Here is a 113,198-nt window from a genome sequence, read left to right on the forward strand (position 1 = left end):
ATTTTTTTTAGTCGACAGTGCAGTGTTTATACATGCCGGATATGGAGTTAGGCTACCTGAAATTGAATCCTAATTCTACCACTTAGTAGCTGCATGACCTTTGACAAGCTCTTTAACTTCTCCATGGCTTGGTTTCCTCATCTTTAAAATGGGGCTACTAACAGATGTGGTGTGTGTGTGTGTGTGTGTGTGTGTGTGCGTGCGTGTGTGTGTGTGTATGTATGTAAGTATGTATGTATGTATGTAAAGACTGAATAGATAAAATAGGGTGCTTGGTGGAAAAAGTGACATTTTAGGTATAAACCATCATTGTTATTGTTATCATTATTATTTCAAATCATCCCATGCTCTGTTCCTTCCTCCCATAATGCTTCCATAATCACATCACTCCCTTGCTCAAAGGCTTTCAAAGCTCTTCCATTATCTACTGTGGGAGACTGATGCAGTTATGGTCCCAATATGTTTACTCCTCCCTGTAATCATACCCTTGGTGCCCTTGGTGTCCGTATTGACTCCAGGCTTGGCCATGTTTTGGTTAATCGGATAATAGAAAATCTGTGCCACTAGCAGAGGCTTAAAAAGTGCTTTTGCTGTGTGTTTGCTTTTTAGCCTGGGCTGGCCCCCTGGGAGATAAGAGACCATGTGGAGCAGAGGCCCCTCAACCCACAGCCTGCCTACTGCCAGACATAGGACTGAAGCTGTCCTAGACCAGCCAGCCTCAGCCAGGTGCCAGCTGACTGCAGAGACCAGCCAAGCCAGTTCAGATAGAACTGCCCAGCTGACCTACAGAATTGAGAGAAATAATACACATTTGTGGTTGTAAGCCACTAACTCTCAGGGAGGTTTGTTGCAAAGCAGGAGCTAACTGAAACACCCAGTAAATCGAAATCAAGTACCCCCTCATCATTCTGGCAGCGAAGGCTCTCACGGACAGCTCAGTGCACCCTTTCCTACTTATTGCCACTGCTTCCTTACCCCCCACCTCAAGCCTCAGGAATGCTCTCTGTGCTCCCTGACTTCTAAGCCTTTGTTCAAGCTGAGTCCTCCTCCGGGAATTGTCTTCTCTCCTCTGCTCCTTTCCCACTCTCACCCCCTTCTTGCTCCTCTCTGCCTATTGAAATGCAGCCCATCCTTTAAGATTTATTCAAGTATCATTTTTTTCCTGCAGTTGGTGGGCACACTGGGAGCAGCCTGTCCTTGAAACTCTTTACTTGGTACCTGCTGAACTCAAATTTCTCTTTGTTTCAATACAACAGTCTTTCCCAAGGAGCTGATTCTTAGAGCTCCAGGAGCACTGATGTGAGAGTTATTGACTTTTCAAATCTTGTTCAATCATTTTGAATGAACCAAGGCGCTGGTATGCTTTACGATCTCCCTAACACTTGCTAGACTCCTTTTATAACAAAGAGAACATCCCCAGAAGCAGGCCTTTAGCAGGCAACAATAATTTGCTATAATTTAATAACATTGATTCATTTTAATTATATTTTTTAATGTTTTCCACTTTTGTTGAGATATAATTGACTTAGTGTTTATTTTTAAGGTTACTTTCTATCTATGGCAAATGATACTGGTTTCCATTTGCAGTAATGATACAAAGTTTCCTTTTAAAATAAACATTTAAAAAAATTGAAGTATAGTTGATTTACAATGTTGTGCTAGTTTCAGGTGTACAGCAGAATGATTCATATATATACATTCTTTTTCAGATCCTTTTCCATTATAGGTTATTATAAGACATTGAATATAGTTCCTGTGCTATACAGTAGGTCCTTGTTATTTATCTATTTTATTTTATTTTCGTTAATTTTTATTGGAGTATAGTTGCTTTAGTTGTGTTAGTTTCTGCCGTACAGCAAAGTGAATCAGTTATACATATACATATATATACTCTTTCTTAGATTCCCTTCTCATTTAGGTCACCACAGAGCATTGAGTAGAGTTCCCTGTGCTATACAGTAGGTCCTTATTCGTTATCTATTTTATATATAGTAGTGTGTATATGTCAATCCCAATCTCCTAATTCATCCCACCCCCCACTTTCCCCTCTTGGTAACCTTAAGTTTGTTTTCTACATCTGTGACTCTATTTCTGCTTTGCAAATAAGTTCATCTGTACCATTTTTCTAGATTCCATATATAAGCGATATTATATGGTATTTGTCTTTCTCTTTCTGACTTACTTCACTCTGTATGACAGTCTCTAGGTCCATCCATGTTGCTGCAAATGGCATTATTTCATTCCTTTTTATGGCTGAGTAATATTCCATTGTATATATGTACCACATCTTCTTTATCCATTCCTCTGTTGATGGATATTTAGGTTGCTTCCATGTCCTGGCTTTTGTAAATAGTGCTGCAATGAACATCGGGGTGCATGCATCCTTCTGAATTATGGTTTTCTCCAGAAGTATGCCCAGCGGTGGGATTGCTGGATCATATGGTAGCTCTATCATTTTATATATAATAGTGTGTATCTGTTAATCCCAAACTCCTAATTTATCCCTCCCTCCCCCCTCTTCCCCTTTGGTAACCATAATTTGTTTTCTAGGCCTGTGAGTCTATTTCCCTTTTGTAAATAAGTTAATTTGTATCATTCATTTAGATTCCACATATAAATGATATCATATGATATTTGTCTTTCTCTGTCTGACTTACTTCACTTAGTATGGTAATCTCTAGGTCCATCCATGTTGCTGCAAATGGCAGTATTTCATTCTTTTTATGGCTGAGTAGTATTCCGTATGTATATACCACATCTTCTTTATCCGTTCATCTGTCAATGGACATTTAGGTTGCTTCCATGTCACGGCTATAAAATAAACATTCTTAAGTTAAAAAGTGAGTCAATTTAAAGGAAAAAGGAAGTAAGCTGTATCTTCCCCCCCCCCAAAAAAGTCCTGATTTGTAGTGTGTGCTGGTTTCCATGCTGTAAATTCTCTCACCACGCCTGTTTCCAATAACCTATAGGATGCCACTAAATGCAGAGTTGGAAAAAGATGTGCAGGACTTATATGGACACTCTGAGTCCATATAAGTGACTCAAGCTCACTGCTGGGTGGGGCTCAGATATAGCAAATATCCAGAAAGTGGTATGGCAATGGCTGAAGCTTCAGAAACACTTTATTATAGTTACTTTTTATATGAATCTTATTCCCCATGGCAAACTGCAAGCATCTTGAGGGAACTGACTGTTTCTTGATCATCTTTGCAAACCCTGCAGTATCTAGAGGGGGGCTCCAGGCTGAACTTTCTGGAAGAGGGGCTGGGGTGAACTGCTCTTCTGTTTAGGGTGGCAGTAACTTGGAGTGCCCTTGAGCTCCTGGCTATTGGTAACTTAGCTCCAGGCAGAGGTGTGGCCCCAGGTGGAGGACTCAGGGAGGCAAAGAATGATACATGGGGTCTGGCTCATCCATGTCCCTGAGACTTCATGTTTTATTTCTACCTAAATGTACTTTCCCCTCAAGGGGTGTATGATAAGGGTAAATACGAGGAGAACAGAATAGAAAAGGAGAGATTGAAGGCCTTGTATTAGTTTTGTAACAGAGTACCACAAACTGGGTGGCTTAGCAGCCGTAGTTTACTATCACACAGTTCTGGAGACTCGAAGTCTGAAACTAGGTGTTAGCAGGGTTGACAAATTAAGGTGAGAGCCGTGAGGGAAGGATCTGTCCCAGCTCTCAACCCTTGGCTTGTAGATGGCCCTCTTCTCCCCGTGCCCCTTCACATTGTCTTCCCTTTTTGTGTGTCTGTCTGTGACCAAATTTACCCCTTTTACAAGTATATCAGTCATATTGGATTAGGGTCTACGCTGTTGCCCTCATTTTAATTTGATTATCTCTATAAGGTCACAATCTGAGGCACTGGGGTTAAGATTCCAACATATCTTTTTGGGAGGACACACTTCAAACCACAGCAGGCCTGGAGATTGATTCTAGTAATTCTCTGATAGGAAGCGTTCCCCATCAGGGCTCTCAGTCATAGAAATTGAGCTGCGGGCTCTGTCCACAAGATGTGTCCCTGCTCAGTGGAGGGATAGACACTCCAGGAAACATCCAGATAAAAATTCTGTCGTCACACAAAATTGCTTCCTATCTGGCAGGCAGCTTGCAAGGCAATCAGGCTTAACGGGGGCTGTGTTCGAGCCCTGAGTAACATCTAAGTCTCTCTCTGTTCACAGGTAGAGATGTATGGCTTCCAACCACGTGACCATGTTTGGACCAGGTCCCTAGGGGACCCAGTTCTCTAAAGATGCTCTGGATCCCTTCGGAGGAGGCTGTTTGGGGCCAGCTGAACTTCTTCCCAGGGAAGCCTTAGTGGGGTTTCCCCTCGCACAGGCCTGTATTCCTGACCTCCTCATTTGCTATTCTGAAACTGAAGGTAGTAATGGATAGCTTATGAGTGAGGGCTAAAATTTTGCCAATTAATTGCATTGCATGAAGTCTGTAAACATTGTGATTGAAAATCTTAGCACTGTCAATAAATACTTACTGAGTACCCACTATGTGGTAGATATTGTGGGAATATTTTTGAGTACTGCAGTAGATCGCAAAACTAGCCCCAATTCTCTATCCATCCCTGTATCTGTGTTCCTTTCAATGTGACTTTGCTGCTCCTGCCATCAGGAGATGGAGTCTATTTCCCCACCCTTGAATCTGGGTGTTGTTGTGACATGGTTTAGTCAATACAACTGTGGAAGTGACACAGTGCCAGTTTTGAGCCTAGGCCTTGAGAAACCTGCATCATTCCAGTCTCGCTCTTGGAAACCTGCAACTCCATGTGAACCAGCCTGGGCTAGACTGCTGGTGCATGAGTAACATGTGGCCCAGTTACCTCAGTTGACAGCCACCCCCAAGAAGTAGAGCCTCTGGCTGCCTAGCAACTACCCCAGAAGCATGAGAGGGTCCAGCTCAGACCAGAAGAACTGCCCAGCTGAGCCAAACCTAAAATCCTGACCCACAAAATCATGAACTAAATAAATATTTTTTAAAGCCATTTCTAAGTTTTGGGGTATTCTACTATGCAGGAAAAAAAAAAAAGTACTGACTCATACAAGCACTTCCACAGGCCAAGCTCTTGCTCTGGTCTATTTGAAATCAGGCAGAGTCTTGGGAGCAAAGACCTGTGCAGATGTGCCATATTAATGGGTGTGATGCAGAAAGTGCTCTGGAGAGCAAACACACCAGGAATAGAAGAGGTGGCATTTGAGCTGGGGAGGAGTCATGTCCATGTGGAGTAGGCAGGCCCAGGATGAAATTCCTGAGAGAGGAGACTGAGTGAGGTAAGGCATGAACATGGGAAATCCCAGGCTGGGGCCATCAGTAGTATTTATTGAGTGCTTACCTTGTGCATGGAAGCACTACACACGCTATGCCAGGTCTGCATAAGGCCTAGCAGGGGAGAGAAGACATCCATATTGCTGTAGCAGAAACTAGTTGAGGCACCCCCATTATGTTAACCCTTATTCAGCCCTTGTTCTTTCTGCCCGTTCAACCGGTCTCCTATAGATGTTTTATCCCCCCTCACTTTCTTGCTCAATTGCACTCTGAAAATGATTGCCCTCTAGCTAAAGTTGTACTATGTACCTGATGTTTACTCCTCTAAGACAACACTGCCTAACACTCCTTTCCTCTGTGAGCATTCTTCATCCCAGAAAGAAGGTCACATAACGATAACCTCAATGACCACCAGAAACTGCTCTGGAACCACCTGACGCCAGCCCTGATGATCTCAGTGTCTCCAGGAGGAAAGAAGTATGCAAGACTACATCAGTCCCAATCCTTATCTACAGCCCTATCTTCCACTCTGAAACTATAAGACGCCTTCCTATTTCCCAGGAACGGGGCCACAGCTTTGAGGGTGTTAGCCTGCTGCGGCCCCTTTTGCCTGGCAAAGTAACAAAACTACTCTTTTCTACTCCTCCAAAGCTCTGTCTCTGTATTTCTGTTCGGCACTGGTTTCGGCAACAATGTGTAGAAGTTGGCCAGAAATGTCAGGCTGGTTTTAAATGAAACAGAAGTAGCAGAGTCTGCTTTGTCCAGAGCAGTGAGGATCTTGGCTTGGGCAGAATGCGACTTGATTGATTTGTTATTTATACCTGGTACCTGGTATGTGTGTGGCAGGGATGGGGTGATGATGAGGTTGGGGAGAGGCCTTCATAATCTTCCCGGGAAGGCACGAGGAGTCAGAAAACATGGCTGCTTGCCGCCCACATCCCCCCACCCCCACCCCCTGCCCACCATGAGTGGTAATCTCTTGAGGGCAGAGTCTGTCCTATTCACTTTGGTACACCCCATGACACAGGGCCTTGCATACACTAGGCATTCAGGGGTTTTGTTTGTTTGTTTGTTTTTTGCCTTAGGCATGGTCTTTATTCACTTGGACACTGTACAAATATAACAATTTCCTTTTGTTGCAAAAAGTATAAAGATAATCTTTATATAGGAATCCATTTGTTACTGCAAATCTTTCTAAATCTCTGCAAATGGCTCTAAATGAGGATAAATGAATACACAAGAGGGGTGCTGGAGATTGGTTCAAGATGGCAGAGGAGAAGGACGTGCTCTCACTACCTCTTGCAAGAGCACCAGAATCACAACCAACTGCTGAACAATCATTGACAGGAAGACACTGGAGCTCACCAAAAAAGATACCCCACATCCAAAGACAAAGGAGAAGCCACAATGAGATGGTAGGAGGGGCGCAATCACAATAAAATCAAATCCCATAAGTGCTGGGTGGGTGACTGGAGAACACCTATACCACAGAAGTCCAACAACTGGAGTGAAGGTTCTGAGCCCCACATCAGGCTTCCCAACCTGGGGGTCTGGCAATGAGAGGAGGAATTCCTAGAGAATCAGACTTTGAAGCCTAGTGGGATTTGATTGCAGGACTCTGACAGGACTGGGAGAAACAGAGACTCCACTCTTGGAGGGCACACACTAAGTAGTGTGCACATTGGGACCCAGGGGAAGGAGCAGTGACCCCATAGGAGACTGAACCAGACCTACTGGCTAGTGTTGGAGGGTCTCCTGCAGAGGCGGGGGTGGCTGTGTCTCATTGTGAGGACAAGGACACTGGCAGCAGAAGTTCTGGGAAGTACTCCTTGGTGTGAGCCCTCCCAGAGTCCGCCATTAGCCCCACCAAAGAGCCCGGGTAGGCTCCAGTGTTGGGTCACCTCAGGCCAAATGACCAACAGGGAGGGTCCACCCACCCAACAGCAGACAAGCGGATTAAATTTTTACTGGGTTCTGTCCACCAGAGCCATAGCCAGCTCTACCCACCACCAGTCCCTCCCATCAGGAAACTTGCACAAGCCTCTTAGATAGCCTCATCCACCAGAGGGCAGACAGCAGAAGCAAGAAGAACTACAATCCTGTAGCCTGTGGAACAAAAACCACATTCACAGAAAGACAGACAAGAGGAAAAGGCAGAGGGCTATGTACCAGATAAAGGAACAAGATAAAACCCCAGAAGAACAATTAAATGAAGTGGAGATAGGCAAGCTTCCAGAAAAGGAATTCAGAATAATGATAGTGAAGATGATCCAGGACCTCGGAAAAAGAATGGAGGCAAAGATCAAGATGATGCAAGAAATGTTTAACAAAGACCTAGAAGAATTAAAGAACAAACAAACAGAGATGAACAATACAATAACTGAAATGAAAAATACAGAAGAAGGAATCAATAGCAGAATAACTGAGGCAGAAGAACAGATAAGTGACCTGGAAGACAGAATGGTGGAATTCACTGCTGCGGAACAGAATAAAGAAAAAAGAATGAAAAGAAATGAAGACAGCCTAAGAGACCTCTGGGACAACATTAAATGCAACAACATTCGCATTAAGGGGTCCCAGAAGGAGAAGAGAGAGAGAGGACCTGACAAAAAATTTGAAGAGATTATAGTCAAAAACTTCCCTAACATGGGAAAGGAAATAGCCACCCAAGTCCAGGATGCGTAGATAGTCCAATACAGGATAAACCCAAGGAGAAACATGCCGAGACACATAGTAATCAAATTGGCAAAAATTAAAGATAAAGAAAAATTATTGAAAGGAGCAAAGGAAAAAAGACAAATAACATACAAGGGAATTTTCATAAGGGTAACAGCTGATTTCTCAGCAGAAACTCTACAAGCCAGAAGGGAGTGGCATGACACATTTAAAGTGATGAAATGGAAGAACCTACAACTAAGATTACTTTACCAGGCAAGGATCTCATTCAGATTCAGTGGAGAAATCAAAAGCTTTACAAACAAGCAAAAGCTAAGAGAATTCAGCACCACCAAACCAGCTGTACAACAAATGCTACAGGAACTTCTCTAAGTGGAAAACACAGAAAAGAAAAGGACCTATAAAAACAAACCGAAAACAATTAAGAAAATGGTAATAGGAACATACATATCGATAATTACCTTAAACATGAATGGATTCAATGCTCCAACCAAAAAACACAGGCTCGCTGAATGGATACAAAAACAAGACCCATATATATGCTGTCTACAAGAGACCCACTTCAGACCTAGGGACACATACACACTGAAAGTGAGGGGATGGAAAAAAATATTCCATGCAAATGGAAATCAAAAGAAAGCTGGAGTAGCAATACTCATATCAGATAAAATAGACTTTAAAATAAAGAATGTTACAAGAGACAAGGAAGGACACTACATAATGATCAAGGGATCAATCCAAGAAGAAGATATAACAATTATAAATATATATGCACCCAACATAGGAGCACCTCAATACATAAGGCAACTGTTAACAGCTCTAAAAGAGGAAATTGACAGTAACACAATAATAGTGAGGGACTTTAACACCTCACTTACATCAACGGACAGATCATTGAAACAGAAAATTAATAAGGAAACACAAGCTTTAAATGACACAATAGACCAGATAGATTTAATTGATATTCATAGGACATTCCATCCAAAAACAGCAGATTACACTTTCTTCTCAAGGGTACACGGAACATTCTCCAGGATAGATCACATCTTGGGTCACAGATCAAGCCTCAGTAAATTTAAGAAAATTGAAATCATACCAAGCATCTTTTCTGACCACAATGTTATGAGATTAGAAATCAATTACAGAGAAAAAAATGTAAAAAACACAAACACATGGAGGCTAAACAATACGTTACTAAATAACCAAGAGATCACTGAAGAAATCAGAGGAAATCGAAAAACACCTAGAGGCAAATGACAATGAAAACACGACGATCCAAAACCTATGGGATGCAGCAAAAGCAGTTCTAAGAGGCAAGTTTATAGAAATACAAGCCTACCTCAAGAAACAAGAAAAATCTCAAATAAACAATCTAACCTTACACCTAAAGGAACTAGAGAAAGGAGAACAAACAAAACCCAAAGTTAGCAGAAGGAAAGAAATCATAAATATCAGAGCAGAAATAAATGAAATAGAAACAAAGAAAACAATAGCAAAGATCAATAAAACTAAAAGCTGGCTCTTTGAGAAGATAAACAAAATTGATAAACCATTAGTCAGACTCATCAAGAAAAAGAGGGAGAGTACTCAAATCAATAAAGTTAGAAATGAAAAAGGAGAAGTTACAACAGACACCGCAGAAATACAAAGCATCCTAAGAGACTACTACAGGCAACTCTGTGCCAATAAAATGGACAATCTGGAAGAAATGGACAAATTCTTAGAGAGGTATAACCTTCTGAGACTGAACCAAGGAGAAATAGAAAATAGGAACAGACCAATCACAAGTAATGAAATTGAAACTGTGATTAAAAATCTTCCAACAGGGCTTCCCTGGTGGCGCAGTGGTTCAGAGTCCACCTGCTGATGCAGGGGACACGGGTTTGTGCTCCAGTTTGGGAAGATTCCACATGCCGCAGAGCAGCTGGGCCCGTGAGCCATGGTCACTAAGCCTGTGCGTCTGGATCCTGTGCTCTGCAACGGGAGAGGCCACAACGGTGAGAGGCCTGCATACCGCAAAAAAAAAAAAAAAAAAATCTTCCAACAAACAAAAGTCCAGGGCCAGGGCTTCCCTGGTGGCGCAGTGGTTGAGAGTCTGCCTGCCGATGCAGGGGACACAGGTTCGTGCCCGGGTCCGGGAAGATCCCACATGCCGTGGAGTGGCTGGGCCTGTGAGCTGTGGCCGCTGGGCCTGCGCGTCCAGAACCTGTGCTCCACGACGGGAGAGGCCACAACAGTGAGAGGCGCACGTACTGCAAAAAAAAAAAAAAAAAGTCCAGGACCAGATGGCTTCACAGGTGAATTCTATCAAACATTTAGAGAAGAGCTAACACCCATCCTTCTCAAACTCTTCCAAAATATTGCAGAGGAAGGAACACTCCGAAACCCATTCTATGAGGCCACCATCACCTTGATACCAAAACCAAAGATACTACAAAAAAAGAAAATTACAGACCAATATCACTGATGAATATAGATGCAAAACTCCTCAACAAGATACTAGCAAACAGAATCCAACAACACATTAAAAGGATCACACACCATGATCAAGTGGGATTTATCCCAGGATTCTTCAATATACGCAAATCAATCAATGTGATACAGCATATTAACAAATTGAAGAATAAAAACCATATGATCATCTCAATAGATGCAGAAAAAGCTTCTGACAAAATTCAACACCCATTTATGATAAAAACTCTCCAGAAAGTGGACATAGAGGGAACCTACCTCAACATAATAAAGGCCATATATGACAAACCCACAGCAAACATCATTCACAATGGTGAAAAACTGAAAGCATTTCCACTAAGATCAGAAAAAGACAAGGATGTCCACTCTCACCACAATTATTCAACATAGTTTTGGAAGTCCTAGCCACGGCAATCAGAGAAGAAAAAGAAATAAAAGGAATACAAATTGGAAAGGAGGAAGTAAAACTGTCACTGTTTGCAGATGACATGATACTATACATAGAGAATCCTAAAGATGCCACCAGAAAACTACTAGAGCTAATCAATGAATTTAGTAAAGTTGCAGGATACAAAATTAAGGCAGAGAAATCTCTTGCATTCCTATACACTAATGATGAAAAATCTGAAAGAGAAATTAAGGAAACACTCCCATTTACCACTGCAACAAAAAGAATAAAATACCTAGGAATAAACCTACCTAGGGAGACAAAAGACCCGTATGCAGAAAACTATAAGACACTGATGAAAGAAATTAAAGATGATACAAACAGTTGGAGAGATACACCATGTTCTTGGATTGGAAGAATCAGTATTGTGAAAATGACTATACTACCCAAAGCAATCTACAGATTCAATGCAATCCCTATCAAATTACCAATAACATTTTTAACAGAACTAGAACAAAAAATCTTAAAATTTGTATGGAGACACAAAAGACCCTGAATAGCCAAAGCAGTCTTGAGGGAAAAAAACGGAGCTGGAAGAATCAGACTCCCTGACTTCAGATTATATTACAAAGCTACAGTAATCAAGACAATATGGTACTGGCACAAAAACAGAAATATAGATCAATGGAACAGGATAGAAAGCCCAGAGATAAACCCACACACCTACGGTCAACTAATCTATGACAAAGGAGGCAAGGATATACAATGGAGAAAAGACAGTCTCTTCAATAAGTGGTGCTGGGAAAACTGGACAGCTACATGTAAAAGAATGAAATTAGAACACTCCCTAACACCATACACAAAAATAAACTCAAAATGGATTAGAGACCTAAATGTAAGCCCAGACACTATAAAACTCTTAGAGGAAAACACAAGAAGAACACTCTTTGACATAAATCACAGCAAGATCTTTTTTGATCCACCTCGTAGAGTGATGGAAATAAAAACAAAAATAAACAAATGGGACCTAATGAAACTTAAAAGCTTTTGCAAGCAAAGGAAACTACAAACAAGACAAAAAGATAATCCTCAGAATGGGAGAAAATATTTGCAAATGAATCTACAGACAAAGGATTGATCTCCAAAATATATAAACAGCTCACACAGCTCAATATTAAAAAAAAACAACAACCCAATCTAAAAATGGGCAGAAGACCTAAGTAGACATTTCTCCAAAGAAGACATACAGATGGCCAAGAAGCACATGAAAAGATGCTCAACATCACTAATTATTAGAGAAATGCAAATCGAAACTACAATGAGGTATCACCTCACACCAGTTAGAATGGGCATCATCAGAAAATCTACAAACAACAAATGCTGGAGAGGGTGTGAACAAAAGGGAACCCTCTTGCACTATTGGCGGGAATGTAAGTTGATATCACCACTATGGAGAACAGTATGGAGGTTCCTTAAAAAACTAAAAATAGAATTAACATATGACCCAGCAATCCCACTACTGGGCATATACCCAGAGAAAACCATAATTCAAAAAGATACATGCACCCCAATGTTCACTGCAACACTGTTTACAATAGCCAGGTCATGGAAGCAACCTAAATGCCCATCGACAGATGAATGGATAAAGAAGGTGTGGTACATATATACAATGGAATATTACTCAGGTATAAAAAGGAATGAAATTGGGTCATTTGTAGAGACGTAGATGAATCTAGAGATTGTCATACAGAGTGAAGTAAGTCAGAAAGAGAAAAACAAATATCATCTATTAACGCATATATGTGGAACCTAGAAAAATGGTACAGATGAACCAGTTTGCAGGGCAGAAATTGAGACACAGATGTAGAAAACAAATGTATGGACACCAAGCGGGGAAAGCGGCGGAGGGGGATGGTGGTGGTGTGATGAATTGGGAGATTGGGATTGACAAATATACACTAATATGTCTAAAATGGATAACTAATAAGAACCTGCTGTTTAAAAAAATAAATAAAATTCAAAAAAAAACCCCCAAGAAACAAGAGGGGAGCTGCGGGTCAGACGGAGGCTGGGCCAATCCTCAGGGACTCTCCCACCCAGATTCCTAAGACTCTCCCACCCAGATTCCTAGCTAGAGATCTCCATTCCTCCTGTTAGCAACCTGCTCCTCCCCCCACCCCCAGCAGGTTCTCAGGGCCAAGGGTCCAGCAGAAAGGGGCACATGAGCGGTACAAAGGAGCGGTGTGATCCACATGGAGAGAAATGAAGGCTAGGCTAGGTGCTGGCAAGTGCCCAGCCCCACCCCATGCTTCCTCCTGGAGGGGCAGGGGCTGGCAGGTACAGGGCGATGGGGCTGGACGAGATGCCCTAGGAGGGTGATGGAGGGTCCTTGGATCTGTGCCACTGGGTGGCAGCTGAAACTGAACTCTGGGAGGGCGGGGGGAGGCTACCAGATAGGAGAAGTCCCCAAAAAAGGAGTGGCAAACACTTTGGTTCCACAGTGGAGCGGGCTAAGCCCCTTTCCCCTGCTCTCCCAGCACAGAACAGGTGTTGGTGCAGGAGTGGGACTTGTGGCCAGAACTGTGCAGTGAGGGAAGGCTGGCGAAGCCAGGAATCTGCGGCTCTCAAGCTGTGTAGGGGTGGGGTGGGGTGAGGTCCCTAGGCAGCCCCCAGGTTAGACAGTCTGTGTCCCAGCCACAAAGGGCATGCCCCTGTCAGTCAGAGGTTGGGGACAGGCACATCAAAGAGGTCACAGATACCTTCACTCTCATCCAGGTTGTAGATGTAATCGTGGTCTCCATGGGATGGAGAAAGGTGGAGGAGGGGTGCAAACACTTCTGAGGACATCAGCTCCTCCAGGAGCTCTGAGCTCATGCACTCTCGAGTGGGATCAAAGATTTCTGACAGCTCTTTGGGGGGCTCCAGAACACCTGTGGGGTCTGCCTTGATGGGCTCAAAGGAGGCGGAAGGGTTGGGTCCGGATGAACTGCTATTGCTGCTACTGCTGTCCAACAGGGCAGAGGACTGCAGCAGCCGGGTGTACAGTGCCGTCAGGCCCAGCGGGAGGGAGCTGAGCTCACCACTGTCCTTGCTATCGGTTCCAGGGCCACCACTCACTGTGATCTCAGCTGCTGGACTGGCCACCCCCTGGGCTTCAGTGCTGCCGGGAACAGGGTTCGGGGTGGTCACCTGGGGACTGCTTGGGCATGAGGCATCCTGGGGCTGGGCCAGAGCAGGCTTGGGCAGAGGCGGAGGGGGAGAGACAGCAGGTGGGATCTGGAGCAGATCTTTGGGTGGTGGCTTAGGCACCGCCACAAGTGGTGAGCTCCATGCCTCCTAGTTCAACAGCAGCACCTCGATGGGGCCACTTACATTCTTCAGGTGAATATGGTACTTCTTCTGCCCACTGAGGCCCTCTGGGATGGGCACCTCCAGGCTGGTGCCCGACGGGGCCTGGATGGCATCTCCAGCAAAGCATCTGCAGATGTCCTCATGAGTCATAGGCCAAGCAGCTGTTCTGCACGTCCTCTGTGATGTTCCGGATGCTGCACCCACACCTTGTGCTGGTCTAGTTCTTGCTCTCGCTGCTGCAGCTCCTCCATCTCTGCCTTGAGCTCAATCAACTTGTCCGCAGTCTCTCGGGTATTGCAGCCAGGCCCCACGCACTTCTACTGGATGCTATGCTTGGATTTTTTCTCCATCAGCCTGATACCTTCCAGCACATTGGTAATGTCATAAATCCGCCACTTCCGGCGAACAGCTAGGGTGTCAGCTGCCAGCTCGAGGTCAAGCACGCCGTCCTTCGCCTCCTGCAGAAGTGACACGAACTTGGCAGTGAGAAGTTCCAAACTCTTCTCGTACCGGCTTGGGGTGCCCAGGGGTGGTGGTGCCTGTGGCCCAGCCTCCACCATAGCGCCCTCCCGCCACCTCCCCTCAGCCAGGCCAGGCCAGGCCGGCGCAGCCCAGGCGTTCAGTTTTGAAAGACTTTCTTGGAGGTGTTTCTCATCCCCTTCCCTTTATTCCGACTCACCTATTGTAGCAGTTTCCCAGGGCTGTTGTAAGAAATTGCCACAAACTAGGTAGCTGAAAACAAGAGAAACTTATTCTCACAACTCTGGAGTCTGGAAGTCTGAAATCAAGGTGTCAGCGGAATTGGTTCCTTTTCGGAGGCTCTGAGGGAGAATCCATTCCTTGCCTCTTCGTAATTTCTGATCCTTGCCCACAATCCTTGGGATTCCTTGGCTCGTAGACACATCATTCTACCCCGCCTCCATTTTCACATGGCCTTCTCCCTTTGTGTCGATGTGTCTCTTCTCTTCTTATAAGAACACCAATCACAGCCTATGCCAGTATGACCTCATCTTCACTAATTATATCTGCAATGACCATATTTCCAAATAAGGCCACATTCTGAGGTACTGGGGGTTAAGACTTCAACATATCTTTTTTGGTGGGGAGACACAATTTAACCCATAATATCCATCAAGACCCAAGTGAATGTGTGTTCCTTATCTAACTACCCCAATCCCCAGGGGCAGAATTAAATGTTCTTTCTTCAGGACTCCCACATATTTAACACATGCTTCTGTTTATTAGAGCATTTGACTCATTGACCACCATCGCTGGTTGAGTTAGGGGCCTCATCTCTTTGGTCCTCCCCACAGTGCCTAGTAAAGAGTCTGTGGGGAATCCTCTGTAAATGTAGGCCTGTGAAGCAGTTACCCTTCCCTGAGCCATCATACCGGGCACTGCACTAAACTTTTCAGGTATTAATCCTCACAATGACCCTGTGAACTAGGTTTTTATACTTTTTTTTTTTTTTTTTTTGCGTTACGCGGGCCTCTCAATGTTGTGGCCTCTCCCGTTGCGGAGCACAGGCTCCGGACGCGCAGGCTCAGCGGCCATGGCTCACGGGCCCAGCCGCTCCGCGGCACGTGGGATCTTCCCGGACCGGGGCACGAACCCGTGTCTCCTGCATCGGCAGGTGGACTCTCAACCACTGCGCCACCAGGGACGCCCGGTTTTTATACATTTTAATTCTCATTTGATAGAGAAGAACACTGGGATTTAGAGAGGTTAAGTAACTTAGCGTAGCCAGAATTATTGCCTCTAAAAACCTGAATGGGCGCCTTGAAGGCACCACGGGAAAAGCTTCCTAGTCCCATCTTCACCTTTCTCAATGTACCCCTGATCTAGCTAATTCAACTCTTCTCCCTCGAGAAAAACAAATCTGGAGACTCAGTCCTATTAATCCTGGGTTCTGTTGCACGTCCCGGTCTACACTCTCGCTGTCCAAAGCGTTTTTCCTCCAGAAGCCGAACACAAAGCGGATCCACCCCGCGGACGAGAGCTCACAGGCCGCTTTTCCGGGGGCGCCGCGTGAGGACTCGCGCTCTAATTGGTTGCGCGCAGCTGCCTACTCCCGCCCCGGGGCGGCTCCTGGCGCGGCGATTGGCCGGGCGACCGTGCGCTCAGAGACCGCAGCCCCTCTGCCCCCTCCCGGCCAGTTCCAGCTCGCCGCTGCTGCATGGGGCGCCGCCGGCGGCCGAGGGAGCGTGACTGCGCTGCGCAGGGCGCTAGGAGGCATTGTCGCCGTAAGTGGAGCAGAGAGCGGCCCGGAACGGGGCCCCACCTTCGTGCCCCGCAAAGTAAACGTAGTCTGAGGCTAAGCGCTGGAGGGGCTGGGGGAGCGAGGGAGAGAAATGTCCCCGTTTCTGTAGTGTACCCTCCCCTCCCCTCCCCCAAGTCACCCCGTGGAAGGAGCAGCGGTGCACCAGCTGCGGCTTCTGTAGTGCCAAGGGGCCCGGCGCCGCGCCGGCTCTGGCTTGCAGACTGCGGCTGGACCCCGGCTGGCTCGGGGGAGCGGGCGCCGAGGTACCAGGGAATAGGGAGCCTGGGGAAGCCGTCCCGAGGGGGCCTCCGTTCCCCGCGGGAGGCGCCACTGCTGGGAGAGCCTGTTGTAAATTTCGTCCCTGAAGCCACACTTTTCGGGGTTTGCTTCCCCTCTGGGGAGCTGCAGACGCCTGTCCCAGAGTGTTCCTCTCGGCCTCCGGGTAGCGCGGGAGTCCCCGGCCCTCAGCGTTCACCGGCGTTCTCCTCTCATTGCCTGCTTTATTCTCCCCAGTCCCCGCCTGCCTGGCGAGCGGAGGGCCGGCGACGAGGAGCCATTGGCTGCGGGCGCCGGGGGGTGGGGAAGACGGTGAGGCGGTCCCCTAGCGCGAGGCGTGGGGACCCTGGCCTGGCCATCGCGCTCAGTCCTGGGAGGCGCAGCCCGAGGATGCTTAGATGCCCATACAGAAGCATGCACGCGGCTCTGGGAACCTCATGGCTCAAAAACAAGGCGCCAGTCCGTCCCGCTCTCGCCCCAGCGGGCTTCGTTCCCTTGGGTGGAAAAGTGGGTCAACTCTGTCTGGGCTCGAGTGGGCCTTCGGGGCTACTTGGGTCCGATCCGGCCGACTGCTTCGCACTTCCCCAGTGGCTCCTTAGCTTGGGCGGTCCAGAGGACCCGCTGCAGCCAGTGGGGGTGGGAGTGGGGGGAGCTCGCACACATGGAGCAAGAGGCTCGAGTTGCCCTTCAGAGCGGCTGCCAGGCTCTAAAGTTCCCAAGTGCCCACACCAGTAACTAAATATAGGAGCAGCTGGTGCGGACGGGGTGTCACAGCAGCTCCTTTGCACAGATCTCGGGGCTTCAGATAAGGTAGAGTTCTCACTGATGAGAGCTGGAGCCCTGGCAGAGGGTTAGGGTCAGTGTTTAAGCAAAAATCATCCCCCCAAACCTGTATCCAGGTGAAACCAGGTTATAGATACAGGAGGACTCTATTGCCAGCTCTCACAAAGCAGGACAACTTCTTTTCTGACATTCCATTTATTATATCCTAACTTACCATCTGTAGCGGTTTAATCACATATCAGTAATGTCTTGGTGTGCGACAGCTTGCGAAGATTTCTCAAAAGTTATATGTCATTTACTTCTCAAAACAACCCAGTGAGGAGGGTGGTGTTTCCATCTGACAATGGGACTGCTCACAACAGTGATAATTTTCCAAAACTCTGGCTGGATTAGGCTGCTTTCCTCAAAAAACCTTTCATAGTTCCCTGAAGAGAAGCAGAGGACAGACTTATAGGGTGGCTTCCACCCCCTCCCCGAGTAATCTGGGGACAGACTGGCTTCCTGTCTCCCTCTTTCTCTCATCATTTGGGTACTTCTGCTCAGCCCCTGCCTCTGTTCCCTCTTCTCAGGCATGCCATGTGCCTTCATGGCAGAAGGCACACATGGTCCTTGGGCCTGGCCTTGTGGCCTCCAGCATCTGGCTCATTCTGACTTTTTTTTTTTTTTTTTTTTGCGGTACGCGGGCCTCTCACTGTTGTGGCCTCTCCCGTTGCGGAGCACAGGCTCCAGACGCGTGGGCTCAGTGGCCATGGCTCACGGGCCTAGCCGCTCCGCGGCATGTGGGATCTTCCCGGACCGGGGCATGAACCTGTGTCCCCTGCATTGGCAGGTGGACTCTCAACCACTGCGCCACCAGGGAAGCCCTCATTCTGCCTTTTGTCACTGAGTCTCTCTTACCTGATGGGAAGCTTATTCTGGCCCGAGCCCTGTCTCTGTACCTTTACTCTTCCAGTGAGGGCCTTATAGAAGGGCCCAGCACACGTTTGTTGGATTTAAACATTTCCTAGGGCTATGATGCACACTCTGAAGAAAGAGGAGTTGGGGAGGGATGTGGAGAGGGATGTGTTGCTGAGGAAGCAGCAGTGTGAGTATGAGTTTGGACCCTGTGTTGAAGGGTCTCCAGGATTTGGAGCACTTTGGAGCAGTTTTCTAAGGCTGACCTCTGATGACTGGGACCCCAAACCCAGAACAGACCCATATGGGCTGGTGGTTCCTGTTTCCCCCCTTTGGGACACTCTCTGATTTTCTGCTACTACTACCCCTGCCTGTGGGGTTGACCAGATGCCTCAAGGAGCCTGCCTGTAGGGTTGGGTTGTTTTGGGGCCCTGTGGTTGTGGTCTGGTTCCAGGAGGGCTGCCTTGCGTGCTGATTGCTCCCACTGGCTGGCAAGGTCTTTCTTTCATGGAATTGCATGAGACTGGGCAGCCAGAATGGTGCTGACATGCTGATTTTGATTGACTCAAATTGTTTGCATAGATAGGGGCCCCTCATGTCCTAGGGTGGCCCTGCCTAGGAGGCTTCTCACTCAGTGAGGAGTGGGTCCATAGTTCTCTCCATCACTCATATGTGACTCAGACAATTCTCTATTTTTTTTAAAAACAGTTTAAAACCAAAGAAAGGAAGAGCAGCTTGCCTTATTTCTCCCCCGCCGCCTGTCTCTGAGGGCTCCTGTTACATGCTCAATAAATTCTTGCTACTTTTTGGTCAGAGAGGTCCAGTGTTGGGTTGGGGCTCGAAGGAGCAGTCAGGAAAGTTGGACAACCTTGTAGGACCTCTTTTGGGGACCCACTCCAGACTCTCGTCAAGTTTGTTCTCCCCTCAGTTCTGGGGCCCTCCTACCCCGTCTTGGGCCTTATACCACATATGGCCCTGCCACCCTCCCATTTTAGCCCTGCCCATGCCAAAAAGTGACAGGCCTTGGTCACCTGACCTGGGAGAGGGACTGTCAGCTGGAATTTATAAGAAATTCTCCCTTGGGGAATGGGTAGTTTTAGGTGAAGGGAGGGTGGTTTCCTAGCCAGTTAGTGGGGTTGGTGATTTTAGGTAGCTGGAACCTCTTGGGGGCCTAGGGCACAGCTGTGCTGTATCCAGAGCATCCTCTGGAATGTCAGGGTCCTGTCCTTCAAGTGACTTACTCTGACACCTAGACTTTACAGGCTGTTCCTGCTTCAATGTCCAATCTCTTACCCACACTATAGGGTGTCTGAGCTTACCACCAGGGGTAAGGTTTTTAATTTGACTAGTTTTCTTCAATAGGCTCTTTAGCTTAAGGCACCACTGCTCCCACCTGGTGGCAGCTAGTAGAATTGCCGGCATAGTGCCTGATTGAAAGTAGCCTATGCAGTCTCACCAGGGTTAGCACAGACCCTGGGTAGCTTGGAGATTTACCTTCCCTTTCGTCTCTGCGTGAGGCCAGGATTGCCTCAGTGATGTTCCTTAGAAAGGTCTTCCTCATCAGAAGCTCATAAGTCAGAGCTATTTCCTATATTTCCTTCCTCCCTCTTCAGTCTTATGCCCTGTTCCTAGTAGATGCTCAATACATGTTTGTGGTTACTGATGATGAATACTGGAGATAGGAAAAGGAGGGAGCATGGTATGTACGAAGAATCCTGGGCTGGGAGTTAGGAGACCTAGGTTTTTCGTTTCTGTTTGGCTGATTTACCTTCCTTCTCGGGTCCTCAGTGTTCTTATTCATAAAGGCATTAGACTGGGTCACCAAGATTCCAGCAACATTGCTGTGACTCAGGCTTAGGGGGTTGGTCTTCAAGGTAGCATGATAAAGGTGCTGGGTCCAGTTTTCCATAGTCCTCACTCTTCCCTGCTGTTCTACCCTGGACCACCTTCTGCAGGTTATCCACCTGGCATTGTTAGGACTTATGACCCGTCTCATTTAGATGGTATCTTTGTTGTAAGAGTCAGTTGACTTGTATTTAGATTTGAAACCCAAATGATGGCTGTTGATCATCATCACCATTGGGGGAAACTAACTGAACATCTATTTCAGTATGTGGTATAAAGTGCAGGGGAAAAGCATAGTATATATCTGCTCCCTGCCTTAAGCTGTCTGCAGGACAGCTGGTGGGGATAAGTATGTATATTTTTAAAAGCTCATAAATAACCTAAGTGGCTTGAGCTAAGGCATTGCGTGCTACTGAAACTTAAGGAGGAGAGAACACTGAGGGCTGGGGCAATCTGGGAAGACTTCCTGGAGGTGGAGAGAAGGAAGTTCTACTCATTCCTTAAAGATGAGTTCCACTGACTTGTTTGTTTGAGTCATATGGGTATGTAACTGGGATTAAATGCTGGCATCACATCTGCACGTGTACTGTTTGATCATTTCAGCTAGCATTTATTAAGTAACTTATGTGTCCTGAGCCCTGGTCTAGAAAGATATGTAATTTTTGTTCAACCCTCATATGAACCCACTGCAGCAGGTATTACTAGATCTCCTACTCAGATGAAGAAACTGGGGCTCAGAGTAGTTAGGAATCTTTCCCAAGGCTTCTCAACTAATAAATGTCAGAGTTGGGCATTAGGCCTGTCTTCTTCCTTGGCGAGATGCAGGCACATACTGAACTCATCACTAACTCTCCCTGAGAAGCTGAGTGGGCTTGACTGGGCCTCCCTGTCCAGTTGAGCACATGTGGACTTTTTCTTGGTATCTGTTTGTACCCTCACCCCCTTCTCTCTGCCCTTCACATTCTTCTGCCTTTGACCCTCAGATGTGTTCATTAGAGCTCCTTGAGCTGTCTGTGGATCTGGGATTGGGATCCAGGAGCAAAAAAGGGCACTGATGTTGGCCTCAAATTCGTTATCTGCATGGGGTGCTGCCGCTGGTGATGTGGGTGACTTTTGTAAGGAAGGGAGCACTGGATGTAGAGTTGGGCCAGGTTAGTGCCATTTACTTACTTTGACCTTGGCCAGGTCATTGAGTCCCTCTCTCTGCCTCAGTTTCCTTCTCTAATAAAAAGGAGTTGGAGACATTTCCCGAGTCCCTTATGTCTTCTACACCTGATCGTTTTGATTGTGTCCTCACCCTTCTTTAAGCCTTTTCTCCCCAGTGATCCTGCCCCCCTTCCTTTTTCCTTGGGGTCTTGCCAGTGAACTCAGCAGCAGGCTAACAATCAGATCTGTGGCTAATACTGTAACTTTCCCTCCATATTGCTGCATGGAAAGGGAATTCTTAGAAACCACCCACCAGCCAGACAGTGAGCTCTGGCCAGGCAGGGCTGTGTTTCATTTGCCTTTGTGTCCCCGCTTCCCGCCTGCGGGAGGAACCTGGCAGAGGTGGCTGAGGAGGCCTGGGAGCTGGAGCGGTTGTCCTGTGGACTGGGCTCCGAGCCTGTGGGATGGAGGGACAGGTGTCTCTCCTTGCACTTGGCTGTACCCCACCTTCTCCCCACTGCTCTGCCTGTTAAGTGAGTCACAGGCCAGCACGCACCTAAATCCTCACATCATCCTGGCCACTGGTTCAAGCCCTGGCAAGGTCATATGTGTCAGTCCTCCCAGGAAACTGGTAGGGCCTGGCTGACGGGCAGATCAGTCACTCTGAAGGCTGAGCCGGATGTGGCCTGGGCTCTGGGCCCCTCAGGAGGAGGTGAGTGGCCTGGACCCCTCCCTGCGTGCTTCCTGCAGCCTGATTCCCCGGGGAGGGTGGGTCAGGGGTGGGTCCCTGGCTGGTGGTGGGCAGGCGCTTCATGGCCCTGTGTCTTCCCCAAGTGCAGGTCCCTTTATGAGCAGCAGACCAGCCTGGTGGCTGGCAGCAGGACACCTGAGTCTGCATGCTGAGGAAGATGGGTGAGGCCGTGGCCAGAGTTGCGAGGAAGGTCAACGAGACAGTGGAGAGCGGCTCCGACACCCTGGGTGAGTGAGGGCACGGCTTTTCCAGCTGTAGGGCACCCTGTACGTGGTTTATTGAATCAGTTTGGAAATGAGATAGAAAGGGAAGGTGAAAGACACAGTATCAGCATGCACCCCTCGCCATGAGGAGCTGTGTTCCATGGACTTTTGTTTTTTTTTTAATTTATTTTTGGCAGTATTGGGTCTTCGTTGCTGCACACAGGCTTTCTCTAGTTGCAGCGAGCGGGGGCTACACTTCGTTGTGGTGCGCAGGCTTCTTATTGCGGTGGCTTCTCTTGTTGCAGAGCATGGGCTCTAGGAGCGCGGGCTTCAGTATTTGCAGCATGCGGGCTCAGTAGTTGTGGCGCGCAGGCTCAAGAGCTCAGGCTCAGTAGTTGTGGTGCATGGATTTAGTTGCTCTGCAGCACGTGGGATCTTCCCGGACCAGGGATCGAACCCGTGTCCCCTGCATTGGCAGGCGGATTGTTAACCAGTACGCCACCATGGAAGTCCCTCCATGGACTTTTTATTGCAGTTGTGTTTAGTTTGTGTATACAGGGTCCCAGCGTAAGATGTATTTCTTACTATGGGTCATAGTTCACAGAGGTTTGAAAAGCACTGAGTAGGGCTTCCATCTGCCGGGAGCGTGTCTGCCTGCCCTCAGACTGCTGATGACTCAAAGTGTGTATGTGCCCTTGGACCAGGTGGCAGTAGGTGGCACTGCTGGGTAGCCCCATGTACCAGGCCCTGTGCAGGTGCCTCCCAAGTGTTGCCTTATTGAATCTTCACAACTTCCCTGTGATGGATGATACCCACCAGGCATGACTAGCCTCAGATTTCAGATGAGGAGATGGAGGGTCGAAGGCAGAGTGGGCTTTTGTCAGGTCACACAGTCAGGCGGCCCCTTTTCATTCCACTGTTTTAATTGAATTGTGTCATATATTGTTGAATTGGTTATTGCGTTTTAGCCCATGCAGCTACCCTAAGGCTGTAAGCACTTAAGCAAACGATCCCATTTAATTGAATTCAGCAGGTATTTGTTGACTATCCACCACGTGCAAGAGTTAGCGGGGGATCGTGTGTGTGTGTATGTGTGTGTCCCGCTGGAATGTAAGTGCCATCTTAGAGCCACAGGTGTGTTGCAGGAACACAGAGGAGGTGAACGCAGGCCTGCCTGCGGGATGATTGACGGGGTGGGATTTGGGTTGGGTCTTTGGCACACAGAGGGATTTCACCGGCAGGTTAGGGATGTGTGTGCCTGTGTGTGTCTGTGTCTGTCTGTCTGTTTCATGAAGGAGCCTTTGCATGGAGGTTACTGCCTGGTAATGGCCCAGAGACTGGAACGGTGGAGCGTTTCTGTGAGCAACCATTGGTCAGGTGTGTCTGAGGGTCCTGGGGCAGGGGGTGGCGGCCCAGAAAGTGGAGGGACACTCAGCCTTCAAGATGTACTTGGTCACCACCTCTTCCAGGAAGCCCTTGGCCCTGCCCCATCCACCCCTTGCTCCCTTCCTCCTCTGTGGGACTCATTCAGTGTCCCTGGAAGGGAGGGATCCTGTGGTCTTTTGTCCCCCATCTACCAAGAGCCAGAGCAGTGTCTGGCACTTTGTAAAGCACGTAGCGGTGTTTACTGAACTGGGCGATAGTGAGAGAAGCATCTCCTCTGTCAGCAAACAGACTTGAAGATCGCTGTTGGTTTTGGAGGGAAGTCTGGCAGGGGGTGGTGCCGGGGGGAGCCTTCGGCTGGTGCACTGAGGGCTGTGGGCCCTCAGGAAAGGAATTCTGGAATCCTGTGCTGGTCACTCATAGGGTTGCACTTACTCTCCACCACTGATACGGCCTGGATTTGAATCCCCACAATGCCACCTACTAGCCTGCTTCCTTCGCAGATTGCTTTACCTCTTGAAGCCTTGATTTCTTCATCTATAAAATGGGATGGTAATTGTGCCTGCCTCATCAAGGGAGCAATTGTAGTGTCTTAAAGTGCTTGGCATGAGCAGCTCAATAAATGGCAGCTATTATTTTTAATTTTTCTCATCTCCAAGGGCTGGAGGTGGGGCCTAAGTCCCTCCCCTCCCCTACCACCAACGCACCTCCTCCAGGTGTCAGCCAGTCACCTGGCTGGGTGTCCCCACTTGCCTTGGGATGGGGAGTTCAGTGCAAATCGACGGATCTCAGTGGTGAATAACCTACCCCTACCTTAAAATGGTGCAGGGGAGAGGGACACATATGCGGCTCATTCTCATCCAGATGTGTGAAGGTGGCAGGGTGGAGGGGCAGCAGAGCTGGGAGAGTGGAATTCTGACCTCCTGGGGACGTGCTGTTTGAGGGAGGATTTCAGGAGGCAGCAGTGAGGAGGCGGGTGTCCCAGGCACCGGGAGGGCTGCGCCTGAGTGGGGGGCAAGGCCGCTGCAGAGTTGCCGCTGGGGATGGGGGAGATGAGGGATGCCACTGGCAGGCGGAGAGCCTGCAAGGCTGTGTTGAGTTTAGACTTCCATGTCTGAGGACCAGAGATTGCAAATTCAGTTGCCTCTGCAGGCCAGGTGGGGATTTCTGTGAACAGAGTGGATGCCCTGCCTGGAGTGAATTGTGCAGGGCGTCTAGGGTAGGGCACTCTGTAGCCAGCTTCTCTCTCTGCCCGGGTCATGCCCACTGAAAAACTCAAGCCAGGCCTCTGGCAGCCCTGCCTGGCCACTGCAGTGCCTGGGATTGGAACCCTAACTGGCTGGCACCAGCGCCTGGGCCCTCTCTGTTCTGGGGTGGGGGGCAGATGGTTGCTGATCGCCGGTCAACTTGGGAGAGGAGTTCAATGCTTGAGCCTCGATGGTCTTGGCTGAAGCTCGAGACTTTCACTTGTAGGTGGCTGGGTCTTTAAACTCAGGGCTGAATGAGGGGGCCTTTTTACTTCTTCAGTGCCCGAAGAAGAAGCAGAATGTCAGAGCAGGCCACTGTGGGCGCCTGCAATCCTGACCCTTTGGCAGGTGGAGCTTATCAGGCTCATGCAATCTGAGGGGTCAGCAGTCAGCACGTATTGAGGTGAGCACCTGCTGTGTGCACAGTGCTGGGGAGCTCCCAGGGATACGTGCAGTGGAGTTCTGGACCTGAGACTGGCCCGCCACTAGGACAGCAGTGACTGATGCACGGGCTCCGTGCTGAGCCGTGTGAGATGGACTACAGGTGGTGGTAATTCAGAGGTGGGAGATATTGCTGGGTGTTGAAGGAGTCTGGGAAGGCTTTCCGGAGGAGGTGGGAATTGATGTGGGTCTTGAAAGATAGGTGAAGTAACCCAATATGGTTCTCATGTAAAAGAGCAAACAATCTGAAGCAACTAAAAAGCCAGTACTAGAAAATTGCTTGAAGAACTTTTGTTACAGCTAATATATAATGCAGTTTACGTAGCTATTAACCATGGTGTGTAAAATTTCATTACGTGCTTCCATGAGGACTGGCAAATTCTCATGTGTAATGTGAATTGGAAAAGAACAAGGATCCCAAACTGTATACACAGTAAGATGCCAATTATGTTAAACATGTGTATATACATAGATAAAAATTGGAAAGAAATAAGATACAAATGGATGTTAGAAAATACCATTCTTCATTTTCTGAATGTTCTATGATGAACATATTACTCTCACAAGCAGAGAAGAATAGATTTTAGGGAAAGGACCACCTGCCACTCTAGAAAGTGAAAGTAAAACCCACTTCCCAACAGCAGACAAGAGGTACAGGAGTTAAGGGAGTAGCTTCTGCTCTAAGCCCCTGCCCCTGGGTGTGGAATGAGCTTCCCTGGCTTCTCCCCTTCTGCTGAGTTTCCCAGCTTGCCTCCCTGTGCACAGGCTGGGGGCGCAGGCCTGGTGGGATGTCTGTTCCAATGCTGCAGAGTGGGAGATCCCTGCAGAGGCTGGGCTGGGGAGAGCTCAGTTACAGGCTCTCACCTTACTCAGGTAGGTAACCCTGGGAAGCATCACTCGTGCTGCCCCGGCCACTCACGGGTGCACTCCAGAGCCAGGCTTGCTCCTCCTGTAACCTGAGCTTTGGTTCACAGCCCTTGTTGCCTCACTCCAGGCCTCTTGACCCCCAAGAAGTGGGCTTCTTTCCATCTGGCCCCTGGTCTGCCCCTAGGTTTGAGTTGAAGCCACTTTCTTCCAGCCCCTCACCCCTCCTCAGCATCATCTTCTAGACTTTTCGAATGAGCTTGCAAAGAGTTGGGAACTCTGCACTGTCCTCGGACTCGCCTCCCCTGAACCAGGCACTCCTCTCTATCCCCCTCTTGTCTCCCCAAGTTAGTTTTTCCTCTTTTTAAGGGCCTCATGCCCACCTGGACTTCCCTGGGTCCTTGCACCCCTGAGGGGCTTCTGACCTTACCCTTCCCTCCCTGGCATCAGATGGCAGCACATCCAGCCAGTGGACCATCAGGCCAGGCTACTCTGCACCCACTCCTTTTCAGGGGGAGGCTCCCAGGTTTGGGGGGATGACTTTAAAAAATTGATCATTACTTCAGAAGAGCAGGATTTGGAAAGGCTTGGGAGAGTGTGGGAAGGGAGGGCTTGGCTGGCTGAGATCCAGGCACTGGCAAAGATGGGAAGAAGGAAGAAACAAGGTGAGCTGGGAAGGAAAGGAGCTAGCATTTATCTGGGACCTGCTGTGTGTCAGGCTGCCATACTGGGCATTTAACATGCCTCAGGTGGGCCCGCGTGCCTAGAGCCCGTGCTCCACAACAAGAGAAGCCACCGCAGTGAGAAGCCCGCGCACCGCAACAAAGAGTAGCCCCTGCTCGCCACAACTAGAGAAAGCCTGTGCGCAGCAATGAAGACCCAATGCAGCCAAAAATAAAAATGATAATAAATAAAAATAAATATTAAAAAAATATATGCCTCAGGTGGTAAGGAGAAGGGGGAAGCCCCTGTGGGCTGCTTCTGCTTACGTGAAGATCGTGGACCCCACTCTAGAGCTTTCACAGTGGAATCTCAGAGGCTGGGCATGGTGACCTGCATGTTAACGGGAACCCTGTATGATTCTTCCCTGCCTCAAATTTTGGGAACCACTGGCTTACTACTTACAATCTGGAACTTCCTTCTCCTGGTGGGTTCTGGAGGGCTGGGTGGCAGGAGTGGGATGGGGTGAGGGGGGGTGGTGTTATCTGGGCAGGCCTCTGGATTTCTGTGTGTGTGTGTGTGTGTGTGTGTGTGTGTGTGTGTGTGTGTGAGTGACAGAGAGGGAGAGAGAGGGAATGAATATGAACATGGACTTGATCCATCCTCAGGGAACTGAGCGGCTAGGCTGGGCGCTGTGAGAAAACCAAGTGTGGAAACCAAGGCTAGTGAGAGAAGGGATATATTGTTCCCTACTCTCCCCCTTCCCCTCCTTTCCCCCTTCCCCTCCTGTCCTCCCTCCCTCCTCTCAGGCTCACTCATGCCTTGGCCACTTTTCTCCTGTCTCACCAGCAGATGGCACCCCGTCACAGCCGACCTGGTGACAGGCAGCAGAGTCAGGGACTTGGCCAGGGTGTGAGGGCCAGGTCCCGACAAGGGCTTCCACGTCCTGGCCGGCTCACATCCTGTGTCTGCATTCCTAGCTGACTCCCCAGTGATTTGATTTTGCAGCCCCTTTCTTGAGGAAGAGTGCTGAGTAAATGCAGTATCAGGAAGCACTCCATACATACTCACTGGACCAGAATAACATCTTCCCTTGGGTCAGATACTGCCACCGGCTCCTTTGTCAACAAACACACATTGGACACCTACTGTGTGTACCTTCTCTGGAGGACCCAAGTATCCCAGAAGTGCCCAGTCTGGAGGGGGAGACAGACACACACACATACTCACACACACGTCCTGAGGGAGGGGGGCAGCCAGGGTTTGTGGTGGAAGCAGTCTTTTTTGGCTCCAGGAGGGGCTTTTGGGTCTACAGTTCCTGGCCCAGAGCCCAGGAGGCTGGTGCTGGTAGTAGGGGAGGGGTGTGTGTTTTGCTGCCATGTCTCCTGGCCCGGGGAGTCCTGAGGATCAGCCAGGTACAGGTCAGCTCCGAAAGCATGGAGGAGGGAACAGGCTGTCTGTCACAGGGCAGCCCTCAGCCAGGCCGGGGCCGCCCGTCTCTTTACCGCGAGGGCTGGAAGCCTCAAATCTGCCAATCGGCCACCTTTCAGTTCCTTGAATTGCTAAACCCTTTCCAGCCTCAGGGCCTTTGCACATGGTGTTCCCTTTGTCTGGGATGCTGTTCCTTGTTCTTCATGGCTGGGCCCTTCGCATACGTTAAGGTTCAGCCTAAATGTTTCGTCTATAGAGAGACCTCCCTGACTTTCCTTTCTAAGTGGGCTTCACCCAGTCATTTTTCTTTAAAAAAAAAAAAAAAGAAGAAGCTATGAAAAGGTATACACAGGTAGCAAAGTCCATAAAGTCATATATACTTAGTTCAGCAGATATTTGTAAAACGAATACTCATGTAACTACCATCCAGGTCTAGACATGGAATATTGCCAGAATCTCCAAAAGCCGCTCCCACCCTCAGAGGTAGCCACCATCCCAACTGTTGTGATGAGCTTTTCCTTCCTTTCTTTAGTTTGATCTTGCTTTCCTTTCATTTTCCTGGCCCTTGGGTATTGGAGAGAGCAGACTGTGGGCGCTGGTGGTGGGGAATCAGGAGGTCTTGCTTGGCAGGATGTGCCGGTGCAGAGAAAGGGGTGGAGGTGAGACCCTGGCAGGCTAGTGTGCGAGGGTATCATTCAGAGGCAAATAACCAGTATACAAAGGGAAACCAGTAGAGCTTTCAGAGAGCCCAAGGGTCTCACTGGTACTGAGCTGGCACAGTGCAGTAGCCTGTGGTGCAGAAATGCAGGGCCTGCACCTGGCGTGCCCTTCTCATTCCAGAGCAGAGTGACTGGTGCCAGCCCAGCTCAGGGTGCCTGTGGAGTCCTGGCTGCTTCTGAACTGGCCCCAGAGAGGTGGACACATATGGCCGTGTCCAGGCAGGTAGCACTGAGCCCATTGTTCAGGCAGGTGAGGAGGGGCCCAGGTGGGGGTTTCTGGAAATCCTTTTCTTTCTCTCTCTCTCTCTCTCTCTTTTTTTTTTTGGCTGCACTGCACGACTTGTGGGATCTTAGTTCCCCGACCAGCGATCAAACCCACGCCCCCTGCATGGGAAGCGTGGAGTCTTAACCACTGCACCGCCAGGGAAGTCCCTGGAAATCCTTTTAACCATGCTGTGGTCTGGCATTGCTTCTTTGTGCTCAGGTCGTTATGGGCTCGTTGGGGTCCTGTATGGACCCCCAGCCTCAGGTATAGAAGGGGCCGTGGAGGGAAAGAGAACAGCTCAGTATTGGAAGGCAGCTCTTGGGATGGAGAGAGAGAAAATTTGTTCTGTGGCTCCAGCCTGGGCATTTGCACTCTGCGGAATACTTTTAAAACTATATATGTTTAACTTAAAAAACAGGGCTTCCCTGGTGGCGCAGTGGTTAAGAATCCGCCTGCCAATGTAGGGGGCATGGGTTTGAGCCCTGGTCCGGGAAGATCCCATAGGCCGTGGAGCAGCTAAGCCCGTGTGCCACAACTACTGAGCCTGCACTCTAGAGCCCGTGAGCCACAACTACTGAGCCTGCATGCCACAACTACTGAAGCCTGCGTGCCTAGAGCCCGTGCTCCGCAACAAGAGAAGCCACCACAATGAGAAGCCCGCCACCATAACGAAGAGTAGCTTCCGTTCGCCACAACTAGAGAAAGCCCACGCGCAGCAACAAAGACCCAGTGCAGCCAAAAATTAATAAATAAAAATAAATAAATAAATTTATATCTAAAAAACCCAGTATGTATCACCTGTGCCTAGTGCACAAAGCACAAGGCCCAAAGGGTAAACAGAGAGGCCGGGTTTCCTCCCACCCTGTCTTCTGGTCCACCGGTCCCTCCCCCCTGGCACAGTGTCTTGTGGAACTAGAGGAACAGTTGCAAGGTTACGCTGGCTAACTCTAGAGTTGCTAAAGGGTGAGGATGGTGAGCTGTGTCCTGAAGTTGTTTCTGTAGCAGTGATGGGACAGAACCCCAAAGCCCTTTGGTAGTGGCTCAGGTCTCTCTGTTGGTGGTGGGGGAGTCCCTGAGTCCCCTTCTAGAGCTTTGGAAGCTCCAATGGCCACAAGCCCCACCCATCTCCATCCCAGCCCCACTGTGGGCCTCAGTCTTCTGGAAGGAGGGAGGATAAGAGTGGGGGGTCTGTGGTGGGCATTCTCAAGCACAACACACCTGTCCCTTGGGTCCCTGTTTGCTGTGATGCTGTCCCAACACAGCGTTGGTGCTCAGAAGTCATGTGTCGGATGGATGGAGGAATTCCCTCATCCCACAGGTACAAATCGCGCAGTCTTCTCTCCTTAGCTTTCTCTCCTGTTCATTGTTCGGTCTGCAGAAATCACCCCAGCCATGAGAGCCGGTCCAGCCCTGAGGGGCCTCCAGGGAAGCCCAGTGGGAGGTGGAGGTCTCATCACAGCAGGGAGACTGGGCCCTAGATGGCGCGGTGACTTGTGGAAATGCCGCAAGCCCTGGAGACAGGCCACCAGGCGGCCAGCTGATTGCATGGCGTGTGGAATGCTTGCAGAACCTAAAGTGAACTAAGTGAGGATGAGTTCCCCTTCTACTGTCTTGAGTTGTGTACACGCCGGGTGTTGGTTTAGCATCCGTGTTAAGGGGGTTGAACAGAAGAGGCGGCATATCAGCTGAACCTTAAAGGACGGAGCAGGTTTAGCGGTATAGGTGCGGGACAGGAGTGAGGGGAAGGCGTTCTAGGTGAGGGTGTCTGAGCAAAGGTGGGGCAGCATGCAGGCAGGTGCTTGTGATGGGAATAGCAACACGGGAGAGCAAAGGGAGCTGAGTCAGGAGGGGAGGTAGGGGCTGGCCCAGATCTCAGAGGGCCTTGAGTGTCACCTTAAGTAGTTCCTACAGTAAAGTTCTAACTTAAACAGAGGTTAGGTTCTAAAGAGAGCCTGAAAAGTGAAGATCACCTAGAGTCAAATGACCCATGAAAGAAAACAACCGGGTGATTTAATCATCGCTCAGCCTTAGCAGGTAGCTGCTGTTATTGTCCCCGTTTCACAGAGGAGGAAACTGAGGCACAGAAAGACTAAGCAACTTCCCCAAGCCGGGGATTTGCACCCAGGCGCTCCGACTGCAGGGCCTACGTTCTTAGCCCTGTGTTAACCTGCAGCCTGGGACAGACCGTTTTGATGGTTGGGGACCAGGTGAGGTTGCAGGCTCACAGATAGCACACCCAGGCTGTAGGAAACCATGTACCTTCAAAAACACTAGAGTCACACTCAGCATCTGTGTTCAGCAAGTTAAATGGGGCCCCAAGCTGCCTCGGCTGTACCTGATCTGGGCAGCAGTGGGGGGCCCCTGGCAGGTTCTGAGCAGGGAGTGACGTGATCTGGGCCGGGTTTCAGAGGAGCACCGCCGGGCACAGGATGGATGTGAGACCATGGAAAGGATAGCAGGGGAGAGGCACCTTCCATGCGCCGGGCCTGTGCTGGTGTGGCCTTGTCCTGAGTCAGACCAGTGGGAGGAGGACGAGAGGAAAGAGGCTGCAGGAGGGGCTGGGCAGCCGATTGGCTGTGGGCGGCATACAGCTTGAAACCTGGTCATCATGTAAACTAGGGAGGCCTGGGCCGTTTGGGTGGATAAGGAGATTCTGATGATTTGGGGTCCCCAAGGGACACCCCTGAAGAAGCACATAGCAGGGAAATATGGGCATAGCCAGCTAGAAATGAAGATGTCTGCAGAAGTGCTGCTGCCCCAGAGGGGCGCTAGTTCTGGGCTCCCTGACAGCCCCAGTGCATCCTTCATGCCTCCCACCAGCACAGAACAGCAGACATTCCAAGAAGCAGGTGGTTAAATAGGCTGCCAGGCTGCCCTGTGTCACTGGCACTGAAGAAGCATTGTTTTGAAGGCAAGGAGAAATCTTCTCTGAAACCACATGGATAATTATGCAGCTTTAAAAAATGTATGTTGGTGGAAGAACAAAAATGTTCTGCCTCAGAGAGATAACCAAATAGATAATTTGGTGGCATCAAAAGCTTGTGTCAGGCTTCCCTGGTGGCGCAGTGGTTGAGAGTCCGCCTGCCGATGCAGGGGACACAGGTTCGTGCCCCAGTCCGGGAAGATCCCACATGCCGCGGAGCGGCTGGGCCCGTGAGCCATGGCCACTGAGCCTGCGCATCCAGAGCCTGTGCTCCGCAACGGGAGAGGCCACAACAGTGAGAGGCCCGCGTACCGCAAAGAAAAAAAACAAAAAAAAGCTTGTGTCACCCAAATATGAGAGTGTTAGCCTTGAGGTTATTAAAATCAGCAAGGCTGAGGAAGTTATTAATCAAATGCTTCCAGAAATGCAAACATGGCTCTGGCTGACAAGGCAGCTGGGGATGGAGGGAGGTGATGCAGGGGCCTGGCAAAGCCAGTCATTCTGGAATGGAGCCCCGACACACCCCGAGCGTTAAGTGTGGTGACCCAGGCTGAAATGAGTGATCTGTGCTCACCTTTAGACGTTAGGAAATTGTAGTTTATTCAGAGACAGGTGCTGCCAAAGGTCGTTACCATTAAAGATGAGGTTGAATTAAGAGCTGCTTAATTGGCATCTGCCTCATCGTGGTTGACTGTGTTTTGCTAAGATGCATATTTTTGTCATGCTCCAGTGTATCGCTGGGATTCCTTATTCTGTCGAGTTCATGTCAGCAAACGTGTATTCACTGTGTGCCCCGTCTGTCTGTGTCAGGCTTTGCAGAGATGGGGAGGGGAGAGGAGGAGGAGGGAGCTGATTACTGAGCTCCGGCAGGTGTCCCATTAGGCCGTGCACTTGCTGGTATTGCTGCCTGGATCGTGCTTTGCCCAGATCTTTGCATGCCCTGCGCCTTCTTTCTTATTCTTGTCTCAGCTAAATGCCACTTCCTCTGAGAAGCCCTAGTGAGAGTTGCTGCCCTTGCCCCTGCCTCAGTTACCTGCTCCCCATTACACCGTTTTATGTTTTGGAGAGCAGTGTCATTGCCTGACATTCTTTCAGGTACTTGCGTCTGTATTTACCACTCTTCTCCCCAGACTGGCGTGTAAGCTCCTCGAGGCCAGGGACTCTGTCCTGCTTATCACTGTACCCTTGGACTGTGCTACCATGTGCTGGGTACTCAGGAAATCTTTGTTATATGAATGATTGCATCTGATTTTCTCAACAGCTCTGGACGGGTGGTGTCTTCATGTCGCTTACAGAAGGGGAAACTGAGGCTCTGAGAGCTGTAGTGGTTTACCCGGCTTCTCACAGCCAGCAAATCTTGTGCTGGAATTTAAACTCGAGTCTCTTGGCCTCCCTCGCCCTCTGCAACAGGCCACCCGCTTCATTGGGACCTAATCCTTGCCCTCAAGGGGCTCTCTGCCCTGCCAGGAAGAGTGAGACAAACACATTAGTCATTCTCATGGAAGACAAACGGGCGAGGCGCCCTGATAGAGGCGGCAAACACACATTGGGAGCTTAAGCGTGGGAGCAGTTCCATCAGTTGAGGACTTGAGCAAAGGCTTCTTGGAGAGGTGGTCTTTAGACAAGACCTTGTAACATGGTGTTGCCGGGAGAGGATGTTGAGGATAAGGGGCACATTCTACTTAATGGGAACGGCACCAGCAAAAATAGAGGTGGGAAAATAAAGAGAATTTGCAGGGAACAATGAGTAGTCTGGCTCGGCCAGAAGGTGGGAGCAGAGTCGCAAGCAGGATACCTAAAAAAGGAGGTCGGACCCGGATCCCTTGGCGGGATTGCTGGGCTGCAGAGAGTGGGTTCATTCTGTGTGGCATGGGGAGTCCATTCTTGAATGGAGAGAGGTATTCAGGTGATGGGTATGGAAGGGTGGGGCAGGGTGTGGAGGGATTCCTCAGTGAAGAAGCAGCCGTGGTCATTGTCAAGGTGGATTTCAGGGTTGTTAAGCTGGTGTCTTTTAGGTAACAGTAAAACCATATTAATCACATCTTTGCCACAGACAGCAGGGTTCTTGCCGTGAGTTCAAACCCTAAACAGATATTAGCTCATTCTTTTCTTCATTCCCCGAAAGGGCATTTGAACAGCCATTTTATAGAGGGGGATCCCAAAGCAAAGCTTCCCAGGGGTGAGGGGCATGGTTACGTTCAGAAGTGTTTGCCCAGCTCTGTGCTGGGCCTGAGGGGTAGCCAGCAGGAGGGCATGTGCTCCTCCAGTCAGGTTCATTGCTCACGGATCCTGTAGGCAAGTCTGCAGATACTTACCAGTTGGGGGAAGATGGTCCAGCACAAGCACGAAGGCAGGTGTCCTGAGGCTGAAGGTGAAGTGGTTGGGACGCCCTTCCTGGGGGAGGTGGGCTGGGCTGGCAGGAGGAGCTCTAGGGGCAGAGCGGAGAGGGAAGGGCATTCTAGACCGTGGGAATGGCATGAGCCACACCTGAGTGATGAGTGAGCTCGAGGACTGGCGGGTGGGTGGCTGCGGTGAGGTGTGCAGCCGGCGGCCAGGCCCTGGTGTTTGGCTGGGTCAGATGCTGAGCCCACGGTGCTGCTTGGAGGCGTTTGCTGCCACTTCCTGGATCCATTCAGTTCTTCAGCTGTGACCTCAGGAAGCCCACTTACTCCTCTGAGAAAGCATGCCTTACAGGGCAGAATTCCTTATTATTTCAAGCCTGAGTGATTGTTTGAGGAGGAGAAAAGGCATTGTAAAAATCCAGTCAGTAACTGCAGCTCTTTCGTGCCCGGGCGCTGCCTTTGTTCAGTAAGTACAGTCTCCCCAGCTGTCAGCTGCAGCCCCCTTGCCCTCTGCCCTGCTCAGAAGCCGGCTCCGGGCTCGCTGAGTCGTCTGGCATCTCGTCACCCCTGGAGAAGCCCACATGCACACGTGGGCTTCTGCTATGGCAAGAGTACTGTCAGGTCTCCTCTGCCCAGCAAGTTAGACCGGGGAAATATATTCTGGGACATGCACTGGCTCCTCCTGTGGGCCAGGCATTGTGCCGGGCGCTGGGGGTGTTGGGGAGGATGAGAGGTGAAAGGACACTGTCCCTGCCTGCAAGGAACAAGTGTTTGCCTCCCTTTAACCATGTGCATGTGATGTTCACGGTTTGGGCCATGTCAGAGGGCCAGGTGTACTCCCAGTCACAGGTGGAGTAACGTGATTGACTCTCAAGTCAGGCTGCCCTGGTTTGAAGCCTGGCTCAGCCACTCATTAGCTGTGTGACCCTGGGCAAGTTACTTGATCTCTCTGATCAAGTTAAGTCTGATCTGAGTTAAATCTCCATTTTCTTATGTCTAAAAGGTCCTTACTTTCTAGAGTTGTGAGGATGAAAATAGGGTAATGCCCATAAATGTTTAGAATGGTGGCCAGCGTATGCTCAGTGCTATGAGTATTAACTATGATTATTATTACTGAACATTTTTCTTTAAATAAATTTAGTATAGATACAATTTAAAAAGAACTTTATATCATTACTGTAAATGGAAAATCAACATAGTTTTTCATTAATAGTTGATAACTCTAAAAACAAGGATGAAAACAGAACACAGTTATGAAATCTTAGGTTAGGCTTGAATCTGCTTCCCTATTAAAGAGGGGGTAAAGCAAGGACTAGAGGACTGAGAATTTGAAATGGGACTTTCTCACCGTGTGGCTGATTGTTATTTGTACAGTGATCACCATCTAAGTCCCTCTCAAAGTGTGGTCCAAGGACCAGCAGCATCAGCATCCCTGGGGGGCTTGTTAGAAATGCAGATGCTTAGGCCCCATCCCAGATCTGCTGAATCAGAACCTGCATCCTGGGACTTCCTCGGTGGTCCAGTGGTTAAGACTCCACGCTCCCAATGCAGGGAGCCCGGGTTTGATCCCTGGTCCAGGAACTAGATCCCACATGCATGCTGCAACTGAGTCCACATGCTGCAACTAAGAAGTCTGTGTGCCACAACTAAAGATCCCGTATGCCACAACAAAGATCCCTCCTGCCACAACTAAGACCTGGCGCAGCCAAAATAAATAAATAAAAATTTAAAAAAACAACAAAAAACCCCTGCATCCTAACAAAATCTCCATGTAATTCATGGGCACATTACAATTTGAGAAATCTGGTCTTTTGTTGCCAGATTTGTGAGTTCCACACTTGGAGAGAGATGGGCTCAGTTCAGTCTCTGTGTTTTATGCATGAGAAGGTTAAGGTCCAAGAGTGACCTGCCCAAGGTCACTTGATGAGTTAAGAGCAGCAGCAGATCAGAATCCAGGTCTCCAGACTGGCTCTGCAGGGCAACATCCTTGAGAGAATGGGAAGCCAAGCCAAGCTCCTTCCCTTCTTTACTTACTATGTGACCTTGAGCACATTCTTAACCTCTCCGGGCCTTAGTTTCCTTATCTGCAAAAGGGGACTGACACTACTGCCCTTCCTCAGAGGTTGTTGTCAGGATTAAATGAGATGATGCTCAGTCAGTGTTGGCTGCGGTTATCGTTATAGAAGACCTCAGAGCCTGCCTGGGCCTCTCCAAGACCTGACTCAGCTTGTGGCCTCTTTTCAGACTGGCTGTGACCGCCTCAGAGCTGATGGTGGCCACGCTTTCGGCATCAGTGTGGCCACCGTTTCTGTTCCCTTTTGTTCTACGTGTTAGTGATGAGTCATTGATTGAATGACGTAATTTAATATCTCAAATCAGTGACTGTATGTCACTTGGTTGTACTCTGTGTGGGATTAAATTTTGGTTTTAATTAAATACAGGATTTTATTTTTTTTAAGTGATTGGCTGGCTTGCCGGGAAGAAGCAGGGATTGTTTTGCCAAGTCCCACATCCCACAATAACACACACATATGGTTGTCTCCTTGTTGTGATGTTGTTGGAATACGTGACTGCCAGGGGTCTTCTTCATCCTTCAAGGAGCAACGGAGCTAAAGCACATCCTTGTAATGAATTCTCGCATCAAAACAATGTGTTTTCATCCTTCTAACAGCATATCTTAGTTACTGAGTACACACTGTCTGCCATGCTGTGCTTGGCCCCTTGTGGACCTTTTATTTCATGCTCAGAACAGCCCTGTTAGTTAGATCATCTTGTCCTCATTTTTTTTAAGTTGAAGAATAATTCACATACCATAAAATTCACCATTTTAAAGTGTAACATTCGGTGGCTTTTTGTATACTTACAAGATTGTGTAACCATCACCACGATCAATTTTAGAACATTTTCATCACCCCAAAAAGGAACCCTGTACCACTAAGCAATTACTCCAGATTTCTCAAATCTCCCCCAGCCCCTGGCAACCACCATTCTCCTTTTGTCTCTATGGATTTGCTTATTCTAGACACTTTATATTAAAGGGAATCATCCAGTAGGTGGCCTCTTGTGGTTGGCTTCTTTCACTTAGCATAATGTTTTTGAGGTTCATCCATGTTGTATCAGTACTTCATTCCTTTTTATGGCCAAGTGATATTCCAGTGTATGGAGCTACCACATTTTGCTTATCCATTCCTCAGCTGATACACATTTGAGCTATTTCTACTTTTGGCTGTTGCAAATGATGCTGCTATGAACATGCATGTAGAGGATTTTGTGTGAATTCTTGTTCTCTTTTTATGGAGGGGGAAACTAAGGCTGGAGTTAAGTGACTTCCCCGAGATTCCATAGCAAGAAAGCCCCGGCCCAAGAAAAGCCTCAGTTTGGATCTGGAGGAAGAGTGCTCTCAGTCCCACACTGTAGGTGCCTCTTCCTTTTTTAGGTCTCTGGCTGTTCTTGTGTGGTTAGAGCACATCCTGACTGTTGGGTGTGATGGCCGCTGGCCGGGGGCCAGAAGCTCCGCTTTGTTTGCGGAGGCAGACACTCTGCAGTTCCATCGTTTCCCAGACAGGCTGGGACTTCCGCAGTAGGTCACGGAGAAAGCACCTCTGAGTTCCAGAGTCTCACGTGTGCAGCATTTGTTGTTGGGCTGTCGGCTGTGCTCTGCAGTAGCCCCTCTGAGCTTGGCCCTGGTGGGATTTTTTACCCCATTCCCCATGTAACCATCAGGATGGATCTCCACTGACCAGCCTCCTTGGCCTGTTCCCCATGGATAGCTGGACGTTAGGGATGTTACTTTCTTTAAACTGAGGATATTTGTAAGAAGTAGTAAGCGCTTGTTGTAAAAATATCATACAATACAGAGATCTATAAGGTAGGTAGTAGAAGAAATAACACCCCCAAAGCCATGGCCGTGTTCAGTGGTCTCGCCATGTTCCCAGAAGATGCCATGCACATTTCCCCTTTCCTGGGCACCTTTCTGCCCTTCTCTAACTCCCCGCCAGGGCCCAGTATAATTACTGTTGTGGTGGAACTTTCTGGACTTCTGCAGTGCTCGGTGAGCTCATCCTGTGACCTTTCCTCCCCAGGTGGCATGAGACAGATGGGGAAAGGCCAGGAAGAGGCTGCTCTAGAAACTGGGAGTTAAACACCAGCAAAATCCCCGAAAATCCCCAAAGCAGTTGTCTCTGGGGAAGGGGATTTTCCAGGAGGCAGGCCAGGGCTCTATTTTTCCTCTTAAACCTTCTAGAGCTAGTTAGCTCTATAAACACGGTGCACAGATAACAGAATCCAGCCTAATTGTGTGCACTGGTGCGTTGACACCAGTCCTTGATGACTTGTTTCGCTTGCTCTCTGCACCCCGCACATCCCAGCTTTGGAGATCAAACAGCATTTCAGAAAACGGCAGCCCTTTGGCTTCTTACGCCAGGATGCCAGCTCCCAACCCCTAGCCCTTGAATATGCATGGAGGTGCTGGGAGTTTGATCTTCTAGAAGGGGTCCTGGCTCTTCCCAGCAGGCCCACGCCTAAGTTTTCATTTTCATGTTCCAGAAGAATCTATTTTTTCTATACCAGGCACCTGAATAAGAGTCTCATCCCACCCAGGGCCTCTCATCTGAGGCCCTTGCACGATCCCACATGTTGTTTTGCTAAACTGAGCTCTCTCAGGGTAGACCGCCTGGGTTCAAATCACAGTTCTTCTATTAACCTACTAAGCCTGTGTTTCTACAATGATAAGATGGGAATGAACGTAATACTGCCTACTTCATGGGGTTGTTGTGAAGATTAAATTAGATAAAGTGTGTCAAATATTTAAGAAAGTCTCAGGCACATAGGAAGCGCCATACAAGGGTAAGCTATTATTATATCACCTTTTTTTAGGACTATCTTCTGACGGTAGTAGGAGGAGGGAGCGTAGTGTGGTGTAGACTGATGTAGGGTCGTAGAAAGACCATGGGCATCAGAGTTGGGTTACTCTTGGTTCAAATCCCAGCTCTCTACTCGTGGACCTGGGTGACCAACTTCCCTGAGCTTCAGACCCCCCCCATTATACTGCGTGTTCCAGCATGTTCTAAGGCACAGACAATTCTAGAACCCTTGGCTGCAGCTTGCAGCCGCTCCTCTTTGACAGGAGCACTGGCCAGAGCTCTTTGCTCAGTAGAATCACGGAGTCACAGAATGTCCAGCCTGGTTGAGACCCCCCCAAGTACCATGGTCTAAACCCTCATTTACAGAAGAGGAGTCAAGGCCCCTGGAGAAGTTGTTTCCCTGAGACCCCACAGCTAATAGCAGAGGGACCGGGATGAGAACATGGGCCTCCTGAGCCCAGCCCAGCTGCTTCCACACCGATGGTCACCTGTGCCTCTTTCGGAGCCGGAAACATGAACAAGCAAGAGAGAAGAATGAAGAGACGGTGGCTCTGTCTTGAAATAGCCCAGTCTGAGGGGAATCAGGAGGCACCCAGGGCAAAATGACTTTCCTCGAGTGAGCAAACTTAAAGCCCCTGCACAGGCATGGACCAGCCAGCACTTAGTTAATGTGAGTTGCTGTCATTATTGTCACCATCATGACCATCAGTCAGGGCCAAGAAACCTCAGCTGGTGGAGGCCTAGTCTCTCTAAGCCAGTAATTCTCAGACTCAAGTTGGAGGGCTTGTTAAAACACAGATGGCTGGGCCCCGCCCCCAGAGCTTCTGATTCTGTAGGTCTGGGGTGGGGCCTGAGAATGTGCATTTCCAACAGATTCAGGGGAGATGCTGATGCCCCAGACCCCCCTTGCCACTGAGAGTGGTCCTTGGACCTGCCTGGTAGAAATGCAGGATCTCAGGTCCCGCCCGAGACCTGTAGCATCAGAAGCTACAGGTCCCGCCCGAGACCTGTAGCATCATCTTAGCAGGATCCCCAGATAATCTGTTCGCACATTATAGTTTGAGAGGTGATGGCGTAGTGCAGAGTTCTCTACCCTGGCTGTATGTTAGGATCACCAGGGGTGCTTGGGAACCCTGGATTCTCAAGCCCCAACTCACACTAATTAAGTCAGAATCTCTGCGAACGAGACTCAGGTATCAAGAGTCTGTAAAGCTCCCCGGGTGACTGGCCCAGTGTGTCGCCAAGTCTGAGAACCACCAGCTAGAATTCAGAGTGGCAGCCAGGAGGGGTCTCAGAGATGATCAGCTCCAACCTTGGCATTTACCAGAGATGCACACCAAGGGCTTAAGAGCCAAAGGGTCCTGCCTGAGGTCCCACAGCCAATTAAGTGACACATCCAGGCTCTGGATAATTCTTTCACCAGCTCTTTCAACTCTAAACCTCCTTAATATAGCTCCATGGTAACTGCAGTATACCAGTGTCCACAGGAATTCATTGTAAATCTTGGAAGGCCTGTCTGCTCATTGGAACTCAAGATCTCTTGTTTCACAGCAGCTGACCATCCCAAGTGACAGTTACATATTGTAGGGAGGCTGTGTACATAGTGGTTAGGAGCACAAGCTCAGGGCCAGCTATGCCCTTTACTAACAAGCCCGCAGATCTGTCTCAGATTCTTCCTCTAAAAGCAAAGATGGTGATAATAGTTCCCATCTCATGAGGCTGTTATGAGGATTAAGAGTTAATATGAGGGCTTCCCTGGTGGCGCAGTGGTTGAGAGTCCGCCTGCCGACGCAGGGGACGCGGGTTCGTGCCCCGGTCCGGGAAGATCCCACATGCGACGGAGCAGCTGGGCCCGTGAGCCACGGCCACTGAGCCTGCGCATCCGGAGCTTGTGCTCCGCAACGGGAGAGGCCACAACAGTGAGAGGCCCACGTACCCCCCCAAAAAAAAAAAAAAAGATGAAATTTTGCCATCTGCGACAACACGGATGGTCTTGGGGGGTATTATGCTTTGTGAAATAAGTCAGAGAAAGACAAATACTTATGATATGGCTTAATCTGAAAAATAAAACAAACTAATGTATATGACAACAACAGAAAAACAGACTCACAGATATAGAAAACAAACTAACGGTTACCAGTGGGGAGAGGGGAGGGAGGAGGGGCAAGATAGGGGTAGGGAATTAAGAGGTACAAACTACTATGTATAAAATACACAAGCACAGGGAATATAGCCAATATGTTATAACTACGAATGGAATATAACCTTTAAAAATTGTGAATCACTATGTTGTACACTTGAAACATAAAATATCGTATATCAGCTATACCTCAATAAATAAAATTAAAAATAAATTTAAAAAATTTAAAAGTTAATATGACAATGCTGAGATCACTGACTTTCACACAGGAAGCACTCTATAAATGTTGATTATTATTTCATTAACTGAGTGACCTTGAATAAATCATATGACCTTGGGCAATCCAATCTTTTAACTTCTCTGTGATTCAGTTTCCTCCTTTGTTAAATGAGGGTAAGTGTAGAATTGACCTTACAGAGTACTTGTGAGGAGCAGATGAGATTGTAGGTCTGAGGCCCTGAGCAGTTTTGGACCCACCGCTGGTGTCAGTGAATGGTGGCTGTGGTCATATGTCACAGACAGAAAAACTTACAGTAGTAAGTTCTGGCTGGGGCAGGGTCTGAGCTGGGTTATTCAGACTCTCTGAAGGGAGCATCTAAAACCATGGGGATTGAGGTTTCTGAGATGTTTTGCCTGGAGTAAAGCTTGTCATGTCCTTCATCCTCATATATGTAAAGCATTGTCACTTGGGAGCAGATACCTATGTGTGATCCAAGAGGGCAGAAGGACCACTAGGTAGTGGCAGGGTAGCAGTGATCATATGGTTCATGAAAGAACTCTCTAACAGTTCAAACCATTCTGTGGAGGGGAGGGGAGCTCCCCATCATCAGAGGTGTTGAAGAAGAACTCTGTGCCCTCCGGTGGAGACATTGAGAGAATTTCAGGTCTGAGATTGGAGGCTGCATTACTCAGTATTTCCCAAGTTTGCTTATGGGTAAGAATCACCTGGGAATACTTGTTAAAAAACACAAATTCCGGGGCTTCCCTGGTGGCGCAGTGGTTGAGAGTCCGCCTGCCGATTCAGGGGACACCGGTTCGTGCCCCGGTCCGGGAAGATCCCACACGCCGCGGAGCGGCTGGGCCCGTGAGCCATGGCTGCTGAGCCTGCGCGTCTGGAGCCTGTGCTCCGCAACGGGAGAGGCCCGTATACCGCAAAACAAAATACCCCCACAAATTCCCTGGAGCCGTTCCAGACCCACTGAGGCAGAATCTCAGGAGTAGGGGCCTAGGACCCACCTCTCCAGATGCTTCTTACCAGGAAATTTGGAAAACATGGGCTCAATGGCCTTCAGCCTCCTTCTAATCCTGAAAAAAAGAGTCCACGAGAAAAGATGTTTGTGAAAAAAGATATTTTGTGAAAACAAGACATTCTGGGTGGGACTGGTGGCAGATTTCCTCCTGCAGCCTGGGGAGTCTTGCATCTTGGTCAGGCCACAGAGCCCACACACCCGCCAGCCTGAGTCCCCGACACTTTCTCCTCGGGTCCTGTGGCTTGGTTACCAGGAGCTCCATGATCCTCTGCGCTCCCTGCACAGGGCCCTGTCACCAGGCCCACCTCTCAGCGGGAACTGAGCAGGGGTCAGAGTTCTGTTTCTAAGGAACAACACAAGCTTGACTCAGCCCTCCTGACTTCCCACAGAACGTTCTGTTTACTGCTTGGATTTTGCGTTTTCTGCCCTGGTTTTGCCCACCAGTTACTTTTCATTAGGCATTCGTTAGAATTTACGAGATAACCTTTAAGGACCCATGCATTTTGAATTAAAGAGCTTCTTTATTGACACGAAGTACTATTCTAGTTAGAGGTTTGGGGACGTGCAGTTTGGCCTTCTTGTGACAATAATTATGATTATGAGGATAATTATGCCTTGTGTTTATTACAGTACCTTCCCCCCAAGGGTCTCTGTTCTCTACTACAGCTCAAGTGTCAGTGCCGGGGGCACTGAGGAAAGGCACACTTGAATCCAGCTGCCATCCAGATGTTGACACAGGACCCTGTGTTAGTAACCCCAGCCCCTGATGGGGTCTGTGGGCGTGCATGCACCACCAAGTAGCATGAAATGATTCCTTCCTCTCTGGCGAGGCTCCAGAAAATCGCAGGAGGAGCCGAGGCTCAAAGGTGGAGCCTCAGAGGAAATGAAGGTTCTCTGGGCTTTTGCGCATGCCATGGCCCATGCCTGGGTTGCCGTCCCTCTCTCCTCTCTGATTCTAGTAACCTCTTATCCATCAGTGTGCAGCCTGAACCTAGGCAACCAATTGTCCTGAGTTGTCTGGGGCTAAGGAGGGGTCCCCCAGGATGCAGGGCTTTTGGTACTAAAATTGGGATTGTCCCAGGCAAACCAAAACAAGTTGGTCACCCTACTGGAATCTTTGCATTCCGATTCTTTGCACTCCATCATCTCCCCCAAATGACCTTGGACGATTGGCCTATCAACACAGGCCTCATTTTCCACCTGTGAGGGTAACTCATGATTAATACATAAACAGCGCCTGCAACTGTGCCTGGCACATGGTCAGTACTCGTGATGCTAGCTATGCCTGTTTTTTTTAGTTGAATGAGAACTTTGAGATCACCCAGCCTCCATCTGGTTCAGGAATCCTCTCAGTGGTGACCCTGCCTGATGACCCCATGACGCTGCACTTACTTCCTCACGTGGAACCTTTTCCTTATGACTGCTGAACTAGCCCCCGTCCTGTCAGCTCTGAGGACCCATAGAGAATGGGACTCTCGGTGACATCCCATGGCTCCTGGAGGATGACTTGCCTGTCTCCAGCCTGGGTCTTCTCTTCCCTCGGTAGGGTCCCCCTCTCCCTTAGTGGGACCTGGACCCCCAGCTACATCCTGGCTGTGTCTTCTGGAAGTTGTGCTGTCTGCCCTCGTGAGCATTGGACTTGGCTCAACCCCGGGGGCTTTTCTCTACTACACACAGGCCTAGTGGGTATAGAAGGTGCCCATCCTTTGAATTAGACCTGGAGAAGAAGTTCCTGAGGACAAAAGGCTCATGAAGAAGGCTGCAGGGCCTGTGTCCCCAGATCGCAGGTGCTGAACTGGAAAGGCCTACAAGAGTTTGTAGCCAAGGCCCTGGTGTCCCATTGAGCTGCTCAGCAGAGACTCTACTTTCTCTGGCCTAGAGACAACTGGGCACATTCTTGACTCAGTGGGGCAGGATAGCAAAATGGTTATTACCCCTGGCTGCCTGATCAGCCTAACCTGTATCCAAATCTTACTCCCCTACATTTAGCTGAATGACCTTGGGCAAGTCACTTACTTGCAGTTTTCTTATGTGTACAGAGAGGATAGTTCTGACAGCCTAGCTCACATGAAATAGTGAGTGGTGCTATTTATGGTTATTATTATCCCCACCCCACCCAGGGAATGGACATGAAGTGTTTTGCTCCATCTGTACAGATGGGAAGGTGACTGGGCAAGGTCTGGGTACCTGGATCTCCGTATTCTTTTTTTTTTTTTTTTTAATTAATTAATTTATTTATTGGCTACGTTGGGTCTTCGTTTCTGTGTGCCGGCTTTCTCTAGTTGCGGCGCGCGGGGGCTACTCTTTGTTATGGTGTGCAGGCTTCTCATTGCGGTGACTTCTCTTTGCCTTGGAACACGGGCTCTAGGCACGCAGGCTGCAGTAGTTGTGGCGCAGGGGCTTAGTTGCTCCACGGCATGTGGGATCTTCCGGGACAAGGGCTGGAACCCGTGTCCCCTGCACTGGTAGGCGGATTCTTAACCACTGCACCACCAGGGAAGCCCCCTGGATCTCCATATCCTTGACCCAGGGACCATGGAGAGCTGTGCCGGAGATCACAGGCCTGTCTTCCCAGTTGGGATGGGAGTTCACAGGCAGTGTTAGTGGCTGGTGACGTGGCCTGGATGGGGGTGTTTGCATCATATCCCAGCAGGGCACTTTGTAGGAATCCTTGGGGGCCTTTGCCATCAGAGGCAGCCAGACTGTTCTGAGCAGGAGCTCCATGGTGCACACTCCTACCCGAACACCAATCAAAGGATGGAGGGAACAGATGGAGTCCCCAAGAACAAAAAAATCATAGGGAAGCCACAGGGCACAATGCGGAATGGTGCCTGGCACACAGTAGGACCTCAGTAGTTATTTGTGGAAGGTAAATGAAAGCAACAGGTGTGGATGCATTTTGGGCCCTCAGCCCCCAACCCCCCCAGATGCCGGGCCACATGCTTCTGTGACTGTGTCGGTGGGCAAGTGAGGCTGCAGAGGCCATGTGTTGCTTGCGCTGGGGACTGGGAGAGTGGGGTGGTGTACAGTTGGGATGGCGTGTGGGCAACCCAGGTGGGAGGAACAAGGCTGTGGGCTGGGCGTTTCTGAGCTGATCTCCTCTGGAAGACAGCTGCTTTGAGGATCCTTGGAAGTAACCTGAGTGGTGTTATGTCTCTTCGGCCTTCATCGTGAGCACTTTCTTTCCCCACTTTGGGGAGCAGAGTTCATTATATGATTCTTCAGTAGTGCCTGAGTGCTGAAAGTGCCAACTCGTAACTTCGACTTCAGTCCAGTACAGAGAGCTACCGTCTTTCTTTCATGGCTCTGCCTTCTCTGTGTCTCAGATTGATGAGGAGCTGGCTGGCTTCAGTTTATCCTTGAATATGTCAGGTTATTTTTTCCAATAAAAGCTATTTTTATGATATGTTTATTTTTCTATTTTAAAAGTAAAGCATCACCATATATACTTAAAATATTTTTATGCAGATAAATAGTGGTACTTATTTTGTACAAAATAAACAAACAGCAGGACTATAAATAGTAATAAATTGCTCAAATCCTTTGTAATAACCATTTAACATTCTGGTTATTTTCCTTTTGGTCTTCTTTCCCAGGCATGTATACTTTTGTACATAGTTGGAATTACTGTGTGCATATAATTTTTATATTCTGCTTAAAAAAAAAAACACCTAAATGCTATAACTTGAACTATTAAACAAGAAAAAGGGCTTCCCTGGTGGTGCAGTGGTTGAGAGTCCGCCTGCCGATGCAGGGTACACGGGTTTGTGCCCCGGTCTGGGAAGATCCCACATACCACGGAGCGGCTGGGCCCGTGAGCCATGGCCGCTGAGCCTGCGCGTCCGGAGCCTGTGCTCCGCAACGGGAGAGGCCACAACAGTGAGAGGCCCGCGTACCGCAAAAAAAAAAAAAAGAAAAACAGTGAACAGTCATAGGTTGATAATATTATTTAGGGACCTCTACCAACACCTAGGGGGGTGATGGAGTGGGTGGAATGCCAGAACTCCAAATAGAAAAATAGCAAGAGACCTGAACAAGATTTTCCACCAGGGAAATAAAAATGGTTAATTAACCATAAAAGATAATCAGTCTCATGAAAGCAAGGGATACCATTTCCCCTGATCATATTAGCAAGGATTTTTTTAATGATCCTCTTACTTGTTGGCTAGAATATATGTAAATTGGTATAAATATCCTGGAAAGCAGTTTGGCAACACATATCAGTGGCTGTATATTTATTTACTAATTATATTTTCTCCCTGGTGAATATCTATCATCTGTTGGCCTTTTTAAAATTGAGTTACATTGAGCATTTAAAATAATCAAGATAACAACTTATGTATCCTATTTATAGATCCTTTTTCACAATCTGTTACTTGCCTTATTTTCTTCTAAGCATCCAGGTGTTTCATATTTTTTTATAGTTAGGTTTGTTGATCTGTTCCTTTGTGATTCTTCAAGGCTCCTCGGTTGAGAAAGTCTTCCTCACTTAAGTGGTTGTATAAGTCTGTTTACTTCTGATTTTTTGATTTCATTTCAAAAAATATTTAAAGTGCAATTTTATCTAGAGTTTTTTTTTTTTGATTCTTAGGTTAATTGAGAGTCTCTTTCTCTTATTTTCCCAAAATTGTTAATTGGTTATTCTGACATCAGTTATTAATCCTTCCCTTCCCTAATTTATTTGTGAGGCCTCCATTTTAGTGTTTATTAAACTATGACATATTATTTATGGTCTGTATTTTCTGGACTATGGATCTGTATTTTCTTTCTATGTAGTTACTGTATTTTCTTTCTACGATCTAGTTTTCCTATTACCCTCTGTTTTAATTACTGCCGCCTTATAAAATTGGTTATCACTCCACCTTCTTCTCTTTTAGAGAGTCTTGCTTGCTTATTCCCTAGTTGAAATTTAAAACCATTTCATCAAGTTTAAAAAAAACTTTTTGGGCTTTGAGTAGGAATTGCATTAAACAATCTGTAGATTAACTTCTTTAAAAAATCACTGTTATTTCAATATTTTAACTTGTTGTCAACGAATGCTATATATCTCCATGTACAAACCCATTTTTATTTATTTATTTATTTTTTACTTATTTTTTTTGGCTGCATTGTGTCTTTGTTGCTGCACACAGGCTTTCTCTAGTTGTGGTGAGTGGGAGCTACTCTTTGTTGCAGTGCACGGGCTCTAGGTGCACGGGCTTCAGTAGTTGCAGCATGTGGGCTCAGTAGTTGCAGCGTGCAGGCTCAGTAGTTGTGGCTTGCAGGCTCTAGAGCGCAGGCTGAGTAGTTGTGGCACACGGGCTTAGTTGCTCCGTGGCGTGTGGGATCTTCCCAGACCAGGGATCAAATCTATGTCCCATGCATTGGCAGGCAGAGTCTCAACCACTGAGCCACCAGGGAAGTCCTCCCATTTGTAAAAATATCTTTGTGAACCTTTCTACTTTTTTTTAAATCTTTTTTTAAAATAGATCTTTATTGGAGTATAATTGCTTCACAATACCGTGTTAGTTTTCGTCGCACAACAAAGTGAATCAGCCATATGCATACACATGTCCCCATATTCCCTCCCTCTTGAGCCTCCCTCCCATCCTTCCTATCCCACCTCTCTAGGTCATTGCAAAGCACCCAGCCGATCTCCCTGTGCTATGCTGCTGCTTCCCACCAGCCAACTATTCTACATTCGGTAGTGTATGTATGTCGATGCTACTCTCACTTCGCCTCAGCTTCGCCCTCCCACCCCATGTCATCAAGTCCATTCTCTATGTCTACCTCTTTATTCCTGCCCTGCAACTAGGTTCATCAGTACCGTTTTTTTTTTTAGATTCCATATATATGTGTTAGCATACGGTATTTGTTTTTCTCTTTCTGACTTACTTCACTCTGTATGACAGACTGTAGGTCCATCCACCTCACTACCTATTAGAGAAATGCAAATCAAAACTACAATGAGGTATCACCTCACACTGGTCAGAATGGCCATTATCAAAAAAGCTAGAAACAATAATTGCTGGAGAGGGTGTGGAGAAAAGGGAACCTTCCTACACTGTTGGTGGGAATGTAAATTGATACAGCCACTATGGAGAACAGTATTGAGGTTCCTTAAAAAACTACAAATAGAACTACTTTTCTTAATATTGGTCAGATATATTTTCTATTATGATTCTCTTTATATTTTATATTATACTGCTGTTTAGAATAGGATCCTAAAAACTATATTTATTGCTGGCATATAGGCAATTCAATATTATTGAATTTTGCACTTTTAATTAGCCACTTTGCTGAGATCTTTTTAATTTGTGTACTTTGTCAGATGCCTGCTTTGTTGAGGTTATGCAGTCATCTCATCTCACATGCACTTAATAACCATTTTGTCTGTTTCTAATGTTTATGCTTTCTATTTCTTTGGCCAGAACTTCTAAGACCATATTCAGGGATACCGATGATGGAAGGCATCCTTATTTTGCTCTTTGTTTTAAAGGGAAAGCTTCTGACGTTTTCCTTGATGTTGTTCCTAGCAGGTCTGAGATCTGTTGCTTTTAGCCAAAGGGGCTGTTGTGATTCACAACCACAAGACTCCTTTCTAGACCTTTGTGCTTCTGGCACCAAGCACTAGGGGGCTCATTGTTTGGAAGTGTTTGCCCTTTCAAGAGTCCTCAGCTTGCCCCAAACTTCAAGCCTACAGAGCTGGTCTAGTTCCAGCCCTTGATCTCTTTTTACTGAATGTCTGACCTCTGGGCATTCGTTCTTCCCGGCAGGACCTTGCACTCTCTTCTGTAAACCCCACTTGCTGATATAAGAGCCAGGTACCTGACATTGGACTGGTACACAGGGCTGGGGTCACCTAACATAGCCCTGGACCAGAGCAAGCAGTAAAGACACTTCTTTTCTTTTTTTTTTTTTTGGCCACGCCACACGGCTTGTGGCATCTTAGTTCCCCGACCAGGGGTCGAACTCAGCCCCCCTGCAGCGGAAGCTTGGTGTCCTAACCATTGGAGCAACAGGGAATTCCCTAAAGACACTTCTAAACAGGATGTCCTGCCCCTATGGTTCCTCAGTCTTTTGGACTTTTGCCCTTACCCCCTACCTGTCCCCTTTCTTTCCTTAAACCAGCTTAATGAGGTCACCAGTAACCCTGCCCTGCCCTCCAAGCCTGGTGGACCTCTGCTGACGCTGTGCTCTGGGGGCCTTCCCAGTCCAGTGGGAAAGCGGACACAAAAGGAGGTTAATACAATACAGGATGAAGAGGTCTCATTTACACCATATGAGACTCAGAGGCTGGAGCTTAGGGCCGTCAGGGAAGGCTTCGTGGAGGAGGTGACATTTGAGCTGGTATTAGAGCCAGAGTAGAAATTCTGTGAGGCAGATAAGGGAGAAGGGCTTAAATTTTGATTATTTCTATAGACTTTGCATTATTGTTGCTGTTCAGAATAAGATCTTTAAAAACTGTATTTTATTGTTGGCATATAGAAATATTGTTGAATTTTGTATATTAACACTGGAACAATCTTCAAAGGCTTAGAGGTGCCTGGGGAAGCCCGGCCTCTTTGGGGAAAAGACAAAAGTTTGTTGAGAGATGGGGCAGTGCTGTCTGAGTTGATGAGTGCTCCTGATCGGGGTTGGGGGGGCAATCACCAGTAATGGGGGTGATCCAGGAAGATTTCCAGAAGAGGTGGGATGGGAACTGGCCTTGAAGCATGGAGACAATTTGGGTAAGGTGGGAAGGGGAGAGCAAAGTGGAAGGTGAGTAGGGAAACAGCATTTGTATTTAGCATTCTCACTACTTATCTGCCAGGCACTTGGTTAGTACATATTATTATATTTACTTTTCCTGACAGCCTTGCTAGGTAGACAACGATACCCCCATGTTACAGATGAGAAAACTGAGGCTCAGGAAACTTAAGTGACTTAGATGAGCTGGACAGTCTAATTTCTGAGCCTCCATGCTTTCAGTGTCTCTCTGCTGCCATATATATGAAACAGGTTTATTGAGATATAATTCACATACCATACAGTTTAGGGTGTACAATTCAGTGATTTGAGTATATTCACAGGGCTGTGCAACTATTACCACATCCAATTTTAGAACATTTGCATCACTCCAACAAAGAAACCCCTCACCCCTTAGTTGCCATCCCTCAATACCCCCAGCCCTAGGTAACCACTAATCTACTTCCTGTCTCTGTACATTTGCCTGTTCTGGACATTTCATATAAATGGCCTCATACAATATATTGTCCTTGGTGACTGGCTTCTTTCATTTACCATAATGTTTTCAAGGCCTGTCTATGTTGTAGTATATATTGATACTTCATTTCTTTTTTTTTTTTTTTTTTTTTGTGGTAGGCGGGCCTCTCACTGCTGTGGCCTCTCCCGTTGCAGAGCACAGGCTCCGGACGCGCAGGCTCAGTGGCCGTGGCTCACGGGCCCAGCCGCTCCGCGGCATGTGGGATCTTCCCGGACCGGGGCACGAACCCGTGTCCCCTGCATCGACAGGCGGACTCTCAACCACTGCGCCACCAGGGAAGCCCGATACTTCATTTCTTTTTATTGCCAAGCAATATTCCTTTTTATGGATACACACATTTTGCTTATCCATTCGTCTATGAGTGGACACATGGGTTGTTTCCACTTTTTGGCTATTATGAATAATGCTGCTGTGAACATTCTTGTGTACTATTTTGTGTGGACACATGGTTTCATTTTTCCCAGGTATATACCCAGGAGTGGAATTGCTGGGTCATACAGTAACTAGGTTTAACCATTCGAGGAACTGTCAGACTGTTCTTCATAGAGGCTTCCCTGCTACCTCTTAGACCTGTCTTCAGAGTGACAGGATGGGGAAGAAGGTCATACCACAAAGTCCGTGTGAATTGCCTGTTTTCAAAGAAGTAGACTATTATAAAGTACTCTTTAAGACCCTGGCTTCGCCGTTGAGTCTGATGATCCTGGAGGGACTTGTGGATCCTTCAGGGCCTCAAGCACACGGCTGTGAGTGCTGGTCATCAGAGCTCTGTCTTCTGCATTCCAGCTAGCAGGCTGTGCTGTTAGAGAAGGTGCTAGAATAAGCTGTTAGGTTCAGTGTGTGAGACTGGGACAAGTGTGATGAATGGTGATGAAGGCTCTTGGAGGAGGGACAGCAGGGTCTTGAGCCTGGCACAGGGGAGCCAGGTAGGAGACAAAGGAGGCCGGGAGGAGATACAGGGTCGGGTCTGTGGGGTTTGGGGCGAGTCGATGGGCAGCTGTGGCTGCTAACTGTGGTCTTTGTCCTTTGGCTGCAGACCTGGCCGAGTGCAAGCTGGTTTCCTTCCCCATCGGCATCTACAAGGTCCTGAGAAATGTCACCGACCAGATCCACCTCATCACGCTGGCCAACAATGAGCTCAAGTCCCTCACCAGCAAGTTCATGACCACGTTCTGTCAGCTCCAAGGTAGGCCCTGGTCAGCTGAGGCCAGGAGAGCATGCTGACCCTCATCCTTCAGGCTCCGACCCTGTCTAGGGAACGTCACCAGGGCTAGTCCTTAGTCAGCTAGTCTCAGGAAATCATTCCCAAGGGGAGGCTCTAAGGGTGGACCTGTGTCCTCTGGAAATCTCTAAGTGCCACTCCTGCCTCTAGCTGGCTGTGAATCAGATTGACTCATGGTCAAGGGTGTGGGTCCCAGAGTGATTCTCTTGTTTTGAACAGACCAGTAGAGTATTTGGGGTCCTGCAGCTCAGGAGTAGTTATTTTTTGGTAGACTTGAACGAGCCCCCTTCTGACTGCCATGCCCCAACCCCCCTGCAATCTAGCACTGTTCTCCCATGTTGCTTTCTCAGTTCAGGAGTGACAGACGCCAGGGCTGTTGTTTTCTGTGCTGTGCACACGTACAGCAAGCAGACACGGGTGCTCGGCAGGGAGGTGGGCAGGAGGCTGGCAGGTGGACGTTGTAGATTCATCTGAAATGGCTCCTCCAGGTGGACAAGCAGGCGGCAGTGCCCGCTCTCCACTCTCCAGGTAAACCCTCCATCCTTCTGCAAGAGTCCACTGCCACTCAGTGACCCGTGGGATGGAGTTGCAGCCTGGGCGCTTGGTGTGTGTTCGTGAAATAGTGGGGTGGGAGAATTGGGGAGGGCACAGGGGGCACAGGAGAAGTGATTCCTGACTTCAGGAATTCTCTATCCGATAGGGGCATGAAAGGAGTCTAAGAGCCTGTTTAGAGAAACCAATACGTAAAGTGCTGATGGTACCTGAGGGACTTGAGAGGAGCGTTTTGTTTTTTTTTTTTTGCGGTACGTGAGCCTCTAACTGTTGTGGCCTCTCCCGTTGCGGAGCACAGGCTCCGGACACGCTGGCCCAGCGGCCATGGCTCATGGGCCCAGCCGCTCCGCGGCATGTGGGATCTTCCTGTACTGGGGCACAAACCCGTGTCCGCTGCATCGGCAGGCGGACTCTCAACCACTGCGCCACCAGGGAAGCCTGAGAGAGGAGGATATTTCATGCAGCTTCCTACAGGAGGTGCGAGCCCTGGGCGGACTCAAGAGGGAAGGGGAGAGGTGTGAATTGGCAAACCCAGTGCAGGGACAGGAAGCAGCTTGGACAGTGGCTCAGGAGGGAGCTACAGGCAGGACCTAGACTGGGCGCAAACACAAGGGCAAGCAGGAGGGATTGGTCTATGTTGTCGTTTCTGACCGAAGCTCACAAAGCTCATTGCGTTTGTGCCTAAAAAGCTAAAGTGCTTATGTTGTGGGTGGAGGGGATCCCAGGGCAACACGTGTTTCCCCAGGGGCACCTGTGGGTGCTTTTGACCAGGCCCACTTTTCCCGTCCTTCTTTTTCTGGTGGCTGCTTCTTTACACAGGTGAGACGGGTCCTCCCAGCTGCCAGGGCCCTTGGACCAGCAGCTCTCAGCCTGGCTGAAATTAGAATTACCTGAGGAGTTTTTCTACAAACATCATTGCCTTGGCTCTACCCCAAGACCAGTTGAATCAGAATGTCTGGGTGTGGGCCTGGGCCTAGGTATCTGTTAACATCAATATCAGTCGTTCTAAAGTGCTGGCAGCCAAGATTGAGACCATAGTTCAGGGGTTATAAACACCAACGCTTAAGAGACTAGCATGTAGGTAATGAGTGACTCAGATTGGGCATGGAACAAGAGGGAGTGGTGGGGACTGTGGCCACCTGCTACAGGCCCTACTCAGCTTCTGCCAGATGTGCCACGGGATCGTTCTGATAGTTTTATTCAGTTGAAGCTGGAAAGGTGGATATTTATATGAATTTTATCCATTTTTACTTAATTTTTATTTTAATCTGGAAGCCAATAGAACACATTTTGCGAGCCTCTGGGCCACCAGTTGGGAGAATCTCCCATAAAATATTAGAGCTGTCACTGCCATCTCACCTCACGGGTGGAGAAGGAAGGTCAGGGTGAGAAGGCACTCGTCCGGGCTGTCAGAGCCGTACACCGAGGTCACCCACCCTGCAGCCAGGGCTGCCTTTCCAGGCCACCTGCGTGAGCTCAAGGGCCTGGAGAGGACTTGACATGGCAGTGCCTTGTGGGATAAGCAAGTAGGCCCTCTCCAGGGACACAGCAGCGAGTGTGGAGAAACACACTTAGGGCCCCTGGATTCGTGACGCATCATGATACCCTTCCATCAGAAGTCTGTTGAAGAATGCCGTTTGAACCCCCTCCCGTGCTCTGGTGGCTCCTGGCTCCCCCGACACCACCTCCAATTACAAAGGCAAGGCTGTCATGTGCCCAGTAATTGGATTTCACAGAGGCAGCCGTGGACGAGGGTTGGTGACCAGGCAGGGAGGGGCTGGAGCTGAGAGACCCACCTGGCTCTGGACCCCAGCCTTTGTTTCTCTTTCAAGTAAAAAAACCCTCTCCTTTTATGTGTGGAGAGGAGACTTGAATAGGCTGTGCTGGGCTCCGCACTGCCTATAGCGTCGTCTCCTAGATTTTTTTTTTTTTTTTTTTTACATCTGTATTGGGGTATAATTGCTTTACAATGGTGTGCTAGTTTCTGCTTTATAACAAAGTGAATCAGTTATACATATACATATGTTCCCATATCTCTTCCCTCTTGCGTCTCCCTCCCTCCCACCCTCCCTATCCCACCCCTCTAGGTGGTCACAAAGCACCGAGCTGATCTCCCTGTGCTATGTGGCTGCTTCCCACTAGCTATCTACCATATGTTTGGTAGTGTATATATTCTTGACAGAGTGGGTATATGCTGCCTTGGTGCTGGGGAGAGAGCCACCTGCTTGCTCCCTGACTGCCAAGTTGTCTCCTGTGGGTACCCTGGGGACTTTCTGCTGCTGGGGTCACGGCCACCTCAGAGTTGGGTGGTCTTTAAATGATTACATCCCATTGATCTCCTTCAACCGTCTTATGGCGGGAAAAATGGAATCTGTCCAAAGGGCACATCGGTTCTGCGGAGAGTGGATCCTGAGGTCTGGCTGTGGCTCCTCTGGCCCCTCTCCTCCTGTGTTCCCATCTCCCCACTTCCTCCAGATGCAAGTCATTCAGCTCTTCTTATTGAGTGTGTCCTGGGCCTGCCAGGCTGGAGGTGTGTAAGACACACCTGCAGAAATAGACAAAGACCGCCCAAATGAGAACCAGCGGAGGCTGTTCATTCAGAGTTCGCTCTAGCCAGGGTGTCAGCCACTGTCACTTGCTTTTGGCAGAGACTCAAAGGCAGGCAGAGGAATGGGAAAGCTTCGTAGTGGATGAAAGGGAGAAGGCTTCAGGTGGGCCTGATGGCAGGCTATTGGCCTGGGGAAGCTGGAGGCGGGGGCGGGCCAGCCAGCAGCAGGGCCTTCTATGGGATTGGCTAGGATGCACATCTGGCTATCTCTGGTTGGTCCTGAGTGGGATGTTGGGACAAAAATTTAGGGAAACTGTCGGTTAGTAATCAAGTCCCAGCCATCTGGGGCCAACTGTTACAGGGGGTATTCCTTGGCTTCCTGGACTGTCGATGGAGATAGTAGTCTGACTTCCTACAAGCCTGACTTACAGAAGACTAGCTTCCTGGGCTGGCTGCTTTACTAATGGTTTGGTTTCTTGGGCAGGATGCTTCAGGTTATGAGTCCCAGTTCTATTTTTATACTTGGTCTGGCCATTGTCTGTGTGTATATTCAGTCTCTCACAGCCTGCCTTTCAACTCAATTCATTAGTTCCTCCTGAGCATCTGTTTAGGGCCGGTGTGAGCATGAACAGGAAATAACAAGAAAGCCCAAATTTGCTGGGCACTTAGCCCCCACCAGCTCCACACTGAGGGTTTTACACGCGTCATCTCATCTAATCCTCATAGCACCGACGTTTGGGAAGGATAAGGAAACCAAGACCTAGACCTGGTCCTTGAGGAGCCCACAGTCTCTCAGGAAGGCAGGTGTAGGAGCAGACAACCACTTTATAATGTGAGGGCGCATTTACTCAAAGTCTGGTGACTCTGTGAGGTCAGTCCTCTTATTATCCTTGTTTCACATGAGGAAACTGCGGCACAGAGAGCCTAAGTAACTTGCCTGAGTTCACACAGTGAGAGAGAATAGGGTCAGGACTGTGGGTCCAGATCCAGAACTCCTTTATAAACTACTAATGGGAGTAAAGTGTATGCACAGTTTTGCAACTTGTCCCTTTTACTTAGCAGTATATTTTAGGAACTGGTTCACGTTGGTAGAGTAAGAGCCACCTACCCTTTTCATGGGGGGCAGAATGGCTAGTGCTTCATTTTAGTCTGTCCCAGACTCCTCGGTTAGAAGAGTTTTCTCACCCCTTCCCTCTGTCCACCCAAGGAGTGGATGTGTGGCTTTCGGAAACTTCTCTTCTTTCCTCTCTGTTCCCCGTGGGCAGCAACTGTCTCTGTGTGAAGAGTCTGCAGTGCTGAGTATGGGCCACTTGAAGGACAATTATTGTTCCACCTGACCCACTGACTCTGCCCTGCAGGCGGGCCCTTGCAGGTAGGAAAGTAATTGCTCATTGATGCAGTGTCGCAGCCAAGGTGCTGATTGACCCTCAGTGGGCAGGTATTTTTGGAGTTGGCACATTCCTTTACCACCAGGCTGCGTAATTACTGCAGGCCAGCCTCATCTGTCCCTTAATGTAATCAGCTGGCCTTGTCTCCGCTGGGGTCAGTCTGAGGCCTCTGAGTCAGCGCTGACAATTGTCCAAGATAAGGATGATGAGGAAGTAATAAGGGAAACTTGGGGAAGGAGAGATCCATTTAGCAGAGTCCAGAAACCACAGCTCAGAAGGGATAGTAAATAAGGGGATGTCATGCCTGGCTGCTTTCAGGCTGGGGACAGTCTTGGGAGTGGGATGGAGTAAGGTCTTCTCCCAGAGACCCTGTCCATCCTGGGAGCCTAGGTTGTTTGACTCTGAACCTTGGTGTAAGAGAGCAGGAAGAAACATCTGGAGCTCCCCTAATACAGCCACGCACACAGCCCCCTCCGCCCTGCGACAAGAGGGCAGTGAGACCCTGGGCATAATTGTGAAAGTCTGATTGACTTTCCTGCAAGCCATGTGTCCCAGCTGCATCTACCTTCTCTTATTTTATCTTTTGACTTCTGCCTTTAATGATAGCTTTCAGGGTTTTTTTCCACAAAAAGCTCCATAATCCAATAACTAAGTCTCATGGATCTTGTACCCCTCTAACAGAAACAGTGCTTTTACTTTTCAAAGATTATCCTCTTCATGTTCAAGCATAGGGCTGAGCGTCTAGTAGGTGCTTAATAAATATGTGTATTGTGCCGCACGTCCTGCTTTTCACAACACTCTCGACTCATTCTCACAGCCCTGCTGTAAATGGGCAGGGAGGGCTTTCTCATGGAGGCTGTCCAGGGAGAGGATGGTCCCAAGGACACATGATGAGTTAGATCAGAACTAGGTCCTCCTGGGTTTTCCCCCATCATTCATTCACCACTAAATAAGCAGGGATTTGCTGAGTTATCTACTCTGAGGACAGGTGCTGCAGGGATTGGAGGTGCAAAACCGGAAAAAGCAGGTGGCCGGAATGGCCCACTTCTCTTGGGGAGGTTGGCTGGGGTTCACATCCTGGTTTGGGGGTTGGGAGAGGAAGGTCAGATTAACTGGGGGAGAGGTTGGGGTTTGTGTGACCTTAGGCAAGTTATTTCATCTCTCTGTAAATTGGAGGTAATGGGTTATAGTAAAATTAAAATGATTGCGTGTAAACTCCAGAGAACAAGTACCTGGAGCATAGTACTGCTTATTAGATGTTAGCCATTATTATTCGGTTTTGGTCTAAGCCCCAGACCCAGTGCGGCTGGGTATCCGGCCCAAGAGCGCTTTCCTGGAAATCCTTCCCCACCCAATCCCAGCACTTCAATACTTTCTTAATGCAGCAGGAGCCTGACTAACTAGAGTGGGTTGACACTGCCTTTCCAGAGCAGATCTGGGCTCCCTTTGAAGCTCAGTAATGGAAAGCTCTCCCTTCCTTCCCAATTTCAACACAGCCCCTCTGATTACCCTAATGCAGCCAAGGAGCTGAACACCAAGGGTGCAAGCCCTGCCTGCCCAGCCGTGACTCCCTCTGCGCCTTTTGCTTTTCAGAAGTGCTTCTGAGCTGGGCGAGAGGCCGCCTTTCAGGCAGATTCAGCTTCTCCTCCTTGCAGCTGAGCATCTCCTTAGAGCCTGCTGCTGAAGAACGGCTGGACTTTAGAGAGCAGCCTTCCCTGGGAAACGAGATGCTGGGCAGGGGCATGATTTTATATCCACAAGTCTCAATCTTGAGAGTAATGATCTCCAGGGAAGGAAACACAAAGCAATGACTTGGAAAGCTGCCTCAGCTTTACTGAGTGAAAAAAGCAGTTCTCAAAAGTGTATATAGTCTATGATTCCGTTTGTTTTTTAAAAACAATATGCATCCATCCATCCATCCATAAGCATGTACATAGAAAAATATAGAAGAATGAATACCAGACAACAGTGGTTCTGGCGGGGGGGAAACACGCAGGATTTTCATTTTCCTTTGTTCCATATTTTTGTGATGTCTCTGTTTTTACAGTGAGCTTGCATTGCTTTTATAAGTAGAAAATGCATTTAAAGTGAAACAAACTGCAGCAGTCAGGATAGGCCAGTTTTACATTAGGAACAAATAATTTCAAATCTCAGTGGCTTCAAAAAACAAAATGTTATATTTACAGTTGGGATAGCATTGGGTTTCTGTTACGGTTATTGGCACTGCACACGTGCCTGCGGGCTAGGCGACCTGCTGCCTTCAGTGGTGATGGAGGACTGGACCTGAATTTTCTCAAGAAGATAACTCGGCACAAACAAGGCCCAGGAGGGCTATGCACAGAATGGGGAAAATATTAAATCAGTGAAAACAAAAATCTCCCTTGGTGATAACAAATTTCAGCAAGAGCATCTAATTTTAAGCAGCGCATCTTTCTGAAGCTTCTCCAAGACAAACTAGCTAGCTGAGCAGCCTTGTGTGTGTCAGGGTGTGGAGAATCAGTAAGTGGCATGGATAAAATTACGGACCCGGGAGCCACACTGGTCTGAGGTCAGAACCTGGCTCTGCCATTTCTAACGTCCTGATCTGTAAAACGGGATCCATTCTACGCAACTTCAGTGGGTCATCATAAGGATTAAGTTGAGGTAAAACATGGTAAACACTGAAAAGAGGGTACTAGTGTGTGGTGAGTGCTCAGGACGGTTCACTCTCTCTGTCATTCTGTAGCAGGCCCCCCCGTGTAGTCATGTCCAGACCCTGCCTGCTCCTCCTGGGAACACTGACCTGAGGAATCCAGGCAGAGCTTGTCAGGAGGATCCCTTGTACTTTGGGGATGGACCACCTAGTGAGCAAATAGTCTGTAATTTGATAGGAGTGAAAGTTGCCCTTTTCCAGAATGGGGTCCAACCAGATGGAATCAAGCTGGAAAGTCATGAGGGGCAAAAGAGCTCCGGAAGAAGAGTCTGCTGTTCAGAGTGGTTCTTGAGCAAATACTTCTGGAGCAGGAATGCCTTGTTTGGCTTGGACTTTTAATTAACCTCACTGGGTGAGGGAGCAGTCTTGGCTTTCTGACACCTGGGGTGTCAGAAGGTAGTGAGTTCTCGCTGGTTTGTAAAGTTTGGAAGAGTAAGTCTCCCATGGGTCCGTCAGGCTCTGAGCCTGGGCAGAAAGGGTCCCTACCCTCCTGCTTCTCCCTCAGCCCTGAGAGGAGCGGATGTGATCATACAAAAGCCTCGGGATAATGTTCATTGTAGCCGCACACAAGGGCAGGAGATTTGCAGAGCCTTTGAGTCATGAATGCAGCAAGACAGAGACGTATAGGAAAGCTATTGAACATCAGGGAAAGAGACCTGGGAGGCCACACTGAACTTTCATTAAAAAGACAACCCTCAGAATGGGAGAAAATATTTGCAAATGAAGCAACTGACAAAGGATTAATCTCCAAAATTTACAAGCAGCTCATGCAGCTCAATAACAAAAAAAACAAACAACCCAGTCCAAAAATGGGCATACGACCTAAATAGACATTTCTCCAAAGAAGATATACAGATTGCCAACAAACACATGAAGGGATGCTCAACATCATTAATCATTAGAGAAATGCAAATCCAAACTACAATGAGATATCATCTCACACCGGTCAGAATGGCTATCATCAAAAAATCTAGAAACAATAAATGCTGGAGAGGGTGTGGAGAAAAGGGAACACTCTTGCACTCTTGGTGGGAATGTAAATTGATACAGCCACTATGGAGAACAGTATGGAGGTTCCTTAAAAAACTACAAATAGAATTACCATACGACCCAGCAATCCCACTACTGGGCATCTACCCTGAGAAAACCATAGTTCAAAAAGAGTCATGTACCAAAATGTTCATTGCAGCTCTATTTACAATAGCCAGGACATGGAAGCAGCCTAAGTGTCCATCATCGGATGAATGGATAAAGGAGATGTGGCACATATATACAATGGAATATTACTCAGCCATCAAAAGAAACGAAATGGAGTTATTTGTAGTGAGGTGGATGGACCTAGAGTCTGTCATACAGAGTGAAGTAAGTCAGAAAGAGAAAAACAAATACCGTATGCTAACACATATATATGGAATCTAAGAAAAAAAAAAAAAGGTCATGAAGAACCTAGGGGTAAGATGGGAATAAAGACACAGACCTACTAGAGAATGGACTTGAGGATATGGGGAGGGGAAAGGGTAAGCTGTGACAAAGTGAGAGAGTGGCATGGACATATATACACTACCAAACGTAAAATAGATAGCTAGTGGGAAGCAGCCGCATAGCACAGGGAGATCAGCTCGGTGCTTTGTGACCACCTAGAGGGGTGGGATAGGGAGGGTGGGAGGGAGGGAGACGCAAGAGGGAAGAGATATGGGAGCATATGTATATGTATAACTGATTCACTTTGTTATAAAGCAGAAATTAACACACCATTGTAAAGCAATTATACTCCAATAAAGATGTTAAATTTTTAAAAAAATGATAGCAGTTAGATGAAAAGCTTTTTGGTTTCCCGACTGTGGAGATGCCTGCCGGCTGATTCCAGGCACATCTTCCCAGCAGGATGTGCAGACTGGGCTTCACATAGAAGTGTTTTCAGCCTCCCCCAGAGACTCTGCTTCCTGAAGGTTCCACCCAGACCTGCCCTGATGTTGGTGTCTGGATGGACCCCTCCCCAACCCCACTTTCCTGAGGAAATGGGACTGTCATTCCATTCCCCACTTCCCTCCCTTATCTGTGAATCTCAGGGAACATGGGGAACTGCTAGGTGCGTGTGCCCTGGGGCAGGTTACTTGACCTCTGTGAGCCTCCGTGCTCTCATCCATAAATTGGGAGAGAAATCTGTTGGGAGGATTATATGAGATTTCATGAACGACTAATACATTGCCTGGGACATTGCATCCCTCGTTAAATATTCACACCTGCCTCTCCTGTTGCCTCTGTCACCAGCCCCTTTGTCCCATGTTTTGTGACCAGCGTCGAGTCATCCAGGTCATCTCAATCCTGGCTTCCCTGCCACCTGGTGGTGTGATCTTGGGCAAATTGCTTAATCTCTCTGAGCCACCATTTCTGGTTCTGTCGAATGGAGCAGAATAAGATAAATCTTGCAGAGCTGTTCTGAGGATCAGATGAGACACTTAGCATCAGCTCCTGGCAGTGTGTGGGACTCAGTGTAGGCCCCCCCAAAATGAAAAAGAGAGCTCCCGTTACCACTTCTTTATGGGATGCAGAACCACGCAGGAGTCCAGCAAGATGATGTTGTATGACTTCTCCTGTGATGTGTCTCTTTGCTCGAGATCATCCCAGAGGACATTCCAGCACCAGCGCAGCCAGGGCACAGACCCAGGTGTGAGTACTGGACCTGCAGGAGCAGAGAGCTGCAGGGGCCTGGTCACAAAGGGCCTTGATTGCCTAGGGAGGAGGTCCTGGGGAGCCACTGAAGGTTTGTGAGCTCAGGGCTGCGCTCATGAGGTTATAAAGGTCCCACTGTGCAGCGTTGATTGGAGAGGGACTGGAGGCAGGAAGCCAGGGAGGAGGCTGCCAGAGTGGTCCAGGTCAGAGGGACCGCTTCTGTCCTAGGGATGTGTTTGGGGGGAACAAAATCGAGGGGCAAGCCTGATTGAGCCGCAGTAAGGAAAGCCTCTCTGGTCATTCTGGATGCCTCAGTTCAAGGATGTGATGGTCCCTAAACCCGCCTTAGGAATGACCCCAGATGTGCCACCCTGAGCAGGGGTGAGAGACCTCTGCTGGGCAGAGCCTTCCATTCCAAAGCCAACAGCCGGGAGCCCAGCTGGAATGATGGGTGGCAGTGGTAGGGGTTATCCCCCCTTTTGCATTAATATGGAGTTCGCCCCTTGGGGGGCTTCCTTCCTTGCCGCCTTCCTGGCCCAGGAGGCCAGCAGTCACTGTGGTCTCCGGGTTGCTCCGCTTCCCCCCGCTCCTTACTCTTCCTCCCCACCTGGCAGAGCTCCACCTGGAAGGGAACTTCCTGCACAGCCTCCCCAACGAGGTCAGCACCCTACAGCACCTCAAGGCCATCGACCTGTCCCGGAACCAGTTCCACGACTTCCCTGAGCAGCTCACCACCCTGCCTGCGCTGGAGACCATCAATCTGGAAGAGAACGAGATCGTGGGTGAGTGGACCCAGCCCACCAGGCCCCTCACCTCCCTTTGCGTGCAGAGCCTCCCCTGAGCTCCCTTTCCCGAGTGAGGTTCACAGAGCCTCACAGGGCACAAGGCATGGGCCTCTGGACTCAGAGTTTCATAGACAAGAGCGCAAGGTTGGGCTTTCTGGTCTGAGATTCCCGAGTACAGGGCACTGAGCCTAGGAGGGTAACCATTACGAGGCCCTGCCACCTGCCAGGGGCCAGGTCAGACACTTGCTTTCACCTGGCAGGTAGAAGCTCTTGGCTTTCCCCACAGCGAGCCCTGAACTGGCTGGGCCACCTTGGGCCACAGGCGCTCCCTCTCGCGTCTTCTTCTGCCTGCCTCAGGTGCCTCTGCGACCCTTCAGCTGGGACCCTCTATGCATTGACTCCTGGTAGAGTCTTCAGCTCTCCCTCGCTGGCGTCACAGTGAGCTCTTTGCCATTATTAAGCAGGAGCCACTAGGCAGAGGTGTTCAGAACAGTGTCTCTGTGCCTCCAGTACAGATACGCTCCCCCCAGGGAACCAGAGGGTCTTCCCGTCTGGGTTGGAGATGTGCCTCCTGCAGACAGCAGATCCCAGCGAGCTGGGTTCCTCTGAGGTGGAGGAGGGGTCCCTCTCTTCCTTTTGTAGCAGTTACATACCTGCCGGTCTCATCAGGACCTGAGCACCCCCCCCCCCCCCAGCTGCTGTCTAACCTCCCCAGAGAGAGCCTGGCACTCACAGGGTCCTTTCGCGCTCCTCCTCGGCCCCTCCTGCGGCTGCCTCGGTGGGCTCTGGAAACCCACCTGCAGCCCCATTTCGTCCTCTCTCACGTTGCCTCTAATGTTGATGGTTAATAATAACCCCCTTCAGTTATGCTTTTATTTTCGTAAGCTCTTTCACAGCCATTTTGCCATTTGATTAAAAGGAAGAGGTCTCTGGTGGTTTGGAGCTGCTCGATGAAGAGCAGCCTGCCTTGTGCGCCGGCGAGTGTCCCTTCTATCAGGGATGCCGCCTGCAGGGCCCTGGCCCTGGCTGAGTGGGAGGTGGGACCAGCTAAATTCTGAACGTCTGGGTCCATCCTTTTAGAGATGAGTAAACTGAGGCTCAGAGAGGTTATGAAAGAGCATCGGGTGGCACAGTGAGACCACAGAAGCGCCAGGATAAGAATACATGATTCTAAAACTCAGCCCTGTGCCTGGAGTGGGGTTCCCTTGCCTGGCCTCTGGGAAGGCCCTGGGGGTGGGCTCTGGGTCAGTCTTGCCCGTGCGTTGGCCCCCCTGGTCACTTGGGCCCTTCTTCTGTCTTTAAGCGGAAGGAGCATGCCCAGAAGTGCCTTTTCACTGCACAGTTCTTCCTCCTGTGCTGTCCTGACCACCCGGGGTCTCGCCCTGAGCTCTTCACTCTCAGCCAGGCTCTCCTTGCTGGGCCCTTCCTCCTCCACCTCTTGTTCTTGGAGGCCATTCCTGATGCCTCCACCTCCTTCTGCTGCTTATCTAAATGGGGCAGTAACCAAGCAGGGGCTACTTCAGGCTGATACCAAGACCAGAGCTGGGTGGGTAGCTGCAGGCAGGCAGGTCAGGACAAGTATTGGCCATTGGCTTCCCCACTTCCTAACTGCAGCTTTGAAAGACTCACGTTCCCTCTCTGAGCTTCAGCTCTTCTCAGCTTCCAAATGGAGTTTCTCCCCACCCTCCCCAACCCCCCACCCCAGAAGGTGGCTTCCCTGCGCCCCCAGCCGGAGAACTGGCTGCGTGGTCTATGCTGGCTGCAGTACGAGAAAAAGTGGGAAGTACAGGGTGGCACAGATTCCCTAATCTTTCCCCTCCCACAAGGCCGACAACATTCCTTAGCCGAACAGCTCCCAGAGCAAAGATCGGCGGTTTTGACTTCTTCTTTTGTACACATAGCTCTAACTTTCTGCAGAGTGACAGTAATAACTCCACACGTGGAAGCATCTTACAGCTTACCAAGAGTGCTCATGTGCAGGCCCAAGGCAACAGGGTGATCATCCCATTTGATGGATGTGGAGACTGAGGCACTGAGACATTCCCCCGGCCTTCATGGTCAAGTGTCTGTTGCACACCTGACCAGGTAAAAGAGACATCAGCCACTGGCTGTGTATCCCAGTCAGTTCAGTCTGTGACAGAGCCCCCTGCTGCCCAGCCTGGGCCCGGCCTGGGGGACATGGAGATGTCGGGGACTGCCCCTGCCTTCTAGTTTTCCCCAAGTGTCCAGCAGCTCCTCGAGGTGCTTGGCTGATCTCAGGGCCTTCCCCATTGCGGGATGCCTGGGTGTCCTCCCCCAACCAGGTGGAAAGAGGGGCACACGGCGGCAGCTATGGTTCCCTTGCAGGAGGGTCCTCACTTTTATTTTCTACCTGTCTCCAATCCATCCTAGTTAACTGCTTGGATGGCTTTCTAGCTCCCAAACCAGCGGAAGGCCAGGCCACAGCCTGTGCAGCCCAATTGGAGGAAAGAGAGCCGTAATCACAGTGAAGAAGGTGAGGGCTGAAAAGTCCTACGTTATGGAAATAGCTTTGCTCTCGTCACCAGCTGTAGCCGATCTCCTGCAGGAGCTCATGGGAATAAGTGTAGTTGGAGCTTAGGATGCCTTAAGAATGGCTTATTTTTCCCCTTTAGAGCCCTCAGAGAGGATTGGAAAATTTTTTTAAAAATCGTTTTTAAAGAAATAAATTGGGTTGCCTTAAAGCTTTAGTTCGGTAAGTAGAGAACAAGCAGCTCTGAAGCAAGCCCCCAGGTGCATCCGAAGGTGCCTCTGAAGGGACCTTCTCAAAAGATGCCTCCAGCAAGGCCTCAGGAAGGCCTGGAAGTTGCCGAGGGTGGCAGCAGCATCTTGTTTCTGGACAGTGCCGCTGCCCAGTCTTCCTCCACTCTCTGGACCACGATGTAGGGAGAGGAGAGAGGGCTCCGGTCCATGGACGGGAGAAGGCACAGGACCTCATCAGGGTATGCAGGCTGGGAGAGAGGCAGGGACACTGCCCTCTGTTTTCTGGCCCAACCGGCGGTGGGCAGGGCGGGGAGGGTGCCCGTCCTTGGTGCTCACCAGTAGCTGAATGCCCTCAGGTCAAGGATCTGGGTTAGCATGTGGCGGCCTCGTTGCTGCCGCCTTGTACGGACAGTCCTCCAGTCCGTGTGTGTGATGTGGCCTCCCTGTGCTCTCATCTCTGGAGCCACCCTGCTCCCTACCCCCACCCAACATGAGTGTGGTGTCCGCATACAGCGGGCGCGCAGCTGGTTGGGAGCACAGTACAGAGCAGGAATTCCAAAGGCTCCAAGGCCCTCCGAAATGACTGACACATAATAGGGCAATAAGTTGTGAAACCAGCATGTGCTGGAGTACATCACCTGTAGCATGGTACATACTGCTTTGTGACTTTTTATTTTAGTTTTGCAATGTACCCGCACAGATATAGGTACTGGGTCATGCTGTAAAATGTATTTTTTTTTCTTTTTTCTTTTGGCCTCGCCACGCAGCTTGTGGGATCTTAGTTCCCTGATCAGGGATCAAACCCACACCCTCGGCAGTGAAAGCGCGGAGTCCTAACCACTGGACCGCCAGGGAAGTCCTAAAATGAATTTCTTACAGTGAGTCATGATGAAAAAATATTGAAAGCCGCTTCCATGAGTTGTCCCGCAGAGATTTGGGGTCTGTGCTCAGCCAGCCAGCTCCCTGTCCTTCAGCTCTCACCCCTCAACTACGCCACACTCTTCCCTCCTCTCATCTCCACCCGCGTCTCTGTCCATCGTGGTCGCCACCACTGCATCCTCAGGGTGACTGGATGGTGAGGGTGTCGTGAGGATAGGCAGTGATGCCTCGGCTAAGGGGATGAGCTCTCCTCTCACCCGAGTGTGGAGCCAGGTAGATGACAGGTTCAATGCCATCTGACTCTTTATCTCCACCCCATCCCACTTCAGCCACCCTGCACGGCCAAGCTCTCAGTCTAGAAGTCCTGCCTCATGTCTTACCATTTTCTCTGCCTTTGTCCTAAGCCCCTGAGTCTGTAGGTCTGGGCCTGGTTCAGATGAACAGGAAGTGGTGCAGGTCACAGGCCTCTCCTCTACCCGCCCAAGCTGGGCCCTGGCACACGCATATAGCAAGTGCCCCCATCCAGATGGGAGGCTTCCTGGGTCCTTGGGGACAAGCCTGCCAGGCACTTCCGAGAGGGAGAAAAGGGTTTGTAGCTTAGAGTATTTATTCTGACAACAGTGACTTACAAGTTTCTGGGATGTGGGATGGTCCTTATATTTTCCAAACCAGAAGGAGCCTCTGGTATATGGAAGCTTCTGAGTGTGTATAAACAAGACTGCTTGGGGAGAGAGAGTCTCTGCAGAAATAGGGGCGACAGAGATGAATGAGATGCAGGTCCTGACCTTAAGTTGCGTACAGGCTGTAGGGAAAGTCTGAGTGGGAGCGGAGAGTAAACTACAAGATAAGACATGGTCAGAAGTGCTGAGGTGCCAGGGGGAGGCTCCCAGGCAGAGGGTGGCTGTCCACGTGTCCTTGTGAGGTGGGGTTCCCCAGAGAGCCCTGGAAAGGCTTTGGAGGAGGTAGAAGCATTTGGTCTGTGAGTGGTGACATGGGCAGAAGATGGGTCACCCATCCTGTTAAAACCAGGGAGTCAGTTCTTTACCCCAGCAACCATCACACAGGCCTTGAAGGTGGGTGTGGGAGCAGCGTTCACTCCTAAGAACTTATAATTACTCGATGCTACAGAGCAATTCAACACGTTCCTGGAACATGTGGGGTGAAGGGGAGACCAAGTACCGATGTTTCAGAGACTTCGTTTTGCTTAAGCAGGAGACTATTTTGGTTAAGCTAGAATTTAACTTTCCGTTAAAAAACCCACCCTCTATTTGCTGGGTTTTTTACCCCATGCAACCACTGTTCCAGAAAGAACGAGAGATCATAGGGAAACAAAAGCTTGTTAAGAATTTAACAAACAAAGCAATAGCACTTTTAAAAGGAAAAGTGCAGATATCCCCTGCTTTTCCAAAGTTGGCTTTACACCACTTCACTTTTACGAAAGACCTGCACTGGTACCTGTTTTCTCTAATCAAGGAAATCCGAAGAGGATTTACACTTTTATGAAAAAATAGGAAAAGCGCAAATCGCATTCAGCATTTATTTTGCAGCGAGTGTTAACAGAGGAAGTTTGTGCCCCGGGCAGAGAGAGTGGCCCTGCCAAGCTCCTTCCCCAGAACCACATCCCAGCATCAAGCCGCCATGTGCTTTATCTCAGTTTATTTTGTGTGTCCGTTAATAAGATGTGTCTTAAGGTAATTGCTTCTTCACTTTATGCCATTTCTGCTTACGAAAGCTTTTATAGGAATGCTCTACTTTCAGATAGCGGGGGACATCTGTACCTGTATCACGTAGGGATGCTTTGGGCTGCATTTACTTAATTCTGTGTTCATACAGTTTCACTTCTTACTGTCAAGGCCAATAGTTCTCAGAGTTGGGGGAGCCCAGGACCAGCAGGATCATCTGAGAACTTGTTAGAAATACATATTCTTAGGCTCCTTCCCAATCAATCAATCTGATTGATTCTCCTCAATCAGAAACTGGGGGAGTGGGGACAGACAGCAATTTGTGCATCTTTTTTTTTTTTTTCACCGTGCCACTTGGCTTATGGGATCTCAGTTCCGGACCAGGGACTGAACCCGGGCCACGGCAGTGAAAGCGCCGAGTCCTAACCACTGGGCCACCAGGGAATTCCCTAGCAGTTTGTTTTAATAAGTTCCCCCCCCAGGTGATGCGGATGCATGCTGAAGTTTGAGAACCCCTTTCGAGGCTCTGGCTTCTCAAAGTGTCATCCACAGACCAGCAACAGTGTGGGCATCACCTGGGAACCAGTTCGAAATTCAGAACCTCAGGCTCCACCTCCAACCTCCTGAAAATCAGAATGTGTACCTGAGCAAGACCCCCAAGTGCTTTCTATGCACAGCAGGGCCTGAGAAGCGCAGGGCCTTTTCCTAAAGCACCAGATGCCACCTCCGGGCTGCTGACTGTGCTAATGGCCGCACCGTCCTCCCAAACACAACTGCTCCTTAAGCCTCACAAATTTCTCAGGGTACCCAAGGTTTCCACAAAGTACAGGACCCTTGTCCCCTGGGCTACAAGGATGGTTTGGGGGCACTGTGGAGACTTAGAGGGAGCACACCTGGCCCAAGGGGGCACCTGCACCCCTGCCACAGCCCAGTGTATCACTGGGAGCCCAGGCCCTGTATCACAGCAACTTTTTCCTTCCCTGGGAAGGCGGGGGAGGGGCAGATCCCTCCAGGGAGCCGCAGCTTCACTCTGGTCTCCATCAATAGAAGAGATTCTCCAGGATATCGTCCCTTAGCGTGGGGCATAAATGCCCACTAGGACCTCAGGATTGCCCTTTCCTGACATTGACATCACTGTTCCACCCTGTTTCACAGACTAAATTGATAAGCATCACAGGGGCAGAGAGATGTGGCTTTATTTCACTTTGGGGCTCTACCAAGCTGCCCCTTAGTGAGAGGTTCTGCAGGCTCTCCTTGCTCTTGGAATTCTCCTGTGGCTGGGGGCATGAGCCACAAGCACTGAGTACCAAGTGCTGAGTGAGTGGTACACGAGGAAGCTGGGCTGGGGAGGGCTTCCCGGGGAGCGGGAGTGAGCGGGACCTGGTCCTGTTGTTCCACATCACACCCACTCTGTGCCTCTGGGGGGACAGAAGGAGAGTTCTTTCACTGGAGCCCAGAAAATAGTTTTTAAATAGAAGAAACCCTAGAAAAGCAGAAGTGGAAATAATGCTCTGTTTGATCTGAAAAGATAAAATCGCACAGACTTGAAAACCTAACAGCTATGGCTGCTTGACACTGCTCCTCTGTAATCGTCTCATTTAATCTGCTCAGGCCTCTCTTCTGGATAGGGGGCGTTACATCCACTTGACGGCTAAGAGAGAGGCTCAGAGACATTAAGCAGACTGCACTAGGGCCTGGTGGAGGCAGGATTTGAACCCAGGGCTTTGGCGCGCCTGGGCCCACATGTCTTTGGTGTTCCGGAGCCTGCCAGCTCTTCATGTGATGGGAGAGGAGGGTGTGGATGGTGCCTGGGGTAGCAGGTTGGGTGCCACATGTCTGGTAGCACCAGTAAGCTATTGGCCAAGTCACAAGGGCAGAGTTTTCTTATACTGGCCTCGCTCAGCCCTGGCAGGAGCCCTGCGGTTGCAGAGAAAGGAGCTCTCCCTGTGAGCGGCCTTTTAGCTGGTATTTACAAGGGGCTGATTGGCAAGCACACTTCCTGTAGCTCCCTGCCTGCCAGAGAAGACTGTTAGCCCCTAAGACAGGTCAAAGCAGAGAAGGTCTGGGAAGACAATGTCAAACCCCTGACACATTCCTCCTGCCCGTGGATCTTGGGCTCCAAGCCCATCTGGGGGGGAAGGGATGGATCCCTGGACATTGGGTTTGAATTACCCCCCCACCCCCCACCCCCCGTCCCGAGCACAGCCAGCTGGCGACAGTCTGAGCCTTGCCCTGCCCTCCAAGCGCTGAGTGTCACAGTGCCCAGGGGAAGATGATTCACCCTTCAAGGTGGCAGCTGCCTGCTTGGCACAGCGGACTCATGCCGTCTGCCCAGAACGCCCTTGTCCAGCACCAGCAGAGTGCCGCCCTGTACCCATGGGCAGTGAGCAGTCAGTACAGGCATCGATCGTGAAGCCATCACTAGACACAGTGTAGGAGTGCTTGCTGGCTGTGGAGCCGCTTGAGGGGGAGGTTAGAAGTAAGCAAACAGTCTTCAACAGCAATTAGTGCAAATTAGACATGGTCCCCAGAGGTGGAGGGGAGGGAAGCTCCTGTTGCAGCTCCTGCCCACATGTGTCTGCCTGAAGGGAACTAGCAAGCCTGGTCTCTGGGCAGAAGACATTTCACACACTTGGTCTCTGTCCAGGTGGCATTCTCTGTGCCAGCCACTGAGTGGTAAAACTTTGATTACCCACAGAACGTCCAGTTCTCCAGGGTGCTGGGAGCACTCTGCTGGTAGCACACAGGTGAACAGCAAGAAAAGTTCTTTGACATCTGCTTAAAACAAAGTACTTTCTTGCTCCCTTAGACAAGCCAGTCTAAGGGACCGTCTGTCTCTCTCTCTGTCCAGAGTGCTGGAGAGCAGCCCAGATACTCTGACTCTCAAAGCTCAGCCTTGCAAGGGCCTTATTCAGGGAGTAAGAGGCTCGCAGGGTCACGAACACAGACTTAGGCATTTGGGAAACGTTCATTCGCCAGTTGTTTTTTGATTGAGCAGCTTGCCGTGCGCTAGGCGCTGTGCTGGAGATGGAGGCGGAGAAAGCCCGCTCCCTGTTCTCACGGGGCTCTCATGGTCAGTTACACTAGCTGATACTTAGTGGCCATTTATTTCATATCTGGATCTTCTTCTCTAACCATTTGCAAGTGTGCTCTTATTTAACGCTCACGACCACCTTATGAGGCAGGCACTATTATTCTCCCCAGGTGAGGAAACTGAGGCTCAGGGAAGTTACTTAAGTAACTTGGCCAAGGTCATGCTGCCTGGACAAAACCAGGGTTTCCAACCCAGGCAATCTTGCTGCAGAACCCCAGCCATTGAGGACAGTGCTTTGCATAAGGAGAGAGGATTTTTGCATATAGCTGGAGGGAGATTGAAAGCCACAGGGAAGTTATGGCTAGAGCACGTAACTTTGGTTGGAGGGAAACTTCCTTGGGGTGGAGAGAACAGTGTAAGGTGATGAGGCAGGATTCCCTATGCCACGAACGCAGGCAGTCAGCCTAGCTCTTGACAGCTCTGCCCCACACAGTGAAGCAGGTGGGCAGCATCCTGGGATGGAAGTGCTATATGAGTGTTTTCACCGGATTCTCTCATTAAGCCTCACTGGGAGGACCAGTGGTACTCAAACTAGCTGTGCATTGAAATCATTGGGAGATTTTAAAAACACCTGTGTCCAGGCCATACCCCATGCCAGTTAAGTCAGAATCTCTGATGGTGGGTTTGGGGCTTGATGATTTTTTAAAGCTCCCCAGATGATTCCAAAGTGCAGGCAAGATAGAACCATGGAGGTAAACCAGAACCTTCCATCAACAAGCACATTCCATCCCTGAAGAAGCTGTAGCCTCTTTCTTCCTTCTCTCAGTGTCTGTTGCATGTGTGTATGTGTGTAGCTACGTCAGGATGAGAAGAGCAGTCAGCCCAGCCGTGAGAGCTGACGGTCGGCTGGGAGGGTGGCAGAGGTGAGCTCTGTGGACTTGCCTCTTTGCTCGGGGTTCCTCTTTCCCACGGACCCTACTGGACCCTGGGCACGGTGTCTCTGCTGCCGCAGTGCCCACAAACCCCCACTTGTGATTTCCCTGTAGCACAGCCCGCTCACCTGGCATTTTCAGAAGAAACTTTATCAATGAGCCAGAGGCAACTGAGAACATGCAGACAGCCAAACAGCGGGCCGGTTCCCAAAGTTCAAGTTTATTCCAAAGAATCCTAGTGTAGGTGGACAGGAGTTGGCCTGAGCTCTGACACCTTGTGCTCAGGAGCCTGTGGTCCTGCCCGGGCGGGCTACTTGACTCACCATTACTGGAGGTGCTTGCTCCAGTTCAGTGACCTCACCTTGGTAGCTTGAAATTGGCCATGGGAGGAATGTTTACACCACGCAAAATCGGCAGATGCCCCACATCAGGGATGTTTCCCTCAGGAAGTGGATTGTTAAACGCACACCACTTCCTTGCTGCTTGTCCTGGCCACTTCACCCACTTCCCCGCCACCACCACCTTCCACTCATTTTGTTTCTCAGAAGCTGGTTTCCCTGGTGAGGCCCTACCTAATTCACTCCCATCTGGTGCTTATCTTAGGAGCTTTTCTTCTTATTTTTCCAATTATAACGGAGGTCTTATTTCTCTGACAATGATCTTAAGCCTGAGTGGAAAGAGGTGTAAAGCTGGTGGCAGCGACCTTAGGTTCCAAGCACGGAGAAGATTTACAAAGGAGCTATTCACATGTCCACCCCACCCAGGAGAAGAGCCTGTAGGGGAGGCGATTACTTTTCCATCCCACGCGTCCTTCACCCCTCACTTCCAGACTCTTGCTGTACAGTAGATGAGGTGGCTCTAGTCCTCCGTGTGTTATAGACACACATACCTCCCGCTGTGAGGGAGGGACCGGCAGACACTTAATGGGAGGCCATGGCAAAACTGCCATTCTTTCCCGAGCCCCTCCCGGGGTATCTAACTGAAGCAGCTGGAGAAGCAGAGCAGAGGGGTGGGGGGACTTCAGGGGAGAGGGGCGGTGGGCACAGGGGAGCAAAATGGGAAATCTGACAGGGAAGGCAAATCCCCCAGGCTTGGGCCAGGCAGTCTGAGTTACTTACTTAGCTGTCTCCAGAGCAGCCAGTAAGGGGACCGTGTTCTGACCCGGCTTTGACTGCACGTGGGATCCAGGTGGGGCAGTGTGCAGGAGGGGGCAGTGCTGGCAGGTGGCCGCACTGGGAGCCTGTGGGCCCACCTTGCTGGCCAGTCTGAGGTGCGGAGGAGGAGGAAATCACAGTGGGGGCTTTTCTCCCCCTTTGTTTTTCTTTCCCCACAGCCTGCACTTAAGGTTCATTAATGTATTCCGTAAAACACTCTGTGCTCCCCATCCTCTTGCCGGTTGCCCGCCACACTCTCTACACCTCCTTGGGGAGCGCCGCGTGGTCCCTTCTGCCAGCCCCTATGGCCCCATGAAGCCGAGGACCGTTTAAAGATGGGAGGTTGAGGTTCAGAGAGGTTAGGGGCCTGCCTGAGGTTGCACAACTCCAAATGGCAGATCCGAGGTCAGGGCCTGGGTCTCTGCCCCATCCACTCCCGCAGCTGGCCTCTCTTTCATCAGAGGACTTAGAACTCCCCAAGCCAAACAGACTTCCTTGAGGGACTCAGCCTGCAGGACTGTCAAGGGCATGCAGTGTTCTCTGTGCCTCCTGAGCACAAGGGCTGCTGCTGCTTTCTTCCTGCACACATCCCCCCACCCCCCAGCCCCGACAACCAGGGCTTGGGCTAGGGCTTGGGCAAGGGCTCTGTGCAGTGGGGGAGCTCGATCACTGCCCTCCCCGGGCTTGTGAAGGGACAGACCCAGCCGTGAGTGTGGCCCGGGAGCCTCCTTGTTACAGGCACAACTCTCTGTCCCACCAGGTTACCATAGTTTGCCTGCTTGTGTCTTGTGGCATTTCAAGTGGGGCGTGAAGCTCAGCTCAGCTCAGCATCCTTGATCTTTGTTGTTGAGGCACCAGGCACCAAAAGCTGTGTCAAGGCTGATGCCAGGCCAGCCTGAATTCTCCAGCACGCATGTGCCCACAGCCCCCTGGGGAGGCTAAGGCAGCCTCCCACGTGCTGCCCACAGGCCTGAGGCACTAGGGCTGGGGCGCTGCCTCTGCATCTTTACCCAGCGCCCCAGGTCCCATTGTAAGGAGGCCTCAGGCTCCAGCTCACTGATTGGGATCCTTTGGGGACTGGAGGCAGAGAAGCTGAAAAATCCTGAAAAATCAGGCGTTCTGGTTGGAAGGAGATCACCTGGATCAGAAGTGAGACAGCCAGCCATGTGTCAACTGTCCAGTGTGGCTCCAGCCTGGGCGGCCAACAGGGCGCCATGATCTGTTTCTAAGCTGCCAAGGAAGCCAGGGAACTGGGGCCCTAGGCCACCAGGTTGGCGAGCCTCTCATCCCAATTCCAGATGGGACCTTAGATGTCGTGGGACTCAGCTCCACCCAAAGCGGGAATCAGAAGTCACTGGTCTCTGCTGGGTTACCTCTGTGCTGGGAAGCTCACTCAGGGCCCCTTACCACTTCCCTGGGCCCAGACCCCTCCTCCTCTCAGCCTCTGTTCAGACCATGGGTACCACACATATGCTGAATCGTGCTCTGAAACAGTCATTTTTATCATCTTGCCTCAAGCTGGTCCCAGTGGCGTGAAACAAGTTTGCCAGTCAATAGTGCCAATGATTAGTGAAGGGAGGTCAAGCTGACCTTGAAGAAGTAATTTTCTCTAAATACTGCCCACTCTGATTCTGCTTTTATTGGTTATTTTAAGCTTCCACAGACATAGGCAGGAGTCTGGGAGGGCTGTCTGCGGTGGGAAGAGGGTTGGATCCATCTCTCATTGTCTGTAATGGCGAAAGCTGGAAAAAAACTGAATGTCTAACAGTAGAAACATGAGCCAAACTGTGATCCCTCCATTCCATGGACCACCACGTGGCTGTAATAATGTCACAGACTTGTAACCTGAAAAGATGTTCACAATGTATCATCAAGAAAAGCATGTTATGGCATAGTATCTAGGAGGCCTTTTTTTTTTTTTTTTTTTGCAGTACACGGGCCTTTCACTGTTGTGGCCTCTCCCGTTGCGGAGCACAGGCTCCGGACGCGCAGGCTCAGCAGCCATGGCTCACGGGCTCAGCCGCTCTGCGGCATGTGGGATCTTCCCGGACCGGGGCACGAACCTGCGTCCCCTGCATTGGCAGGCAGACTCTCAACCACTGCGCCACCAGGGAAGCCCTAGGAGGCCATTTTTGAAACATAGTTGTGTATGCACATACACACACACACACACACGCATGTTTAAAAGTTGGTAAGGCCATGTACCTCACATTAACAGTGGTTGGTTCTGCGTGGTGAGACAGGGTGATTTTATTTCTGCTCATCAATATTTTCTCATTTTCTAAATTGGATTATTGCACTAAAGGGCCAGTAACCTATCACAGCCTTGGCCCACAGAGGCCTGGCCCTGACTGGCAAGAGTGGCCAGAATGGGTCAGGTCAGGGGAAGGGCCCCAACTCTTGAATGTACTGAGGTCAGAGTTGCTTAATCAAGTGGTGTTCGTGGTGGGTCCACTGTGTGCCCAGCCCAGGGTGGTCCTGAGCCTGAAGGAACTTAACGTTCTAGTTCAGGAGATAAAATATGCATTCATTTGTTCGTTCACTCATTCATCCAACAAATAGCTATTGAGCACCTATGAGCACTGTGCCAGGTACTGCACTTATAGTGTGAACATAGTCCCAGAGTGTGATGCGTGATATGAGTCTTGTATAAAGGGTTATGGGACTTTGGATGTGGACCAGAGGGAGTGACAGAGGAGGGGGCCTTTGAGCTGGAATATGAGGATCCACAGGACATGGGCGAATGGGGATGAAGGCGTGGCCCAGGGGAGAGGGCAGAGCTGGGCTCCTCTTCCTCTCCAGGTGTGCCAAAGTCCAGGGACCTGGCTTCCATTACCACCATGACGCCATTGTGTCTTGTAGCCCTAGGAAGCTTATGTAGCCTCTTCAGGCTTCCGGTTCCCCACCCACAAAACGCAGATCATTTCATATCCTCCTCTCTACCCTCCAGCCATCTCCTGCTCTTGTCAGGATGCTCTGAGCGTAAATGTTCTTTTAAGCGTTATCCAGAAACTCCCAATTGGGCACTTGGGCTTGTTGCTTGCTAGCCTGGCTGCTCCAGTTTGTTGATTCTGCCAGCTTTGACACATTCTGGTGGCCCCGTTGCTCCTTCCTCTAAGCTGCTCAAGCACCTTTAGCGGTTAAATCAGGGGAAAGAGATACACTTAATCCCCGCCATCACTGTCCTTGGGCAGAGTGGTTTGGGGAACGCTGCAGACCCTGAAGAGGCCAGCTCAGTGAGTGGTACTTGGAAAAGACAGGCTGAGGACTCAGGCAGCGCTGCTGTCTCTAGGCCTGGAGTCACGGGGATTTGCTCCAAGCCTGGGCTGCAGCTGGTCTTCGTGCCACGCCCAGCAAACCTCGGCAGGGGCATCACAGGGAGACCCTCCTCCCCATCTCAGGAGCACCGGCCACTCTGCAGCCCTCAGGCCTCCCTGGCTGAGGGGTGGAGGAGTCACGGAGTCCAGAGAGAGAAAGTCCTTAGCAACCCCTAGTTCTTGCTTGAAGGCAGGCCAGGGTGATCTGACGTCACCTAGGGGATAGTGGACGGTGAGGAACCTGATGAGGTATCGAGGGTGGAGGATTCTGACTAAACCAACTTAGCAGAATTCTTGCTAAAATTGGACAATGAGAGATGAACACTGAAGCACAAAAGTCAGGCCTAGTTGAAAAATCCAGGGGAGCTGGAGCAGAGTTAGAGGATCATTGTCAGCATGGAGAAGCCGAGGCCCAGTTTCCTTATCTGCCAGATGGGTCATTATGAAGAACCACCTAGCACAGGGCCTCAGATATCAGTTCCTAGAAACAGCCTCCTTTCTTGGGCCCTTTTTTTTTTTAAATTGGCTGTGCCCCGCGGATGTGGGATCTTAGTTCCCCGACCAGGGATGGGACCTGCGTCCCCTGCATCGGAAGTGTGGAGACTTAACCACTGGACTCCCAGGTCCCTTGGGCCCATTTTAACAAGGTGTTAACCTCCCTGGGCTTTGATTTCCTCCTGTGCCACATGGGGTATAATACCCTGTGAAATGACCTGACTTCTTAAGAGCCCAAGGCAAGAGGATTTTCTTATCTGGATGATCAGGGGCAGAGGGGATGGTGTGTCTGTCCCGCCTGCCCAGCTGCTGGCTGTGCTATTGGCCATTACAAAGCTAATGTGCTAATGTGGAGAAGGGGAAGCTTCCAAGTCATTAGCCCTTCTCTTCCCAGCCATTCACTGGTAGGGAAATTGGGGGCCCACTTTCCATGAATAAAGACAAGAAATGCCACAGGCAACCCCTTCCTTCAGCCCCCACTCCAGCAGCCGCCCCACCCAGTAAGGGGCCTAGAGGAGCAGGCTGCTGGCAGCTGTGTGATGTGACATTAGCATGCGGATGAGCTCCAGAGGAAGCAGAAGGTGAGCAGGAACTGAGAGCAGTTGATCTTGCTTTCCCTCCCCTCCCAGGAGTAGCATCTGGTCATAACCTTGCATTCTAGAAACGCCTTATCTCTGCTTCTTTCCCTACCTGAGCCTCCACGTTTGCCTTGGGCTCTGGGTCCCTCCCCATCGCCTCCTTCACGGCTCCTGTCCTCTCATTCATCATGCAGGTTCCTGCCTGTCAAACAACAGCCCCACTTGCCGCACTATAGCCAGTCTCGCTTGGGACCCAGCTCCCGACCACGACCCACCCTAGTAACTCCCTGCCGGCTGCCCAGAACGTGTTTTTGTACCCACCATGTCTATGTGCCAGGTATAGTGTTTGGCCCTGGGGATTCAAGGACAAAGATAGACTCTGCTCTCAGGAGGTTAAGAGTTGCCCCTGCCTCCAGCACTGGACCCGTGGCCTAACGAACAGAGCCAGCCCCCAGGGAGCTCAGAGCCACTCACCCCAAGGTGCTAAGGGAGGGCAAACTCCCGTGATCTGTGATCAGTGATCTTTCATGTTACTATTGCAAAAAGACTGTGACTTGCTGAAGGCTCACATGATGGTGAACATTTTTTTTAGCAATGAAGTACTTTAAAATTAAGGTATGTACGTTGTTTTTTTAAACGTAATGCTATTGCCTACTTAATAGACTACAGTATAGGGTAACATAACTTTTATATGCACTGGGAAACCAAAAAAAATTCATGTGACTCGCTTGGTTGCGATATTCACTTCATTGCTGTGGTCTGGAACCAAACCCGCAATATCTCCGAGGGATCACTGTACAGATATTCTCTCATTCATCCTTAAACAACCCTGTGAGGTATATACTATTATTACCCTGATAGGAAGTTTATTTTATTATTTTTTTAATTGAAGGATAGTTGATTTACAATATCGTGTTAGTTGTAGGTATATAGCAAAGTGATTCAGCTCTACATATATATTTTTTTCAGATTCTTTGCCATATAGGTTATTACATTCTTTCCCATATAGGTTGAATATAGTTCCCTGTGCTTTACAGTAAATCCTTGTTATCTATTTTATATATAGTGGTGTGTATCTGTTAATCCCATACTCCTAATTTGTCCCTCCCCGACCCCACCTTTCCCCTTTGGTAACCATGAGTTTGTTTTCTATGTCTGTGAGCCTGTTTCTGTTTTGTAAATAAGTTCATTTGTATCGTATTTTAGATTCCACTTAGAATTGGTATCATATGGTATTTGTCTTTCTCTGTCTGACTTCACTCAGTATGATAATCTCTAGGTCCATCCATGTTGCTGCAAATGGCATTATTTCGTTCTTTTCTATGGCTGAGTCATATTCCATTGTATATATGTGCCACATCTTCTTTATCCATTCCTCTGTTGATGGACACTTAGGCTGCTTCCATGTCTTGGCTATTGTAAATAGTGCTGCAATGAACATTACGGTGCATGTATCTTTTCAAATTAGAGTTTTCATCTTTTTCAGATATATGATACGAAGTTTAATAATTTGCTTTAGGCACACAGTTGTTATGTGGCTGACCTGGGACTTGAACCAGAGACTGAGTGATCCTAAAGATTAGGTGTGAGGAACCATAAATGTTTTCAAGTATTAGTATAGCTGCTGCCTTGTTCTGGTCCTTTTTTTTTTTTTAATTGAGACAAAACCATTTAAAAGTGCACAATTCAGTGGCATTTAGTGCATTCACAGTGTTCTGCACCTGTCAACTCTAGTTCCAAAATACTCTCATCACCCCAAAGGAGACCCTGCACGCATTAGGCAGTCACTCTCCAATCCCCTCACCCCAGCCTCTGGCAGCCACTAATCTACTTTCTGTCCCTATGGCTTTGCCTATTCTGGACACTTATATGAATAGAATCATATACTCTGTGACCTTTTGTGTCCGACTTCTTTCATTCAGTATAACGTTTTCCAGGTTCATCTATGTTGTAGCATGTGTCAGGCTGATTAATATTCCATTGTTTGGCTATACCACTTTTTGTTTATCCACTCGTTGGTGGACATTGGCTATTGTGAATAGTGCTGCTGTAAACACGTGTGCACGTATTTGGATACCTGTTTGCCGTTCTGCGAGTTCCACTCAAGAGTGGCATGGCTGGGATAAGTGGTAATCTGTGTTTAACTTTTTTTTTTTTTTTTTTGGCTGCCTTGGGTCGTCCTTGCTGCGCGCGGGCTTTCTCTAGTTGCGGCGAGCGGGGGCTACTCTTCTTTGCAGTGCGCGGGCTTCTCACTGCGGTGGCTTCTCTTGTCGCGCAGCACGGTAACTATTTTTTAGGATGCTTTTCTGCATGTGGTTGTAAGGCCCTGGTGGGCCCCAACGGCCCCTCACACAGGGCCGGGTGCTGGGCACTGAGCCCATGTGCCTCGGGCGATGCAGCCTCCTTCTTCTCTGCCCGCTTGGCTCCAGCCCCCTAATCTGTCCCTCTCTCCCTGACAGACGTGCCCGTGGAGAAACTGGCTGCCATGCCCGCCTTGCGCAGCATCAACCTGCGCTTCAACCCGCTGAATGCCGAGGTGCGCGTCATCGCCCCGCCGCTCATCAAGTTCGACATGCTCATGTCTCCGGAGGACGCGCGGGCCTCCCCACCCTAGGCGTCCCTCCTCAAGCCCGCCCAGCAAGGGACAGAGGCCACCTGGCCTGGCGCCCTGAGGGTTGGGAGTCCCAAGAGCCCATGGGAGGCCAAGTTTGGGGGGCTGGGGGCGGGCGGGCTGAATAGCGTGTGGCGGGAGGGGTGTGGCGGTCCAGGATAGATAGCGTAGAGCAGTAGTGGGCCCTGGAATGCCTGGAGGGAGGAGGCGAGGAGGGGGCTGGGGCCCAGACTCTGGGCACTCACAGCTTCCATGCAAACCTGGGCAGATCCTCTGAGCCTTACAATTTGAGGAAAGGGGCAATGGCAGGGGCTTTTGCCTCCTTTGGGCTCCCTAAAGGCTTTTGGGGGAACACATGCCTCCAAGTTACCTTCAAATCATTGGTACCTTCTGGGCCCACGGATGAGCATCGCTGAGCGTTTTCCAGGCCCTTGTGGGTTCAAGGCCTTGTTTCTAGTGCTGAAAGCCAGTGGCTGCCATAAGAGGGACAGAAGACGATCTCCATCTGTTTATTGATTCCTGAGAACCGACCAGGCTGAGGCCTTCCACAGTGCCCCATCCTCAGCCCTGTGGGTCCCTGGATTGGCAGGAACCTGAACCAGGAGTCATGGGAAAGCTGTGGAGACAGTGTGGCCCTACACTGTAGCAGGGTTGAGAACATTTGTATAGGAGCCCAAGAACCAGCAGACTGGCAAGTGGAGAGCAAATCAAGTAGGCTCTGTCCTTCCTCGTGACTAAGAAATCGGTGGGGTAGGCAGTCAGGAGTGCCCCATCCCTCCCCTGGGCATGAGCGGGGGTGCCTGGCATCAGCCCTTCTGCTGCAGGAGACGTGGCCCAGAGAGAAGCAAAGCCATTTGCACCTGCGCCACCCTCAACAGTCTCCCTCTGGCAGGAGTCTGGCTGCCTTGTCACTGGTCCACACAGGGGCAGAAGGCACTATGGACCATTGGATTCGTGGCCAGCCAGCTCCCAGGCCACCACCCAGAGCCCTGATGACCTAGTCATCTCTAGGCCCTCAACCTGGAGTCTAGAGTGTGGCCAGGTAATTGCGTGACCAACCATCTCTGTTTGCCCGGGACTTAGGGCTTTCCTGGGACGTGGGACTTTCAGTGCTAACACTGGGATGACACCCGGCAAACGGGCAACTGGTCCCTCTACCAGGAGAGAGCCTGAGGCTCTTGCTTCCTGACAACACCTGTGGTTTGGAGAACCTCTGACCCCTTGATCCCCAGGTATCTACCTCCCACCTTCTCATCTGTGGAGCAAGCAGACTCAGAGCCCACCTTGCCTGGTCTGTGGGAGACACCTGAGGCCCCAGGACTCAGAGCAAGCCAGGCTACCCGGAGCGTACATTTGTGGACCAGGGACCAGTCTTCCACTCCCAAGGTTAGGCTGTTCAGAGCTCAGACCACCGCTCAGAGCACTAACCCTTGATCAGAATGCTCCCTGTTCCATTCCCCCTCTCCAGCTCCGAACCCTGCCCCTGCTCAGGCCTTCTGTCTCCTGGCAAGAGGCTGACAGGTTGGGCCATTGTTGGCCCGTTGCTGAGCCCTCGGTGTTCATGTTCACCCTGCTCATCTCCCAAGGCCTGGTCGGTGAAGCTCTGGAAAAAAGGGTTTTCAGGGTGAGGAGGCTGAAACGGGATCTTCTAGGGCTTCCGAGTTCAGCCATGGACGCTGGGGACAAGTGAGTCTGCAGTCCAGCCTAGGCTGCCCTGGTCCCCCCTACCCCCCAGCCTGTGTCTTGGAGTGGGGTTTCTCCTTGTCAGAGAAGGGGCATACTTTTCCGACACGCACAAAGGCGTTGTATGGCTAGAGCTTTGCAACTCAAGTATGGTCCGTGGGCCAGCAGCATTGGCGTCCACGGGAGCTCGTTAGAAACGCAGAATCCCAGGCCTCACTCCAGACCTCCGGAATCAGAACCTGCATTTCAAAAGATCCCCAGGTGATTCCTATGAGCACTTTACTGTTTGAAAAGCAGAGGCCTGGGGTGACCCTCGGGATGTCCTCAGAGTGGAGGGTGAAGGTTCTCAGCTCTCCCCCTGCCCTGTCAGGGGTCCGAGTCTGTGCTCATCCCCCTCCCTAAAGCAGTCCCCAGAGACCTTGGGCCTCTTAGATCTTTCCAGAGTCTGTGTGGCACTCCCAGTGAAGGGACTGACCCAAAGCCACCAGGAGAGGAGGGCTGGGTTTGCCCGGCCCTCTGGAACCCTGCCTTTGTGGGTAACCTCTGCATGCTAAGCTGCTGCTTCCCCAGGTCCTCACCTCAAGCCCTCTGAAGGGGATGCTTCTGGAAGCTGTTTTCTACTCTGTTTGGAGAGTTTGCCCTTGCCTGCTGGGAAAGCTTGGGCATCAGAGACGGCCCCAAATCAAAGCCCACTGTGTGAGTGAGCCCTTAGTTTCAGTCTGCAATAAAGAACACGTTGGTTTCATCTGCCTCTTGGTGTTTGATTTATTCTCACAGCACACATCTCTCGTGGCCAGAGTGTTGATCCCACCATCAGCAAAGAGGAGGGGCTGCCCCTCTTGCTGGAAGTGGGAGGTAAAGCAGCTCGGCTGGGGTGAGGCTTGGAACGTTCACGGTGGGTGGAGGCACGGCCAGGCAGAGTTGACGCTGTGCTGCTGCAGAGCGCTAAATATCAGCTAGGGGAGGCCCCGTACCTGCGGAAGCATGAAGGGACCTGCTGTGCCACCACTTCTCCTGGACTGATGCCAGAAATTCTACCCTTAGCGAGTGATTTCTCTGGGTCCAGAGTTCTGAAGGAGGCGTCTCTGGACCAGCAGCATCGTCCAGGGAGCGGGTGAGATAGCTCCCCCCAACCCCCATATCTACAGAATCAGATGCTCTGGAGGTGGGGCCCAGCACTCGGCTTTAACAAGCCCTCCACGTGTTCTGATGCAAGTTAGAAACTGCTTCTGGGTTCAAGGTTTAAGTCAGTTTTTGTTTTCTAAATCTGGGAGGTCAGCCTGAGTTTGCCTTGAGTTTTAGGCTAGACTCGCCATCATTTTTATTTAACAAACACGTATAGAGCTTAGTGCATACCAGGCAGTGTCCAAGCACGTTACAGATATTAACTCATTTAATCCATCGAAAAGCCACAGTGAGCTCTGTGAATTGGACAAATACTTTTCCCCTCTCTGGACCCCGACTGCTGTCTGTAAAGGGAAGGGGCTGTACTAGGAGATCCCTGAGCGCCTTTCCACAACTCACCTGGTCACTGTCTCTCTGATTCTGGGGGCTCTGCTATAGCTGTCTTCAGTGGACTAGCCTGGCCTCAGGCTGCTGCCCATCCCCACCCCAAAGGTCAAGCAGAAGACTCCCCCTGACTCCGTTTCTTCTTGCTGAATGCTGGCCCACCAGAAATATCACAAATTGACCCATTGGTCAGACAAAGCTGAGCCGACTCTTCTCCCAGTAAGGGACAGATTTACTACGTCTTCCCAGCGTGTCAGCATGGGGAGGGCAGAGTCACGGTAGTGAGATTTCGGAGTCTGGTTTCAGGTGGGGCCTTCAGTGCAGGGGAGGACGCCTTGACTAGGATTGCATAAAGATTGTGATATAGTTTAGCATCGGTGGACACAACAAAGAGACGTTTTAAGGCGAGGAGTTCAAAGAGTCTTAAGTCTTAAGCTCTCTTTTGATGCTATTTACTGAAGAGTCGGGCAGTTTGATGTTCATTTAAATGATTCTTTCTGGAATTTCCTAGAATGAACAACACAGTGATTTACAACTTTTACTTCCTGGGCACGAGTTTCCTGGAATAGTCCTGTTATGTTGAAGAGGATGGGATGCAAAGACTTATTAATGTCGAAGGTAAGGTATATGCGACTAGAGAGTCGTTTTGTTTTGTTTGAGAATACAGCTGACATATTATATTAGCTTCAAGTATATAACAATGATTCAGTATGTGTATATACTGCAAAATGACCATCACAATAAGTCTAGTTAACATCCATCACCACACATAAAGGGTTTTGGTCCTCAGGCTCTCCCAAATTCAGTGTTGGACGAAAGGGCCTTACTTTGGAGCTGCCATTTACATGAAACCTGCCTGTCCCTTCTCAGAAAGCTGGCCCTGGGCGGGGACCAGTTCCTGGAAAGGGTGAGCATTAGCAGGGGCCCAGATGGCCTGGCCAGAGCGCTGGGAGAGTTGCCAAGGCCTCGGGGGGCAGGCCTGAGAGACCACGTCACTGTATCGCTGGGCAGGTCATGGGCTGGGCCGGGCCCAGGGGCAGCCGGATCATGCTGTGGACATGTGCCTCAGGGTCGGGTGGGCTGGACCCATCCCTCAGAAAAGGCACACAGCCCAGATGCTTTAGGTCCAAGCAGGAGCAGTCACTGACCGCCTACTGTTTGTCAGCACTGGGCCAGCACTTGTATGTTTTCTCATTTACTATCAGCAACAGACTCTTGGTGCTCACTCTGCAGATGAGGACAGGCGTAGGGCTTGGGGGTTGGTGTGTGGCTCGGAAGGAGCAAAGCTGGGGTTTGAACTGGGAGGCTGGCTCGGGTGGGAGAAGCGATTGCTTTTTCCAACTCACACGTTCCTTCTCCCATCACATTCCTGTGAAGAGCCTCTGAGCCTTGCTTTCCTCATCTGTAAAATGGGTGCAAAGACTGCCTCCTATAAAGCCACAGGTGGTGTAGGTAAGTAGCCCTTGGTGATCAGCATTATGCCCATTTCACATACCCGAGAGCTTCCTCACCCATCTGCTTACACCTGCCCTTGTGTGGACAGCTTTAGTGCCCTGACAAGAACCTTGCCTCTCTCAGGCGAGCACAGAGCTGTTTGTCACACATCCCTGGGGCACATCTGGATGCTGATGGGCACATCTGGATGCTGATTCCCACAGGGAATGAGAAGACTGACAGCTCACTGCTCCCCCCATCTTCACAGTTCAGGGACCTATGAAGTTCTGCCTCGGGCTACCAAGGACAACTAATAACTCAGGACAATGAGGCATTCAAGGCCTTGGCCAGGAGCCAGTTGGGGTTCATGCTACTCTGTGTACATCCAGATTCTTACCAGCCAAGAGCACCCTGGCACCCTCTCTCCTGTAGACAGGAAGCACTTAAATTAGGGTGCCTTCAGGGGTGGACCCTGCAGGACCGCCACACCACACAACTCCAGTGGTGCCAGTCAAAACGCATTCTAGCTTATAGACGCCAGTTACCTAGAAACTAACGTGCATGGGCTCCGGGAGTTGTACAAGGGATGTCTGGACTATATAAGAGATTCAGTCACGAGGATCTTTTTAGATGCAGGTTCCAGGCCCACCTGAGCCCCAGACTCAAAGCAGGGCCCACACCTCTGCACCTTAATGAGTCTCTGTTTCTCCCTCACACAGCACCCAGAGTATCCTTTTATTTTTATTTATTTATTTTGGCCATGCTGCGTGGCTTGTGGGATCTTAGTTCCCTGACCAGGGATTGAACCCAGGCCCTTGGCAGCAAAAGTGCAGAGTCCTAACCACTGGACAGCCAGGGAATTCCCCAGAGGATCCTTTTAAATCCTAAGCCACTGTCTGCCCATGTCCCACAGGGGCTCTCCATGGCACTTCAGTGCAAAAGCCAAGTCCTTACAGTGGAGTTTAAGACCTGGCATGGTCTTCCCACCATTACTTCTCTGGGCTTCACTACTTCCCCCTTCTTCACTGTACTCCAGGCACACTGGCCTCCCACTGTTCCTCCATCCCTTGGAGTGGTGGATGGCCAGTATGCATGACCTGAGGGAGGATGGGCATCCCCCAATCTCCCCCACTAGCCTGTCACTGTGCCTGAAATCCCACCAGAAGGAGAGCATTGCTTTTGGCTTAGCATCACCCTCTCCCTGAGATCCTATTCCAACCCTTGACAGGATTGCGAAGGGGATTCTTATAGACAAAGCTCAGAGGTTGGATGGGACTCTCTCTCCTCAGAGCTTGATTCTCAGCATCAAGAGCACCTGAGGGCGTGTCACACCTGCAGAGGCTGGGTCCCTCCCCTTACCTTCTGAATCAGAATCCACATTTTAACCCCCCACATGATCCATGGGCATGTTAAAGTTTGAGAAGCTTGGCTTTTGATGACTCTGTGATCCCCTCTCCCCTTCTCAAAGTCCCTGTGATAGGCAGTGCCAAAGTGTAATTTTGGTACTTGCAGTGAGTCTTGCAGTGGGTCTCTGCCTTGCCCGCATATTAGGATCACCTGGAAAGTTTTGGAAAAATACTGATTCCTAGGCCCTGCCTGCCAGAAACTCTGATTCAGTTGGTCTGCACTGGGTCCCAGCACTGGTGGATTTTTTTCTTAAAAGCTCCCTTGTGTGATTCTAAGGTGCGGCCAAGGTTGAGAACCACTGGCCTGTAGAGATTTAAGAAGTTGCCGGGCTTCCCTGGTAACGCCGTGGTTAAGAATCTGCCTGCCAATGCAGGGGACATGGGTTCGAGCTCTGGTCTGGGAAGATCCCACATGCCGCGGAGCAACTAAGCCTGTGTGCCACAACTACTGAGCCTGCATGCCACAACTACTGAAGCCCACGCGCCCAGAGCCTGTGCTCCACAACAAGAGAAGCCACCTCAATGAGAGGCCCGTGCGCCACAACGAAGAGTAGCCCCCGCTCACCAAAACTAGAGAAAGCCCACGCGCAGCAACGAAGACCCAACACAGCCAAGAATAAATAAATAATTAATTTTTAAAAAAAGAAAGAAGTTGCAAAAGGGCCCTGAGCTGAATTCAGCCCACAGATGTATTTTGTTTGGCCTGCACAATGTTTAGAAGTAATTTTGAGTTAGTTTCTCAATAATTTTAAATTGGGAGCTGAAATTTTTCATGAAAAATACCTGGGTCTCTGGCTCCTGAAAAATCAGAAAATCTGGCAACCCTGAACCTACATTCTGACGGCAGTGATCTCCTGGATCTGGAAGCCAGGCAGGAGTGCCCTAGTGGCCACACCTGGCCACATTCATTTATGCACTGGCCTCACCTGCCCCGCCCCTGTAGGCCCCCAAGTCTGACACCTGGTTAATGTTCAGCCTGTGCAGAGGGGTGTCTTTCCCTAGGAGGACAGGACAGCAGGCGGAGCGGCCAGCAGGACAGGGGAGGGATGATGAACCGATTTAAAAAGAGGTGGGATTTCCAGGTTTGTGTCCACTGGGAGCAGATTAGGGATCACCAAATGATTTGCTTCTAATTCCACCTCTGTTTTCACAAGAATGTGGACTTAAGCAACTGTGTAACTTGCTCAAGGTTACACACTAAGCAGAACTTGTTCTAGAACCGGAGGCTCCTGACTCCCAGACACAGCATCACACAGCCTAACACATGGCACACTGCCAGCCTGGACTTCAGCCAGGTTGCTTGGCTAGGCCTCAGTTCCTCCAAATTCACCACAGCCCATTAAACCTTCCCTCCCTTGGCTGGCGGTTCCTGTTTTGCTTTCTCCAAGGAGAAAGGCAGTCCTTCAGTTATGCGATTGCCCCTCTGACCTCCCTCAGTGCCCCCATGAAGCTTGATTTAAGAAGATCACCCTGGGCTACCCTGGTGGCGCAGTGGTTGAGAGTCCGCCTGCCGATGCAGGGGACATGGGTTCGTGCCCTGGTCCGGCAGGATCCCACATGCCGCGGAGCCATGGCCGCTGAACCTGCACGTCCGGAGCCTGTGCTCCACAAAAAAAAAAAAAAAAAGATCGCCCTTTACCTCGTCCCCCGCCCTTCCCTTCAGACCCTTCTCCAAGCAGGGGTCCACATCGATTCCAGTTAGCACAGGAAATGCTCCTCCCTTCAAGGACCTTCTCAATCCCACTGCCCTCCTGCCAGCTCCTGGCATCCAGCTTTTCAGATGGAAATCAGTTCCCAGGAAGGTGAGGCTGTCTGTGCAAAGACTCCCTGGGGCACAGCACTTGAACCCAGCCACAGCTGTTGGGGGTGGGGTGGGATGGGAAGCAGCTCCCCTGAGCATGAGAGGCGAGGCCAAGGGCTTGGCCAGAATGGGCATAGCGGGAAGCCCTGAAGGGCAAGGAAGTGGTGGGGCTCCTCGAGATGAACAGGGATTGCTTCTGTGCCCTGGATGACTGCACTCATAGTTGCTCCCAGAGGACCAAGAACCTTGAGGGTAGACTGGGGTGGGGGGCAGCAGGGCCAATACCCTAGGAGTCCAGAGGAATGTTCTGCCTCTTTCCTCCACTGTCCAGCTGTGTAATATTGGGTAAGTCATTAACCTCAGTAGCTTCACCTGTAAAAGAAGAGTGACGATGCCTGCTTGACTGAAGGTTTGGGGCTGGGCAGTACCCCAGACTGACGGGCAGGTGAACCTGGGAGGAGGCATGATCTGAAATAGAGCAGTGGCAGTCAGGTTTTCCGGGAGGCCCTTTGGAGGAGGGAGGGGAGTGAGAGGAGAAACTTTTTAAATCTTCATGGAAAGACCTTTACCCAATCTATCTGTGTAGCCTTCACCCATAACTTTGGGGATAAGGAAGGACACTGTGTCAGTGGTACTTGCCTTTTTATCCTCACAGCAGCCTTGAGAAGATGATAAATCCCATTTTACAGATGGGGAAAATGAGGCTAGAGGGCATAAGCGACTTACGCAGGGCAACACAGATAATAAATGGTGGAGACAGAATTCACACCCAGGTCTTTGTATCCACGGCACTGCCCTGCCTGGCCCTCAAAGCCTGGACCAGTGAGTTTGTTTTGAATGGTGCCACATGTGCTTGGGCACGGTACAAAGTTTCCGATGGTGAAAGAAAGAAGTCTGTAGAAGAGGAGGGGGAAGGAAGGAAAAGAGGCTCTGTGATCCAGAATGATTGAAATAAAAAAGACCAGGTGGGGGAATTGACCACAAGCTTAAGTTAATGCACCGGAATGATGGGGCTGCTAAAGGAAGAAGAAAGGGAGGGGAAAAAAGAAGGAGGAACCGAGAAAAGGTGAGACTGAACTATTCAAAGCCTAGTGCCCACATAAACAGAGCTCATATTTATTGAGCACCTTCTATGTTAGGCACTGTTGTCAGTGCTTTGCTATATGGTAGGCACTATTATTATCCCTATTTTTTAGATGAAGGGAAACTGAGGCACAAAGAGGTTATATAACTTTCCCAAAGTCACACATACAATAACTGGCAGTGCTGGACCGTGCAGATTTTACAGCCTTGTCCTGAACTCTGCATTGGTCAAGGGGGCTTGATATGACTTGTCACAGTTCTGGGTCCTATCAGGGAGACTTCAAGAACTGTGAGGACTTCCACAGGAAGGTGGACTCAAGATAGGAATGATATGATAACTAACTTTTATTGAGCTCTTACTCTGAGCCAGGCACTATTCCAACAGCTTTACACAGAGGAACTCCTTTCATGTTCACAATAACTCTAGGGGCTAGGCATTATCCCCATTTTACAGATGAAACTGAGGCAAATCACAGGAAGCAAAAAGCCCAAAGAAACTCAGGTGTTTCACCTGCAGAAGGGCAGACTTGAGAGGGTGCCCTCCCTCCCTCCAGCTCTCTGAAGGGCTGTTCTGGGGAAAAGAGAGTGACGTGAAGGCAGAGAACCCACTGCTGGGCATTAGGATGGGGACACCTGCCCAGGTCAGTGTTACACTCAGTGACCTCTAGGGCCCTTCCAGTCCTGAGACTCTGCCAGCCATTTGGGGCAGAGGACAGGCTAGAGGGAGAAGGGAGACTAGGAAGAAGCCTGGTGGGAACCGTTTCCCCAGAGTCCTCCCAGAATTAACCCCTAATCCCCAATAATGGGAAGAATGGGACCTCTACTCTCTCCCATCTGCCTGGAACCGGGGATCATCATTCATATGACAAAAGTCTATGGTGGTGCCTGACAGGGGCTGGAATGGTGGGAGGGAGATGGCCTCCTACCCAGCTCAACGGACCATTTGTTGGGCATCTACTACATGCTGGGCAGAAACTTTGACGTCATCTCATTTACTTCCCTCAAAGCCATTTCACAAATGCAGAAACTGAGGCTCAGGTGCAGCTAAGACACGTGCCCAAGGGTAGACATCTGGTGAGCGCCTGGCCAGTTAATTCCAGAGTCAGTGGTCATCTACTGACACATTGTCCCTGCTCTCCTTGCCCTCCTGTGTATCACAGCTGCCTCCATCCCCTTCTCAGGAGGGCCTCAGGGTCCTGGACACCAGGCTGGGTGGCTGGGGGTCAGGCTGGGGTGAGACGAGGACGAGGAGTGGTGCTGGGATGGGAGTCACGGGGAGAGGGACACAGAGTTATCGGATGTCGCGGCCAGGGCTGCAGTGGTCAGTGGGTTGTCCTCTACTTTGGAGGGGTGCTCCGTCCCTGCGGAGGGAGTCACATCTGGGAGGCGACCCGGGGCGCCCAGGCTCGGACGGACGCTGCGGGCAGGGGGCGCTGCGCAGGCAAACGTGTGCCGGGTGCCATGGCGACGGCGCGGCGCGAGCCCCCTCCCTCTGGACGGGGAGGGCGGGCAGCGGGCAACGGGCAGCGGGCAGCAGAGCCTGGAGGGTAGCTGCGCTGCTCGGGAGCCTTCAGCCCCGGCCGCTGCCCGGCCGCCTCCGGGCGGCAAGGGGAGCGAGACCCCGCGCAGGGCTGGGGCCTGCGAGCGCACGCCCCTCCGTCCGCTTCCGCCGGGCCCTGGACCAGAACCGCCAAGCGCAGAGGCTGGGGCGCGCGCCAGCAGCCCAGCGCCGGAGACCCGCGGTCCCCTGCAGGCTCACAGGGGCCCGCTGCCTCCCTCCGTCGGTGACTGTCCCAGAGCGGGCCGGAGTGGGCAGCATGGAGGGTGAGTGACCCCGGGGCTGGGGAGGGGGGTGGGGGGTGGGTACCGACTAAGGAGCAGTGAGCCAAGAGACAGGAAGGGGACTGGGGGGTCTCATCGGGGGCTGTCCAGAGCCCAATACTGTGACACTGTGTGTGTGTGTGACAGACAGACACACACTGAGAGAGGGAGAGAGAGAAAGACCTAGAGGGCTCTGCAGTGTGTGTGCGTGAATATGTATGTGTGAGAAACTGAGAGAGAGAGGGAGGGGGTAAAAGACCTGGAAGCCTCTGTCCCTGTGTGCATAGGACGCTCTCTCCTGCATGGGCAGGGGATCCTTTGAAAGCGGCTGAGGACAGCTTACCTATTAGCTTTAGAGTAATTGCCATCCCTTCCAGCAGGCAAAGTCACAGAGATGGAATTCTACACAAGATCTCAATGCAGAATTTCCCTCCCTGGGGGAAAGGAGAGGGAACTATGGACCTGACCTCCAGGACTTTAAGGGATAGGGACCCCAGGCATAAGGCTGCTTCCTCCAGCCTTACCAGGTGGGGGTCCAGATGCCCCTCTCAGCCAGTGTAGGAAGGGAAACCATATTTGGGCAAAGAAACTGGAGGACTGAGGGCTGGTCCACTGGCTTGCTGGGTGTCTTTGGGTTTTTGCCTAAACCTCTCCGTGCTACTGGTTACCCATCTCTTGAATGGAGAAACTTACATTCAGCTGGCTTCACAGAGTGGCTGTGAAGGTAAAATAAGACAAGATGTGTTGAACAAAATCATACCTGTAAAAGAAGGCTGCTCCAGGAGGTAATAAAACCCAGAAATGCCAAGCAAGGCATTGCAAACACTGCTGGCAAGAGAGAAAAGGGAGTTTTACAGAACGTCGTGTGCAGCTGCGGTTGCTGCTTTCCAGTGAGTTAGGGTTGAAAAGTGCACACACATGAGATACGATGAGAAATGCAGAACCAAAGTGTCAGTGAACGGAAGCCAAGGAAAACTGGTGAAGACAGAGCAAAGAGCTTTCAAAGTCTACGTAAGGATAGCAGATGAACCTGCTCGGGGCTTGGGCATGTGGTGCTCGTAACCTTTACGCACCAGGGAGAGCAGCCAGCGCAGGGCACAGGCAATTTTACTTCAAATGGTGGAAGGAGGAAATTGAAGCCCAAGATAGGTGATTGGATAAGGCGTCAAGCCATATACAATCCAAGCCCAGACAAATGACATCCCAGGGACCTGGAGCCATTTGCAGATGTAATTATTGCCTTAGAGGAAATGACAGGGAATGAAGGAAGTGCCAGAAAACTGAAGATGGGCAAATGTCCTGATTTTCAGAAAGGAAGGAAAGGTAGATTTTAAAAAACCCTAAACTGCTCAGATTGATACTGACCTCTATTAAAATTCCAGAATAAATTATCAAACATACAGTGAACACTTAGGAGACAATAAAGCAATCCCACATCTAAGAATTTTTTTCAAAGGCTGCCATCCTGTACGCTTGCAAAGATATGTGCTCAAGCATTCTCATCACACTGCAAAATCGGGAGTCATCCAGATGTCCATAAATTAAGTAAATTAAACGATGAGAACACCTGCAACGGCATGCTGTATAGACATTAAGAACTGTGTTTAGGATTTCATTTACTGGCACGAAAATATGTTTACTGCCTACTGTGAGTAATTTTTTAAAAAGCAGGTTTTAGAACACATGTTTAGTATGATCCCCTTTATGCAAAATTACATAGGCTTATTATTGGATGTATATGTAAAGTATCTGCAAAGAGATGGCCACTAACACCTTTGGGGGCTCCTGCTTCTGAAAGCGTACCCTAAGAGAGCTTATGCCTGGAAGCAGAGGTCAGGAGAGTAAGATGGGAAAGGGAGAAAAGGCAAGAACCAGAACCAGGCACGTGGACGAGCTGGGTTCAGCTACGGGCCAGTAGGGTTCTCTCTCTCTGGTCGCCTTCTGAGAAAAGTGCAGAATGCACCTGAGATTTTCGCCGCGCAAGATGGGGAGCCGACTGCTGTTTGTTCCTCTCCCCTGGCTGTACTCCCACACGTCTAGGTTGTTCCCATTTGTGGCTTCAAAGAAAGCAAACCAGAGAGAGCCCTGGTGCAGGCTTGATGAGGCACTGGAAGTGCAGGGAACTGTCCACCTGGCCAGAATCTTTGGGATGTGGCTGGGAGCATCACAGACGCGTCGGCCATGAGGGTCATCTCTGGGTGTGAAATTTCAGGGATGTTTATTTTACTCTCTTCTTTTGTCGTGCTCAGAACTGCTTTATAGAAAGCACATTGTTTTTTTATAAAAACAAAACAATCTTTTTCAAAAAGAAAGAAAATAATGTAGTGGTCATTAAGAACATATTAATGCTCACCAAGAACAGATCAGGCTAAACCTACCACATTTCCTCTCTCAGACTGGGTCTCCAAGAGGTAGAAAGATGAATTACGAGATTTCAGCAGGACCCTGCTAAGTTCTCTCATGAGAGCCCTGTGAACAGATGGAGGGTTGCGGGAAGGGGGCTGGAGGACGGATGGCGGGGCTTTCATTAAGACTTTAATGCAGCTTAGAGGTCCCTCGGACTCTGACCTTGACATGACATTAAGTAATTTAGAGGGAAAATAAAAGGCATGCTCATCAAATCTGTGGATAAGAGCCATGACACCCACATGGCAACAGTTCAAGATTTAAATGAAGGGTATCTGAACATTCTGGAACGCTGGGTCAAAACCAAGAAAGTGAAATGTAAATGGAAGTGAAGTGCAAAGTCCTGAATTTAGGTCCCCCCCAAAATCAACTGCATACATTTCAAATAGGGGGGATCTGGTTTGTAATCTTGAGGAAAGTTTCTGGGGAGATCAAAATGGATTGACAGTGAGATAGGTCTAGAATCCTGCTTGCTGAAGAGACACTGAGATGTTCAGGGTGGGAAAAACGGCAGGGAGAGGGGGATGACCTTGGGGACAGGTGCCCATTCTTGTTCTGTGTGGCTTCAGGGAGCAGAACTGGGGCAGGTGGGGACAAGTTACAGTAAGACAACTCAACTCAACAACAGGAAGAACCTTCTGTCCCTCAGAGTTGGCCTAGAAGCTGTGTGCTTACCAGGTCTCATTGAGCAAAGGGTCATGGACTGGCCAGATTACTGACTGGAGGGCAGAAGGAGGTATTCTTGTGTGGCTGGCCCAAAAATAGGATCTGGATGGTCTCCGAGGGCTTGCAGACAGACACTGCAGTCTGCCCAGCCTCCTGCAGAGCTGCTGGGGTCAGTGGGCAGTAGTCCCCCTCAGGCCTTCCACCCTGGGCCTGGGCTGTGCAGTGAGACAGCAGAGGACAGCAGTCCCCACCCCACTCCCAGCCCAACCCCAGTCTAGCGGCGTCCTCAGAGCCCCTGGAAGCCTCCACAGCTGCCTGCCCGGCCTGGGAGCTCCGTGGCTGAGGGAGGCCAGAGGCTGGGAGGATGTCTGCTCACACTGCCTGGTGGTGGGTGACTTGTGGGGAAGTGGCCCATGCGGGGGAAGGTCACTGGAGAGAGGAGGGGAGAGGAGCAAGCTAGCTGGTGTCCCTCCAGCACGGGACACAGAAGCTTCTTGGAAGTCCAGGTGGGTTCTGCTTTTCCGTGCCCCCAGAAATGCTGCCAGAGACACTGTCAGAGTTGAGAACCACTGAAGTAGTGAGTATTTTAATCATATTTATCAGAGTTTCCTCCTGATTAGAAGGGTTAAAACTCAGGTTAGTAAAAAGGAAAATAAGAGTCGCTTAAAACACCCGCTGTGAATATACACTGTTAACGTTTTTTTATTTTTTGTCATTTGTTTGGAATGACACACACACACTTTTATACGGAATACAGTTTATAATGCGTGTACATACTATTTTGTAAGCATTTCAACCTTGGCCAGTATTTTCCCTCACACCATCAGAACTTGTTCTATTCCTTAGGTGAATCCCTAGAAGTGGAACGCCTGGCTCCGGGTGTGAGTCTGGTGTCAGGGTGCTGAATGGATGTGCCCCAGTTGCAAAGGCTGAGCGGATGTGTGTCTCTCCAACACCCTGCAGTGCACAGCCACCCTCTGGCGTCACTGAGCGCTTTTCCTCTCTGTGAATCTGATTGATGGAAAGCTTACCCCTGTGTTCTTTTAAAATTGCATTTCTTTGATTACAAAAGAACTTCTTTGTCTCATGTGTTCATTAGTTATTTGTACTGTGTTGCGTTGTGTTCTTCTGTGGGTCCCCAGTGGCTCACGGCCCAGGCTGTTCACCCAGGAGGCTTTTGGGAAGTGGGTGCTGAATGGTGAACGCAGGTCTCTAGTCTGGGGCTGAGCTCCTAGGTGGTGGTACCAGGACAGACAGGCAGGTGGCTATAACGATGAAGGTATTAGTGGGAGAGCTGTGAACTCAGAGGAGTACCCAGATGGATTCTGTGCTCAGGAACTTCATTTTGGTGTTGATTTATCTTTCAGGCTTTGCAGGGAGGCCCACACTAAAAGTATTATAAAAATATCATGCTCAGATTCATTGTACAGTTTAATACTGTCAGTAGGGCTGCTGCTGGGCTAACACGTATTGAGTGCCATGTGTCCCCCATTTCGCCGAGTTCTCTTCATATGTTATCTCACTCTTTTCAGTAAGTGTGAGCTTATCTCCATTTTGCCAGGGAAGACTTTGGTTTCCAGAGGGGTGATGACTTACCCGAGGTCATAGCCAGGAATTGTGTGTTTCCACTTTAAAGATGAGAACAATAAGTTCCCACATAGATGAGGAGATGTCTTAGTCAGCTTGGGCTGCCATAACAAAATACCATAGACTGGGTGGCTTATAAACAACTGAAATTTACTTCTTACAGTTCTGGAGGTTGGGAAGTCCAATATCAAGGGGCCAATCCAGTGTCTGGTGAGGACCCGCTTCTTAGTTCACACACGGGCTCCCTGTGTCCTTAGGTGGTGGAAGAAGGGGCAAGGGAACTCTCTGAGATCTCTTTTATAAAGGCGCTAATCCCATTCATGAGAGCTTTCCCTCATGACCTAATTACAGTTGACCCTTGAAAAACGCGGGTCTGAACTGCGTTGGTCCACTTATACCCAGATGTTGTTTTCTGGTAGATGTGTACTACAGTGCTGAACGATCTGTGGCTCGTTGGATCCATGGATGTGGATCCACAGATACGGAGGGCTGACTGTAAAGTTATATTCGGATTTTCGACTGCACAGGGGTCCGAGCCCCTAACCACCCCATGTGTTGTTGACGGGTCAGCTATACCTCCCAAAGGCCCTACTTCCAAATACCATCACACTGGGGAAAAGGTTATAGCATATGAATTTTGAGGAGACACAGATATTCCATCCATTGCCTGAAGTCACCAGGAAGGAGAGCCAGGATTTCGCAGTCTGTGTGCATCCACTACCTTCAGGGTCTTTGGTCCAACTCCTTTATCTGTGGTTCCCAGACTGGAGTGTCCATCAGAATCACCTGGAGGATGCGTTAAAACAGAGATACCTGGTTTCTGGTTCCGTGGACTTTCTGGTTCCCTAGCTCGAGGGTGATTCCTCAGAATCTGCATTTCTAGCAAGTTCCTGGCGAAGCTGATGCTGCTGGCAGGGGACCACACACTGAGAACCAGTGCACCCCCATCTTCTCTCTGGCCCCAAACTTTCAGTGGCTCACAGCTTGATCTCTGAGATCATCAGAATGCCCTGGAGATAACCATTATTATACCCTGAGACCTCCAGGAAGCTCCCCGAGTAGAGGAATGGCTCAATTGGGTTCAGCGGATGAAATTTTCACAGGCTGTAGTGTATCCACAAAGGCACCAGGCAGATCCCAGGAAGGACGAGGCCAGTTGTTAATGAGGTCTCCGGCTGCTGGCTTGGGGCCCAGGTCGGGTGGGAGGCCTGCCCACCTCCAACCCATCTCACCACAGGCCAGGGGAGTTGCCAGGAATAGGAAGTAGTTTTTCCTCCTTGAGAATAAATGCCAGAAACTGGCCTAAGTATAGGGACTGATGCTCAGGCTCAGGGTCCAGGGATGGGCAGGGTTGCTCCCAGACTTCTCAGGGCCAAATGAAAGGCAGTGGGGGAAACAGGCAGACTAGAGTTTAGCTGGGCAGGTTCAGGCAATCGCCTCTACCCATCCACACCCACAGATTTCCCCAAGTCATGCGAGTTGAGTTTGAGGCTCATCAAGGGTGAGCTATCTAGGGAGGCTCCCAGCAGACTCTGTGATGGGGGGTTCTTTCCAGAGGACCCTGGAGAAGGCCTTCCAACACCAGAAATGCCAGCCTTGAGCAGGACCCTGTCACCTGATGTCAGGATTTGTCTTTCCTTCCTTTTTCTCCTCATACAAATATTTATCCATTCAACAACCATTTAGTAAAGCATTTACAATTGTCAGGCCCTGACGAGATGCTGGGGATATGACCACCAACGAAAGAGTGAAGATCCCTGCTCTCCAGGACCTGACTTTCAGAGGTGGAGGAAAAAACCAATAAACCTGGAAACAAATAAAATATCGGCAGATTGAAGAAAATAAGCAGGATGCTGTGAGAGATAATAATGGGGCACCTAAGTTAAACAGAGTAATCGGGTACAGGCTTCTCCAAGAAGACGATGTTTAACTGAAAGCTAAAGGAGGGGAAGAGGCAGAGGGAATCGAAAGAGATAAAGGCATTGAGATTGGAAAGAGCAAGAATGTGTTGGAGGCATCACGAGGTGACCAGAGCACAAAAGGCAAAGGGGAGAGTAGCAGGGGGTGAGGCCAGTGATGACAACAGGAATCAGACCATGCAGTAAAGAGTTTGGATTGTATTCGAGATGCAATGAGGAGTCTAGGCAATAATTGTTAGTAGCTCCTGTTGAAAACATTGGTGAAAAGCTAATGGGGAAGGGATCAGGCTGTCATCAGCTAAGCCCACTGATCAACCTTAGCATTAAGAAACAGACCACCTAGGGCTTCCCTGGTGGCGCAGTGGTTGAGAGTCCGCCTGCCGATGCAGGGGACACGGGTTCGTGCCCCGGTCCGGGAAGATCCCACATGCCGTGGAGCGGCTGGGCCCGTGAGCCACGGCCACTGAGCCTGCGCATCCAGAGCCTGTGCTCCGCAACGGGAGAGGCCGCAACAGTGAGAGGCCCGCGTATCGCAAAAAAAAAAAAAAAAAAAAGCCCAGTCTAGCCTCTTGGAAGATGAGAGGCCACAAGACCTGCAGAAGGGCCACTCAGATTCCTAAGCCACAGTGCGATGTCACGAGATTTTGGGGGGGTTCACCACATAATACGGAATAGAAACAGAAACCTTGTTTGGATCCTCACTCAAACCAATTATTTAAAAAATTCTGTAACAATGAGGGAATTTTGAATGCTGGATAATTGATAATATTGTGACATAATGGTTAATTTTGTTAGGTGTGATAATGATACTGGGTTATGGATTTTTCTTGAGTCCTAATTTTTAGAGATACAATCTGAAACGTTTATGAATGAAAGGAAGTGATGTGATTGTGTCTCAGAATAATCCAAAGAGAGGTGTGGGTATGGATGAAACAAAATTGGCCTTGAGATGGTAATTGTTGAAGGTGGATGATGTATACATGGGGGTTCTTTATACTCTTCTCTCTTGTCATGGTTCATTAAACTATATACTCTTGTATATATTCACTATTACATGCTCTCTTGTACATGTTTGACATATTAAAATAAAGATGTTTGGGTACAACTGGCTGCCCCTGGAGGGCCTAAGCAGGGGAATATCATTTCCTCTTCTCACTGTGCACCCAAAACTTCCAGCTTCTCCCCCTCCACTGGCAGTCCCTCCACCCCCCTCCTGAGTGCCCCGCTGCACCTGCTGGTCCCTGTTGTCCCCACTGTGCCAGGTCATCGGCCTGTGCTCCCCCAGGGTCTTTCTAGCCTCCAGGTCCCAAGCCTCTGGCCGTCCTCCAGGCCAGTGGCTGAGCTCTGGATGCAACAGAAGATTCCCCTAAAGACTCCTCATCTCCTGGAACAGGCCACATTCAGTCCCAGAGGAAGGCAGGAGGAGAGTTTACAAGACGACATCATGAGTCACCATAACTAGTGACTTCCCAGAAGAGCTGTGGTTGGACACTCAGCAGCTCCCTTCCATACGTGTCTAGAGAGACACACACTGAAGCCTGGGATGAATTAGAGACACACGGAGCAGGGCCAACTCTGTTGCAGACTCCTGTGTCCCCTTGAGTGAGTCTGGGAACCCCTCTGATCCCAGTTCTCCCGTTTCAAATGGGGCTAATACCTAACCTGTTTACCTCACGGGGTAACGGGTAGGGTTAGATCAAATAATAGACACGGAAGCGCTTTGTTAAACGCTGTGCAAATGAGGCAGCTGATACCACCATGGGAGGAGGTAAAGGATGGGTGGTGGCCTTGGCTTCGGATGGTCTTCCGGAGAATTTAACGTGTGCCTTCTTTGATCCTCAGCCCTGGTTCAGAGTCCCCTTTCGCTCTCTCTCCCTCTACGGCCTTCTTGCCTTCCCCAACTCAAGTTCTGTGGACATGATGATGAGGGATAGCAAAGATTTTGAGGGTCTAATAGTTAGGATCCCAGAAGAAAACAAGTGGTGCACTCAGAAAGGATTTAACAGAAGAGAGTTTAATAGAGAGACTTTACAGTGGGTAGTGGAAGGCAAGAGAACCAGCATGGGATGGTGACTCACCCAGCGACTGGCAGTCACAGGAAGCGGTCAGTGCAGAGAGGGAACGGTATCACTGTGGCTCTGCAAGAGCTGGAGCCATGGGAGAGGAGTCACCCAGCAGGAGCTGTGCCCATAAAGACAGCCCCACAGAAGACCTGGTCCAGGCAGGGACGGAGTCAGGAGATGAATACCCTGATTTCTCTCTCCTCCATTCCTTCAAGCTCCTTCAGTGCCTCCCATTGGCTGAACCCAGTCAAAAACCAGAGGGCAGGGAATAGAATCTAAAAAAGAGTGGATATATGTATACGTATAACTGACTCCCTTTGCTGTACAGCAGAAAGTAACACAACATTGTAAATCAACTATACGCCAGTAAACAAACAAACAAACAAGCAAACAACCCAGAGCGCAAGGGAACTTGGGTCATACAGTCCTGATGTAATGTAGTGCTGAGAAGTCAGCCTCTGGGGCAGAGAGCAGGGCTGAGAAGGATGGAGGCTAGATGGGGCAGAGGGGGATTGTCTGCAAATGGAGAAGAGCCAACATTGGGAAATGAAGTGAGTGGTGGACAAGACGGGGTGGGAGGTGTGAGATCAGGGTATGAGAGGCTGTGGGGTAGAAGTCTTGCACCAGTGCATCCAGTTGCAGTTGGAGTTGAGTACATGATCTGGGTATTAGGGCAGGGGCAGGGTTTGGAGCGCAGAAGGATCTCGCCAGCGGTGAGAAGTCAGTCATCTCTTCTTCGCCTGGGGTCCTGACCCGTGTGCTCCTTTGCTCCTAGGGGAGCCCTCCCAGCCTTCCAACAGCAGCCGGCCCCCATGCCAGAATGGGAGTGATGCCGAGGCCAACACTGCTGCAAACCTCACCTTCTCCTCCTACTACCAGCACTCCTCCCTGGTGGCTGCCGTGTTCATTGTGGCCTACGTGCTCATCTTCCTCCTCTGCATGGTGGGCAACACCCTGGTCTGCTTCATTGTGCTCAAGAACCGGCACATGTGCACCGTCACCAACATGTTTATCCTCAACCTGGCCGTCAGCGACCTGCTGGTGGGCATTTTCTGCATGCCCACCACCCTCGTGGACAACCTCATCACTGGTGAGTGGAAGCACTAGAGGCAGCAGGAGTACCCCTACCCCTGAAATCATGGCTGGCCTGGTCTCTTGGCCGAGATGCCATTGTCTCAAAATCTCAGGACAGCCTTGTGGCTGAGGGATTCGACTAGAAATAACATGTAATGAATTAATCATTTTCTATGTTCCAGGCATTGTGTGATTTACTCTTCCTGCATGATCTTAACTAATCCTCACAACAGTCCAATGAAGTGCGCGTTACTGTTATCCCCAGCGTATGGATGAGAAAACTGATGCGCAGGGTGACTAAGGGGCAGGTCTGTAGTTTACACAGCTAAGCGTCAAGTCCCACATTCACACATCTATATTTCTAACCACTACACTGTTCAATCCTACTCTCCCAGGCAGCTCCCTTGGGCAGGACTAGAACCAGCGGGAAGAAGCTGGAGGGAGGCAGGTTTCCTCTGAATAAGGACCTAAAAACTTATTTGAGTTGTTTTCCAACAAAAGAGTGTTCTCTCGTACGGGTATTGTGCTCCCTGTCACTGGGAGTGTCTAAGCAGGGACTGGCTGGCTGTTTAGCAGGGATTTTGTAGAAGGGATCCAAGCAGAACTAGACCAACCGACCGCTAAATTCCTGCCTAACAGCCTGCAAATATCAGAAGGATCCTACCGTCATCTGTTCTCTCTCCTGTGATTCGCCTTTCTTACTTCAGAATAAGCCTCCACAGACTAACTGGTGGGAAGGACTAGTTTCCAGAGCTGTGGAGACCCCTAGAGGTCTGCACCTGCAGGTTCTGAGCTCAGAGCTCCCAGGAACTCAGGATTCAAACGGACAGCCCCATATGGAGTGACTTAGCTGACTTGAGGCTGGGGGACTAGCAGCCTATGTTTCTGTAGGTTCCAGGACCCAGGAAGTGGAGCCGGGGCTGCCAGCTTCCCGTCGGCTGTACTGGCTGTGCCTGGTGGGATCTTTAATCACAGCTGAATCCCAGGTTCTTTCAGGGCTGCTGAACAGAAACTGCATCCTTCTTCCCAAAACACATAGGCAAACATATGTATGCATGCACACACGTGCAGAGGTGCACACACATACAGGCGCACGCACGCACACACACACCAGTTAACAGTGATATGGTGAGGTCACTAGTGGGTTAAGGTGGTGTCTGCCGGTCCTTTTCACATGTGTAAATTTTAAAAATTGTTTAAATTGACAACACATTCACATGGTTCAATGGTCAAAAGCTAACAAAAGGTATCCAGTGAAAAGTGTTCCTTCCACCCCTGTGCTCTGGCCTTCCAGCTCTCTCCTGGGAGGGAACCGATGCTGCCCGTGTCTTGTATGTCTTCCCCAAAATACTTTGTGTAAGTACAAGCACTTTCCAAAAATATTTTATATAAGTACAAGCAAATTAAGGAAATGCTAACTTTCTAACCAGTTCTGCACCTTTACTTTTTCCCTGCTTAAAAATGTAATTTGTAAATAGGATTCATTAAAATTAACTTACATAAAGTTACTCCATACTAATAAATGAAAGAGGTTTTTATTCTTTTTTTACAACTGTTAGAATTCCATCGTATAGCTGTACTACAATTTATTTAACCAATCTCTTTTTGATGGGTATTTACGTTGTTTCTAATAGAATCTTCTGCAAGAAAAGAAAACTTCACATAGCTTTTCTTTGTCTTTGTTTCTGTTTTTTTGAATTCAGGTGCAGAGAGTTGAATTATTCACATCCACTGTTCCTGGCACTGTGTGACTTCACTGTGTTGGGAAGCCCCTTGTGTATCTTTATTCATTCCCTTCTGTACCCTTACCCCACTCCAAACCCCCTCCCCCACTGACAGGCAAACATTCTATTACATGTAATGTTTGTGATTTGCATGCATTCTTACAAAACGTGCATTGTACATGTGTGCATGTTTTACATTTAAATATTTTGTTAAGGTATAATTTAACATACAAAAACCCCACCCTTTTTAGTGTACAGTTCCACAAGTTTTGACAAACATATACAGTCATGTAGTTACAATCAAGATATAGAACAACTTCATTGTCCCCCAAAACTCCCCCTTGTTCCTTGGTAGTTGCTTCTTCCCTCTGCTCCCTGGCTCCATTGGTCTGTTTTCCTGTAGGGACAGAAAATATCGTTTTGCCTTTGCAAGAATATTATATAAATGGAATCATACAGTATGTAGCCTTTTGAATCTGGGTGTGTTTTGTTTTGCTTTCTTTTACTTTCTATTTTGAAATAATTTTAGATAGATGTACTGAAAAGTTGCAAAAATGGTAGAGTGTTCCTGTATACTCTTCACCTACCTTCTCTTAATGTTATTATTATTTTCTTTTTTCTGGAGGAGATTAAGCTTTTATTTCTTTTAAATTTATTTTATTTATATTTTATACAGCAGGTTCTTATTAGTTATCTATTTTATACATATTAGTGTATATATGTCAATCCCAACCTCCCAATTCATCCCACCACCCGCCCCCCACCCCCTGCTTTCCTTGCTTGGTGTCCATACCTGTGTTTTCTACATCTGTGTCTCTATTTCTGCCTTGCAAACTGGTTCATCTGTACCATTTTTCTAGATTCTACATATATGCATTAATATACGATATTTGTTTTTCTCTTTCTGACTTACTTCACTCTGTATGACAGTCTCTAGGTCCATCCACGTTTGTACAAATGACCCAATTTCATTCCGTTTTATGGCTGAGTAATATCCCATTGTATATATGTACTACATCTTCTTTATCCATTCCTCTGTTGATGGACACAGGTTACTTCTATGACCTGGCTATTGTAAATAGTGCTGCAATGAACATTGGAGTGCATGTGTCTTTTTAAAAATAATTAATTATTGGCTGTGTTGGGTCTTCGTTGCTTCACACCAGTTTTCTCTAGTTGCGGTGAGCAGGGGCTACTCTTCTTTGTGGTGTGCGGGCTTCTCATTGCAGTGGCTTCTCTTGTTGAGGAGTACGGGCTCTAGGCACGAAGGCTTCAGTAGTTGTGGCATGTGGGCTCAGTAGTTGTGGCTCGGGGGCTCTAGAGGGCAGGCTCAGTAGTTGTGGCGCATGGGCTTAGTTGCTCCCCAACATGTGGGATCTTCCCGGACCAGGGCTTGAACCCGTGTCCCCTGCATTAGCAGGTGGATTCTTAACCACTGCTCTACCAGGGAAGACCTGGGGTGCATGTGTCACTTTGAATTATGGCTTTCTCTGGGTATATGCCCAGTAGTGGGATTGCTGGGTCATATGGTAGTTCTATTTTTAGTTTTTTAAGGAACCTCCATACTGTTCTCCATAGTGGCTGTATCAATTTACATTCCCACCAATAGTGCAAGAGGGTTTCCTTTTCTCCAAACCCTCTCCAGCATTTGTTGTTTGTTAGATTTTCTGATGATGCCCATTCTAACTGCCCTTAATGTTAATATCCTAAATAACCATAGTATAATGATTGAAACCTGGAAATTAGCACTGATACAATACTATTAACTAATCTGCATACTTTATTTGAATTTCACTCCTTTCCCCACAGAGGAGTCCCCTGGAGTCCTTTTCTAGTCCAGGATCCAACTGAGGGCCATACATTGTATCTGTTCTTTGTTTGTTTGTTTTCTCCAACCTGTGACTGTTCCTTGGTTCTGGACTTTCCTGACCTTGACGTGTTTGAAGAATACTGATCAGTTATTCTGCAGAAACCCCAGAAACTTGGGTTTGCCTTATGTTTTCTTACAATTAGATTTAGTTTATGCATATTTGATGAGAATACGACAGAAGACATATTGATAAGGCACACACTATCAATACGTATTAATGGTGGTGTTAATGTTGATCACTTGGTTAATGTGGTGTCTGCCACATTTTTCCATTATAAAGCTACCATTTTCCCCTTTATAATTAATAAGTATCTCATAGGGAGATACTTTGAGACTATGCAAATGCCTTGTTTCTCACTATACTTACTCACTAAGAGCATCCATTGGATGGTTCCTGCCTGCAACAGTTATTACTGTTATATTTCCTCAGTGTTGATCTTCTACTTAACATCATTCCCCCTACATTTATTTTACTCTGTGTGTTATAACCCAGTTTTACCATTATTGTGTTGCTTAAATTGCCCCAGTTTTGACTATTGGGAGCTCTTTCAATTTGGCTCCTGTGTCCTTTTGACATGCCACCATGGATATTTTTTAGTCTCTCCTTACTTTCTGGCACCATAAAGTGTTCCAGGCTCACCTTGTATGTTCCCTGCTCCAGCCCTGGAATCAATCAACAATTTCTCTAAGAAGGGCTGGTTCCTTATATTGGAGAATGACATTTAGAAACCAAGACCTTGGCACTAGATGTGATCGTTGGCACTGGGGTTTCATTGCTTCTAGGCCCTCTCGAGGGACAGAGCTAGGAAATATATGTGTGCTAACACACACATACTTAACATGTGCATCTTTATTTCTATATCTATCCATCTGCAGGTATATTGAAAACTATCATGCCTCTGATTCCAATCTAATATTACAGGATCATTTTAACTTTCCTCTTTTCCTCACCTGTAACTTCTTTCTGTAACAGTGAGAAATCTAACTCTATTTATCCACAATATATTTACTTATTTGTTCAATCTTGGTATACACATAAGGTAGATTCAGTATTGCTAACCCATACCCTTGTGAGAAACACATTTATTAATGAGAGTATAGTGTACGTGTATAGTTATTTTTGTAATCTTATAGTATACGGTCAAAATACTGTTCTCCAAAGTTACCGAGTTTAGTTGCTTGCTTCCCCATTCCCCTTCAGTGTGGTTATTTTATTCATTTGTAATGCATTTAGGTTCATTTGTTATTGTTTGTGTCCCACTTTGGGTTTCCCCCACATCCTGATGTTAATTAACTTATTTTTTGAAGATGTGAAACATTGCCATAATTCTAAGGAGTCAGATCCATACAAAAAGATATACTCAGAGAAGGGTCACTCCTCTGTCATCTCTACCACCCCATTCTTCCTCATTCTTACCGCCTCCCTGTATATGTAGCCAATCTCATTATTTTCTGATCCACCTTCCCATACTTCCTTTGTACAAATAAGCAGATAAGTGTATATTTTCCTATATCCCCTTCTTTCTTACATGAAGGGTAATATACTATAGATACTCTTTGCACTGTGCTTTTTGCATTTAGCAGTATATTTTGAAAACCTCTTCATATCAGTTCATAGAGGTCTTCCTTATTCTTTTTTACAGCCGTATAATACTCTTCTGTGTAGATGTACCATAGTTTATTCAACAACTTCTTTATATGGGCATTTAGATTGTTTCTGATATTTTGCAATTACAACAATGCTACAATGAATAACTCTGTGCATATGTATTTTGTGTCATCAGAGGTGTATATTCAGGATAGAGTGAGATTGTCAGATCAAAAGATAAGTGCAGAGGTTAGGCATCGCCTAGTTCCCCTCCAGAAGGACTGTATCGGTTTTCATTCCCACCACCGATGTCTGAGAGCTCCTATTTCTCCACAGCAAATATCATTTGCATTCTTTAAATTATGAATGAGGTTTGAACATTTTTTTCATGTCTATCAGGCTGCTCTCTACCACGATATTGACTTTCCATGACATTTAAACTCCCTGGCACCCAGACCAAACTCTCACCACTAATCCATAGTGATTTAGGGACAAAGAGACTGTAAGTCAATTAGTCTCCCCCCCTCAGTCCCACATCTGTAAAAAGGAGAGAATTATGGGTCTGCTGTGAGGATTGAGTGAGCCAGTGCCTGGCATCTAGTAAGTGTGTGGGCAGAAAATCAACATGGGGGAGGCCGTTGGTGAAAGAAGACCCCAGCCTTGGAAGATGACTCCTGTCTGCAGGCACAACAGACAAGAACAAGGTGGGCCCCCCCGCCCTGCCCCCAGGCCTAGAGGGGCAGAAACACTAAGCAGTTACCAACACACGGCCTCAGGTAGCCAAGATGTGGACCTGGCTACTAGTCCTGAGAGCAGGTGGGACCCAGATCTCATGAGAAAGCAGAAGCTTGGGGATCAGAGTGAGGACATCAGGTAGGAGGGGCTAGAGCTGCTTATACCTCCCCCTGCCTGACAGTCAGGCTTGATCTGTCCTAGTGGTTCTTAACTTTGGCTGCCACTCAAATCTCCCGGGTAGATTTGGAAAATACGGTCGTCTGGTGTGAGCCTGGGCACTGGTCCTTTTCCAAGTTCTCCGTTGATTCTAGTGAGCAGCCAGGGCTGAGAACCACTGGCCTAGAACCTGGAACAGGGCTATGGGAGCAGAAAGCCAGGCAGGGCTGGATGGATCTAAAGTTCATGGAGAGAAATCGCTGATCAGTATGAAGACCGTCTCTAATAGGACTGTCCACGGTGGTATTGGCTGCTCAGTTCCTCACCCCTGGAAGTGTGTGAGCAGAGGCAGGATGACGACCTGGCAGGATGTGGAGGAAAGATGGAAGCCAGAGGAGACGGGCCCCGATGGCCGGAGGTCTCTGGCTCTCTGCAAATGAGGCATCTCTCAACTCTGGTGGCTTCTGTCATTGCAGGGTGGCCCTTCGACAACGCCACATGCAAGATGAGCGGCTTGGTGCAGGGCATGTCCGTGTCAGCTTCTGTTTTCACACTGGTGGCCATTGCCGTGGAAAGGTGAGAAGGTTCCTGTCTGGTTATCCCGGGCCTGGCACTAGGCCAAGCTGCTGTCTCCACTTCTGGGCCTGCCAGGAGGCCGGGGCTGCTCTGTGGTCGGTGGGGCCGAATCCTGAGCCACGGAGGGAAGGGTTGTGGGGCTGGCTGCCTTCTAGACTTGGGGGACTGCAGAGGACACTGCCACCTCCTTCTGGAAGGCCCGGAGGCAGCTCCTGAGGAGGTTTAAGAGGGATTCCTGGGCCCTAAGAGGAGCTTGGGGGCAGTGCTTGTTTCCTGAGCAGCAGGCCTCCTTGCAGGTCCCTGATTCCCCATCTCCACCGTGTCCAGCTACTTCTGGTCTTTCCGCCTCAGATTCCATCAGATTCTCTGATAAGCATGGGTCTGCTAATGGAATGGAGCCAGGGACCAAGGAGGCTTTCTTTGCAGGCAACACATCTGACCCAACTGCAGTAGGTCCTCCTCTCCATCCTCCCTCTCAGTGAGCCCTTTCAATAAGGGTTCACTCCAGACACTTCCCCCAGGGCAAGGGAGGCAGGCAGGTAAGCTGGAGGGCTGCCTAGCTGCATGACCTTGGTTAAGTCAATTAACTGCTCTGAGTCTCAGTCTTCTCACCTGTAAAATGGTAAATATCCTACAGGGTGGCTGGGAGGCTTCAGTGAACTTCTGTTTGTAAAGCTGATGCACACCACCTGGCACAGAGACCAAATGTCAGCTGTTAATATTATTCTATTCCTTCCTTACGCCCACATCCTCCTCCTTGTCTTCTTCCCAACATGGGCACCTACTAGCTCCATGCTTTCTAGAATCTAGTGTCTTCATCCTCTCTCCACTTTGGCCCTCATCAAACCCAGTCTTTTGTGACCCAGTGAAGTAGGCAGCTGGGGAGATAGAACTGGGTTCCTGTTTGCAAGGCCACTGGTGGTGGGGGAAGTCCTCCTTCACTGATCTTCATTTTGTTGTCATCGTTAACGATAGGTGAGTGTGCAGTGTCTCCCAGTAGTGTTTGGACTATTCTTCAAGTTCTTGTCTCCTCCAGGAAGCCTTCCTGGTCTGCCCCAGGATTCCCCTCCATCCATTAAGCGCTATTGCATGTACAGCCAGTACTACGTGCTTTAAGAATTATTTGTTCTCTGGCAATTCCTTAAGGATGTGATGCTATGAGACCAGTAGGCCAGAGTCAGGTAGGTTGAGAAAACAAGGCTTGAGACTGGCTGTGGGAAAAGTAGAAAGTGTTGTCAGGCCGGGGAAAGGGTGGGGAGTTGGGAGAGCAGGACACAGTTTGCTGAAGTAGAAAGAGCAACATGGCTGGGAGTCAGCTCTAGGCCTGTGTGCTAGTCTAGGTTCAGCTCCTAAACCGCCCCATGACTTTCTTAGACTAATCAGATTGGCATCTTCGACCAGGAGAACTGGGCACAGGTATTTTTTTAAATGCTTCACTAGATTCTAATGCACAGTGAGGGTTTCCGGCTGCAGGTTTATATGGCACAGTGGAGCAACACAAATCTGGGTTCAAGGCTGGTCCTTGCTAAGCTGTGTGACCTTGAGCCAGTTACTTATCACCTCTGAATCCCAGTTTCCTCAGATGTAAATTAAGGGTGTAATAATAATCACTGCTGAGACATCCTAATGAGGAAATGGTGCAGGTCTGTCCTAATTCTGTGGAGGCACTGTTGGAAGGACGCTGGCCAAGGTGACATAGGGACAACCTGTCATGTAGACTCTACACCTGAACCCCCAAGATTTTCTGGAGAAGCCATAAACAGCTAAAAATTGTTTTCTCTGATACACCTACCCGATCGGCCTACTCAAGGACAGAATGTGCGGACTTATAGCTCTGCAACCTGCGAATAGCCACTGGACTCCTTGCCCAGCCTGTAGGGCCTTCCTACCGCCCCGTGGCTTACCTCTCCAAACAGCTAGACCCAACCATTCGGGGATGGCAACCATGCCTTCGGGCCCTAGCAGCGGCAGCCGAACTGACCAAACACTCAAACTGACTCTGGCCCACCCACTAACCGTGTTTTCCTCCCACCGGCTGGTCGACCTCCTAAGCCACAAGTTTCTCTCCCTCTGGGCCCCTCCCACATCCAGGAGTTCCACCTACTGTTCATTGAAAACCCAGCTATTTATTTCTCTTGATCTCTCCCCTCGCCTGAACCCGGCTTCCCTCCTGCCCATCTCTGGCACCGGGGGTTTTCCATCCCATTCCTGCCCTCATGTCATAGAAGCCTTCAAACCACCAAGAGAGAGACTCTTTGACACCCCTCTTTCAAACCCGGACCGCACCCTCTTCGTAGCACGCTCGCTCCCTGTTTTCTTAGGTTCCTTCGCAGGCGCGTGGAGGAAGTCTCTCGGGTGGCCACAAACCAAATGCTTCTCGGCCCTTACACCTTGCTTCCTACAGAACCCCCCCACTGGTCTCCCCTAAGCCTCGGACCTCTGGTCGCCCGACTCCCCTTTCGACGCCCCCATTCAGCATGAAGTAGCCAGAGATCAGAACGCCGCCCCATTACACCAAAGATGTCGGGATGTAAGGCCAACTGGCCCTAGGCAGGGGAACACAATCAGATTCACAGGTTGCATCAGACCGAAACTCTTCGGACCACCCAGTTCCAGAAACTGACCTGGGGACTTTGCACCCGGCCCAGCCTTCCCGCCTTTCGAGGGGCGGGACTAACGGTCCCCCAGGATACCCGAAAAGACCACCAAATAAGGAATACCCTGCGCCCTCCCAGATTCACCACACCCCTTTCCCTTCTTCCCCTATAAAATCTTGCCCAGGGGCTTCCCTGGTGGCGCAGTGGTTGAGAGTCCGCCTGCCGATGCAGGGGACACGGGTTCGTGCCCCGGTCTGGGAGGATCCCACATGCCGCGGAGCGGCTGGGCCCGTGAGCCATGGCCGCTGGGCCTGCGCGTCCGGAGCCTGTCCTCCGCAGCGGGGGAGGCCACAGCAGTGAGAGGCCCGCGTAACGCATAAAAAAAAAAAAATCTTGCCCAACCCTCGCCCGGGTGCGACTTCTCTGGCCCCTTTCTCTTGGACCAGTGAACCTCGCCCTGGAGCGCTCCCTAATAAAGCTCACTTGAAGCTTTCCTCTGTTTCTCGGTGCCCTTTGTTAAGATCCGACCTTACACCTGCCAGCTAATGTTTATCCCCCGAAGTGCACAAACAGGATTCAGCTCTTGTAAAACCCTCCTTTTGCCTTTGTTGCGTGGCTACTCAGCCGAGGAGCTGACTCCCCAACAGGTGAGAAACCAGTTTGCTTGCAAACAAACTTAATTAACATCTGAGCCTTCTTTGATGCCGCCTAAGGTGCAAGGTCGAAGGTGGAGTGCCCCTACCCCCGCTCCCAGCCCTCCGCCCTCAATCGGGGATGGCTCTCCTCCGTGGGGCCACTGGGACCCGCCCAGACCCCCGCTTCTCTTTCCTCCGTCGCCGCAGGTTCCGCTGCATCGTGCACCCTTTCCGCGAGAAGCTGACCCTGCGGAAGGCGCTGGTCACCATTGCGGTCATCTGGGCCCTGGCCCTGCTCATCATGTGCCCCTCGGCCGTCACGCTGACCGTCACGCGCGAGGAGCACCACTTCATGGTGGACGCCCGCAACCGCTCTTACCCACTCTACTCGTGCTGGGAGGCCTGGCCCGAGAAGGGCATGCGCAGGGTCTACACGGCCGTGCTCTTCTCGCACATCTACCTGGCGCCGCTGGCGCTGATCGTGGTCATGTACGCGTGCATCGCCCGCAAGCTGTGCAAGGCCCCGGGGCCCGCGCGCGCCGGCGAGGAGGCGGCCGGGGAGGGCGGCCGCGGCGCCCGGCGCAGGGCCCGGGTGGTGCACATGCTGGTCATGGTGGCGCTGTTCTTCACGCTGTCCTGGCTGCCTCTCTGGGCCCTGCTGCTGCTCATCGACTACGGGCGGCTGAGCGAGCCGCAGCTGCACCTGGTCACCGTCTACGCCTTCCCCTTAGCCCACTGGCTGGCCTTCTTCAACAGCAGCGCCAACCCCATCATCTACGGCTACTTCAACGAGAACTTCCGCCGCGGCTTCCAGGCCGCCTTCCGCGCCCAGCTCTGCCCGCCGCCGTGGGGGAGCCACCGCGAGGCGTCCCAGCGGGCTCCTGCGCACGCGGGTCTTCGTGGAGGTGCAGCCCAGCGACTCTGGCCTAACCTCCGAGTCGGGCTCGAGCCGCGGGGCCCCCGGGCCCGGCCGCCTCCAGCTGCACAGTGGCCACGTGGCCCCCCCTGGCTTGGCCGCCGAGGGTCCCGGCTTTTCCCATACACCCCTCACCATACCAGCCTGGGGCGTTTGAGTGGGACATGGAGGGCCGGCCCCTGAACCCGAGGGCCCCGGCTGGACACGTGACACCCAGGCATGCTAGCGGCCTGGTGTGGTGTTAGCAGAGGGTACCATGTGCCTCCCTCTCAAATACAAGGCAGTGAGCAGTTAGTTGCTAGTGGAATCTTCTCTGCCACCTCCCCCCTCAGACAGAGGCAAAGGAGGGTAAGGGGAGAGGAGCCTTGTTCCCCGAAAACCCTTCTGTGTGGTAGAAGCCACCGGCATCATCTCACTGAATTCTCAAAACGCTTTCAGAATAGGGGTTTTTCATCCCCCTTCTGAAGACGTGAAACTGAGGCTAGAAGAGATGCGGCTAGCCCAGTCTCAGCTGGAAACCCTACAGGAGTCTGTGTGCCTCCAGTGCCCGATGGTTTTGACCATCTCCAGCTGTCTCCAGAAGGACCCCCGGAAGGTGAACACAGTGAAAAGTGTAAATCCTAATTAGGCAGCTGGGAAGAAGTGAAAAGCAAGGCTGGCCTGTCCATCGGATGCTTGGTGTCCACGTCCTGGTGTCCTGTATGTATGATTGAAGCCACTCCCCTGATCCCTTCCCAGAACATAGTGTGTTCTGTGTAGGTTTGTCTTGTTTGTTCCAGGAAGTGTCCAGGGCCATTCTCTTCTCCCCAAAGTACCATTTACAGGACGTCATGTCTGAGCAGCTGCGGAACTAGCCCTGGGGAGGCTGCATCAGTTTCAGGCACTCTGGGTCTGAGCCCAGAGAAGGGTGGGTCTCTGTCCTCCCTCCTCTACTCATAGGGCCCACCGCCCTCACGGGCGGCCCAGGTGAGAGCTCACAGTGTGACAGGCAGCTGCAAGGCCACAAGAAGCATCAGTTTATTTATTCATGGACAGGAGGAAGGGAGGGCATAGCACCCAGTTTCAGCCTTGCGAAACACATCTGCTCACTGGAGCTGCAAGTATGAGCCTTCCCCAAGGCCTCTTCCCCTGCTCCTTCCAGGGGACTGCAGGGGAGAAGTTGGCCAACCAAAGCTATGGTGTCTTCTGGGGCCTCTGGGATGACAAACACTAAACCTCTCCCTGGCATGGATAACTTGTGTGCGCTAAAAAGGGATGGGGCCCATCCCTTGTTTGCTCTGGCTCTCACCCAGCATATCTGCATCACCTTGAAGAGAGAGGCTTCTCTCCAGGAGGTGGGAGGAATTGGGATCACCTTGTGATCCTTGCACGGCTCCAGTAATCTGCAGTTAACTGGGTATTTCCCCCTCATCTCTATAGAAAACGCACTGCTGCCAGAATTTTAGTGAATAAAAAAGAAACATTTCCAGGGCAGAGAATGTGACTCTGAGGCTCCAGTCGTCTCCTTAATCGACACACGATGACTTAAGACTTAACCCTGTTTACTCCATTCTAAGTACTAGATGTAGGGGCAGAAGAAAATTCCTAAGCCACGGTA

At 49.8% G+C, this 113,198-nt stretch overlaps 2 protein-coding genes and 1 pseudogene across 4 annotated transcripts; 2 read left to right on the top strand and 1 right to left on the bottom strand.

Annotated features, from left to right (window-relative positions):
* Positions 1–13,529: 13,529 nt before the first annotated feature.
* LOC136136489 (transcription factor E2F4 pseudogene) lies at positions 13,530–14,722 on the bottom strand (annotated as a pseudogene).
* Positions 14,723–22,262: 7,540 nt separating this feature from the next.
* On the top strand, positions 22,263–80,355 carry LRRC20 (leucine rich repeat containing 20). Of its 3 annotated transcripts, XM_065894589.1 has the most exons (4): positions 22,263–22,344; positions 52,126–52,275; positions 62,779–62,946; positions 80,201–80,355. In XM_065894589.1, the coding sequence occupies exons 1-4, from the start codon at positions 22,263–22,265 to the stop codon at positions 80,353–80,355; spliced, it is 555 nt and encodes a 184-aa protein (XP_065750661.1). The 3 variants fall into 3 exon arrangements, with proteins under 3 accessions (XP_065750661.1, XP_065750663.1, XP_065750662.1); XM_065894591.1 differs by lacking the exon at positions 62,779–62,946; XM_065894590.1 differs by lacking the exon at positions 52,126–52,275.
* Positions 80,356–90,566: 10,211 nt separating this feature from the next.
* Positions 90,567–111,758, top strand: NPFFR1 (neuropeptide FF receptor 1). Its single transcript, XM_065893925.1, is given in 5 exon segments — positions 90,567–91,092; positions 100,452–100,820; positions 107,354–107,453; positions 110,893–111,552; positions 111,554–111,758. Coding segments are annotated over 5 exon segments (1,860 nt in total).
* Positions 111,759–113,198: the final 1,440 nt, after the last annotated feature.

Source organism: Phocoena phocoena, chromosome 16 (genome assembly GCF_963924675.1).
Source record: "Phocoena phocoena chromosome 16, mPhoPho1.1, whole genome shotgun sequence".
Lineage (NCBI taxonomy): Eukaryota > Metazoa > Chordata > Mammalia > Artiodactyla > Phocoenidae > Phocoena > Phocoena phocoena.

Coding starts and splice junctions, on each gene's coding strand:
- LRRC20 (XM_065894589.1), top strand. CDS start 22,263: ATGCTGAGGAAGATGGGTGAGGCCGTGGCCAGAGTTGCGAGGAAGGTC. Junction 22,345..52,125: donor GAGCGGCTCCGACACCCTGG/GTGAGTGAGGGC, acceptor CTTTGGCTGCAG/ACCTGGCCGAGTGCAAGCTG. Junction 52,276..62,778: donor CACGTTCTGTCAGCTCCAAG/GTAGGCCCTGGT, acceptor CCCACCTGGCAG/AGCTCCACCTGGAAGGGAAC.